The sequence below is a fragment of the Mus musculus genome, chromosome 5, assembly GCF_000001635.26.
Source record: "Mus musculus strain C57BL/6J chromosome 5, GRCm38.p6 C57BL/6J".
Lineage (NCBI taxonomy): Eukaryota > Metazoa > Chordata > Mammalia > Rodentia > Muridae > Mus > Mus musculus.
The window spans coordinates 43,497,441-43,619,336 of NC_000071.6; the positions used below are offsets into that span (position 1 = coordinate 43,497,441).

The 121,896-nt window shown below is 41.8% G+C and overlaps 1 protein-coding gene and 1 long non-coding RNA gene across 5 annotated transcripts; one reads left to right on the top strand and one right to left on the bottom strand.

Annotated features, from left to right (window-relative positions):
* The first annotated feature begins 17,984 nt into the window (after positions 1-17,984).
* On the top strand, positions 17,985-121,686 carry C1qtnf7 (C1q and tumor necrosis factor related protein 7). 3 transcript variants are annotated; one of them, XM_006503665.4, is made up of 3 exons: positions 17,985-18,236; positions 111,613-111,858; positions 118,180-121,686. In XM_006503665.4, exons 2-3 carry the CDS (start codon positions 111,621-111,623, stop codon positions 118,809-118,811), a joined length of 870 nt encoding a protein of 289 aa, XP_006503728.1. In that variant the 5' UTR covers positions 17,985-18,236; positions 111,613-111,620; the 3' UTR covers positions 118,812-121,686. The 3 variants fall into 3 exon arrangements, with proteins under 3 accessions (XP_006503728.1, NP_001128644.1, NP_780634.2); NM_001135172.1 differs by having other exon boundaries at positions 18,129-18,546; positions 118,180-119,146; NM_175425.4 differs by lacking the exon at positions 17,985-18,236 and adding an exon at positions 104,482-104,542 and having other exon boundaries at positions 118,180-119,146.
* Gm15866 lies at positions 58,306-75,946 on the bottom strand. Of its 2 annotated transcripts, XR_003955909.1 has the most exons (3): positions 75,459-75,946; positions 65,336-65,558; positions 58,306-60,468 (listed from the first exon to the last, which is right to left on the bottom strand). It is a non-coding gene; the product is annotated as a predicted gene 15866 (long non-coding RNA). The 2 variants fall into 2 exon arrangements; XR_868397.2 differs by lacking the exon at positions 65,336-65,558.
* Positions 121,687-121,896: the final 210 nt, after the last annotated feature.

Consider the following 121,896-nt stretch of genomic DNA (forward strand, 5'->3'; position numbering starts at 1 on the left):
AGGTGTGTTGGGGTGCCCTGGACTGGGCGAAGTGGGAGTGCTGGGTTCTGATGATGGTGAGTAGTCCTGGTTTCTGTTAGTAAGATTCTTACGTTTACCTTTGGCCATCTGGTAATCTCTGGAGTTAGTTGTTATAGTTGTCTCTATTTAGAGATTGTTCCTCTGGTGATTTTGTTACACTTTATCAGCAGACCAGGGAGACTAGCTCTCTTCCCTGAGTTTCAGTGGTCAGAGCAGTCTCTGCAGGCAAGCTCTCCTCTTTCAGGGAGGTGCACAGTTATCTGGTGTTTCGACCTCCTCCTGGCCGAAGATGAAGGCCCAAAACAGGATTTTTCCCAGAAGCTGTGTTGCTTTGGCCTGCAGACTGCCCGCTGCGGAGTCCCAGAATCAAGGTGGCCCCCGGGGAACATGAGGCAGAAGCCTCACGGGCTGTGCGGACACCTGTGCTCTGACCAGGAAGGTGGCAGGTTGTCTGGAGCCGGAAATGGCGCCGCCTCTGAGGCTCTGTGGCTCTCGCCCGTTCCAGAAGCTGCTGGCCTCTGTGTTCCACACTCTCACCCGCAGACCGCCCGCTGCGGAGTCCCGGAACCAAGGTGGCCCCCACGGAACGTGAGGCAGAAGCCTCTCGGGCCGGGTGGACCCCTGTGCTCTTACCAGGAAGGTGGCCGGTTGTCTCGTCAGAATTCAATCTTAAAAGGCACTTATAATAAGATGATACTGAAAGAGAGCACATGGATCCATACACTAGACTAACGCGGAAATGGAGAATTAAGGGAACACCAGACTCCAGGAGGAGAGCTTCCTTGAAACTCTTTTGCCTCATGAGTGACTTTTAAGCCTTTCGGCTTGTCCAGATGACTTACCGGAGAGCGTAGCAATACCTCACCATCAAGAGAATCATTTCATTATAAAAAGTCTTAATGTAATTGACCTAAATTTCAAAACACTAACATCTCCTTTACAATACACTTACCAGTCTCTATCTTCCTTGTCAAACCCTCCCCTCTTTTTTGCTCTGATCAGATGCATCTGAAGACACGCCCACTGTCCTGCAACTTTCTGTCCAATCACTGCATCTCTCCCCTGTCTCAGAAAGGAAGATCAAAGAAAAGTTTCTGATACCTATACGTGCTACTGATTTTGGCAACACCCTAGAACACACTGATAGCCTGGCCATATGGCCATGGCAAAGGAAAAGAGGCCATCCCCAAGGCCAGACAAAATTAGGTTTTATGTCTGTCTTGCTGACTAAATCTACACAGAGAAGCCCAAAGTCTAAGCACTCTCATGTACTCATGTGTCAATGAAGACAGCCACATTTTATTCATAGGAGTTAGATGGAAAGATGTAAATGAAATTATTCATAGTCTATGCAAACTAAACTAATGCATAGATTGCTGATGCTCTTCAGCTGGCCACTTGCACAGTGAAATGATTGTTCCATCTTCACCCAGACCGCCAAGAAATCCTTGGCCTCTTTGGCCTGTAAGCTGTTGACAAGCACACAGGAAGGCAGGTGTGAACGGTGAGCAACGGTGACTTCAAAGGCAGACCAGTGTCTTCACTATCATACTGTGCAGCATTATTTCAGGATGAGCACTTCCTTCCTGCCTACCTGCTCCAGCAATTCCCTTCAGGTTCAAGTACAAAATGATCCCTCCTTTGGCTGCTTGTATCACCATCTGTAATGATTGAAACCTCATGAAACCCTACCACCACACACTCTTCTGATGGGAGGAGGCTGAAGACTCATGCTGCATTTATGAACTCTGGTTGTTTTTCCAAAACACTTGCCACGCTAGCTCACAACTAACTGTTACTCCAGTTCCAAGGGATCTGACACCCTTTTCTGGGCAATTTGGATGCTCATATATCCATGCAGGCACATGTTCATACCTCAAAAATAAATCTTCAATGTAAGAAAAGGAATAGACATCAGGTAGATGGTTCAGTGGGCGGAGTGCTGACTTTGAAAGCAGGTGGACCTGAGCTCAGAGCTGCAGACCCCAAGGGAAAGCTGGACAAGGAGTTAACCCGGAACTCCAGCATGGTAGTCGAGGAAACAGATCTATCCTCAGACCTTACTGGTCAGTCAATATAGCTAAGTGTGCATGCCAGGATCAATGATAGACCTTGTCCAAATAAATAAGTTGGAGAATAATACAGGAAGATACCTGTGTCAATCTCTAGACTCCATATATATCTGCAAGCATATCCTTATAAAGCCCACATGAATATATACATACAATGTACATGGAAGAATGAAACACTTTGCCAGCTCATATAATCATACAGGAGGAGAAAGGGTGAGGCTACAAAAGAAATGCTTCCTTAATATATCCATCAATCCCTACTATGACACAGGGCAACAGTAACTAAAATATAAAATGAGCATTTATTAACACATGATGAACATCCACAATCCAAGTATCCAAAAACAAAGATGCTCAAAAGCTGGACACTTGTTGACACAGTCATGATGCTTCAAGTGGAAAATTCCACACCTGACCTCATGTGACAGACCACACTCAAAACAAAGGTCAAACTGTGTAATAGGAGCTGGAGAGATGACTGTGTGGGTAAGAAAGACTTGTTGTGCAAGCAGGAAGCCTGAGTGTGGATCTCAGGAACCCATGTTGAAAGGGCCAGAAGGGCCAAATGAAGTACTTCAGCCCCTATGCTGGAGACTGAAGCAGCTAGATTCAGAATAGTTGGACCTTGCTGGCTAGCCAGTTTAGACAAAATAGTCAGCTCTGGGTTCAGTAAGGGACCCTGTTTTGAGAAAATATAGTAGAAAATAATAAGGCAGGATACCTTACATCCTCTTCCTATGGTCTCTCCATGTAGTGGGTGCATAAGCACACACACACACACACACACACACACACACACACACACACACACAGTGTTGTATAAAATTACTTTCAGAATGTGCCTACATAAGGTGGATGATACAATACGTCTAGATCTAAAGTTCACTCCAAGTTATTTCATCATAGTTATACAAACATTCCAAAGCCAAGATACCTTCTGGTCTTAATCATTCCAGGTCACTCAGCCTACACTTCCTTTTCACTGTTGTGCTCCAGTCAGTTCTCCAGAGAAACAGAACCAAACAAATGAAGGGAGGTGAGGAGAAAGAGACCACCAAACAGTCATTTTAAGTGATTAGTTCATATATTTTTGGACAAAGGAGCTCAAATTTTGTTTGGCAGGACTGAGAACTATAAGGTCAATCAAGACAGCTATAGCAATTCCTGAGACAGACTTCCTTCTTCCCTGGGGAGATCTGTTGCTCCAGTCAAGGCCGTTAACTGATGGAATATAAGCTACTCATAAGGCTCAGTGGTAGAGTAAACTTATAAAAATGCCGATTCTGCCTGTAAAATACCTTCCAGAATCTATATGGGGACTTGGTCAAATGGGTGGCATCATAGGCTATCCAGATTGATGTAGGAAGATTACCATGTCCTGTGGGTAAAGTCTTCATAGACCTACCAGTGTTTAAACTGAGTCTCTTGCCCCAATGAAGGGCACTGAAGTTATCTTCAGCATTCTTGCAAAGTATGCTACGGATAGACAGAATCTTTTGTTAAAGTAATAAAAGTAGACACATAGACACAAACAAACACACACACACACACACACACACACACACGTCTGGCTAAAGAGAGTTCCCTTGTTTCCTAAATGCAGTACCATTGATGGGGGCTGGGGGAAAAGAACTTGATGTATTAATTGGCTTTCATCACACAGATAAAAGACTTAAGTGGAGCCTTGGAGGTTCCACTCTAGGATCTCATGGTTCCATTATTTTGGAATGGTGGCAAGATAGGACATCATAGGGAGAAAGCTACGGAGGCAAAATAAAACAACTCACCTTGTGACTCAGGAAGCAAGACAAAAATAAAACTAAGGAGTCCAGGGACCACAGTTCCAGTTGAGGATTTTCCTCCAATGATCTCAGGACCCTCCCCACCCAACCCCATACTTATACTAAATTCTGCCTCTTAAAGGTTCCATCACATCCCCAAATTCCCATCCTGTGGACCAAGACTTAAGTCATAGCAACTGACTTCCTTGCAATGCACATGCTTGGTCTTACTACGGAAAATGTAATCCTTGGCCAGCAATACTGACCTTATTTGGGGTTTGATTAGAAAGTCAAGGCCCCAGACTCCACCTATAGCTGCTAAGTGGGAGTCAGCCTAGTGGGAATTTGCAGTGAACTCATTTTCTAAATCTGTGAAATGAATTATCATAAACAAGCAAGTCAAACCTAGTCCTGAGCTCAAACCTATGTAGGTAAGAATTGGAGGCAGAATGGGGTGGGAGACAGCTGGATTTAAGACTCAGAGTCTAACAACTCTGATATGGTAGGAAACCAACTGGAATGAAACCAGTGGGGCTCTGGTTTGAAAGCCTGGTAGAGGAAGGCATTTCAAGCTCACCAGTGTGGCTGTCTGCTCAGCTTCTTTTCACTGATATCGTTGTTCAAATGGTCTCTTTCTTTCTTCATCTATTGCAAGCTGACTTGCTCTTTGCTCCTGAAGGCTGCCTCCATTCACAAAATCACATACTTAGCACACTGCTGTAAAATCTCATCTGCTTCCAGTCTCTGCTGAGCACTGCCCCCACCTGGAGGAAGCTGTCTATGTTTAAGAACTTACCTGATGACATCATCCCCACCCCAGATCAATTACCTTCAGAAGTTGGCTGTGTCCTATTGTAAGACATACAGCATTTACACAGGCTCCTGTGATTAAAGCTGTGCACATTTGGGCTTCCAGAAGACTATTGTACAAAACACTAGTAGTTGCTAAAATACAATAAAAAGGTAACTTAAGGAAGGAAGAGCTTACTTTAGCTCATATTTGGAGGGTGCTGTCCCAGGGAAGTCAAGATGTTAGGAGGTGAAGGCGGTTCCTCACTTTGAATCCCTAGTCAGGAAGTACAGAGGATGGATGTTGGTGTCTAGCTGGTTTTCTCCTTTTATACAACCCAGGACTCCAGTCCATGGAAAGGTCTTGCCTACATTTAAGGTGGATCTTCCCACTTCAGATAACCTAATCCAAAAAAAAAAAAAAAAATCCCTCAAAAAGGTGCCTAGAGGCTTGTTTCTGTGGTGATTCTAAATCCGCTCAAGCCATCATTCAAGATTAGCCCTCACTGGCAATTGCAAATTCTATGCACCATACTAGCGGTTCCATTAAGCACATTTGTACAGTATTTATAATTGTGGGTTTACACACAGTCAGTATAACACAAGACATGTGACACAAAAAGCACTTTCATTTTGGTTAATGTAGTTTATTTAGATCTCTCTTTTACTTATTTGTTTGTTTGTTTCTTTTTCTCTCTTTGTTACATCCTCACCACGGTTTTCCCTCCCTCCTATCCACCCAGCTGCCCACCCGCCCACTTTTGCTTTCCCCCAGACCCACTCCTCCCATCTCTCACTTCAGAAAAGAGCAGGCCTCCCGGGTATATCCACCAAACATGGCAATACAAGTTACAATAAGATTAGGCACATCCCCTCATATCAAGGATGGACGAGGCAACCCAGTATGAGGAAAGAGTCCTAAAACCAGGCAGAAAGAATCAGAGACAGTCTCCACTCCCACTGTTAGGAGTCCCACAAGAACACCAAGCTACATAATCATAACATTTATGCAGAGGTCCTAGGTCAGACCGTACAGACTCCCTGATTGTTGGTTCACTTTCTGTGAGCCCCTATGAGTCCTGATTAGTTGATTCTGTGGGTTGTGTACTTGTGGTGTCCTTGACCTCTCAGGCTCCTGCAAGCTTCCCTCTCTCTTTACCATGGGGTTCTCTGGGCTCCACCTAATGCTTAGCTGCATCTGCTTCTATCAGTTGCTGGATGAGGCCTCTCAGACAACGATTTTGCTAGGCTCCAGTCTATAAGTATAGCAGAATATCATTAGGAATAATTCCATTGACTTTTTTTTCCCCACTTCTGTGTACTTTGTCTCATTAAATTCTCCAGATTAGTGGTGGTAAAGGACGCAGTTGTTAGACAGGAAGTGTACAAGCACCACAAACAAAACAAGTACCCCCTCAAAAATTAATATTCAAACCCAAACTTCTGATTAAAAGCAAACACACTTTCTCCACCTCTTTCTGTTAAATGCTCTAAGTATTTCTGATCTTGGGTAGATTGTTATAAAAGGAACTCTGTCACTAAGTCCATTTTTGCTGAAGTGCAAGAGGCTAATAGAATGATTCATTAATTTGTTCAGTAATTATTCAGGGGGGATCTCACTGCTGCTGAGTGACAGGCTTGTTCTTTGGTGGCTGACACTAGAAAATCTGGTCTCTGCTAGAGAGGCATGTCAGTAGTCAGAACACAGCTCAGTAACCGGAAGCAGGCAGCACAGGGTGACGGTGACTGGCTTGTAGGTTTTGAAAATCTCTGCAGAACTCTTTGCAATTTGCAGCCCAAATATGACCAAATATGACCAATTTGCAACCAATATAATGTTTAAATCACTTTTAGGGAGGTAGTCTTAGATTAAGGGTCTTTTCTCTAAAATGACTCAATCTAACCCTGGGAGTGATGTGGACATTTTCAATGGCAGGAAACGCAGACTCTAACCTTGCCACCATCTTCGTAGGTCACAACACAAACCAACACTGAACTTGGCTTTGGGAAGCCTCACATGGAGTAAGGTGCCTTCTGGTCGCCTCTACTCAAGGATGTTATCCTAGAAACATCAATAAATTAGAAGGATGACCTAAGGAAAGGAGAGACCAGATACCTGCAAGCCATTGTGTAAGATCTAATAATCTTAAATTCTCTCTAATGGCCCCAGGCTCTGCTGTCAGCTCACAGAGCAAAAGCTGAGAAAGCAGGTGGCTCAGAATGGGCCAAGAAGAGCTAGCCTGGAGGAACTCTATGCTGCCATGCCTGGAGGCCAGTTGGATTTGGTAATGGTGTGACAAACCCCCCACTCCCACCCCATCCAAGCCACAGGACTTAGCTGTTGAGCCAGATCTGGGTCTCTGGTGAGCCACTTTCTCTCAGACATTTTAACAGCTCAAGTGGAAACTTCTCGGGGACCCAATTCCTGAAGCCTGGCAAGACAAATCATCAAGCTAAGTGATGCCACCTGCATACTTCATTTCATCTGGAAAGCTTTTCAAGTCTTTTTTTTTTTTTTTTGGAGTGTGAGCATCTGGCCACCAGATGCCAGTCTCCACTCTCTGAATTACGTTGGCAGTTTAGCCTGGGGGTAATTTAGTGACCAATCTTGACTGAAGTTGGTGCTGTGCAACTTCTAGGCTAAACTTGGACTGTTATGTGGCATTTCAATTTAGGACAATGGAAGCCTTAAGGAGGAGAAGGTAAAAGTGAGCCCAGGCACATTGCTGGGAACCAAGTGATCGCAGCCAACAAAACTTTATAATTTTTCATTTAAAACACTGTTCCTCGAGTAAATAAATTAAAATACCTATATAAAATAAGACCATCTTACAAGTAATTATTTATAACAACTACCAAATTTCAGTCCATTTTAAGGCTTTTAGCATTTATCAGAAACATATTTGCATGCAATTGAGCTGAACTCATCCCAATTGATGCTTCAAAATCCATCAAGTCTGGTATTTGCCAACTATTGTAGCATGCATTGTTTTCAAGAGCATACGTAAGCTGAATGAGAGAATCCAATTTCTCAAGATAATTACAGAAATTATTTTTGAGAGCATAATCATTTTAAATCAAATTTATTTCACATTATGGGCTAGTTAGGCTTTCCATTGCTGTGAGGAGACACTATGACCAAGGCAACTCTTATAAAGGACATTTAATTGGGAGTTGTTTATAGGTTCAAGGTTCAGTCCATTATCATCATGGCAGGAAGCATGGCAGCATCCAGGCAGTCAGGGTGTTGTAGGAGCTTAGAGTTCTATATCTTGTTCTGGAAGCAAATGGGAGAAGACTGTTTCCCACATGGCTAGAGAGGAGGGTCTCAAAGCCTACTCCCACAGTGACACACTTTCTGCAACAAGGCCATGCTTACTCCAACAAGGCCACACTTCCTAATAACGCCAATCCCAGGACCAAGCGTTCTTAACAGTGCCACTCCTTGGGCTGCCAAGAGCCACCTAGGAGAAGCTAAAATTTAGCAGGTGATCTTCCTGAGATGGTTCTGCTATGGACTAAAATCTACATTGAATTTGCTTCTCTTGGCAAGGCTGAGAGGTTAAATCTGAGGAAATATTCCTGCTTTTAATATTATTTTCCTATTGTTATTAAATATTTCACAATCATTAAGTATTAACCCATCCTTTGGAGCAGATTTCTACAGACTTGAGACGATTTCTACATTATTGTGCTATAATGTAGTGATGCTATTCAGACAAAAAGACTCTATAGAATTCCTGACTTGATTAAAATAAATTTAGGGAAAATGTTTTTAGAGATGGTTTTAGTTGCTAGAAAGATGCAATAAAATTAATTAAGAATAGTATGTGCCCACTCCTCAGAATAGTCTGCATAATAAGAAATACAATGGGCTTTCATAATCACACTAAAAAGAGAAATAGTCTTGGGACAATTTGGAGTTCAAGGAAAAACATATAGGTCCAAAGATAAAGCCACAGGTGTGCACTATGATATGGTGAGGCCATGTGAAAACTGTTGCTTTGATCTTATAATGAGCTTATTATAATGAAACACTGCTTTAAACTTAATATCAACTTCCTGCCATAACTCCCATTCTATGAACATTTTATCTCTGAGGTAATTTGCTAGAGAACTTTTTGTCTAACAAGGTATAGAACACCACAGAAAAGAAACAAAATTGTTAGTTATACAGTTTGGCTTGGGGAGCTTTGCCCCATCCACCCATCAATCTATCCATTCACATGCGTATGTCTGTTTGTCTATATGTTTGTGCATAGGTGTAGTGTATATATGTAAGCATGCATGAATACACGTGGAGTTGATTGTGGCAGACAATAGGACCTGGCCAGAGTATGGGTGTATGAATGTTTGAATGTATATGTGTCTGTGGGTGTTTGACTGTACAAAGCATCTTAATTCTTTTTCTTTCCTTCCTTTTTGGTTCATAAAGAGTTAATGAGCTTAGCCAGAGAGGCTTCTGCCTGATTCACCAGAGAAAGGAGCACTAGCAATAAATCCTTTCACTTGATTCCCTGCTGTTAAACAGTCTGTGTTGATAAGGCTTATTAAAGCACGAGTAATAAAGAATTAAGAAAAAGTTAGGGTTTTAGTGCATTATGAAGCACAGAACAGTAAGTTCTTCGTACATAACAGTAAGAAAGAGTTAACTTTCCTTAGTGCTTATTTAAGCATAAAGAGTTAAATAAAGCACAGAGAGTGATAATGCTTAATAAAGCACAGAGTTTGAGACAAGAAGCTGGCATTGTTTACCCATAGAATAAGCAAGAAAGGTTTAAGAATCTTTTAGAAGTTATCAGCAAGCATTCAGTATAGTCAGAGAGCTAGAAGGCCAGAGACCATCAGTCTTTAAAGCAAAGGCTGATGCTCTGTCCCACTTCAAGCTCATTTCAGGCCAGGGAGGCTTCCAGCACTGAGCCAAACATATTCAAACCCATCCTACATTAAAACAAAAGAAAGCCCTGTCACCACAGGGATAGATCAGAGTTATGACAGCTCTCCATCATTTTAACCCTAACAACAACCAAAATATAGAATGTTCCAGGGCGTCCACACTTTCCCTGGAGGCTCCCGGGATCCAGCTTCTTCCCTACCCCAAGTCTATTCAATCACTGATCCATTATAACAGACTCATCGCCTTTCCTTTCATATCATTTCATGGCATTTCATGGCATTGAATCATTCCAGCATATTCTCTTTTGGATCTGTCTTCTTAGTATTTCCCTCTATCTGTGTAACACATGGCAGTTGTCTGACGTTTGTTCTGAATAGTATTAATTGTAGAGATTTGACACAGTTTGTTTATTCACTCACTCATTACTGAATTTGGGCTGTTGGCAGTGTTCTAGCTGAATAGTTAAGATAGATAGATAGATAGATAGATAGATAGATAGATAGATAGATAGATAGATAGATAGACAGACAGACTATGTTGTGGATAGATATATTTATTTCCATATTTTTCCATTATTAATTGGGCTGCTAATAATAATCTTTAATTAACTTCTTAAATACATATTCTTTCAATTGTTTGGGGCAATGTTATGGTTTGGATATGAAGAACTTCTTCTGATAAGGGCACTAATCCTACCCAAAAGCCTACTGTCAGGCCTCATCTAAACCTAACTATCTCACAGAGATCCTATCTCTAAATTCTCCCCTATTGAGAATTAAGGCTTCAACATCAGAGTTTGAGATAAGATATAATGCAGTCCACGTTAGCCTCATCATACCAAATCACATCGCTAGTTAGTATATGTATAAACAAACACTCCTCTTTTGAGGAACACCAAGATGTTATGTAAGACTTCTTTAATCCATTTTCTGATGAGCCAAAGCAGCCTTTAATCCCTTTTCTGGAGCAATCTTTGTGAGACAGGGAACTCTGAAAGACTCAATCTCTTACACTTGTATTTCCTCCAATGCCATCATCAACCTGGAGACGAAGCCTCCCATCCATAGACACATAACTGAGACACAATCCATGCCCTGCCCAGAGCTCTATGTGGTGTGCATCACCTCCATCTCCTGACAAAACCTTCCAGAAAGCTACACAGAAAGAAAGCTTCAAAGAAAGCTCCCAGAAAGCTCCCACCAGTGCTGGAGACTGACTTTATGTTGATGGGACCCAAGAGCAGAAGTTACCCAAGAAGGCTTCACCACATCCATGCTACCACCATTGTAGGTTTTGATGACATTCAGAATTATACATTACTGTATCCCTCATGTTTTGGGACTGCTAGCTTTTCTTCCAAATGCAGTCTAATGCTTTGGATTAAAGAATCAAGCTTACGCCACAGAATATGATGTAAACTAAAAGGAGCCACTGTTATCAATGAAAATGTATTATGTCAAGTTTTGGCTTATTCCAAAACCAATTTGGACATTTATCCTCTCACAAGTTTATATAACCTTATGTTTTGGCCCTTATGAACTCAAAGATTCACACTTCATAACCAGAAATAGTTTTGTTCCTAAAGGCAAATTAAGAGTTGAGTCAAAGATTCTGTCCATCCCTAAAACTAAATCCAAGAAAAAAAATGTTTTCTTGGCTTTCTTCCCATTTCCGTCTTCATTCTGGCAGCAGGCTGCCATCGGAGCACAAGCAGCTCATTTTCTCATCATCTATCTCTTGCCTTGTCAGTATTCATAACTCACCAACATCCTGTCCCAAACATCATATCTGGTAGCACTTAGAAATTGTTTGAAAAAAACATATAAAAACATGCCCTCATACCTAAATTTTGCTTCCTAAGTTTGACCACATTTTTTTTTCAGCATAACCTCCAAGCATAACCTCCAGGGTGGGTGGGTACATTTAATAAATAAATTCTAGGTATTATCTGAAGCATCATAGATATCATAAAGTTAAAAGAAAGTTTAAAACATGACCCTAGTCCTTGAAAAACACATGCTTTAGCTCCGAAAAACAAAACCACACATACACATGGAGAGCTATGCTAGGAAGCAGGAAGTGGTGCATACCCTCTGTGTGAGATAAATGACCACAGCTTGAAAGAATGGAGTGTCCTTGTAAGCAATTGCTTATTCTGCCAAGAAAGCTAGGCAAGCAAGAGTTAGTATCAAAGTAAGATGCAAAGGCAGGCTTTTATTAGTAGCTGAGATGGTGCCCATTAATACCACCTATGGGCTGGGGAGGAGAGCTGCTCTGGTGACAGAGTTGAAGCATAGGACCTGTGCTTTGACTTAGAAGTAAGCATTGTCTTTTCCTATTACCCATTCCAAAGTGTGCAAAGATATGAAACCTAGTTTCTTAATAAACTAGGAATACCAGAAATATAAAACAGAATGAGAGGATGATGGGGTCCTCCTATATGAAGATGGCTTTCTTGTACTTATAAGAAAATATAAAATTTAAAAACCCACCTCTGCTGCAACAAACATGACAAGAGGAGTGTCTCATCCTACAAAAGATACACAGTTCCCTGGCGTGCCCATAGAGAGGAATTCCTCCAGAGGAACTCTGGATTCCCCCATTGTGACCCATTCACAATCCTCCTCTGTTAGAGGACAACTGGACAAGAGCAAGGTGATAATGGGAAGAGAAGACAGTAGGCAGCATAGCTTCCTGTCACCAAGCTGAAGATGAGCTGTGAGAAGAGAGGCAAAACTGCCCTCCCTCTTTCTATAGTACAGCCTCTTCCTGAATGTGCTTTTCACGGTCTGTCCCTCACAAAAAGCTTCCCAGAACGATATTCTGTCAATCAAGGGTTTATTGAAAAACTTGGAGCATTTTACCTACAAGTAAATTGCACGAATCCCTCCTGCATCTGTGTCCTACGGTTTGAATGTGTCCCCAGCAAAGGACCACGTGCTGGAATCTTGTTCCCAGTGTGAAAATGCTGCAGGTACTGGAACCTTTAAGAGGTGGAGCCTAGTGGAGGAAGTGATAGATGATTCACTATCTCATTGAGGATACCACTATCTGGGAAGAGGTTGGTAGCTCCCATGAGATCCCAGTTACAAATCATGAGAATGAGTTCTTGTAGAGCAAGCCCATCCCCCACAATTGATCCCTTTTGCATTTACCTGCCCCCTTTTGATTATCTACCATACTGTAGCAAGAAAAGGATACTCATATGCCAAGTGAGTCCTCTAGTCACCAGAATCACACACCAGATAAATCTAGTTATAAAGTACCCAACCTTATTCAGTGAGTTATTGCAACAAAAAACAGACCCATATGCCATGTTTTTCATATCCTTTTTGCATTGGCTTTGAGCAGGAGAGTGGCCAATCATTCATCAGCAATCTTACAAAGAGACACTTGTTTGCTTCTGCTTCGGAATCTTCTCAGGCTTATACAATTGCCTGGGGGTCCATATAATTGTCTGATGGAGGAAGCAGATGAGGCAGAGTCAGTTGCCACAACATTGTAAATTCAGTTCCAGGCAAAAAGCTGTAAGTGTACCCCATCAAGTTCCAGAAGAATTACCTAAACTGTGATGCACAAAACCATCAGAACAGCCCAGACAATGAAGCAGATCTATGAAGAGTAATCCATAGCTAACATTTACAGTGACTATGTTTTTGAAGAAGTTAATGTTAAGGATAGTTAATTGATGTACCCTCCTTGGGAATTCCTGTATTTATCTTACCATTTATCCTTTCTCATGAAATATTGCAAAGTTTGGTTTCATAGACAATAACCCAAGGAGACACTGGGATAATAAAAATTGGAAGAATGCAAGTCCCACAAGGACACTAGCTCTAGAAATACAGCAAAGAAAGGAGAGGCAAGATTTGGTGGTGGGGTGTTTTGATAAAGAGAAAATAAAACCAATAATGCACGCTTAAAGTCTTACGCACCTGAGGGGGACTGTTAATAATGGCATATCAGTGCCATTCTGGTAGAGTCCATTTAAGGGAAAATAGTTTAGGTTTGAATATTAAACCTACGGGATTGAATTATTTCCAGGAAGTGAGCGCCAATAAACAACAGAAAAGATCCACACCACACAGAGGGTAGTGTGCTCCTATCTCTTCTAAATCACAATAATTGACTGGAAAATGATTCTGCATGCGGATGCCTCAGAGTGATGAATCTACATGATCACATACCCAGAGTCCAAGGATAAGAAGGGTCCTTCTTAAGATGAGAGAGTGCCTTCTCAGGGGTGAGAACAGACTTGAACTGTAGCTCAAATGTTGACTCTTTGGTCACCTTATCACACTCCACAAGAGACATTTAGCCATTAATTGGATATTGACTCACTGGAGGGCAGCCAACCAAGCAGGCAGCCTAATTGAAATCATGTCTCTTGAAGAACAGCTGCAAAAGTCAGACTTATTGGATTTGAGGAAAGATGTAGTTGGTGGGAAAGAAGGCCAAGAGTAACTTTTGAGTGTTTGAAAGCCATGTATTTGTGGAGAAAGGGGCGTGGACATTTGATGTTGCTCAGAGATGTTTTGAGGCATTGTGTTCCCCTTCCCCTGAGAAATGTTAAGTAGAAATATTATGGACACCTAACAAGACTTTGCTGATGATCAATAGTGAAGAAGAAGATGAGAATAGTGAAGGGATAAATTAGAATATCCTCAAGATTTCTTCCAGATACATAGTCTTGCACCCTCCAGTCAATGTTTTCTAGTCTTGCTCTATAGTTTTGATGCTACAATAAGCTTGATCACTAAGATAGTGGAAAAAGTCACCTTTATATTAGTTCTCTGCCAGTCAGTTTTTTATTACTGTATAGAATACCCGAGTTAATAAATACAAATAGGTTATTTTGAGTTATAGTTTGGGAAGTTTTATGCTATGCCTGATTGACAGAATGTAGGGGAGGCTCCAGTTCATAGCTAAGAATTGACATGAGAGAAGCATTTCTGGATCCCACAATTCCCTTGGGGTAACTTGCCAAATACATGTCCGAAACATAAAGCTCTCACATGAGGTTCTACCCCTTAAAGGTCCAGCCCGTAATACTGTTGAAGACAAAATTAACAAGTGAGTCTGTGGGGGTCATTGCGATTCAAATCACAGCACCTGCCAAGATTAAAATCCACGATGGGAGAGGGAGAGTCTACAGACCCCAGAAATGAATTTGGTTCTTTCATGTTTTTAGTGGCCGAGAATAGCAAGCATTACGTCGTCATCATCATCTGTGTATAGTCAGACATGGAGGAGAGGCTGCACCTCCTGACTGCCTTCCCTTGACACTGGGACTCATCTTTCTCTACCCCTCTAAACACAGATCATGAAGTTCATCTCCAATCTCCAAACTTAACAATGTCTTCCCAGGGGAAGTTGGGCTTTCCTGACAAAATGTGAACCTCCTCCTAGCCTCTTTCTTCATGTCCATGGGTAACTGATAGAGCTTGACAAAGATTTATTAGAAAATCCAGGTGAAGCCACCTGGGTTTCAAAATATAATTGGAAACTTGGCTGACTGCAGCACTCGAGCTGAGGGCAATCAAAGTTAACCATGAAAGCCCACAGCCTAATACATGAAAAATGTCTCAACATTATAATCACATTCAGAGAAGGGCAGACGTGATCTCTGAGTAAAAACAACCTGCTGTGTTTTAGAAAAGCTTTCAGAAGGAACCAGAACTTATATCAAATATCTACCCAGCAATCAGGCTAAGGGAAATGGATGGCCTGTGAAGGTTCTCTTCACTCGCCCCAGAGTTAACTGCTAAGAGGAGCAGATTGCCTACAATGGTGCTCTTCACTTGCCCTGGAGAAACTTTTAGCCAGCATTCAAGAGTTTGTATGGATTGGGGGAACCAGACAGTCTATATGCAAATTGAAGCCTGGCTTCTTACTAGCTCTGTGGCCATGAGCTAGTTGCTTAACCTCGCTGTGCTTCAAGTTGTCCATCCACAGAAGGATCATGCTAGTCTTTGCCTCACAGGACTGTTAATAGAATAGAACAAGTTAATGAAATTAAAAATAGTTTATGGATATAATAAATAAGTAGACATACATAAAGAGACATAATGGGTGGATAATAGACAGATTGCTCGATAATAGATGTTAGATTACATAAGAGAAAACTTTTGGAAAAGATGCGTAGTTATTATTGTTGTATAAATTGTGGTGTATAAATAATGGTTCTACAATTTCCTCCAAACTCATCAAGGTGTATATCTTAAATATGCCCACAATTCCATCTGACCACTACATTCAGACCAAAGGCCTTACTTCCTGCATGTCCATGTCTTAATCTAGCAATCTGGAAACTTAAACAGAAGTCTACAGGCAAATCTGTCTCTCTGTCCATCTCTCTCTATCTCTCTCTCTCTCTATCTCATATGTACACACACACATACATGCTTACTCACTCACACACAAAAGGCACAGCAGCAATATTATAACCACCATAAAAATTCTCACTCACAAAGCGGCAAGAACATAGGCAACCACTGTTGATACCTAGCCTGACTAGCCATCTAGTAAAGGCCCTGCCTCTTCATGGTCAAAAGAGAGGCTTGGACTTGTCCACTGGGAAATCCATATGTCCATTGCTCTCTGCACTGTTCTATGCTGCTGACATCACTTCGTCGTGGTAACACCCCCAGTTGCAGCTTTTCTCTTGACCAGAGAGGTAAGTACTGGGGAGTGTGCCTTTGCACAAGCCTTCATTTCCTATCTAGCCTGTAGAAGCTGTTTTCAGACTTAAAACACATTCTAAATATAAACATACAGAGGTGCCAGAAATATAATTTGTAACATAGGCATTTTAAGCCATCAAGATATTGGCAGGCTCCTTCAAACCATAAAATGGGTGTCCCTCCCCAGATTCCCTTTCCTCTTTCATTTGCTTTTGAATCTTGACCATCTCTTCCCTGGCATGGTCTCATTCTCAAAACACCTTGCCAGCTGCACCTAGCAATGGCCAGTCACATAATGTGTGTCTTCTCTCACCCCTTTCTTCTAGCGCTAAAAGGTTACTTACCTCACATTTCCTTCCAAGTCACTGCTCTTACCAAGGTCGCCAAAGGTTTTCCACTTCAAGCCCTGGACTGTTGGCTTTTGAGCCCTGTATCCAGTCTGTCACATTCATCTGTTGCCACCTAATGCCCTGAGTTAAGAGCTTTGATAGAGTAGTATCCACGTCTATCAATTTCTTTCGCATTGGTCAGGATGCTCATGCTAGATTTTCTGGTAAACATCATAAGATGACTTACTAAATCCCTAATGCACAGAAGGACACGTGATTAGCACTAACCAAACAAGTACTCGATGGTATGCATATATACAAAAACCACTGTTTGTCATGTTGGTACTTATACCTTCCAAATACCTTTTTTTTTAAAGTAAAGCAACACGATCAGGATTACAGCGAATGTGGATCCAGCATGTGAGTTCAGTTCCCCACCGTGTGCTCTGCCTTAAGATCATGCCCCAGCAGAAACACAAGCAAATCAGGCCCCATTATTACTCTCACTCTCGTATAGAAAACTGAAAGAAGCCTGTTCATTTCTCTGTAGGCTTACATCATCTCTGTTTGTACTTATTATTTATATGCTATAAAATATTTTAAATGCTACCTATTGTGTAATAGTTACTTGACGGAACTCTAAAACACAAGGGAAGGATCAATAGCCTTTGAAATAATGAGGTTATATCCCTGGACTGGTTTGCATAATTCTGAGCAGTGAGCATACTTAATGGAATGTGTCCATGTCGATACTTCTGTTCATTTTTGAATGGTCTATTGGTCTAACTGATGCTTTCTATTCATTGAGGAAGTTTTATTGCACAGGTAGTCATTAAGTTTGTCAAAGTCATACATTACCCTATGTTGATTCCTATACCAATTATGAAATATTGATCATTTTAAGGGAGAGTATGTATGCAAATCAAAATTGACACAAACTGTTTATTGCTATACATAAGCATCACTCCGTTACTATTTACTGAGCCTGGGTTACTAAGCAGGCACTAAGTAAGACCTGTTTTGATATATATCATAAAATACTTTTAAATAAATATTTAAGCCATGCTTTAAAAGTTTGCTATAATTTTAATACACACGTGTGTGTGTGTGTGTGTGTGTGTTGACAGTGGGAAGAACTGGATAATAAAATGTAAAAATACAATCACCAACTAAAATGCCAGAAAATGTATTCTGATCACAGGCTAAAATATCAGAAGGTTTACTCAATTACATAGATATAATTTGCAAAGTGTGTGTCCTTCCTAGATTTATAGCACACATGTGGACTAATGCTTAAACAAAACTAATGTAAATAACATCATCTGAAGTACTTTCCTGTTCCATGAAGACATCGTGATAAATTAAGGTGAAATCACAAACATTCCTGCTGACACAATTCCACCGGTGTAGCCCTTTTCCTAACTTGCCAGATAAACTTTCCTGAGTGCTTCAGGAAATGATGCCCGTCAGTCTCTAGATACTACTTGAAAGGGCTTCAGGGACTCCGTTCCACACAGTGCAAACAGCGATGGCTGCAGAGAGACGGGAAATCCTCCAGATACCCGAGACCCTTGCTTCACATCTGCCTCCGTCTGGGGTTTGCAGAAGAACCTTGCCCACTCCTCCTCATTCCTAACGAGTGTATATAGTAAACTCTTTGAAATGTGAGTATTATGGGAAGGATCGCAGTTGCTTTAAATTATAGAAGTTGGCAAGTGCCTGGGAGAAGGAGTGGGAGGTTGTTTAAACTGAGAAAGACGGTTGCAGAACTTCGTACGACAGCATGAGCTCGCGCTCCGCACACATCCTTTATTTTTCTTCAAGACACTTCTCTGCATTGTTGTGGAGCAGCTTGGGTAATAACCATATTTCTGCTCTGAATAGTTTTTAATGGTTTCTAAATTCATGGGAGTGTCAAAGCAAGGAAGTCTCATGTTTGGGAAGGACATCTGAACCCAGCAATGCCCAGGAAAGGTAAGTTGTTGTTTTTCACTACAGCCTTTCTCTTTCCCCCTTCTGTTTGGACTTTATCAAAATATTTGCAGGAAGAACCACAGACAGCTACTTGTAAGGAGATGGAGGGATGTGTGGATAGAATGTCAACAAATGATAAATCAGAGAATGGACTCAACAGCGGTGTCTCTCCTACTTTCTGTTCCGCTTGATGTAGTAAGCGTCTATGTATGGAAATGCTGTTTCTCTTAGAAAAGGTCAGAGGGCTCTCTGAAAACTCCAGTCTTTGAATATAAGCTGTTCTGTGGGCAGTGGGCTAATGTATGGTCTAATCTCAGTATTTATTTGTTCTACAAGACTTGACTTCCAGAGCTGAGAGTCTTAGAACTCGGAAAACTTTCTCATAGATTGTGGTAACATCCTAAAATGTCTCTCAGTCGTGGTTACTGTGACTGACTGTTTTGTGGAATATGTTTCCTTACAGTTAAGTAAACCATTTGACTCTTTCTTATAAGAACCTACGAAAATGTTAACAATATTAATTTTATCTCCCTGGAGGGTAAAACAAAACAAAACAAAACAGTTGAACATGGCAATTTTTGCATAAGTCAAAGTCAGCCGAGGGTGTCCTTATCTCAGAAGAGTGACTGACTTGTGCCTTCAGATAGCTCTCGTGTTTTTCGATGTGTTGGTCATCTGAGAAGCACCCTGGGGTGGAGGGGCATGTGAACATTCTGTGCCGCTTTCTATTTCCGGAAGAAACTCTGTTGTCAGTGAGTTCCTATTTTTTCAAGGCAGAATCCCAGGTGCAAAAAAGAAAAGTCGCCAGACACTCACTGAGATCAGAAGAGGGATTTTGCAGGCTAAGATTTCTAGCTGAGCCCTGCATCCATTGCTCCGTGTGCACTCTTATGTATGTGCTTGCCGGCAGAAGTTTAAGAACTGTAGGTTTGATTGAGCTGTGATGGTTGGGACATGGAGGTGACCTCAGTCTGCAAGGCCCGCTGGTTTAGAAATATTGGCAATTACGGCAGTTAGGTCTGGGAGAGGACGGGAGGTATTGCTACAGTCGCCGTCTCCAGCTATGAAAGCACTTTACTGTCTTGTTATTTTTTCCTTCTGCATCAAAGTCTAGTTACATAATGAAGATTGCTGTGGCTTCCCTTGCCTTGGGGTCTTGGTGATTAAGGTCAGAGTAAAGGCAACACTGTATAAAAAGCAAAAAGGTGACTATTAGCTCCTGGCAAAGTAGTCGAGGGACAGCATTTGTTAGCTCCCTCTCTCCACCCGTAACTAGTGGGGTAAGTAGCTAATTCATAGACACCTCCCTTCCATCTCTTTCCTGCTGTCTGTTTCTGCCTCTATTCTACCCACACCAGCCTACAGACCACTACGAGGAAGCAGGGGTTCAGACAGGCAAAACTGTCGCCACAGCCTCTCTCCCAGTCCTTCGGGTCCACTCCTGGGCTGTAGAGGAAGCCCCCACCCTATCTGGAGGGGGTCTCCAGTACCCCACCCATGACCTCATCGCCGGCAGCTTCGAGAGCTGGATGGCCAGCGCTTGCATGGCGCCTGAGTGGACCCTGGGGATGGGTGTGGCCTAAAAATGCGCAGTATGGCATGACGTGACTTCCCATCACGGGCTCCCACAGAGGCTGCCAGCATTTCTAGAAGCCAAACTTGCCAGACCCCACCCCAGGGCCCAACGAGCACACCCCCACCCCAATGCGCACCCTAGAAGATGAAAACAAAGGCAATCAGGGTTGCTAACAAAAACCCCCCAAGCCAGCTGACTCATCCGAGCCTCAGCCACAGGGGCTTTGGGATAAAACACGGATGATGCCGTGGAAGCAGCTAGTCAGGGTTGTCTCCAAAAGCGTCTTGATGAGAGAAACCCAAGGTGATCTGTGTTTTCGTTACAGAATCTGGGAAAGAGAAACAGCCTCTTGCAGGAACTGGGGTATAGGTGGGGATAAGGTTAACTACTAAACTGCCAGGAGGACACCAGCTACCTGTCTGACCTGCTTTGGTACGAACCAGGCTTAGCCACGTTTGTGGGGATACAGAATCGGCCTCATGTTAGTAGTCCAGACTTGACAAGACAGGCTTAGTAATCAATGGCCGAAGGACTAGAAAAGTAATTCCATGCTCTCCAACAAGCCTTCCCAGAGGCCCCACTGTGTGCCAGACACGTTAGCAATGTGCTTTAAAAGCAATCTTAAAATTAGCAGCAGTGTAAACAATAGGAGAACGCCAAGAAGTATCTTGTACAGCAGTCCACTTGGGTCAGAGATAGATTCATATAGAGCAGCCTTTGGAGCCTCCAAACTAGACTTTGGGGACTGAGCCGTTCTCCATGAGAAAGTCAAAGAAGGATGGTGCACCCTGTCAGAGAGGTATAAAGGTTACCCCAGCTCTCCAATGGGGAAATATGTGGATGGTAAATCTGTTTCTCAGAGTGAGTTCCAAGGCAGAAGGTTTTATTGGTGTTAGCTAGAGTATCTTCAGGGTATTAGTCCAGAGTATTGTCTGGTCAGGCAACTTTGGGAATGTGGAAAGCTATGGACCACAGTGAAGTAGGGCATTTGGTTTCAACTCCACAGATGTTGGACATCGACTCCCAGCCTGCACCCTGTGTATGAACTTGGACCGATTCGAATATCAGGGTCTTCACTTGTTAGATGAGAATAATAAATAATATTCATCTTCTGAGGTCATTCTGAGGATGGCCTCAGAGAGTCCACATGAGGGTCTAGGCATGACAGCTTGATAATGCCAGCTATGATCAGCAATTCCGAGTTAGGTTTCCTGCAGGACCTCTTTCTATTTTAACTGATCTGCATGTTTTCTGACTCACCACGAGTGGGATCATTACAATCTAATGTTTTCCGAACTTCAAAAACGCAAGCATGAACGCATGCTGGAAAGCTAATGAGCTGAGAAAAAGTGTCCTTACACTGCATGAGCCTTCCCAAGACTTAATAGAAATGTACCAGTTTTCACCGGCCACTTCACAGGCTGCCCCCTTCAGGAGCACCCCACCCTCCGAGATCCAACTCACATCCAAGAAAATTGATTTATAATATCCAATTTCAACTTTTAGAAGGAAAAGGGGCAGAAAAGTAAAAATGCTTTCAGTGAGTGACCACTGGGAGCCTCAGTCTCTACCTCCTGAATGCAGAAGAGATTCCAAGTAAATGAAACTTCAATAAAAATAGATCCCAATAATCAGATGAGCCAGCCATGTTCCTTAATGTCTGGCTTATGCAGACGATCATGCTTGATCCTACACAACAGGTGTAACTTATATCCCTCAGGGGGGAGAAGAAAACTCATTCCACACACAAGAAAACTGAGACCCAGACGAACTCAGAAAACTTCCTAATCTTTCAGAGTCTAAGTGCTAAAGGAAGGGGGGTAGGTCTGCAAACAGAACTTCATCTGATGCCGTGGGTCCCTGGCCAGGAAAGAGTCCACAAATCAGAGAGCATACAATACAATCCCCAGATAGTGAAGACCTGTGGGTGGGGCATTGGACACTAACAGTCCAGGAGAGAACTGAGGAGTAGCAGGAGAGCAGTCCTGACAGATGGAAGTACAGCCTCAGAGAGTGGAGTACCAGGGAAAGATGAGCTGCAGACACTAGATTGCAGTCACAGCGAATCTTGAATGCCAGAACACAAGGTTTGGATGCTGTTGTTGTTGGTGGTGTTTTGTTTCATGGAATAACCATTAAATGTTTGCAAATAAGAAAGCAATGTGATGATAACAGAGAGAAAACCTTGCTAGGAGCTAGGCAGTGAGACATCAATGATGGAAGCTCTTGCAGACATTATGTGAAGAAGGGTACACTAGACCCAGTCTACAGAGTGCAAAGCAACCCTCAGGCTTCACTGATCCACTCTCCCTGTGGTCCTCCTCAATTCCAGTATAGTGGACCGGGGTAAAGAATGAGGAGTGTTGGAGGGGCAGGTTGGCCCCAGAAAGCCCTCCCAGTCCACACTCATGAAGATGACATTCTAAGCAGTTTCATGGAAATCGTGAACTATACAGTTCCCCCTTCCATCACTGGGTTCCAGACTTACCTCATATCAAGCAGGCACATTTCCAAAACAACCTTTGACTCTACAAAAGTTTTATGAGTTTACAGCTATGGTGATTACATAATAATGGTATTGGCATGCAATGGTGGGGGTGATTGTTTTAATATATCCCTTCAGGGGAGACTAAAGTTCTTCCTCCTGGCTGCCTGCCTTTTGCAAAAATAAACTTTCTTATGTCTGGGGATTCTGACAGCAGTTTATACCACACTCTCTCAGTTTGATCTGCACAGGGGTTGCTTTATAAGCCTCTACAGTGTCCAGTACCCCAGGTGATGGCATTCAGAGATCAGGAATTAATACCCCTTGATTCCCCAGTGCCTTAAAAATGGCACAGACCACAATCTTAATTTACAAGCAGTGGTCTGCAAGAAATGTCACATTCCCATACTGTCCTTAATTCAACTGAAATCTGAGTCCAAAATTCCACACCAACAAGGCCTGAACTTAGAACATTATTGGTGCTGCCAAATCCACCATCTGCAGCACCAGGATCAAGCACCTATCTCCGGCAAACCTCATTCACACAAGTTAAGACAGCTCTCATTGACTGCATGTCCCTTAGGCCTTGAATCACACTTCCAAACCCTGGCTGGGGACCAGGAATCATTGAAAAGATGGGGAAGCCTAGGATCTGAGCATTACTAGGCATCCCTGGGCATGGAGATATGACAAACAGTGCTGGATTGACACATTGAGTCCTTATAGACTCTTCAACCCAAGTCTGGCAGATCTGGGAAAACCTTTCATCTAAACTCTTTCACTTCCCCTCCCACATATATACTTTTTTTTTTGAGATGGTGATTTAATTACATTTTCCCCTTCCTTTCCTCCCTCCAAGTCCTTCCCATATGCCCCTCTCCTTCAAATTCATGGCCTCTTTTTCTCATTAACTGTTACTGTGTGCCACATCATGTATTTGTATATACACATATATATTACTTTTTTAAAGATTTATTTATTATTATATCTAAGTACACTGTAGCTGCCTTCAGATGCACCAGAAGAGAGCATCAGCTCTCATTACGGATGGTTGTGAGCCACCATGTGGTTGCTGGGATTTGTCAGGACCTTCGGAAGAGCAGTCGGTGCTCTTAACCACTGAGCCATCTCTCCAGCCCACATATATATTCTTAAATATGACCTGTTGAGTGTTATATAATACTACTACTTGTATGTATGTTTTCAAGGCTGATCATTTGGCCCTGGACAAGTGTTCCGGTGTTAGGCCCTAGGGAGGAGCACTTCTCCTGATCCCAGCTTTCCTCAGTTACCTGGAGTTCTCTGTAGAGTGTTGGAGCCCCACAAGGGCCCATTTGCCTTTGCAGTTTCGAAAATTGCTTGGTGTTGTCCTTGTGAAGCTGGAAGTCTCTGAAAAGGATGGCAAACTTTTCTCTTTCCTTGAAACAAGGAAGCGCAGACGGTCTGGCAGCATCCTTGAAACGCTGTGGTGGAGAGGAAGAGCAGCCCATAAATTAACCCTTCAGGAAGCCATTCTGTCCTGTGACCTTTAGATACTAAATAACTGCCAGATGTACACACCCCACTGGTTAATAAAACAAATTCTTTAAAGTTACAAGCTCCCCCCAAGGAAGTATTTACCATGTTCACATTAATGGTGTTCTTTTCTTATGTGCCTGCTACACAGCCAGCCCTGCACCCGTACTGTTGTTACATCACCCTCGTTTTTCGGTACAGAAAGGTAAAAGACTTGCCTCAGGACCTTTAGGTAGTATGCATATGCACATGTATGCATGTGTGTGCATATGCATGTGTGTGCATATACATGTGTGTGCATGCGCATGTGCATGTGCTTTTGGAGGCCAGGGGACAACTTGGATATTGTTTCTGAGAAGACATTCACTTTTATTTTCTTTGAGAAAGGGTCTCTCGTTGGCCTAAGGAGGCTAGAGAGGCTGCCCATTGCACTTCCAGGATCCGTCTCTGCCTCCTCAGCATTGGGATTTCACGAGCACACCATCATGCTCACTCAACATCATTTCCAGATTTTTAAACATGGGTGGATGCCAGAGTTAGAACTCAGGTCCCCTGGTCTGCACGGCAGGCACATCACCAACTAAGCCATTTCTCCAATCCGTGAACTAGGTGTTTTCACTCAGGTCTATCTCCAAAAGTAGCCACATACTTTCTACTCTACCCCCACAGTCTCCCAGAAGAAATACCTTATGTTTTGTTTAGCAATGCAGAACTCTGATCTTAGATAATCCTTCAGTAACTAACTCCAATTGAAATGAAATGTTTTATTAATTTGCTTTATGTGTATGGCTGTTTTGCCCAGATGTATGTCTGTGCACCAGGGGCATGCCTCTGGAGCCATTGGGTCCCCTGGTATTGGAGTTTCAAACAGGTATATGCTTATATAAATGGAACCCTGGTCCTCTAGAAGAGCAGTCAGTGTTTGTGACCACTGGGCCATCTCCATAGTTTCTAAAATACATTTAAGTGGAGCTCTTCTATCAACATAAAGCCTCTACTTAGTGTGATAAGAAGCATCCAAAATGGCTTATTACCCTGCCTCCTAGCTCACCTGTATGATGGCAGATGGATGGCCCATTCCTATGGAAGAGAGTACAATAAGATAAAGGACATTATCCCATGCACAGTTGGAAAAGAGACCAAATTCTCATCCACTCTTCTGTCTTCTGCCTGTAACTCCGGAGAAGAAACTACCTCCTAACTAATAAACAGCTAACTCACAGAAAAGCATCAGCCTGATGCAGCTTTGAGCCTCTGCATTCTACCAGTAATGCAAAGGCAGGGCTGATACTGTTGCCCTAAAACACATTGCTACCAGATGGTCTCAGACAAAACTCAAGAGCAGTCATTAAAACACTATTTGCTATAGCTAATGGCCAACATCCTCCAAATAGCTTATCCCCTTAAATTTAGAGTATTGTGGGTTTTCTACATTAACATATTTACATAAGACTTTATGGGGTAATTTATATTTCATTCCATTCTGAACTCTAGTTTGACATTAACCTAGTTTGGCATCAACTTGCTTACCAAGGCATTCCATCAGTTTCCGGGATCACTGCTGTTTCCTTGTACACTCTACAATAAAGAGATCATGTTTCTGTGTGTGAATTTAGAGGATGTTGTGTCTTTAATTCAGGTCATGTGGACTCCACTGCATTGAGTGTATTGATGCCCTCTGCACAGGCTCTCCTTGTGATAAGTTCTGTTGTGCATATGTGCTCATATCCTGTTGCTTTCTAAACAAGATGAAACATCATCAAGGCCCTCCCTTATGAGAGTAGGGCTCTTTGATCCAGCCTCCAGAACTTAATGTTTGTTACTTGTAAATTGTCCAATCTCCAGTATTCTGTCATAGCAGTACCAAGGGTATTGGCATGGGAGCTTTGAGCTTCTATTTCTTGAGCACCCTCCTTGTCAGCCATATGCCTTCCACCCTCCTCCATAAACCCCACCCTTGTGAGCACCCAGCCCTTGGTTCCTAAGGCAGACCTATACTAAGGTCTGAAGAATACGAGTCCATTTCCAGTATGAATTATATCAAGCCATCTTATTACCTACCAAAGAATTGCAACTTCATATAATTCCAATGTAGTCAGGAGATGTAATGTAAAACTCTTGCTTCTTGAAGAAATTTACATAGCATGTCCTTGAATACACCATCTGTTTGTTCTACATTTGCCCCTGAGGCCAAGCATGAACACTCTCCAAATGGACTTTTTAACTCCATCCAAGATGTACACTTTACTTTCAGCTTTAATACCAGCAGGTGCAAAATGCTGATGCCTAGTAAAATCATGTCCAGATCACTAGAAAGTTCTTCATTATATCAGAATCTGGGTGTTACCGAGGGCTTACGATTGTCCTTCTGCCTTCTTACATAGCAAGGGAAAGTCCTCTTTCCTCTGCCTGCCTTCTTCCAACTCTCTAGGATATCCATTTATGAGAAGAATGCTTCTCTGTGCTCTGTAAAGTTAAGGTAGGTGTGTGTGTGTGTGTGTGTGTGTGTGTGTGTGTGTGTGTGTGTGTGTGTGTCTGAGTACTCCCTTGACACAGAATCCAGGCTTGACCCCAGGTTTCAAATGACCTCCACATCTCCCATCATAATGTTTACTTTTCTTGTTACTATGATACAAGTATCTTGACAGAAGCAACTTAAGGAAGGAGGGTTGGTTTTGTCTCATAGTTCAAGAGGACAGTGAGTCATGACTGTGAAGTCAAGACAGCAGGAGCCTGAAGCAGCAGGTCACTGTGCATCTACAGTCAGGAAAGAGAGAGCAGCAGTTGCTTATGCTCAACTAGTCTTCTCCCTTTTGCTCAGTCCAGGGACCAAGTCCAGGGAACAGGGCCCACTTTTACGGTTTGTTTTCCTATCTCAATCATCCTAACCAAGATCATCCTTCACAGATGTTCTTATAGGCTTATCCCAGAGGTGGTTCCATATCATATCCATGTATATGATAATCCATATACATGTCAAATCCATCTCCAAGTCCTGAGGTACAGAGATTACTTAATGGCTTGCCCTGAAAAAAAATAAAGTAAGGCAGGGGAAGACCAGGGGAGAGAGGGAAGGAGGGAGGGAGGGTATCAATTAGTGGTCTTAAATGGAAAATCAGATGTTCCTCAGGGTATGCCTAACTACCACTCAGGATACTGTCTGGCACCCACAGAACAGGGGATATGTTAAGCTCTGTGACTCAAAGATCCAATATCTAATAATGCTAAATTTGCACCAATAATCTCATTAGAAAAAAAACAACTAAGATATTCTGGGTCTTAAAATGTTTCTAACAAAGCTTGTTTTCATCTATATTAGAGTTCTGTTTTTTTTTTCTTTTCCTAGTTAATTAAAACTAATCATAAATTAAGAGCCTGGAATTAAGATCTTTTTGTATGTCAGCCTCAGTCCTACTTTTCCCTGCTTTGTGACAATGTGTAACTCTAACCTGTCTGAGCTGTTGTTTCTCCTTGAAAATGGGCCCAATGTCTACCTATCATCCTGGCTCACTAGATGCATTGATACACATGTAAGGAACAGTGTGTAGGCTGGGAGGTAAACCACAAATGAGTTATTGCCAGGAGCCTCATCCTTAAGGCAAACATGATAACTTCCCCTTGATTCCCTTACTATGGTGGCTTTCTTCCCTCTGAACAAATTAACACTTAATTTAATGAATACAAACAAAATGCAAGCAAGAGAAACCCAGCAAACCAGGGGCTCAGGAAGAGACTTGTGTAAGAGTGTAAACATGTCAAGGAAGATAACTGCAGCCAAGCTGGACATGTTTCCATGACCATGCGGGCACCATGAGAAGCACATTCCAGGCTGCCTGGCCTTGACTTGCTCTCATTGTGTTATGTGCATTTATCCACAGTCTCACTTGCTATGGTTTCATGGTAGAACAGTTGCTTTCAGCAGGCATCCATAGCTTGAGAAGATTAAATAGCAAGTTCCATAAGTGAATAATTTATGTTTTAAGTTACACACTCAGAGTAGTATAAACCTCTCAGCATCCTGCACTCTCCTCCCTGGGACATGGATCTGTCCCTTCTCCAGAGTATCCCTTCCGTGTGTGCCACCTATGTCCTAGTCACTTGGTAGCCTTTCCCGTGATCCAGCTGAGTCTTCTGACTTCATAGTGTACACTTTCACATAACCCTATTTTACTTGATACTGATCCCAGAGTGCACATATTTATTATAGTTTAATTTTTTAATATTGTTGCTTATTATTATTAATGCCTTCAACTTCCTATTATACCTAATGTATCAATTAAACTATATATTGATACATTATAACTAATGGATCAATTATACTATCATATATATGTACGTATAGCTTTAAAAAGTCATAGTAAACAGAGGTCAGTCCTATGTCAGGTTTGGGTTTTTGCAAGTTATCTCTGTAGAGAAAAGAGCATATGCATGTCTGGTTTGGGATGACTTGTGCTTGCTATTTGCATATACAACTCAACTCCTTCCCTGTTGTTTCTATCAACGAAAGAAAATATAACCACTTCTCAAAAATACAATATCAGTAGGTCACCAGCTTGCTGGGCAATGCTCTGAGTTAGCAACCACAGTTATATACCTATAGGCATAAACAGCAGAAGCCAAAAACAAATACATATGTACAGGGAAGACCCCAGGGAGTAGGGACCACATACTTTAGCATACATGTAGACACACACACACAAATGCACACATACAAATGTGCACACACACACAAACAAATGTATACAACACATGCACACACAAATACTTGTGATAAGTCTGGCCTGCAGAAACGGCACTTTCATATGGTTCAACTCACTATTATATAGAAATATTTTAAAATTCTACTTTACTGTCATGTGAGAAATCTCAGGAGCACTTGCCACTCAGCATCAAGTCCTGATTTAGCATGTACACATAAGCAAATGTTCCCGGCAGCAGCGTACACTGCAGCATACACTCACCCCGCAGACAGTGCAACAGTCTATAAAGTCCTTCCATATTCCACAACACCACTCCACGGCTCACACTATACATCTGCCCCTGTAGGACCCAAAGCCTTACAGCCATCATGACAACCACATAAATGAATATATAATTTGTTTGCCAGTGACTCTAGTATCTTCACATCTTTGGTCATAAGTCTCAGAGGGTTACATGTAAAATATAGTTCACTGCCCGTTCCCAAAAGGGTACACCATGGAGCTTACGATCAGATGATTTTATCATCTGCTCTTGGCCATGTCAGTCTCTATACCCCTTAGTTCCTCTGCAGTGACTCAGTTTCCCCTTCAGCTCCCTCTTTTCTGGTCCTTAACCAGGGCCACTGTCTGACAGCTGCCTCCTCCACTGCTCTCTCCCTGCTCTCTTCTTTGAACCGTGCCCATCTTTCATTTTCTGCTTTCTGTTTACCGATCTTGTCATACCGCATTCTCTGTTCTTCCCATTCCTGTCTCTCCAAGTCCTCTCCTTTTGTGTTTCCCCACACCCAGTCTAGTCTGACCTCTCTCTCTCTCTCTCTCTCTCTCTCTCTCTCTCTCTCTCCATTTTTATTTGTGCATCTGTCTCCTTCAGTTTCTATGTCCCTAGATAACTGGGGTTTCTAGCAAACATTCCATAAATACCAGTCAGTCCTTTTGTATGCGATTTTAGGTGAAGGGAAAGAAATATGCAAAATAAACAAGTGAAGTGGAAACATAAAATCAGAGCCATGAAAAGGAGGAAAAATAAAATATGTGACCCGAAAGGATCAGTCTAGTTAGAGTGATTGACCATGAAATTCTGCTTCCTGGCAGCCCACCAGGGAATTTTTAGACCCACACATTCTCTGGCGCATGGAGGGTGAAGAGCCAAAGGAGAGGAAATGAATTCTCTTTTTGCCTTGACCCAGCCCTGCTTTTGGAGCACATATTATTCCCCATAACTCCATTTTGTTTTCAACAATCCATTAATCTTTCACTGCACACCCAGAGCTTTGTGTTAAAGCCTCATTCACATCCTGTTTGGAAGGTTGTTCTATATGGTAAATACAAGGCTTCTGATGAAGGCCATTTATGTGGATGCTGTTGCTATGGTCTTGCGAAAGGAGACTTGTAAGTCTTGGTGAGTGAGCTTCCTAGATACAGGTTACAACTTCAGGGGGGTGGGCTTAAGGGAGAAAGAATCGGATAAAGAAAGAATGACAGCTCTTCAGATTCTTTTCCATTTTCTCCAAAGGCACCCATTGCTTCACCCTTTCTTGCTCTTGCCTATCACCTGCACTCTCTGAGACACATTTCAGGTTAAATATCTTATTTCCGGGATAGTAACTCCCAGGGTTTACCGCAAATGCCTTGGTACTTAATCTAAAAAGCCTTCATGGTAAGGGCAGGCTCTAGAGGTAAGTTTGGCTCTTGTGTTTTCTAGCTGGCATCAGTGGTCAATGGGATTTTCATCTGGATCTCTTTGTAAAGAAAACAAGGATGGGGATATTCATTAGACTCACGATAGGTGTGAAGCCCACAAGCATAGGAATAACAAGCAACCCAGATCCCTGCTTAGTTTGAGTCACATGCACATCACTCTCCCAACAATATCCTAAACAGTATCCTAGCCACATGGGACAGCACCTGCATTGAGCTGCAAGCCTCCCTTCTCCAAAGCAATGTAGTCATGCTACAGCCCCCCCCCCCCAACAACACCACTTAATAAAACTAATTCCTTTTGTGGCCTAAACATATCCTGATACTAAGGGCAGTGGGACAAGCCAACCTAGACCGGTTTAGGCTGCATGTGCAGAAAGGAAAACTCTATCCTTAGCATAAACATTTGGAGAGAAAAAAAACTCTATTTACCATCTTATGCCGATGCATAATTTGCATATGATTACATATGCATAATTACACAATATTAAAATCAGATGTATCATAGGAAAAACATATCCAATGGCTTACATAACTCAAACCTACCAGTTAAAACAGATATCATCCATACTCTGCCCCCAACCACTAACTCTTCCTTCTGGAGCCATATAAAGAAACCCCTGACTTTGGAATGAAACCCCTCCATCCTGTGTGCTTTTGTGTGCTTCTCTGGTTCTTTAACAAGATGTCAAGAACCTGCAAACACCCAGTGCAGACAGAGACAATGGGTAGCAGGGTTTCAATCAAATAGTAAGGTTTTGTGTAAATAAACCATAGCTACTGTTAAAATCCTGTCTTCACCCTTGAGAATGGACTAGAATAGAAACCATTAGCAAGCAGGGTGTGGACTGAATCATGGTACATTGGGTTCTCTTCCCTTCCTTCCTTCCTTTGTCCTTCCTTTTTTTCCTCTCTTCCTTTTTCCTTCTCATTCTAATGCCCCCAGTGTGAACACACATTTAATAGGCATCCTAATTAAACCCAATCTGGGTAGATTTCATGGCAACAATTCCAACTGTAAACTGACTTCATTGTAAAACCTTCCCCGCTTCTCTACACAAGGCAATATTCTGAGCCTGACTTAGGTGACATCCTGAAAGAGGTTGAGGTGCCTGTGACAGGCCAAAGCATGCCTGACAGTGTCATGTACTTTAAGAATGTGGGCACTGCCGGCGTAGCCTCAATCCTAGCTGCACCTTAACTATGAGTAAGGGAGCCTCAGAAAGGCCCTAAAGTGCAGGCTCTCCCCACAACCATTACATCAGAGCTCTGGGGGCAGCACTGAAGCAAGCATAATTTTTAGCGCTCCCCCAGTGACTTTAAAGTGCAGTAGTTATGAAGAATCACCGATTTAAGGAGTGTGTTAGTCAATGGTGTGGAAAGCCGCTGAGTTCCCAAGGCTTCGTGTCTCTCCCTGGATTTGACAGCCCTTGATTATACTTTAGGCCCTGCAGAACCTTTCTAGGAACTTTGAAGAAAGGGAAGCTAGGCTGTAGAAGGAAGACCACAAAATGCCTACAGCAAGGATATCCTGGTCTTTCAACCACAACAACAACAAAATGAGGGACATGAGGGAATGGCCCTATAGGAATTAACAAAAATAGCATAATTCACTTTCAGAATACAATTGATTTTTTTAGAATAGGCAAGGCCTAAGCATTTTTGAACCAGGATAAGTCAAACCAAATCACATTATGTTTACTAGTTAAACTTTTTTAAATAGGGAGCTGCTGTTTGACTTTACCCAATAGATTTATCAGAGGGTCGTGACCAAGTGGCTTCCATCCACTGCATCTCATTGTATATTTCTTTTTAATTGCTGCTTGTGAAACTGGTTAAATGTGTTACTTCATCACCTCTCCTTATCTTCACAATTATTCCGAGAAGTGATTCCCTTCCATTTTACACATAAGGAACAAACTTGAGATGAGTTGACAGGACCCACGGAGCACAAGAGCTTGCCTAAAGTCAGTAAGAAGCCAAACTAAGACTCAAGCCTGGGTCATTATGAACCTCTAAAGCCACTGTCTTTGACCCTGATCGTCTGGATGTAAAACACAGCTTCAATTCCTGCAAAACTGGGTGTTCATTTTATAACCTGGAAAAAAATTGATAACTGTGCCCCAAAGGCTATGCCAAACACCAGAGTCTCAGATCCCCAAGGTTATAGCCATCTTTTCAGATCCAAATCATTTCAAAGAAAAGTGGAAGGGTGTGAGGCCTTTGCTATCAATGCCACAGATGCCCAGGGTGTTGGTAGAGAAGCAGCCAGAATAGAAATTGCCCATAACTGCCACTAATCAGGAAATGTCGCTCCCTCAGCTCTGGACAGTCAGGGTTCGATAGAAATGATTGCTCCAAACACCATTCATCTCTACCATCTGCTCCTTCCTCCTCCCTGGACAAGTACTCCTTGCTGACTTCTGTCTGCCAAAGTATCATGTGTGCCAGCTCATTTGGCCATCTCCTCTTGAGGAAACCCAGTCTCCACAGCCTTTGATTGCTCTGAAAACTGATTACCGTCCATTTGCAAGCCACAGTCTCCTGCTAATGCCTCCAGGTGTCTGTGATCCACAGAGCTTTGATTTCTGGTCTATTAACTTAGAAGGGAATTAAACCTAATAAAAATATAGCATTTGCTCCAAATAGCCACATAATGCAGGGCAGTGAGATGCTCTCCTTTGGTCTGTAAAATACCGAGATTTGTGTGAGTTCTCCGCAATGAGGAGAATAAGCAAAATGTCACTTCTCCCTCATGAGAAAGGCTGATGCAATATCCCCTTGAAGGAGTAAATGGCACTTTATATCGTCTTAAAACATACACACACAATTTAATGCTACATTTAAAGGGGGAAACTGGGTTGCAACTTCATTCCAGAACAAATTTAGGTTCCTCGAGTATAAATCTCTTAATAAGACTATAAGTTGGCTTGTTCAGTTTGGATAGAAAAAAAAGTCACAATGTCCAATAAAGCACTTATTTCCTTTCCAGCTCACATTGTCTTTTCTTTTATTTTTTTCAAAAATTATTCTAACAAGATTTTGAAAGAAGGCATGTTTTATGTCCATAAATACAGCCATCTCTGATAGAACACATGACTCAGACCAAATTGGTTCAGGGAGTTTATGGCAATTTGGTCATGGCTTCTGTCCAGGATATTCACAGTTTATTGCAACAGTTATAAGGAGAAGGGGGGAAGTAGGTACCAGCTCAGCATTCTGCCTGGAGTTGGGCCTCAGCTCTAACTGGATGCTGAAGTCGTATTACCCCCACCCTGCTATTAGCCCCCAGAGTTGTTTATCATCACTTCTTACCTAAAAAGAAGCTGAGGGAGATGAATAATAGACAGCATGGCCAATACATACTTGAGATTGCTATATGAGCTGCCCTTCTCTAGTGTTTCATATTGTGTTGGGATCCGTACATGAATATGACTTGGAAGGTAACAGCAACCAAGCCAGAAACAATCTCTAAGATCCATCTCTGGAGGCAAACGTCCCGTATGAGTATCAAGCTTTCATAAGGCACATCCTAATGTTATTCACAGCCAGGGTAACAGGTCTCAGGGACCTTGCCCACAGTTGGGTGTGAGTGAAGCTTTTGTGGAAGACTGATGTGTGCATTTTATCACCATCAAACCCAAATTAGCAGCTAGGAGAAAAACAAGGCAAAGGAGAAAAGTGTGCACAGAGTTTTAAAGGAACGAGAAAACCCACATATATAATCAGGAACAGGGAAGGAAAGACTTACCTATGGTATCTTCCCTGAAGGCCAAGTAGCTCTGTTTAGTCAGAAAGGAATGTTCTGGAAGAAAAATTGTAAGATGAAAGAAAAAGATTAGAAAAGGGATTTGAACTGTGAAAGGATGGAAATGGAGGGGAGGTGATTCTGACTTTCTTCTGAAAGGAATTGGAAGCCATCAAAGGCTCTGGTGTGAGGGAGAGACATGTGGGAAGCAGAGTTTGGGAAGATTAAGCCACTGCAGTGCAGGAGGGGAGGTATTGCAGTCTGGGGCCAGATGGGGACCTTCCCTGTCATTCCAAGGTTCTCTGGAGGTCAGAGCTAGCTGAGGCTCTGAGTTCTTTCAGCTCTGCTGATCTCTGCATTGAGTGCAGGAAATCCTGGAGGATGAGCCAATGGCCCAGAGCTTGGCAAAATGTGCTTCATGCTGAAGGGTCTAAGTGCCCTTGGCCTTTGATGTGGAAATGTCATCAGTACATTGAGTAAATTCCAGAAGGTCTTCCGGGGGAGAACATGCAATAAGGTGGCCCCACACAACACACATGTGGACCTCGGTGGACAGAGAGATGCCGATGAGGGGGAAAGCAGACTGGAGGAAAAATGAGATCTTTCCCCCAATGCGGTAGGACATAAATTTAAATTATGGGTCCCAGTGAAGAAACAATATGTAAAGCCTCACTTGAATACAGCTAGTGCTTGAGGAATGGTTTTCCGCAGTCATTCTGCCTTACCCTCTGAGTACATCAGGCACATGAGGCTCTGATGAATGCTACAGTGCAATCTACAGAGACTAATGCACCAGGGGCATCCTAGCCGGGACTCAAATTTGGAAGCAAAAGGTTCTTTCACATTGCTTAGCAGTTATACAAATTCAAGAATGCTATGCTAGGGAACAAGAATTCAACCTGCTGTCACTCTTAGCCATGTGACCTTGGGCGAGTTTGCTCATTACTGAATAGGAATAGAAAGACAAGGGTTCAGTCTTGACAGCATCTTGCTCAAAACAAGGAGGTGACTGAGGAGTGAGCACGGTCGGATACCAATATAGACAGAGCCAGGCAGGAAAAGCAAATGAATCTCGTAGGATTCCTGAGAATTCAGAGCTCACTAGGTACTTGCCTTACTTGGTATTCTCATGAACTGAACAAGGGAGCCACATTGGATAATTCATTATCCAATTAGAGAGAGACCAGAGAAAGAAAAAAGAAAGATTTACTATGGCTTATCAAAAAAAAAATGAGCTCCATATTTTATTATGCCCAGGGCCAATATTATGTTGCTGATCCCAGAAGTGAGAGGGAGGAGGAACCTCTGCCAAAATGATGAGTAGAGATGAGTAAAAGTAGATTGATGTTAACAACATTTGAGTGATGGATGAATCTACCTTACAGAGAACTCTGTAGGACATTGTGAAACTCACAGCATCCCAGCTCCTTTCTGCCTCCCAACTAAATGGGACAATATCAGGAACCTCCAGGAAAGTACTCTACCACAGTCTCATGCCTGCACTAAACCCACATGCAGAGAACACTAGACCACTGAAACAAATGTCAGTATAAGAAACTGAATTGTGGAATTGAACAATAAATTTCAGCATGGAAGATACTTTACAGGTTGTCATTCAAACTTCTCAAAGCCTTGACAGAATATCTGGGCCCTCCTTGAGAATTTTTGTTGGCTAGTCATCACTTTTAGAGTCTGCTATCTAGGTCCAGATATCCTGTTAATCCCTTCCTTCCCTTTCAAAGAAAGATTCTTTGCCGAGGAACATCCTCAAAGTGCATGACAAGGCCACTTAAGAAGTAGGACCCACCCTATCTCAAAGAAGGAGGAGGAGGAGGAGGAGGAGGAGGAGGAGGACCCACTCCCAGACTCTGAAGGCAAAGGACATCCTATATATAGCTGGAAGGCCAGGTGCCAGTCCCACCTCCAGGCACCGGTTGATATAGCTGGCTGTATCCTCCCCATTCACAAGCATCCTTATTGTCCTCTGTGCCAATAGCCCTAATGTCCTCAGGTTTGGCCTAATCTGTCGAAGTTCTGGCGGGCCTCACAGTAAGGGCCTGCCTATGGAAACTGCCTTCAGAGGCCTCCACTTGGGCAATCTGGGCTTTGAGTCTGCAGTGGATAATTAGGCATTGAGAGTTCTTTTCTGAGTGCAAGGGTAACCCATAAGTCCTTTAAACTGTTAGGTGTATTTGCAGCTGTAGAATCTGTGAGTAATGAGGACGATTTACAAGCCATGTCCTTACCACACTACCAGACACAGTCAGTTCTCATGGCCCACTACAAAGGGTGTGTCCAAAATCATCCATAATGCTGAACTAGCAGTACCCAGCCACCGATGAACTACTGCTGCGGGGAAGTCTAGGGCTCTGCTCCTGACAGCCTTCATGACAGTCTCAGAAACTGATCACTCTAAAACTGCATCTTTCTTGCGTTTATGTTTAGATCACCTTTTCCATGAACTGTTGAATCATTAGCATTGAACTTCATGCCAAGAGCACTGTAGCTTGCTCATGAGCGAGGTTTGCCTGACACACAGTTTGTTCTGTAATACGCAGCCTTCCTGCACCTAGGAATACTAGAGAGGAAGCTAGCTATGTCTACTATTTTTGTGTGTTGATTTTGTTTATTCCTATTTTAAGTGGATGAGGGTTTGTTGGCCTGCATGTATATATGTGCACCTTGTGCTCTTAACTGCTGAGCCTTGTCTCCAACTCCTGAACGTTAACTTCTTTTTAGCTTGGTCTTGCTTTGGTTCATTTTCGTTTGAGAACTCATTATGTAACTGAGGATGGCTTTGAACTTCTGACCCTCCTGCTTCTCCCTTCTTAATGGTGGAATTACAGGAATGTGAGTCACATTATCGTGAGTAATACTGCACTCACAATAGAACCCAGGCTTCCTACACACCATGTAAGCATGCTACCACTTGAGCTAGATCCCCAGCCCTGGTTTTTCTACTTTCTTTTTCATGGATTTAGACCTTCATTGTAGAAAACAGAGAGGGAGGGAGAGAGAGAGAGAGAGAGAGAGAGAGAGAGAGAGAGAGAGAGAGAGAGAGAGTAGAGAAGTAGAAGCAGGCCAAATAGAGAGAGAAGAATAGGGAGGGGGAAAGGAGGTTGAGAGATGTTTTTTGTATTTTTAATTGATACATGATAATCTGATAATTGTGAATGCTGGCCAGGGAACCTAAGGAACGGTGGGTGGAAATTTGATATTTTCAAATAGGTAGACAACACACACTGAACACACCAGAGTCACTAACAGGTATATTACCTCAAATACTTGTCATTTCTTTGTGTTGGAGGGCATTCAAAACTTTCTTTTATAGCTTTTTCTTCTTGAAACATAACTATCATCTACATTTGTCCTACTAATCTACAGACTACTATATAATGTAACTCTCTAACCTGAATATGTTTTACAATATAGCCAGTGCCCTCATCCTGTCTCATCTCCTTAGTCTTCCCAGCTCCCATAGCCACAATTCCAATCTCTACCTCATTGGACCAATGGTTTTTCTTCCACGTGTGAGGAAGAACATGCCACGGTTGTCTTTCTGCTTTTGGCTTATGTCATGTAGCATATTGTCCTCCCATACATGTAAATCTGACTGTCTGGAACTGCTACAAACTGATCTTAGCTCTGTGCTTGGGAATGACCCGGACGAAGGTAACCCTATTTCCACAGAGCAGCCTTTCAGACACTCGAACATGCTGTAGTTTCCCTCTTTTAAGACAACAGCTTCCAAGATCCGGCATCCTACTCTGATCTTTCCTTACAACCTCCCCAATTTCAACATCATGGTCACTTTCTTCAGGCATGTTCTAATCCATCAAAATGAATGGTCATCTCACAACGAGGCTCTAGAGTACCATTAGTAGCATGGAATCCTGTGTGCAAGGCAAATTAACAGAACTTTCCTGAGGACAAATTTTTCAACATCTATGCGACTACTTTCTTTTTATTAGATATTTTCTTTATTTACATTTCAAATGCTATCTCGAAAGTTCCCTATACCCTCCCCTGCCCTGCTCCCCTACCTACCCACTCCCACTTCTTGGCCCTGGCATTCACCTGTTCTGGGGCATATAAAAGGAGACTTTTTCCATGTCTCATAGTGAATCCTAAATTGAAGCAATGAGATGATTCAGGAAGTAATTCTTAGGAACCACCTGGTGTAAGGAGAGAACTCACTCTCACAAGTTGTCTACTGACTTTCATGAACACACTGTCCTAGTTAGTTTTACTGCTGTGAAGAGACACCATGACCAAGGCAACCCTTTTTAAAAATATTTTTTATTTTTTTATTAGATATTTTCTTTATATACATTTCAAATGCTATCCCAAAAGTTCCCTATACACTCCCTCTGCCCTGCTCCCCTACCCACCCACACCCGCTTCTTGGCGCTGGCATTCCCCTGTATTGGGGCATATAAAGTTTGCAAGACCAAGGGGCCTCTCTTCCTAGTGATGGTCCACTAAGCCATCTTCTACTACCAAGGTAACCCTTATAAGGACAATATTTAATTGGGGCTGACTTACAGGTTCAGAGGTTCAGTCCATTATCATCAAGACAAGAACATGGCAGCATCCAGGCAGGCATAGGGCAGGATGAGCTGAGAGTTCTACATCTTCATCTGAAAGCTGCTAGCAGAATGCTGACTTCCAGGCAGTTAGGATGAGGTTCTTAAAGCCCATGCCCACAGTGACATACCTACTCCAACAAGGCCACACCTTCTAATAGTGCCACTCCCTGGGCCAAGCATATACAAAGCATCACATACATACACCATGGCATGCGTGCATCTATGCAAACACATACTACATGCACACACACATACACAAATACATGCATGCACACTAACTTAAATAAATAAATAAATAAATAAATAAACAAACAATAATATACATTCACATACTAAAGTTAATTTTGTTATAAGAATGTTCATTATGGAGATTTTATTGCTCCAACATGTGGATATAATTAAAGCATCAGAAATTACAGTACTAAATAATTTATGCCACATCAATATAACCACTAAATACTTTGTAGACATGAAAGATGGTGTCAGAATGCCTGTATTGAACTACATAGGTATCTGTAGAGTCCTAGAGAACTATATAGAAGAATGAGCAAAATCTAATTACATTTCAATTAAAATAGCCATCTACTCATGATATATAGAGAAAACTATTCCCCACAGACTAATAGTATCTCCCTGTATTAGCCACTTTTATTGCTGTGACAAATAAATAAATAAATAAATAAATAAATAAAACAGGTTCAAACAGTAGAGACTCATTTCAGCTCATGGTATCAGAGGTATTCAGTCCCTAGGAGACAGACCCCATTGCTGTGTCTCTGGTGTAATAAAGCAGACTGTCATAGTGGCAAGCTGTGGCAGTACCAAGTGGCTCAGAGTGTGGCCAGAAACAGAGAGACAGAGAAGGGTGGGCGACGTCTTTCAGGTTGTCCCAGGGACCTATTTCCTCCAAGTAGGCTCCACCTCCTTCTATTTGCCAACTGCCAAATAGGTGCCAAAGTAGCACCACACTGGGTATCACCCTTCCAACCATAAGCTGGTGTGAGATACTTCATACTCATACCATACATTCTCTGTGGTTTATTTAATCTAAAGTATTTCTTTTTGTTTCTTGTTTTCTTCATTCAATAAACAACTTTACTCATAATTAGAAAAAGTAACCCGCTGTTAGTTTTTTGTTCCTCTCAGGATAGAGAGCAACCCCCTGGCATGAGGGTTGGGACTGCCCATGACTTCAATTCTCCTTACACTATCACTTTTCACTTTATCCTAACACATCACCCCAAGTCCCCAACATTCTACCCCTGCTGTTCACCTGACACAGGCGGATGATCTTCTCCTATAGAACCAGGTTAAGAAAGTAGCTTGGGGGCTGGGCAGATGGTCTGCTAACTAAAGCTTTGGTCATACAAGCATGAGCACCCGAGTCTGATCCCCAGCACCCACATCTAAAAAGTGGGTAGGCTTAGTAGCTACACGCAACCTCAGTGCTCCTGAGGCAGAGACGGGAGAGCCCATGGCAAGCTACACAACTCAGTAGCTCAGCCAACTCAGTCATCTCCAGGCTCAGCGGAAGACCCTGACCCACTCATTGAAAAGCAGGGAGCAACCAAGAAAGAAACCCAACATCAGCCTCTTGCCTCTACATGGACACAAGAATACGTGTGTGTGTGTGTGTGTGTGTGTGTGTGTGTGTGTGTGTGCGCGCGCGCGCGTGTGCTCGCGTGCACACCATGTATACCACACACATGCAAACAAAAACAAATTACATCTGAGAAACTGCTCTCAATTACATGAATAGCGAGAAGGCAATACCTATCTAAGGTTGTGTGTGTCTAATCTAAGTCTGTCTCTCCAGGATCGGAACTGTACAACACAACTTTTCTATCTTTGTGCTATAGTCTTAGCAACGGCAAATCACGCATGTTGTTTACAACACTATCTGGGGAAAAATATAGTCTGAAGTATAGTCACTTCTACTGTCATGTCTATAAACAATAAAAATGATTCCAGATATGCGTTCTTCCCTTTGAGAGGATGACCCTGGCTCTTCAAAAAAAAAAAAATAGTGTAGCCAGATATTAAAATCCGGTTTGCAAACATATGCCCAACATAGACAGAATCACGAATATGGTCTACTGTGTTCCATTATAAGAATTTAATATTGAATTACAAAACCCAAATGGCATAAATAAATTCCAGATGTCCTCCCAAATCCCTAAATCTCACATTAGACTAGAAAGAGTCATCGCTGTGTATGAATGGCTACATTTAGTTCCCTGAAAAGCCCCCAAAGATCCTCAGCCATCCCTCAGGCTTCTCCCAAGAAAATATTTGAACTCTTGAGCTCTTGAGATTCACAGCCCAGCTGTCTGACATGTGCGCTGCCTTTCTTTCTCCCCAGAAGGGACAACATCACCATGGTAAAGTACAGAGAGTAGGAGCCAGGCTGCCTGGGTTCCCCTGCAGTGGGATAGCTTTGGGCAAGTTCTTCCATCTCCTCCTATGTCGTGTGAGAAGGAACACAGTGCCCACACATCATGGCTCTCCTACCACGGTGCTGACGACACAGCCAAGCAGCTGTGCTTGTTACTAAGAAATGCGTGGCATGGGAGGTCCTCCAGGGCAGGAAAAGTTCACGCTTCTCTCTCATCCCAGATGAACAGACGTTACATTTTGATTGCAAATAGTCTCCTTTTACAAAAGACTAATGAACTAACTTCTGATCATAGACATTTCTAAACCTGGCCAAGTCCCGAGTTCCCCTACCGGACACAGTACTCCTGATCTGTGTGCTTGAGCCGAGTCATTCCACCCAGTGTCAGATGTGCAGAACAAAACCACAGATGTTCTGTCCTCAAACAGTTTGTGGGAATGGCTTCCATCTCCAACGAACTTAAAGATCAACTCTACAAAATTCCAAGGTGCTCACTGCTCAACAGCTCTTCGTTTTCTTCCTTCTTAACCCTGTGACCTCACCAGTAATTGGCATCTGTGTTTACAAGAAAAAATTACAACTACAAAAGGTCACCATTACTGACCCTCAATAGAGTGTTTGCAGCCAGTATATCCTTCAGCGGCTCAGTTCACACCTCCAGAGTGTGTGTGGATGCCAGATGGCAACTGCATCTCTTGCTAGTTCCTGCTTGGCTTGCCTTTCACCTCTGAATAGTAACAAAGTGTGCCCGAATTCAGTGTTTACACACTGCTCTCACATGCAACCCCTTGCTCACTCCTCCCATCAACTCTGTGTGATTTGGTTTTATCATCATCACCACCATCATCATCTGACCACATTGTAATGTACAAAACTGAAACATGGGAAGATGAGAACCCTTGTTCCAAATCACCAGCCAGTAAGAAATTTAGTAGGACTTGGAACCTGGATTCCTTGCCTTTAAAATTTGTGTTCCCCCCCCACCCCCACCTTCAATAAACATCACTTATCAAATTATAGGACGAGCAACTGTAAAGTTTAAAGTAGTCTCAGGGATTCCTCATCTGCATCTCTTCGTTGCATGTTCTTTGTTTAGCTGAGGTTCTGGCTTTTCCTGTGTTGTCTGATGTTCCCATGATTGGTGATATCAAGCACAGGTGTCCTTCAGCCAGGTGGAGCTGTTCTTGCAGGCTGTGCCTGTGTCCTGGAGAGAGAGAGAGAGAGAGAGAGAGAGAGAGAGAGAGAGAGAGAGAGATTTAATTGGTGCTTTCCTAGAGCAGAGTTTTGCTCTAATAGCCAAATGATGCCTCATCTAAAAAGAAAAATGTACTATTCCAGAGAATTTGTTCACCAAGGAGCCAAATCTTTTGCAACAATGAAGTATTATACACAACTCTGAAAGTATTCCTTAATGAGTTTAGGATGGAAAAGCAAAGGAGCAATGTGTCCATGAGGGAGTGTGTCTGACTGAGTGCAAAAGAAACCAACCTCTGTGGGCTCTCCAAACAGTTTTCTTAGTTAAAAAAAAAATGTGTGCATATATACTCAAGAGTTGATGTAATGGTGTCTGTCTAGTTTGACCTCCTATAGCAAGACAGCATTGACTGGGTAGCCTAACAAAACATTTGATTATCAGCCTTGAACACTTAGTAGTTAATAACTACTAAGTGGTTAATAGGCATATCTCATATCCATTGATGGCCACATCTATCCTTCATTCTTGAAATGCTCTTTTCTGGCAAGGAGTGAGAGATCGTTGCTCTCACGTTTCTTTAAAAAGGACAGCAATCTCATTCTTGAAGGCTCCATCTTCATGACTTAATTATGAGCCAAAGACCAATCTTCAACCATGAAATGGGAGGCTAAGACTACAACACATGGGCTGTGGGAGAAGGGCCACAAATCTCTATCTTCCTGCACTTCGCTAGCAATTCCCTGTTACTCCAAACTACAAAGAACCAAATCTGAGCTGATAGTAGAGGCTGAGTCTTACTCCTTTCTGAGCAACCTCTGTTTATGTGTCAAGCGCCCTAATGGGTGAGTCACACAGCCTCTGCTGGCCACAGGGCAGTCTGGGAAAGTATGTATGAAGTTGCCCCCCTAAACAAGATCTCTGTAATAAGAATGAAGGAGGAAGGAGACATTGAGCAACATATGGGAACCTGCCATTCACTGAAGGTCTGCAGTGGGAGGGGTACAAGCCAAAACAGTCCCAAGAAGAAAGAATATTCTTGCATTAGGCTTCTAGAAAGTGAAATCCAGAGAAACATAAAATGTGAAGGAAGATGTAATTTTCTTAGCAGATTGTTCTGGGGATTGATTTTTGTAAGACACTGAGTGACTGGCCCAGCACACACCTTCAAAGCTGGTGGAGAACGTTCCTTTCTCCTTTGTCTCCTAAATGACATTAGAAATGCCACACTGCTTTTCACCTGGAGTGGCCTGATATGGTCTCCATCTACTTGTTGTTGTGACCTCGCTATGGCTGCTGATCTGGTTGATGTTGTCCATAACCCCCAACCCACACAAGCGCAGCACTGCTGATGTATTGAGGCAGCCAAATATCGTTTGCTCCCAGGTTGTGTCTTTTTGATTATTCTAGAACTCTGGGGATATTGTATTCATGTTCAGTTAACATATCAGTAGTTTTGGCATTGTTGGTTTATCAACCTATTCATTATGCTTAACACTTGTCTCTGACTTCATGGAAAAGAAAGAAAAGAAAAGAAAAGAAAAGAAAAGAAAAGAAAAGAAAAGAAAAGAAAAGAAAAAAAGAGATAAAAGAAAATATCAACCCCTGCGACCTGACCAAATAGTTTTCTCGCTTAAAAACGTGTGGCTGTGTAGTGAATAAGTGAATCTCAGCTTTATCATTGTTTACCAGCTGGTTAATCCTGGGCAAGCGTCACATCTCCAATAGGTGAGAAAAGACAAGAAATGTTATGAGCTTGTAAAAGTTTAGAGTGGTCCCTTCTGCCGCAGTATGATAGCAGCAACTGAAGACTGAACTCCTACTCTGTACTGAGGGGAAAGAGATATGTAGGAAATTATGCCAAAAGCACTCACTCTCAAGCACACATACACACACACACACACACACACACACACACACACACAGGATTTGCACCCTGTGTGTGGTGTGTGTGTGTGTGTGTGTGTGTATGTATGTGTGTGTGTGTGTGAAAGTGTGTGTGTGTGTGTGAAAGTGTGTGTGTGTGTGTGTGTGTGTGTGTGTGTGTGTGTAATACTAAGGATTTAACCCAGGGTCTCACACAGTGTCATGTTAGGCAAGAGGTCTACTATTGAGCTCTACTATATATCCTATATATCCTATATACTATATATCCAGAACTCCCTTTTCACTGTTTAGAGATTCGGTCTCACTAAGTAGGCCAGGTTGGCCTTGAACATATGATCCCCCTGCCTCTGTCTTTTGAATGGCTGAAGTTATAGGCCTATCCCACCAAGCCTGTTTCAAAGGCATTTATTACACAGAGTAGTCTGTACCATAAAAGATGTTATTTTTCTGTTATTTTTAACTATAATCATCAAACCATCCTAAATTGCAATGACCTTACATTTAAAAATAAACTGAAAACAAAAATGACCCACAAACTTCCCAGAATCAAACTCTGACTTTTATAGTGTGGGGGAAAATACTTTCCAGACAGGCATCTTTCAGGTGCATCAGTAGCCAAGCATGTGGGACGATGTGATAAAGGAAAATTCCCAGAATGCTTATCTCACTGACCCAGGGTGTTGTAAATATGTTAGGTTTGAGTTATGGAGAACAGTTAACGTGTCTCTGTGCTGTCAGTGGGGCTGGTGAGGAATCTCTCCTTTGTGAGGCTGCTCCTGATTGTCAGTGAACACCAAAGCGAGTTTGGCAACCTGGCAGCATTGCCTGAAGCTTCCTAGCTACAAAATGTAAATTCTCTACGGAGCAGGATATCACATTCTATCTTTACACTGATGTATCTGTCTTCTTTCTATGAAGCATCCAGTGAAACGAGGATTTTGGAAGCAAACAGCAGGTGTTTGGCATCATCAATGCCTGCACGTGGGATGTCTGTCGAAATCTAATGCTAACTAGAAGAGTGCAAGAGATTTTTCTTTTCTTTTTCCAGTACTATAAATATTAGAAATTCACTTGTGAGCCTAGAATTAGAAACTGGGTTTAGTACCCAGGTCTTCCAATGTGATAAATGTGTAAGTGTGGGACCCATGGCCTATTGCCCCAGTTCTTTCTTTGTGTGTAAAATGGAAATACCAAGACTTCCATTGAGCAAAATGCAAATCCTATACTTAAAGGAAGTTAGTGATTTCACATGGTTCAGCCTGAAATGTCTCTCACTGGATTGAGTCCAGGGGAAAATTACATGTCTGTCTATCAGTTCCAACTCTTTTGATTACACACAACAGGTACCTGATTCAAAGTGGCTTAAGAAAATGGGAGTGTCTTATCTCACGTAATTGGATAGTCTTAGCTTGAGGCATGGCAGGAGATGCATCCCCCAATGTGTGCGTGCGTGCTTGAGTGCATGTGTGTATCTAGATGATCAATAACTGAAAGGACATCTGTTTCCAAGGACCCTCTCTCTTGAGTCATGCATACCGTTGATCTTTGTGGCCAGATGTGTCATGTGTGTTCTCCATGGCTCAACCTCTCTGACCTGCTCAGCTAGGAGAAGGCTGTAAGAGCAAAGGACACTGCACAAGACACACAGAAAAGGAGGACCCATGCAGGCAGAGATAGGTATCCAATACAGTGAGGACAACACCATGTAGGTCCCCCTACATGGAACATGGGCTCACCATACAACAGATCCTGCACAAAGCTCAGAGGGAACAGCACACACAGTAGGTTTACTGTTTGACTCAGAGATCAAGTAACAAACTTTGCCTAAGAGTTCCCTGGCTTTTAATCACTGAAAGTCCATGCTCTGGAAAACCCCTCAGCCCTGGACAAATCATTTCTTGCATTTTCTTTCTTCTTCTTCTTCTTCTTCTTCTTCTTCTTCTTCTTCTTCTTCTTCTTCTTCTTCTTCTTCTTCTTCTTCTTCTTCTTTTTGGCATACATATTTACCTTTCAAGTAACATGATCTGAATTTTGTTTGGATTCTCCAAAGTAGCTCTTATGTGTTGTTTGTAGAACAAGCCAGGCCTCGGTAAACACAAGAATCCCGAATAAGCCGAGAAATAAGTGGGATCTTAATTGGTGATTAAGACAAGAAATGCATGTGCTGGCCTTGCTGAGGCAGTATGCTCACAGTGTTAGATGCGAAGATGAAGACTGAGGAAAGAGGGGATGGTTTGGGGCAGGGAGACAGAGTAGAAGGGCTTGAGACCAGATTTTTAAGAGAGTCTTGGTCTTATTGTCAAAAAACCCAAATTATTAATAGTTAAGTGTTGAGATATGTGACCTTGTTCTTTTGAGTCGTTATTTATAAAGTAAACTAGGAAATGCTTTTTGGTCACAAAGTATGCTTTGAAGCTAAGCCTGGCTTTGAATTTTTCCATCAAAATCTTAACTTTAGAGAGAAAACAATTTACAGTCTATAAAAGAAGAACTCTCAATGGAGAAAACAACTTTCTAATTTATAGTCTTAAGAATAATATGGGACCAGTAAGATGGCTCAGCAGCTAAAGGCACTTGCCAGCAAGCCTGAGGACCTGGGTTCAAATCCCCCAAATCCACATAGCAGAAAGAGAAAGCTAACTGAATCAAGCTTTAATGTAATCCATGTACGTACTTCATGGTATACACACACACACACACACACACACACACATGAAAATGTTTAAGATAATAATGGGAATGACATTGCTTTATTCAAATTAAGTCCAAATTCTAATGCCCTTCAGGATGTAGTTTCAACAACTCTCATGAGTTTTGCCCTTACTCAGAACCACTACGCCATCCATTCACTATCACTTGGTGTATACATATTTAATTAGGCAGGCTGAGATGAATCAGCTAGTGCTGCTCACTGAGGCACATTCCTAGCAGAGCCTAGATGGTCTAAGCTGATTTTTAGACCCTAAATGTTTTGAGCCTTAATTAAGAATAAATATAATGTAGCCCACAATGAAAGCAGTGTTTTTAGGTGGCATTGAGGAAGGGCTTAGTCACATTACGTGTTTTCCATCTTGTTTCTGCCCTTTGGTACACTTAAGACTTTATAAAAGTGACCTAAATCTTATACAAGTACTACAGTGAAGATTAATTAAAGTGATTCCAGAAGAATCCATGAGCTGGGCTAGCACATTCCGGCATCATCCGTGATTCTCTGCTTAAGTCCATTGGCTGCAATAGAGAAGATTTGCGGAGTTCTTCAAGGAGGAGTCTCTTTATCCTTGAAAAGCCAACTACATCATGAGTGTGAATCCAAGGTTACCTTTCGAAACACATGCTTGTAAGTGGTTATACTGCATTGATGAAAATAATGGGAAAAATTAAATCTGTCAGGGTCATGGTTCCCTTTCTGCAGACCTGGATAATTTGAAAGGAAACGTGTCCCAATTAGAAAGGGACAAAGGATCCCTGTGGTCAGGGACTCAGAGGGAAAAATGAGAAAGGAAATTAACTGTTCATAAAGATTTTGTGAGTCTCTGCACTCAAGTTGAGCTGATTCAGGGTCAGTGGAAAAAAATAGAAACAAAACAAAACAGAAAAGCAGACAAGTAAATGTTAAAGTCCCTCTTCAGAGAAACCAGAAGTGTTTTGGACTTTAGATGCCTCTTGTTATTTTTTAATATTCTTTCAGTTGTTGTTTATGAGAAGTAGCTATTGTGTGTCTGTTTTGCAGAGCTAGTTTTTGTCAAGCTAATAGGGTTGTGCTCAATGACAGTGAAATCGCTTTTATTTCTTTGTAAACATATACTATTTCTTTTTAAATTTGCTTAGATTAGACTCCATGATAGCATGCATCTGTAAGACCTTGGGTTTGATCCCCCAAACAGTTCTTGCATTAAAATATGAATGTATAAATTTTTATATTATAACATAGGGATAATTTTTCCTTCTCCAAACCAATAACTAAACCTGTTACCTTTGCTTCCTCCCTTGTCAACTGTAAATATCTGGGAACGGTAACAATAGCTTTGCATTCTTTGGTCTCTTCTTCTTAAGAGTTGTCTTTCGTAGTTTCCCATTGCTATAACAAAATACCTAAAACCAAGTCACTTATGAGAGAAGTAAGTTCACTTTTATTGAAAGTTCTACAGAAAAGTGCAAGATAGCTACATCTTGTTGGAAATTTCGCCTGCCTGCAGTCCACAGAAGACACGGGGATGAGTAGGTTGATACAGGAAGAGTCAGGTTAAAGAAGGTACCTATTATAATCCAACATGAAGTGGGCTAGCCCTTCTTTATTTTATTACCATCTTCTTTAAAAGTCTCCCTCCCAACCTTGCCTCAACTATAAAGGTTCACCATCAGCTTCAGAGAAGACAAACCGTCTACAGAGTTTCACATAGGACTTCAGGAATGGAGCAACTAAAGCCCAACAAATGCTCAACTCTATTGTAGCCATTCATATATAATGCAATGACAAAGAAAGGGATGGAGATGAAAAATACTGATGAGGAATATTTTATTTGAGAAAATGAACAAAAACATTTGGATATAAGTAACAAAATGCCTAAAAGGCTTGAACAGAGAGATGTGCCCAGAAACCATTAATCCTGCTCATTAGCATCCAATCAGAAAAAATAAATACCACTCTAGGAAGGGATTTAAGACAAGCAATCAAAGCCTTTAAAAAGAACAGAGAATCTATGCATGTATTAAATTCTACTGACTAGTACAACATGCAAGTGAACCTATTCCAAACTCAATAAGGCCCACAGCACTGTTAATCCTTACGCTCATAACCTCTTTTGGTTTTGCAGTTAATGGAAAATGTCATTGGTAGGGAAATTAGCCTAGTTTATTTGTTATTATTTAAAGTTGTTGTTTCTCTAGCTTCCCAGGAGAGTATAACTGGTTCTAAATAAAGCATTTAATTGAAGGGGTTGTGAAACAGCAACTGGAGAAAACTGGTATTGTTTTGCTGGAAAGCCAGAAGCACAGAGTTAACTGGGTACCGACACTAACATGTTCCAAAAAAGAATTTCACATTGAAGCTCCCCAAAGACCATATAAGATGACAGAATTTTCTAGGTTGGGGACTGCCTAGAAATGCCACCTACATCTCTTCTGTTACCACATCCTTATGAGCCTCTTACTGGATAGAAACTGGGGATTCTACTTCAAGGCTCCAGGTTGTCAATTCCTGGAGAAACAGGGAAGGAAAGGGAGAAGAGGGAGAGAAAGAAGAAGAAAGAGAAAGAAAAAGAGTAGAAATTGAGGAGGAGCAGAAGGCAAAGAAGAGAAGAAATGGAGGGGGAGGAAAGGAGGAAGGTAGAGAGGGAAGAACAGAAGGAGGGAAGGAGGAAGGCACGAAGGGAGAGGAGAAACTGAGGAGGAGTAGCATATTCCAATTCCCTGATATTTAATATCCTGAGAGTTCGTGATACAGGCTTTGAAGAGCGATCAAAAGAAAATTAATCAAACTTTTCAAATTACAAATTAAAGAATGACATAAATAATTGCATTTCTAAGAATGATTCCTTAGTCTAGTAATCTGGTTATCTTCATCCAAAAAGAATTTGTAATAAAAATATTTTAAAGGATATTTTCAGTTCATTAAACAGTCCAATATGTGGTTTCTCATTGGTTATCTAGACACTAAAAATCAGATATTACTAAAATGTTTCATACGTGTGACACTTTCACTGCTATAATCCATTTTCCCCAAAACCCACCAAATAAACCTGTCCCTTGGCTCTCTAAGGCCAACACTGTGCAATCTAACTCTTTGTATATGCAGTACATGGGCTGAGAATATCTTTCCCTGTTAAAATTCCTTCTTTTATGTTCCAACACCCCTTCACATCTTGTTCCCTCAAAGTCCAACTTCTTCCCTTTCTAGAAAAAAAAACCCTATGGCAATGTTGAGCAGGTAGGGCTCCTAACACCCTTTCATAAAGGTGTTTATGAAACATAAACATGTTTATGCAGAAACATGGACTAACCTGCCCTCCCCAGAATCTTCAAGTTGGCCAGAATGCTGAAAGAGGAGGCCAAAAGTCTGGTCCTTGGTTGCCTCTCTTCACTCTAAGGACTATCCTTGGGTAGCCAAACTAGTAACCCTATGCAAAGCAGGATGGGGAAATACATTAAGTGGTACACAAAGAAGTTAAAAAAGAGATCCATCAGACTGTTCTGACAGGTATATTTTTTCTCGTTTTAGTGCTGCAGTGAACTATGTGGTACCTTTCTACTGTATATCTTCTCTGTTAGCTAGCCCTCACGCAGCCCTCCCTGTTTCCTTACAGACCCTCCTCATGTGTCAGTATAGTAGATGGAGAGATCTTCAGTAAGACTACATCTTTCCCTTTAGGCAGACAGACAGATGTCACAGGCCACCATTGGTTATTGGTGGCCACCTAACTATCTTTTTGACTCACTACCAACTTTGAAAAGTTGTTTCAAGGATCCAATGAGAGGAACACAAGTTGGCATCATCAAAATTATCTCTGCTATCCCTCTCTCCAGCCTCACTCACAGAGTGAGTTAAATGCTGCCAACATTCACATGTCAGGTCCAGCACATCAGAGACAAGGCTTAATTAGAAAATTGCTCTTGCAAAAGACAAAGCACGAGTCTTAACTGAAATGACATTTAAAAAATGAGTTTATGAAAGGATGTTAGGAGCCAATGGCATAATTAAATATGAGTTAGGTCTGAGCTGTGTACATTTTCAAGAGGAAAACAGATCTGTTATTTGGCATCTGTGCCTATTATAAGGATAAACAAAAATGGAAAGACGATTTGGAATCAATTGAAGAAAAAAAGTGGCAATCATAGAGAGACAATTACCAAGAGGTGGATGAGAGATGGGGTAAGATGCACTCCTTAGAAGAGGAGGGGGCAGAACAGGAGTCCTGACATCAGGACTCTGAACCAGCGCCATGGATAAAGTAGGAAACAGAAGTGCTCCCAGGCCATTAACAAGATTGTCTCTGTATTTTATGCTGGAGACATTACTGTCTTAATTCAGTAGTCAAGCTCTGAGAAAATGCCACAGACCTGGTAACTTATAAACAATGTATTCCTCACAGATCTTGAGACTTGGTAGGTCCAAGATCAAAATAAAAGGCAATTTAGCATCTGGTAAGGCTCTAGCCTTTGCTTATATCATCTGAATCCTCCAGAGAAGTCAAAGGTTATATAGTCACATAGAAGAAGGGTAACTTTGATATGGTCACTAACCTGATTAGTATGGACTCCATCACAAGACTTACTCACCCCTCAGGTCATCACCACAGCAAAATGAGGAATCATATATCCAGTGAGAAAACTGGTTTGGAATACTTAAGTGACTCCCTAAGCTACCCTTTGCTGATAAATATTCTAGGCAGTGCGTGTTTTCATCTTGAGTTTTCTCTTTCCACATCTAGTAATCTCTCTGAACGAACGTCTAGACAGGCTATGCCTCTTTATCTGGCTTGGCATGTTTTCTCTACATTGAGTCCGATTCTATGACCAAAACTCAACCTTTCTCTCAGTGCCTTCTTCCAGCAACACTAAACAGAGCATGAGAACGGAGGCACAAGCAAGGGGCCATGCTGATGACATTCCGTCCCATGGTGCAATTGCTTGTATCCTTGGTGAAACATTTTCTCAAGGATCAACACAATATATACCCAAGCAAAGGCCATTAATATTACCATCCCATTTAATAGCTTTCAGAACCATAACTTAGAGACAGAAATAACCTTGTCCGGTGACACAATTCCTAAAGGCCAAATTCCACTATCAAAACTGTGCATCTGCTTCCACCTCCAATTATGGACATAGTGCTAAAGGCAAATGGGGACTGGGGGGGTGGGGAGGGGTTGGCACCAGATTTTCTGCTAGCTATGTGCTCCTCATGGAGCTTTACAAACCTTCACATCTTCCCACGGCCAGTTGAAGGTGATGACATTGATGGCCCTCACAAATATTCTCTCTAGCAGCAATTAAGAAATAATAGCAGCTGGTCTCAAAAGCTCCGTCAGAGCTCCTTGATTCCCTGCACATGAAGCATGAGACATTCAGCTGAACTTTAGATATTATCAACACTCGGCACTCTTTCCTAAATATGATTTAGGGAGCAAGCCAGCAGATAAAGAAGGATATTTGTTTTATTCTTTTTTCTTTGTTTGTGAAGCCCCTTCCAATAGTCAGGCACTCTGCAGAGACTCCTGCACCACTGGACACCCTGCCCTTCCAGGCTGCCTCTATCTGCCACCCTTTGAAGCTTAGGAGTATGCTTTTAAAAAGCAAATCAGGAAAATACACTGAAGCCAAGCAGAGGTGAGGGGGGAAGGGGAGTGAGTGCTTCTTGCTGCCAGAGAAAAGGGGCTTTACGCTAAAGTCCACATCTGTGCAAAGTTCCAAGCATCCAGCTGTTGAACGTTCTTGAAAATGCTGAAAGTAAACAGCCCTCTTCCTCATCCACGCAGACATCTTCAGGCTATTTCCACCCTGGAGAAGAGTCTTGGCTTCTGTTGTCTTACACTCTCTGTGTGCTTCTTTGATACTTCGGGGTGTTTACTGACTCAGGCTTAGTCGATTAAACAGTTATGGGAGACACTTGTGCCAAACTGAAGAGGAAAAGTGAAAGTGGGGCTCAGCTTTGCCTGGGTTGGTTTTGAAAAGCCCCCAGACTTCCACTCCTCCTCTCACAGATCAGTACTTACAGGGAGTATCACTCAGAAACCTTGGGAACAAGCAAAGAAGACATCTCACCTCCCCCTGAAAGACAGGATTGCCTGCGAGTCTGCTCCTGCTGAACCCAGGGTGAAGGTGCTGCCTTTGATTTGCTCTGAGAGTCTAAGAGAGGAGGAAGAAAACCTCTGAGCCAACCCTGCTCTGTCTAGAGTACTTTGTAATGGATAGATCCTGTGCTTGATTTACAGTTTGCTAAGAGTGCTGATTTATTTACTGTCCATTTTATGATTAAACAAATGTGCCACTCCACGTGGCTGAGGGGGATAGCTCAGGACAGGAGCATAAGCAACTGTACGAGAAACAATGGATTCTTGTTAAGAGCAATTCCGAGAATAGAATGTGTGCTCTCATAAATGGTGTGCAAGTTCGGCGTGCATTTTTTTAATCAGTATTTTAAATTGGATTGTGGCTTGTGACTTTGGAATCATGGAGAGAGAATAACAAACTTCAAAGGAATCATTTTGTTTTCAGTGGATTTTTCTGCCATAAAACCATACAGCTTCTTCAAGAGTCCAGTGTCCTTTTTTAGAGCCCTCATCATGGTTCAAAGTCTGTATGAGACATGTGTCCCCCAAGATCTCACCACCTGCCCCACTACCAGATTCTATCTCCCACAAAGTTTTTATTTAAATTTGAAAGGTACCACACCCTTGCTTAACGTGTGTGCTCCAGACTCCCTGGAAATTTCCCAAATTTACAAGAATAAGCACTTCTAATACTAGCTGATAAAATCTGTCTTTCTTTGTGTAATTTGGGCTCACGCCATGGCATCCAGTGAGGGTGATGGTGAGCAAGCGTGGTCTCGTTCTTCCCCTCACCGTCACCTAAATAGATGTCATCTGTCTCCTGGACTGACTGAAAGACACAGCAAATGTCAACTCAGTTAGAACAAGCACGTGAGTGGTCATAACATAGCACAAGCTAGTTTTCATTTTATAGGTAGGAGCTAAACACACTGGATGCTTGCTGTTTGACATGTTTGCTATGCTACGTCATAAGATAGAGGAACTGAATATAGAATGTAAAAGGAGAAGAATTAAGGGGAAATATTACTGAGCACTTAGAGTGGGTTTGGTCCATCTCCCCTGCTCCATAGAGAAGGTTGGTGGCTGCCAAGGGATACAGAATGTGAAGCTAGAAGGACTGGGGACATAAGCAAACTGGCTTCTGTGTGGATGTGTGTTTACATAATGCCCCTGCACTTCAGTTTCCTCTCTATAATATATCAGCAGCATGTATCAAATAAAGGTTAGAGTCCATATTACAGATTTTCACGCCTCATTAATGTATGAGAAAACTAAAGCTAGTGAGATGGCTAGCCAAGGTCACATGGGCAGCTGGCTATGCAGATTAGAAAGAAAACTTTCTACTTTCATTATTGCAAAAATTCTAGACTGTCATCTTTTCCTATGGTTGGAATCCTTCACATAACTTCCCAACAGTGGTTCTCAAACTTCCTAAAGCTGTGATGGTTACCATAGTTCTTCATGTTGTGGTGACCCTCAACCATAAAATCCCTTCATGGCTACTTCCCAACTGTAATTTTGTTACTGTCACGAAGCCTAACGCAAATACCTGATATTCAGGAAAACTGATATGCACTCAAATGGGTCTCAACCCACAGGTTGAGGACCACCGCCCTAGTAGTTGTTATGGTGGCCTTCTGAGAAAGCACTGATAACTTTGATTTCACTCAAAGGAATTGAAGCTCAAGAGAATGAAGAAACTTACCCAGCAGCACTCAGCTCCATGGTAACAGGGATAGGAATTAGAAAACAGGTTTCCTAATTCCAATCCTGTGTGCTTTCATGGTCCACATTTGTCCTGCCCTCGCCAAGCTGTTCGGGGGCAGGGCCATGCCTTCCAAGAGCTGCTCACCGTCACTATCAACTAACTTCTAACCATGCCTGGCTCAGTGTTTCATTTACAAACTCAGGGGCCTGTGATCCTCTGTTAGTAAATCGTCCAGATAATTCAGTTGCGGGTCAGAGTTCACCAGCTACCATGCTCAGCCAGCTCTGTGGTCTGGGGCTAAGTAAAGGCTGTGTGTCCAGCCTGACCTTTACCTGAAGAAAGCAGAGCTCTGCTGAGGGCAGGAGAGTGTCCATTTTCTTCCCACACAAAATTTTGTCATGTCCTGTGATCACAGTCAATAACAGTCAGGGTTATGGACTCGTAAGCAAGCAAGCACGCTTAAAATAGTAATAGGAGGGGCTGGAGAGATGGCTCAGCAGTTAAGAGCACTGACTGCTCTTCCAGAGGTCCTGAGTTCAAATCCCAGCAACCACATGGTGGCTCACAACCATCTGTAGTGGGATCTGACGCCCTCTTCTGGTGTGTCTGAAGACAGCTAGTGTACTCATATAAATAAAATAAATCTTTAATAAAAAAAATGGTAATAGGAAGTCTTCATTATGTCCAGTGAATTCCTTCCCTTTTGACATATGCCGCTTTCTAAGCCATGTGACCACTTTAAAAACTTTTTGTTGCAGTCCCTTTAACTGCTCCAGTGAACAGTGGGGCTTAAGATTGCTTTCATCTAACCCCTGTTTTATTATTATTACAAATCAGTGCAGCCTTAAAAAATAGGTAAGGGGCTGGAGAGATGCCTTGGTGGTTAAGAGCACTGGTTTGTCTTCCGTAGGACCCTGGTTCAATTCCCGGCACCCACGTGGTAGCTCACAACTGTCTTTAACTCCAGTTCTGGAGATCTGATGTCTTCTTCTGGATTCTGTAGGCACAGCCTACATATGCTGCACAAACATGCAGGCAAAAACCCCACACACATAAAATAAAATAAATATCTTTTAAAATTCAGTTAATAGATTTTATCAACAGATGAGAAGACATTTAGATTATCTACCTATATTGGAGAAATTTATTTTTAAAACTTTTATCTATTTATTGTGTGGAGTAAAATGTCTCTGTGACCACTTTAGCACAAGCATATGAAAAACCGAGGGCGAAAGGCCAAATGCATGCGTGGAAGCTGGGAACTTCATGCCTGAGAAAGGGGTCATGGAGGTAGTGGGAAACAGGAACCATGGAACAGTATCACGGCTAGAAAAGAAATAATTCTCTCTTCATCAGCTTTAACCTCAAGAATCCCAGCATATCACTACTCTCTTCCCTTTGTGTCACAGACATAAACAGCTTAGCCCAGTGGTCTGCATGATATATGCTCAATAGGACCTGTTGCTATTGCAGCCCTCGTCTTGCTCTACCTGATCAATAAGCATTTACTGAACACCCAATATGTGCCAATCATTACTCTAGACTAGTGTTTCTCAACCCCCCTAATACTATGACTCTTTAAACAATTCTTCATGCTATAGGAACTCCCACCATAAAATTATTTTCATTGCCACATCACAACTGCAATTTTGCTCCTGTAATGAATTGCAATTTAAATATCTGTGTTTTCTGATGGTCTTAGATAACCCCTGTGAAAGCATTGTCTGACCCCAAAGGGATCATGACCCACAGGTTGAAAACCACTCCACTAGACATAGCAGTAAGCAAGAACCAAAGGGCCTGCTCTTGTGAACCCTGCCTTAGAGGAAACTACAAACAAAAGAACCATAGACCCAAATGGCCCCTTCACAGACTAAGTGAAGAACCAAGTAAGTTAGTGGACAGAAGGAAGAAATGGACAGACAGGAAAGGGGCACTTCTTGACTAAGGTGCTTAGGGACTCACTGCTGATAAAGAGACATTTAGCACAGGACTTCGGTCATAAGGAAACACACAGAGCTAAATCCAGATTGAAGCAGATGACACTGAAACCCATTAAAAATAATTCATTATCATGTGCATATTCATGATTGTATGGGTACACATGTGTGCATGCCTGAAGGGCTAAAGACAATCTCTGCCTCTGTCCACCTTAAAAAAAATTTTTTTTAGACATAGGCTTTCATTAACTCAGAGCTTGTCAAGCATCCTAGGGTGGCTAGCTAGCAAGCCCCAGGAATATGCCATTCTCCAAGGCTCCATAGGTCCCAGGGACTGAACTTGGGTCCTCTCCTTTTCCCGGCAGGTACTTTACTCCAGCCCAGTGAAACACATCGTAGACCTGATCTATCACCCATGAACTGCAGAGCCTGATAAATCTGAGAGGTTTTCTTTTAGCCTTGGAATCCTGTTTTGGAGTTTCCTTTTCTTTCTTAGTATCATGCTAGGAGTAAGTATGTGAAGATTAAAACAAACAAACAAAAACAAAACCAATCTCTGCCGCAGTGCTCATTTGCTTCCTTGTTCCATTTCCCAGGTTTTTAAAAATAATGTTCTCCCTCATCAGAGCTACGTTAGGAGGCTGTAAATGAAGATTAAAGAATCACTTCTCTTTTAAACGTTTTAATCATCACCATTTCTAGAGATTAAGTCATTAGAGAAGACAGAGCCAAGACAGGGCAGACTTTGGAATGGGGTGAATTGTGTGACTTCCTGTGTGGCTTCAAGTTTGAAAGCATACAAAACATTAATTGAGCCAACAGTCAGCATTGGAGGCAGACGGCCAATCCCACTCCACTGGCCGAGAGTCATGGGTATAGCTTTTAGAAACAACTGGTCTGGGATATTTCCTCATAGGTCTGAAACAGCACCTACCCAAAGGGAAGGCCCCCATGCAGGGAACTGCCCCAGAAGAGTCATTGTCTTTCAATTACCCAAACAATTGTAGCCAGGATATGCTTAGCTGGAAAGACCCAGACAATTGTCTCACTGCTGCCTTTTGCTTTTGTTTTGAGAATATAAATCTCAGTTTTGTACCCAAAGCCCAGATGAGAACAGATGCGTGATGAAGAGCGCGGGGGGGGGGGGGGGGGGGGATTTTTCACATTTTTATCTTAGAAATGTTTCAAAGCTAAGATTTAAGGGCAGACAAATATAAGGAAAGGGGACGAGACTAGGGCATTGTAGTTCATGAGCCTGAGACTGTACACGGAGAGCATCTTCGCTATGAGATGGACGGCGAGCTGCTGTAGAGTGAGAACAGACTTGGGACTGCTACGCAGAGGAGTTTTTACAAATATCCCCAGCAGTATATCCTGTGTGTTAGCTCTCTCCTATGACTTTCAGGGATGGAATGCAGCTATTGTTCTATTGTTGGATGAAATCATGAGAACATTTACCAGCTAGCAAGGTAATAAGTGAACAACTTAACAGAGGACTTCCACCCTTTACAGCCCACTAACTCCTCATTCTGCCTTAGACTAGCAGGGGGTGCTTTTCTTTTTTTTTTTTTTTCACATGTCTATTTAAGTAAAACAAGAATGTACTGCAAGGTTTTCAGCGTTGATATGGTCCCCTGAGGGCAGAGGCTGAGGAAGTATCTTCCTTGGAGGTCTATTAAAACCACATTGGTTATCATATATGCCTGCTGTGGCTTCAGTGTGGTCCTTCCCCAAGGTAAAAAATGTAGAAAAGAATGATCTCTCTGGATCCTTTCTTGCTCTCCAAAGGTCATAACTTTGCAAAGCAAAGCAAAATGGTGGGTCACATGGAGTCCAGTGCTCGCTCACTCATACTCCCTCAAACCCATATTGTCTGAAAGGATGATAGTCTCTTGGTTCAGGACTCTGGGGACTATCTTCCCACAACCAGAAAGAGCCCCCCATCTTACTCTGCCCTACTCTGTACCCAACAAAATAAGCACCATCCCTAAAACTCTCTTGTTAAATTTGCAATATTTCTCTATATTGGAGACACAAATCCTGATAAAAACTGGCATGGATATAGCACTATGTTAGAAAACTGGAATTCTCTTAAAATTCTATTATGGGGGAATCGGTTAGCATTGTACTTCCTGTGGGTATCATAAACCCGGTTCCTTTAGCAACTAGGGGGTTTATCTCAACACATAACAAGGTGTTCGAATGTAGGTGGTCCAAGGGTGATGTGGCTGCTCAGGATGCCATCAGGAAACCAATCCCCCTTCAAGTTCTTGTCCCATCAATGTCACTGTGTGGGCTCCATTTTCAAAGTGGCAACTGTAGTCGCTGCACCTCCAGTGTTGAGTCCATATTCCATTCAGAAAAGTAAAAGTTATTTCTTTGTCTGACTTCTAATTTGGGATAGGAACGAACTTTCAAGTCATGAATGTGCTAATTGTCTACCCAATAATGTATGTAATGTGGGTAACCTGCCCCCCCTCCCGCCCCAGTTAAACAGTAATTCTGAAGTCTACAGGTTTTGCATTACAGTCTTTGTTATGGGGGGAAGGCAAGTGAAACACGCTTTGAAATGGATTTGGAATAACTATCAAAAGCATGTTATAAATTCCTACTTCTGAAAATAGTAAATTCGGAATTTGACACAAAAATGAGACATTATGTCAATATTTACTTTTTGTGTCTATTTTAACATTTAACAATTCTTCTGAGCATGAAAATAGTTTTTGGATAAGCAATAAAGGCAGACAGGGTCAGAATTTGACCTGGAATGGATAAGCTTGAAAGATCTAGGATGTCAGGTCAAGGCCTGATTCCCAGCTCAATATGTATGGGGTGCTCCTGGACCTCAACTTTGTCATACTTAAAATGAAAGATCTGAGCCTTAGCTTATCTGACCAACTGCTTGCCCAGAAAAAAGAGGCCCTGGGTTCCCTTCCCTGAGCTGCACAAACTAGAAGTGGTGTGGTTCACACTGTAATTTCAGCAAGCCAGAGTTTCCTATGGTCAGGGTCATCCTTAGCTACAAAAGGAGCAGAGGCTAGCCCACACCCTGTCTCAAAACAGTAAAATAAAATAAGAAGTTAAAAGGAAGGAGAGTAATTGCAGAGAATTTAATAAGCTGTATAATTGTCACCAACTACATGAAAAGCATTGTAGGCATTTAGAAGATGGGAACTTTCTCCCCTCACCCCCTGCAGCCCCTTGCTTTGCAACTTTCATTCAGCAAGTGTGTAAGCCTTCAGGAAACCCAACTTACAGTGAACAGTGTGATCCTCAGTGGTACTCAGCCTTTTGTGTGAGGGCATGCCAAGCGCCTTTCATCTGGGGCATCATCACTCCATCTTAGCAAACTAGACAAAAATGCCTGAGCAATTTTGCTCTTCCAAGATGCATCATACACTTCAAAGTGCCATCTGCCTCTCACTTGTTACAAAACAGAGTTAACAGAGCCATTTGGTGACATTTTAAAAAGTGACTTCAATATTTGTTACCAAGGGATCTAATTCCTTGCGTTTGTGCAATTTGTTCCGTGTTGTTGGGATGTGAAATACAGCCTTCACAGAGGCACTGGGCTATTGCAATGCTTTGTCTGCATCCCAGCCCACGAAGCCAGGTTTCCAATTGTGTTTCTCGCCATTGTAATTATCTCTCTTGTCACTGGAATGGTTCCAGTCAAAGATGGATGCTGCAAGCGTATCCTCTCATGTCATGATTGAGGAGTCTAAACGAAAAATAAATAAACAAACCAATAAATAAATAAACAAATAAATAAAGTGAGCCCGGATGATTTACATACTCAGAATTCTGTCTATCAGCTAAACTCTCATTTGTGCAAGATAGCAAGGTGAAAACATTCAAGAGCACAGTCTAAAGTCATGAGGTATTCTTATGAATTCTGCCTCTGGTGAGCTACCATTCAACCTTACTGTCTCCTTTCCTATCTACAACAAAGAATTGACATTTCATATCTCACACATCTTTCCTGGTTGATAAGAAAAGTACTGATGTAATATGCCTATAAAGAATTATTGACATAACTCCCACCTACAAAACATAACATGATTTAGTCAAACTTATGTTGGTACTTCTCATCTATTGGAATACAGGGCACACCAGCTATCCCTCACAATTAATAGCATGCCCCTCTCATATTCTCCTCTGATTTCTCCACTCATACTATGAGTGTACATACACGTGCACACATTGTAGGCAGAGACTGTTACTAAAAGGTTTTCCTGAAAATATGGCTTGCACTGCCTGATTGAACACCTGCCTCCACCTGTCCTCAAAGCCCATCACTAGAAGGCAACAGAAATACTCAGAGCCTAACTGGCAGCTCTTCACCCATGGCATGGGCACCCTCCATCCTCATAGGTCTCACTTTCAAAGATTATCTCCAACTTCTAGCTTGCCGTACCTAGAATATTCTAGAAACCAAGGAAATCTGGAAATGGTTTAAAGGTTTATGCCTTTAAGTTGATATTGTTTAGACATATGCATTATCAAATCAAAACAACCCTGAGATTCCATCTCACACCAGTCAGAATGGCTAAGATCAAAAATCCAGGTGACAGCAGATGCTGGCGAGGATGTGGAGAAAGAGGAACACTCCTCCATTGTTGGTGAGATTGCAAGCTTGTACAACCACTCTGGAAATCAGTCTGGCAGTTCCTCAGAAAATTGGACATAATACTACCGGAGGATCCAGCAATACCTCTTCTGGGCATATATCCAGAAGATGTCCCAACCGGTAAGAAGGACACATGCTCCACTATGTTCATAGCAGCCTTATTTATAATAGCCAGAAGCTGGAAAGAACCCAGATGCCCCTCAACAGAGGAATGGAAACAAAAAATGTGGTATATTTACACAATGGAGTACTACTCAGCTACTAAAAAGAATGAATTTATGAAATTCCTAGGCAAATGGTTGGACCTGGAGGGCATCATCCTGAGTGAGGTAACACAATCACAAAAGAACTCAAATGATATGTACTCACTGATAAGTGGATATTAGCCCAGAAACTTAGTATAGCGAGATATAAGGTACAATTTGCAAAACACATGAAACTGAAGAAGAACGAAGACCAAAGTGTGGACACTTTGCCCCTTCTTAGAATTGGAAACAATCACCCATGGAAGGAGTTACAGAGACAAAGTTTGGAGCTGAGACAAAAGGATGGACCATCTAGAGACTGCCATATCCAGGGATCCATCCCATAATTAGCCTCCAAATGATGACATCATTGCATACACTAGCAAGCTTTTGATGCAAGGACCGTGATATAGCTGTCTCTTGTGAGACTAGGCCGGGGCCTAGCAAACACAGAAGTGGATGCTCACAGTCAACTATTGGATGGGTCACACAGCCCCCAATGGAAAAGCTAGAGAAAGTATCCAAGGAGCTAAAGAGATCTGCAACCCTGTAGGTGCAACATTATGAACTATCCAGTACCCCGGAACTCTTGTCTCTAGCTGCATATGTATCAGAAGATGGCCTAGTCGGCCATCACTGGAAAGAGAGGCCCATTGGACAGGCAAACTTTATATGCCCCAGTACAGGGGAACGCCAGGGCCAAAAAATGGGAATGGGTGGGTAGGGGAGTGGGGGGAGGGGTGTGGGGGACTTTTGAGATAGCATTGGAAGTGTAATTGAGGAAAATATGTAATAAAAAAATATAAATAAATAAATAAGTGATGCAAAAAAACTTTATCATGATGCTCTGTTTTCTTGAAGGTATAATATTTATAGCTTATGTTTTGTATATTGTTTAACTTTCAATATGTATATATGTGTGATAATATAATCTATAAAACATTCTTTTAAACTTAAAAAAGATTTTAAGCACAAAAAAAAAGAAATATGCATTGTCATCTACTCCATTGGAAGATGGATGTGAAAATTATCATCATACTGCTTTGAAGGCAGGAATTGTTGAGCAGGTACATTTGAATGCTTTCTGGTAGCAATGTTTGCAGTATCCTTAAAAAGAGATACCTTGCTTTCTTTACCCCAAACTGTGCTGGAAGATGCTTTTAACATGCCAGGACTATATCTCTTTGGACAGATAGATATGTGTGTTTGTTGGTTAGAGATGGTCAAAGGGGCCAAGTCAGGGCTACTTCAGGATAGAAGACACTCAAACATTTGTATTAGCTGAAAAGAATTACCCAGTAGTAGAATTAACGATATCAGAGAATGAGGAATGATGAGTGTTCCAGGTGATCTGGGGGATGCAAGATACAATTTGCAAAACAAAAGAAAATCAAGAAGAAGGAAGACCAATGTGTGGATACTCATTCCTTCTTAGAATAGGGAACAAAATACCCATGGAAGGAGTTACAGAGACAAAGTTTGGAGCTAAGATGAAAGGATGGACCATCCACAGACTACCCCACCCCGGGGATCCATCCCATAACCAGCCACCAAACCCAGACACTATTGCATATGCCAGCAAGATTTTGTTGGAAGGACCCTGATATAGCTGTGTCTTGTGAGGCTATGCCAGTGCCTAGCAAATACAGAAGTGGATGCTCACAGTCATCTATAGGATGGAACACAGGGCCCCCAATGGAGGAGCTAGAGAAAGTACCCAAGGAGCTGAAGGGATCTGTAACCCTATAGGTAGAACAACAATATGAACTAATCAGTATTCCCCAGAGCTCGTGTCTCTAGCTGCATATGTAGCAGAAGATGGCCTAGTCAGCCATCATTGGGAAGAGAGGCCCCTTGGTCTTGCAAACTTTATATGCCCCAGTACAAGGGAACACCAGGGTCAAGAAGTGGGAGTGGGTGGATAAGGGAGCAGGGCAGGGGGAGGGTATAGAGAACTTTCGGGATAGCATGTGAAATGTAAATAAAGAAAATATCTAATAAAATAATACAAGAGAGAGAGAGAAAGGAAGGGAGGGAGGGAGGGAGGGAGAGAGGGAGAGAGGGAGAGAGGGAGAGAGGGAGAGAGGGAGAGAGGGAGAGAGAGGGAGAGAGGGAGAGAGAGGGAGAGAGAGGGAGAGAGAGGGAGGGAGAGAGAGAGAGAAAGGGAGAGAGGGAGAGAGAAAGAAAGAAAGAAAGGAAGGAAGGAAGGAAGGAAGGAAGGAAGGAAGGAAGGAAGGAAGGAAAAAAGAAAGAAAGAAAGAAAGAAAGAAAGAAAGAAAGAAAGAAAGAAAGAAAGAAAAAAAGAAAGAAAGAAAGGAAGGAAGGAAGGAAGGAAGGAAAAAAGAAAGAAAGAAAGAAAGAAAGAAAGAAAGAAAGAAAGAAAGAAAGAAAGAAAGAAAGAAAGAAAGGAAGGAAGGAAGGAAGGAAGGAAGGAAGGAAGGAAGGAAGGAAGGAAGGAAGGAAGGAAGGAAGGAAGGAAGGTATGGCAGGGTCTGGGGAGATAGCCCAGTGGGGAGAATGCTTGTTGTGCCAGCATACAGAAGTAAGTTAAAATAGACACCTAGGAGAGAAGCAACTGAGGATAAAGTATAATTGCAGATGCAGGGAGCTACAGAGACAGAATGACAGAGTGTTTTCCTCAGGCAGCTGGAATCACTATCGTTGCTTGAGACTAGGACAGTGAGCTGACTCACTGTGTACTGAGGGAACCCACTGGGGTGTGCCACAGAGTCTGCAAGAGGAGAGAAGATTGCAACCCCACCTCCCTTGAAAGGCTGAGATTTATAACAAGTGTTTATCTACCAAATACTTCACATAAAAATAGCCCAGTACACCACCCACATGTTTTGTCTTCTAAGGGAAACACATGAGCCTTTCTTAAACGTTAGTTACAACTTCTCCAAACTCATCTCAGTTTTGAAAACAACTTGGCTCAGATGCAGAGGCACTTGAGGAAGCCCTCTGACCACACATACTCTTAGGTGACCCACAGGCCTAGAGAGAGTCCTGGACCCTTGACAGCAAGAGGTGTGTGTAGAAAGAGAACTTCAATCTGGGGCTTTTGTACTCAGTACTATAAAAATGGTTCCAGACATGACATGTGGGAGGGAGATAATCTAAAACAGGGGTGATTTTCATGTTTAGCCTTTGAAGATTTTAATAGGCATGAGCCAAATCAGGTTGTTGGCTTCAAATGTTTCAGATTTACACTGTCTTCCTTTGATTGTTTGAAATCATGAGGTTGTTTAGAGAAGTTCCCAGGCAGCTGACAGACAGAATTCAGCAGGTAGTGACCTCAAGTAGAGTCTCCTTCCCTTCACCCCTTAACTTCTCAGTCAAGAAGCAAGGAAAAAAACAAGAAAGTGGCTAGACTGAATGCGGGTTCCACCAGTTTCTCAAAGATCCCATGTGAACAGTGGTTAGGATCTTGGGGTTCCTTGAATGAATTTGTGTTCTCTACTCTGTTCTTCTCCACATCCTATTCCTCATAAGCAAGTACAGGTCTCCTTGCTGGTCTTTAAGAAATTTTAGTGACCCACAAGATTAGAATATTCATAGGATTTAGTACTTAAGAAGTGCCTGGCCCAGCAGGCTTGTGGTCATCTAGGGCAGAGCTGGAAAACAACCAAGATCCTTTGCTCCTGGTCTGTAGAGTCCAGCTGAGGAGTAGATTAGCAGAAACAAAACAACCACAAGCACAAAGATCAGAGCACCTTGGAGTAGACAGAGGCGAGGGTTCTGTTTGATGGGCTCAAGAAGGCGAGTTACAAAAGGGAAACAGCATGGAGCTCTCTGAGAGCAGCATCTAGGATAGTGCTCTGGGCCCCAGAGTCACAGCCAGCTGGAGAGAAGGCATCACAGGCAGTGCTTGTGCTTGACTGGGGACAGCAAGGGCAAAGGAGGTCATCTGTCATCTTGAATAACTTGGAGCTCCACCTGTGGGGAGATGAGAAGCTGTTGCAGGGTCTGAGGCAGAGGAATGGCAAGTGGATAGCAACTTGAATCAAAAAGTCTAGTCTGAATGCTGTTTGGAAGCCAAGCACGGCAGCTCCATCTTCCTTGCACTCAGCAGACTGGCTAGGCAATCTCAACAGCACACTTCTAGATGAAAATTTCACGGGAGCAAATCAAATGGCTGTGCATTTTAAAAGGTGAAGCCATAGAAATCACAGTCCTGTTTGAGAACTAACACACAGTGTCATAGCATGCTAATAAAATAAAATTGATGTGACCAAGGACCATTCTATTTGTGGCATCTCATTTCACCAGCAGGAAAACTCACATACCAGAAAGTCATTTTCCAAACCAGAACTGGAAAGCAGCGTACAGAGCCGTCTGCCCTGTTCCCCTTGGGCATGCCCTTCCCTAAATCAGAAAGCTTTTGCACAGAGAACAGGGAGGACATCCCATCTCAGACTTGCTTAACAGTATTCGAGGGTTCCATTTAGAAGTTTGTAGCCAAAGCAGAGATGGAGAGTCAAAGGAAGTGGAAGGCCATCTGTAGTCTTGAAGGATGGTGAACTCTATCTGTGAGGGGGATGACAGCTTCTGTAGGCTTTAGAAGAGTCTATTAAAAGATGCCCCCCTGTCTGTACCTAACTCATAACTTTATCTAACTCCTTAAGATAACATGGAGGTCCTGACATGAAACTATCTATCAGGAAATTTAGTGGTGAGGTCAAAGTCCCAATACACTGTTGAGGAATTGTCATTTACAGCCTTCCACTCACTGTTCTATTCAGCAAATGCATGTCTCTGAACACTAAGCTCTATTCTTGACACTCAGAACTCAACAACAAAGAGAACAAAAATACCAGACTTTGAAGAGCTTCTTTCATGGAAAAATACAAATGATGCAAAATCAGTGAGTCAAATACGAAGCATGATGGATAATGACGCATGCACTGGGCAGATGGAGAAAGGAGAGGTGGAGAGTGGCTGGGTTTGCAATCAAATGAGGAGCAGTCAGAAGGGCTTCACTAGGAATACAAAATTTGAATATATAGGTGAGATAGCAGTATATAATGATGGGTGTGTATGTAGCATATGACATAGAATGAACTAGATATACACATTAGGAAAACCTATGCCAAGAGAAGACCGTGTGGATAGCCTGTGGTAGGAAGGTACCTGGCATCCTTGAGAAGTACAGACAGGATGGTCAGAGGTGAAGACTGGGAGAAGAGAAAAGTGGAATAAAAGGACTCAAAAGGAAAAGAAGCTAGCCTCGGGCGTCCTATGGCTCTTTCTCATCTTGCAGCATTAGCTCTGTAAGACATGGGAGACATTTACAGGCTGTTGTCTTTTCAGTGGCTTCTCCAAGGACAGTAACAGAAGATTTTGTTAGGTCACTGACTGAAGCAGGAGGTAACATTGGAAGAGGAAAAGGTAGCAGTCGCAGAGATGGTGAGAAATAAAGTATCTGAGATCATGTTTAAGGAGAATGAAAAAAGATGATTAACACCTGAACTTCACAAAAGGAAATCAAAGGGATTATGAAGGGCTTAGCCTAAGCATCTAAAAGATTGAGGTATGAGCCACAGGTGGAGGAAGATGGAGGGCCACACACTGGATATGTGAGATGTACGATGACTGGAGAAGCACATGGAGATGACTAGTGGTTGGGTAAATGTCAGTGCGGCATTCAGAAGGGCATGCTATTCTAGAAATAAATCTTCCCAGCCCTGTGACTGACTGGGGTTACAGGCACAAGACGGGTGCAGACAGTGAAGTGAAGAGACCTAAGGGCAGAGAAGAGAAAGAAAAATTAGGAAAGGGACTAAGAGGAGATGAGCTGCACAGGAAAGCTAAGAGATAGTGAGGAGAGAAAGAATGATAGTCAAGTCAAAGGACTGAGCACGGAGGTAGACTCAGGCATACACTGGTGACCTAGACAACCGCAATGGATAGTGGAGCAAAAAGCAAACAGAGGAGAGTAAAGAGAAAATGGAAGAACAAAACTAAATCCTGAATAGAGGTCAAATGAATTCAAAAAATTCAAGGAATTTTTTTCTATACACTGGAACAACTAAATTAAATACTGAGGAAGAAATGATAATATGTGTATATATAAAGAGAAAATACAATGCATTACTACATATACATTTGTACATTACCTCCAAAAGTATTACTATATATACATATATACATATATTTTACTCTAGGCATTGTTTACTATAAATAAATATATTACACATATAGTACATTACTCTCTACACTATTACACAATCCTCTCAAGAAGAGGAAATTTGTGGAAGACAAAAAAAGAAAATCTTGAACTTGAAAATATAAAGAGACTCGTTCTTGGCAAGGAAAAGTTCAAAGGTGTGATCACGTGACTGTAAACCTACAGCTGAATGGAAGACAGATTATTAGAAGAAAAAATCACAGGACTTCCAGACCAGGACACATGGACAGGTCTTCCAACTAGACACTGAAATCACAAAGAACTGTGCTACTAGAGAGAATGGTAAGGGAAAAAGATGTGAATTCTACAAGTACTTGGGGGTGGGGGTCAAGGATCAGTGGGTGACTTTCACCAGGATGGGCAATGAGTTGTATATATGAATAACATGAGATTCAGCCTTGGAGGATGGGTAGTCTGATGATAGCATGAAAGAAAAAGGAAGATACCATTTTCATGGCATAAAGAGAGGTATGGATTGAAAAGCTGCCATCTGAGTGGGCTTCACGATACAAAGATGCCACCTAAGGGAAGAAAGCCAGATGCTAGGCAAAACTAGGAGGCAGAGGCTATTCAGAGTGAAGAGGGGAATGCAGATGACTTTTCTGGTGATGTATCTTGTGTCTTTAAATGCATTGATAAGAGGCCTGAAGTCAGGAAGGGTTCAAGATAGGTCCAGAAAACAGCCATAAGAGATAATAGTCCAGCAACAGCCTAGATGGGCATGGAGGACACAAAGAAGGGTCAAGGTGTGACTAGATTCCCTGTTGGCCCATAGTTAAGCCTGCCGGTGAACCAGTACATAAGAGGAAAGAGTGAGGCCAGGCCCACAGGAGCCATGGCAGGCCCATAGCTTCTCTTCACTCCTGTCCATGGAGGGTTAGAGGCAGGGGAATGCTGAGTCTTGTTTGGAGCAGCTATATAAATGTTCAGAGTACTCTCTGTCATCCTAGCACCTTGAAAGGCACATTGGTAATGTCTCATCCTAAAATATAAGGATGTTGAGGAGGCAGAAAGGGAAGCAGGAACAGGTGATAGAGAAAACCATGTGTCAATCCTTTGTACCCAGCACACGGGAACCTTTGGGATGTGCTATAATTCTTCTGACAGTATAAAGATTATGGACCTTCTTACTGTGCTTATGCATCTGCTCTGCCTACAGTTTCTATGTTGTCTACTATACCACGCAAGAAGAAACCTAAAACCCACAGGAGAGAGATGTTGAGAGACCCACTGCAAAGACTGATTCTGTGAATGTGGGACCTGCTTAGAAAACTGAGACCTCAACAAAGAAGAACTGACTGGAATTGTCAGGCAGAATCTGATGCTGCAGATAACAGATAGGATTTCTCCTTTTGGAGAGGTCAAGCCACAGGTCTTTTTCTTTCTTTTTTTCTTTTGGTTTTAAAGCATTTATTGTAGAAAGGCAGAGAGAAGGAGAAGAGTAGAGACGCAGAGGTCAGCCATGGCCATGTGGAGAGGGGCAGAAGGGAAGGTGGAGAGAAGGGGAGCAAGAGAGTAAGAGGCAAGCGATTCACAGCTCTATTCTTAATTCCTTTCAACTGATTAAATGTTGAAACGTTATGCAAAGTGAACAGATGATAGATATAATCATGTGTACAAGTTATCTTCCCAGTAAAACTTAGAGGAGGGTTTGATGAATGGCCAGGGACTTAAACTGAGCAAAATGGGTCTATAAAACAAACTATGACATCAGAGATTTCTCTAAACCCTGAAGATGCTCTGCTGGGGATGTTCTTCACGGGCAGGGAAGTATCTATGACCCATTAGGGAAGAAGGAAGAGAAATTCCACCTTACAGTGGGGAGTGATTACATCTGCATGCTTACATGATGAACATTATTAGAAAAGGATAGAACAAACTACTAAAATAAAATATGACTTTATCAGAGATCCGTAGGAATTAGAGCTGGTCTCAATGGGAAATAAAGCAAGGTAAGTAGAACATCAGAGAAAAGTCAGTCTAAATTTCCCTGTGCATCTCAAAAAATAATTAATTTTTCCAGCATGTCAGGACATTTAAGACATGGATCAAAATCCCCTGGCCAATCTTCCACTGAAATTATGAATTAGGAGTTGACAAGCACTTATGAACACATAGTCAATGCCTCTTTTGAAAATATGGAGAAAAAATAGCTTAGAACTATGCCCCTGTTCTTAGGGGTGTATCTAGGAAATCCTTCAGTTAGCATCTTTCTACTCAAAATTCTTCAGATCAAGACAGAACTAGGACCTCTTAGTGGGTAGGACCAGAGGGTGGGGTGGATCTGGTGAACCCAAGCATTTCGATATACATGCTCGAAAATACCATCACTCCTCAACTCTTGAGTCTGCTTGTCTCTGGGCTGACATCATTGTTACCCAGATCTCTCTAGGCAGTAAGAGAGGGAGAGAATCGCCTACACTTTCTGGGCTATATTCTTAGAGTTCATCTGCTTCACTAGAGAAGACTATTGGTTCTTAGGGCTGTGTAGGGGCTCAGGGCTATGCCACAGGAGATTGTCATGCTTGACCTCTCCCAAATTCACCAGAGTGACCCAAGAATGGAGTAGCCTGGAGCTGCTGGATCTGAGACTCTAGTGGAACTTAAGTTCTATGGAAAGGAGAAGGGAAAGTCCCTAGGAACAATAGGGTAGGCTCTCCCAGAAGGGTGTCAAAGGAACAAGAATGTCAGTTTCCTCTAGAAGCAACAGCTGGAGCGACAGAGATCAAAACATAGAAGATGATAATTTCATGAAGCCACCCATCCTGGTTGTCTGTTCTCCTTCTCTGAAGAGGTGTAATAACTTTTTTATCTTGTCTCACAGCCCCAAGTGTTATTTAAGATCAAATGAGATAACATGTAAAAATGCCTAATGGACAATAATGACCATACACACCCATGCATGCGTGTGCATACACACAGTCTTTGTGAATGAAGTGGGATGCTAGTTTGGGCTAAAAGGGAAAAATTAGGAAAAACTGAGATGAAAAAGGGTAGGCACTCAGAAGAAGGCAATTGATATCACCTGTAAAGAGGAGTTTGGTCTGTTTTGCTAACATTCCCAGCGCCTGTGACCTAGATGGCCCTAAGATGTCCTTTGGAAATTTTGAGGATTGATGGTCTTGAAACGACCATTTGAGCTAGATTCCTTGCTTTGTAACCTGAAGAAAGGCTCTTCTCCTCTCCTTGCCAATTTCTTCAAATTTAAAAGACACTTACTCTATGTGGTAGGCTGCGGTAAGTTGAGGACCTGAGAGCATTGCCCCCAAGACAGGCAATCCACTCATGCAGTGCATGCTTATTGAGAGCCTACTATGTTCTGAGACTTGCCTAGACATGGAGACAGCACTGGATAAGACCAAAACTCTGCTATGTGACCTTCCCCTCTGCTGAGGTGAAAGTCAGCTTTACCAGTGGAAAAGCAGAATGGGGTAAACAGACAAGTGGGGCCGAGACTAGAGGGCTCATTTCATGCTGAATGCTGGCTGAAGGGGGAGAGAAAGCTCCTCTGAGAGACTATAAGCCATAAACTTTGCAGGTAGAGAAAGCCTCATGGTAAGGCCCCATGGCAGGAATGTTGTAAAAGCAAGTAAATTCAGAGATTTCCTCCAGCTGATGCAGCTGAGTCCGAGAATAAGCCAAGGCTACAGAACACAGCTTCAAAAACTAAAAATTAAGCTGACTCATTACAGACAACCAAACCAGGCCCTGTAGCACACACCTGTAGTGCCACACACTCCTCAGACTGAATCAGGAGGCTCAGACACTCAAGATGAGCTTAGGCAACCTAGAAATTCCTTGCTCAAAATGAATTAATAATTTTTTTTAATTAAAGGCAACCAAACAATCCATTGGTTGAAAATATCTGGATAAACTATTCCAATTTTACTAAAGAATCAGAGCGGAGATGACAAGCTAGCATGAGTTTCTTAGTGAAGAAGCATGTTACAGAAAGAAGGTATGTGAGGATGTCATCTTAGACATAAATGTGTGTGCAGAGTGGAAACGGTGTGGAAGAATGTGCACATGAGGTCGCTAATGAATGTCAGGATGACATCTGCAAAGTGACATTTGACTTTCGTGAGAAATAAATTCTATTACTTTCCAAAGCATAAAATGCATGCTAGACCCAAGTGAAACTAGACTATCCACTCTTCACATTTGGGGACCATGGTAGAGACAATGAGAATCCCAAAGGATCTTGAACCATAAATCCTGGCTCTGGAGCCATCTAACCAAAGACATCAGCAAGTTACCTAGGTGCCTTTGGTAACACACCTCTGTCCCAGAAGATTCTAGTCATTAATAGCAACTTAAATCCCCCAACCCCATCCCTGTGCTTTATGGAAGGACTAGAACATGGGTATCCTCAAACACCCCCAGGAGATTTTAGTGTGTGGAATGACCACTCCCACAGCTTAGTGCTGATGTAGTGCTCTAGGTACTCTCATTCCCTGGAATAGGGGACACACAATGCCACACTGAAACACACACACTGTTTGGATAAGGGGACAGGACAAGGAGAGCAGAAGGGTGTGGCAGAGCTTTTTATTGCAGAACACAGAGCCAAGCCAGGGAAATGGTTGGGTGACTCGAATAATTGCAGTAGACTCAGAGAACAAGAACTGCCCTGGGTTGACTCTGGCCTTGGAATAACTGGAAACAAGAGGAGCATTTGTTCACTTTTCCCAAGTTCAGCAGAAAAGACAGCTGAAGGTGAACTAAGGGTTGGTGGATTTGCACAGGAAGGAAATGTCCCTGGGTAAGCCTTTCATTATCTCTTAGGCATGTCTAGCCCTGAGTGGGTGTCCTCTCCAGTCAGATGAGCAATATAGAAAACGGGGAAATGCAAATGACCCCAGGTGACCCTACAGTACTTATTCCAGCTCTGTGGCCCTGTGTCTTGGATCAGTTCCATCCTGGATCTGGCACTTGGCTTCTTCTTGCCTAGAATGGGGATAATAACAGCAATGTCAACAAAGTAGTTGACATCAGAGGAGAGGTCTGTGAAGACTCACTGTCAGCTGCAGCAGCAGCTACATCTCAGAAACAACTCTCAAATTCTTCTCTTTGTTAGTTTAGTTGGACTGACCACGTCTTACCTTGTATAACTTTAAATCAAGCTCTCTCATGGAATGCCTGCCATATTGTTCCGGATGCCTGAGAGAACTGAGGTGTCACTCTCAGAATTCACAAGGCACTTTCAAGTAGTGTATACTGAGTAAAGCTCAAGACCTGGCCTCATCCTAGAACCTTCCCCTCCTGGAAGATTATTTGTTCATTGCCATTATCCCCATAGGATCAAAATGGCTACTGCTCCTTTCATATTTTTATGGGTGATAAAGTTCCAGGGAGTTTATAAAGTCACACCATTTGTGAATGGCAGGACAAATATTAAAACCACCTTACATGGTTCTGAAAGGGACATCACTGTGACTCTAACATGTAGGCTGTATTTGAGAAAATGAGACCAAGACTAAGACAGCTTCCATTCTTTCTTGGCCCGACAGTCTTTCAAAGTGTCTTGGATTGTATTCACATTTCATTTGAAAACTTGTTTTAAAACTTGACTGAGAAAAAGAGAAACATATATAGACTATAAATTGCAACAGGAAGGGGACAGAAGCAGTTCCCATGACTCTTTGGGAGATATAGATGATCACTGTAATCTATCATAAAGCAGCCACATTTGCTCAGGGTGGTAAATAACACTGCCAACCGCATTCAGCTCAGTGCCTGACAAGATGTATTTGCAGTCAAGGAAGCAGAGAGAAGCAGAAAGAGATTGGTTTCTTTTCTGGTGAAGACAGGAAATCTGAAGTGCTCTGCAACCTGAAACCCTCACTTTGGATCTTCTCCACTTCCCTCCAACATTTGCAGAAACCACTGGAGTGGTCCATCTTAGAGACATGACAAATTGTCTCCTCTGAGTCACATGGAGCCAGCTCTCATGGCTACCTCCATTCTCTGGCTTCCTTGTGTTTGCTAGAGACCATTGGCTTTTCCTGCCTTGCTTAACAGCAGAATTCCAAAACTCAGTGGCTTCCAACAGAATACATTTGTGTATTGATGTTACAGTCTCGTGGAGAACTACCTGGGTCCCCGGGTTTATCACTGGCAACCAGGTATATTGACTGCCTTTCCCTTTTTCTAGTGTCACCGGGGTGGCAAGCTTCAGGAGATCACTGATGGAGGAGCAGAGTTCATGAGTGATTCAGGCTAACCCAGTACACATTCCCCTACCTAAGCAACTCCTCAAGCCAGGCTAGACCTGGCCTTCGGGGATGTGGGAGGGTGACCCTTCTTTGTACTTCCAAAGACAAGAGAGTTGGATGCTATGGAGGACATGCAGCCTGGACTGCAAAATGTGTGCAGAAGCAATCAGAGTGTTTCTATTAAAGTCTATTCCCCTCTTCTCTCTTACCCTCTTGCCCTGTTGCTCCCCAATCCTCTTCCCCCCCCCACGTGGCCATAGCCAGCCCCTACTTCTCTACTCTCTCCTTCTCTCTGCCTCTGCTACTCTCTTAACTCCCCTTCCCATGCCCTAAATAAACTATTCTATAAAATCCATTCCCATACTGCAGAAGAGTGATGGGGAAGGAAGTAGCTGATGACTAAGGAAGAAGCAGGAAATTATGCAGGCTTACACTGTTTATGAAGTATCTCTGATTGGGTTACTTGGGATAGGAAGTGATGAAGAGAGTGAGAGGCAGGACCCTAGCTACCATGGCGACACAAGCTGTACCTCTGAGGGATGCCTAGTGATTCACACTGACTTCTGAATGCCAGAGCCTGACATTTTATGCACATAGGTTAGGTAGAAAGGGTAGAGGAAGACCACAACCTGTCATAACCATGGTTAGCCATGCCTTCAACACTTATGTGCAGGTATGTACACACAAACACAGGCACATACTCACAGAGGCATACACACACGCACACACACACACACACACACACACACACACACACAACTGCTTCTAGTAAAACAGGTAGAGTCATCTGTTCGTGTGTGAGCAGTGCCACATAAAGAAATATGGGCAAGATGTTTCAAGAAGTAAATGCAGAAGGCAAATGATTGATAATAACATTAATAATAATAATAGTTTCTCTTCAGTGACTGGCCACCATGAGGAAAGAGGTTAGTTTTCATTAGTCTTTAATGAGTTACCAACATAGTTTCTCAGAAAAATATACATTCATAAAAGAAACAGAATTCGTAAAAAGAAAAACAGACAAAAACCAACTGAAAAGTGGACTGGAGAGGCTCAGGAAATCAGTGAATGATGAAAGAAAAAATAATTAGAGAAGTGTTCCTCGACTCAGCAATAACAGAGAGGAGATACATGCCACCCCAAGTACAGAGCATGCAGAGGAACTCACACAGTGAAGCTGAAAGGAACAAGGAGCTGAAGACAGCAGGCAATGCAGACTGAAGACAACGGGGGCTGGGAAGCTCGGATTAGTATTCTGAACAGAAAGAAAGGAGGTCAAGGAGAAAAAAACCTTAATATCAAAAGTTTCTCAAGCTGAGAGAAAGAGGGATTCCTGCATTTGAAGTGCACACCATGTCCCAGTAAAAAAGAAGCCAAACTGATGATTATCAATATCAAGTGTGGAGAATGTACCTCTGTTGCTAGAGTACTTACCTAGCATGCGCAGAGCACTGGACATCATCAAACTGGGGTTGGTGGCCTATACCTGTGATCCCACTGTTCAGGAAGTGTAAGCAGGAGACTCGGAAGTTCAATGCCATCCTTAGGCTACATAGTGAGCTTGAGGCCAGCAGGAACTGTATGAGGCTCAGTCCTTAAACATAATAATAATCTATTCCATGAGATTCGGATATTCAAAGAATGTTTAAGCAACATGAGCCACAGAGGCACTGACCAGACCTCACCATCCTCTCCACAGCCCTCAACACGAAAACACAGCCAACAGCATCCACCAAGTCCTAAACAGCATGGAAACATAACCCAAGGTTTCCTTTTAGCCAACTGATCCTGCTAAAAGAAGCATGCCAGCATTCTTAAACACACAGGAATCCAAGGACTACATTATCCTCCCTTTTGAAGGAATGTGATAATGAAATCCAACATAACAAAACATGAATCAAAATTAAACACTCAGCAACCGAGAAGCCACTATAAAAATGCAAGAGTGAGTGCTGGATCCTTCCAGACACGGAGTCTAAACAATGACGGGAACTTGTCCATAGAACAAAAAAGAATGCTACAATTCTAGGAAATGCAAATATCATAAATTATCACAAAATGGGAAGCTGCTATAAGGGACAGAAAATGTACATGATCTTCTTACATGAAGGAAAGCAAATGTTAGCTGAAGATGAAATATGTAATGCTTTAAAATGAAATTTGGGGGCTTGATAGAGCAACACTTGTTGCTCTTTCAGAAGATTCAGGAGACATTTCTCAGCACTCACGCAGCTGTTCACAACTGTCTCGAATTCCAGTTCCAGGGGATCCAATCTCTCTTCTGATCTTCTCTTTTCTGATCTCCTTGGGTACCAGGCACGTACACGGGCCACAATCATACAGGTAGGCAAACACTCAAACACACGAAATAATAAAATACAATGTTTAAAAAAAAAGAAATTCTGCTTTAACTTGAGAAAGAACCTTTTAGAAGCCAATAATTCTTTTATATTAACCTGAAATTTAGCAGTTTCTTATGTTTGATTCTAACTTTTTTTATTCTTCTGGTAAATTCAAGCAGACTTAGTGGAAATTCATTTTATAAAAGTACTGTGTGCACAGTATGAACCTACTTGTAAACTCATCTCCACTAAAACTTGCCTAAAGAGAATCTATAACAACACTCAAAAATGCAGGCAAAAGGATTTCCAAGTTTGTTTTGTTCCCTTGTGTTTCCATTTCTATGTTCTTTCCTGAAACTATGAAATTTTTATAAGCAGTCGCATTTCTACAAACACAATCAACGCAGTCCCATTGGTATAAACATGCTACTACCTATAAGATCCAGCCCTGAAATTCACCACTGCCTGAGCCCCACCCTTCATAAAATCCCAGGCAGAGGTAGCATCCTGCATTTCCAGGAGAAAGGTATCTGTTCCTTCCCCATCCTTCCTACTGTGGTAAACATGATATTCAGCTCTCTGCTTCTCATTCCAATCCTCAAATGTGGTTCTCAACATAGCTCATCCTCTTACAAGTCCAGGAATGCTTTATTAGTGACCCATTGCTGCTGTAACATAATCACAACAAAAGTTCTGGAAGACAGAAATCCAAACTTAAGGTTTGGACGATGTTGGTTCTCTTTTAGACGCTTAGAGAAACTGACTGTTAGATTTCAGAGTGCAGAGGACAGACAAAAAGCAGGAAAGAGACCAGGGTCTGACCTCAACTGATTATTAACTTATTATACATTTATTATGCCCAGTGTGAAGAGCCACACAGTGAGGGGAAGTCTCTTTCCTGCAGGGATGGAGGGACCTTCAAGTAGTAAGAGGAGCGTTTGTCATTTATATAGGGACTTGGGAATGAGGAAGTTGATCATTTTCAGCTTCTGGTGACTGCCAAGAGTCATGGAGTTCTTAGATTGTGAGTGTCTTCTCCATTTTGTCTTCTTTCCTATGTTTTCCCTTGTTCCAGAGGCGTATTTGGATCTAGGGTGTGCACTAATATATGACTTTCTCATCACAATGTCCACACAAGCCCTGCTTCCAAATAAGGTCAAGCTAACCAGTCTGGGGATGAATGCTTCTGTTAGAAGTCCAAGTACAGGAGCTTCCAAGATGGTAGAAACACAAACTGTGAGCTGCTCCTTTGAAGAAGTTCACAAAAGCATAGAATCATCTACCAGCTGAACATCTGTGCTTGAGGATCTCACAGGAGCACAGAGCAGTGTGGAACCAGGCATGCCGGGGTCGTGGTTTGGATGTAAAATGTCCTCCACAGGCTCATATGTTTGAACCCTTGGTCTCCAGTGTGTAGTTCTGTTTTGGGAGGCTGTGGAAGTTTTTGCATGTGCAGTATAACTTGCAGACCCAGAGCTATATGAACCGGGCTTGAGAGTTATGGCCAGCTTCAAATCCAACCTAAACTGCTGGCTTCCTGCTCACCAAAATGTAGGTTAATTGCATTATGCCACTCACTTTGCTTGGCTTTTTCCATATTGTGAGGATATATTCTTTAAAACTAAGAACCAAATTAAATATTCTCATCCCTTACATTGCTTCTATCAGCAATATGATCACAATAATTAAATATTAAATAACTAATCCACTGGATGCTAAATTCTTAATTAGATATAGGGGGCAAGTCACTTAACTTTTTTGAGTCTTGATTTTCATCAGGAAAATAATTTCTAGCGTGTAAAACGTGATGTAGATTAAAGGTGGGTTTCATAAAGTTTCTACAGTACAGCAGACATTTATCATGCTAGCATAGAGTATACTTCAGAGAGGGTATGCAAGAAAGAGTTAAGATCAGTGAGCTCACAGAAGGAAAGAAGAAGGGAAAATCTAAAGTTTTTTTCCATGGGTCCATGACCAGGACCTCTATTTATTTCATGTGTGTGAGTACACTGTCGCTGTCTTCAGACACACCAGAAGAAGGCATCGGATCCCCATTACAGATGGTTGTGAGCCACCATGTGGCAATTGAACTCAAGCCCTCTGAAAGAGCAGTCAGTGCTCTTAACAGACTGAGCCATCTCTCCAGCTCTGGCCAGGACCTCTTAAATCACACGTTCTTTGATTTTTTTTTTTTTTTATGTGTGCTTGGAACTTTAAGGTTGCAGGGGATTGGCTATAGTGGTGTCATTTCATTCTTAATGGGAACTAAGATCGTGGGAAACCAAAATAAGAGAAAAAGAAATCCCAATTAGCTGTACCAAAGCATGGCTCATCTCTGGCAGAGGATGTCTGTAGAAACCATTCTTACATTAGCTACCATTTTAATGGCACATCCCCAAAACATCTGAGATTAAGAGCCCTAATTCCATAACACACAGTGCCTTAAATTGAGGTCATCGGCTTTGTCAACTTTAATACATATTGAGGTGTTCAGAGCTCGAATGATTTGAATGCTCTTCTGTGGAATTACCAAAGGAAACTTGTGAGTAGCATTTAGGAATGCTAACTTGAGTAGCAAAGGCTGACACTATTTGGCATTTTCACTTCTTGATGACATAGGGAAAGCGGTTATCACATGAGTTCAGATACTCAATTGAGGCAACTAGGCTTCTCACTTCCCATTGTCTGTCCTTCGAAGGTCATGTCTCATGCTTATCAGATGATAGCAGGGTAGCTCTGCTCTTCAAACAGCATATTCGTGTCAGAGACAAGCAGGGGAGGAAGCAGGAGTCTTTTCATCAGGAAAACAAAGGCTCCCTTCCCCCGAGAACTCCCTATGAGGGGTCTGATTCTACCCTTCAGGCTGGACTTTGGTCTAAGAGATATCATCTAGTCTCCTAGAAAAGATTCTGCAAAGTAAGAATACAGACAACCATATGTTATGGCTCGACAATTCAGGCAGCAAAGGAGTGAATGTCAAATTAATATCAAGATATGCCACAAAAAGAGACCTGGACCAGCTGGGTGTGGTGGCACATATCTTTAATCCCAGCTCTGGGGAGGCAGAGGTAGGTAGACCTCTATGAGTTCAAAGCCATCCTGGTCTACAAATCTGCTAGCAGGTGTTTCCTGAAGAGTTGCTCTTCACCTGTTAAAGGTGGAAGATAAAAACTGAGCAGAGTGCTTTCTTAAAAATAAAACCCAGGACACGGCCCTCTCTTGCTTCATTCAAGATGAATCCATCAAACATCTAATAAAAGCCGAACTTCCTCCAGGGCCTTGAAGACAGGCACAACTTGGTTCCCATCCAGCCCACTGTTTTCTGACACCCTGTCCCTGGCTCTCTCCTTTGATTTTCTCTTCTTCTTGCTGTGATCTTTCCTTCCCTGTGACCTTCAGTTACAAGTTTCTGCAGAAACTTCACACCCAAATGTTCATGGGTAGCACCTTTGCCAGATGTAGATATCACATCACAGATTCCCATCTCAAAGAAACCTACTTCTAACCCTACTCCACCATATACACACTAGCTGTTCATCCTCTCTCCACCCTGTGCCACCAAAGCATCTGTCTAGTCTTTGCAGAACTTCAGATGATTGAAATCAGCAGGGTGCTGGCTCTTTTATCTGTATCTGTTATCACTCTGGAAGGCTATCACTCAAGGGGATGCTTTCATTTGTTGTATTTTCCACTCTTTTCCCAGCACCTGGATCCCTGCTTCATATACTAGATACTCAGTTAAATGAGGAAGAAGGGGAGGGAGGGAAAAGAGCAGATCTAAGAGCCCAGATGCAAATGATCAGACCAGAACCAGCAACACGCCAAACAAATGCATGGTCAACAGTTAAGACTACAAACATGCAGCTTGCCGTCCACAGGCGGGAACACCACAAAGGAGGAAAAGAAAACAAACAAGCAGACAAACAAAAAATGATGGTTGCCCACTGCCCTCAAAGGAGGCCTCAGCTCATCTAGGAAGACAAATCAAGGAGCAAGGGAAGTTGGAGGAGTTAGAAGAAGTGAGAGGGTGGGGTTGAGCATGAGAGCTGCCAGCTTCCAGCTTCCTAATTGAAAAACGGTGCATTTCCCTAGAGGGATGCTCATTGCAATGTTATTGGTAAAAAAAAAAAAAATTAAAAATTAAAGACAACTGAACATCCCAAATCAGGGATTAATGAAAACAATTTCAACATGTCCATTTGATATGATTTTAAAATTATGTTGCGAATTGTGTCTTATTGCATGATAATCCTTCAGAGAACAGAACACAGAAAAGTAATACATGCAGGAGATAACATACATCATTCTAGATGCAGATCCCTAAATGATAATGAGGTCACTTAGGGGTGGTATTGTGACAGCTGGCTTCTGTTATTTTCTTTTTGTTATCTACATAATTTTTTTCTGATTAATGCTTTAATTTGGGAAAGATTTCTCCAAATTTAAACAACTAAATTGGGATCCTCATGTTAAAGTCTATGCCTCCAGTGTGATCAAAATCCTATCCACCCAAGTCTTTCCTTGTAATAAGAGGGATGCTTCTACATATTTGTCCAAGAATTCACAAATGTTTGAGAGGCTCAGCCGGTTATGGGTTTAAAATCCTCTAAGGGTATCATCAATAGTACAACTACCATAGGCCTAAACAGCCTCTAATGTGAAGAACTAAGACACAGTGTAGATCTAGGAAATTATCCGTGGTCTGAATGCCTTTTGGAGCAATACCCAGTACCAAACTCCCTTATCCTCCAAAGCTGCTGCAAATGACATAGTTTTTCTCTTGTAGAGTAGATAGAAGGTTCTGCTTGATTCCTACGACCTTTCTTAGCCCCTGCACTATGGTTGCTTCTACTCTACAGCATCAGCCTCAGGACTGTGTCTGTGGGAGACCCCTTGGTCAACAGCTAATCCGTGTGCCAGGCACTTGCCCTGGCTACTGTTCTCCAGCCATGCCTTTGACTACAAGTCTGAATCAGAAGAGAAAACAAATGAGACACTGAGTGTGGCATGGTAGCCTTAATTAGGTCCTACAAAAGACAAAGAGCAACAGCAGGGAAATGGGAACTCTGAAGACTCTGGAGCTGAATTACTATTAAAACATAGATAAAGCGCACACAAGCAGAGGTAAACATGTGCAGATTTAAAACAAAATCCTATAGAATGAGATCTATCAAAGGGGAAGCTAGTGAGTTCGAAGCCTCTCTGTTCTGTCAGCAGCATTCCTTGATCTCAACACCAAAGAAGATTTTAGACTCCAGGGGGATTGGGGGGAGGGGTGCATTTTGGATACCACTGAGCTGGCCCCTTCAGCTTCCCTCATAGCTCCGAGAGGGAAGTGAAAATGTCATGGATCGAACATTTGTGCTTCCCATAGACTAGACTTTTATGTTTAAGCACCAACCGCCATGAAGACAAAGATGTTAGGGCTAGAGGGGGTCTGAGGGTGGAATCCTAGTGACAGAATTAGTGGCTTCATAAGACACACTCTTCTTCCTCCCTCACCTCCAGCTCCCTCTTCCTCCCCTACTCCAGCCCCACCTACCTGAATGCCAAACAGTGATCTCTTGCCAGCACATTGATCTTGGGCTCCTAGATTGTGACTATGACAGCTAAACTCAACAACCAAAGTCCACTGAGATGTCATCTATCTCCAAAACTCTTCCCAGACAGACTCTTCAGACTGACTCTCAGTGTCACTCACGTTAAAATGCACCACTCTAAAATTATGAAATTTGGCAAAATCTAAATTCTCTCCTTTTACCAAACATATCTATTCCTAAGTGGCTGTATACACCTAAAATAGTGCTCATGGGAATGGTGTGACTGTTTTAGTCACTGGGATATTTAGCTTAGTGGTTCTCAGCACCAGGCTTCAGGTTTAAATTATCTGGGAAACTTGTTTTAAAATATAAAAATAAAACTCCCCTTGCTGGGAAAACTTAAAAAAAATCCAAGTCTTTTTAATTCTTGTGCCTGGGTTCCTGGTATCTACCTGTATCTATTTAGTGCTCCTATTTACACTAGTAGTGTTGCAGACAAACATTATATTTGATGTTAATTCCGTTCTCCTGTGAGTGGTTAAGAACAAGGAATGAGTCAGCACTCAGGTGATTTCCTGTAAACCTGCTTCCCACCTTAATTTGTAAAATAAAGGAGAGCTGATGATTGGGCAGATAAAAGGGAAGGTGGAGCAGAAAGTGAGGAGAGAGAAGAGGGAGAAAATGGAAGAGGGAGAGGACACAGAGGAGGAGGAAGAAGAAGAAAAGCAGAGCAGAAGCACATGGCCTGGAGAAACCGCAAGTTCTAAGGGGTCTCATAGATGTGGAAGATGGTAGTGTAGCAGTAGATCTCCTCTATCTAGGCGCACAGCATGTATTCATATTAATTGTGTTGTGTTTTCATTGCCGGGGCATATTTGGGTTGGAGATTTACCGCAACATAGTATTCCTTCAGCCAAATACCTGGAAAACAAGAGATGAGGTGAAGGGAAGAGGCATACTGTGTTGCTTTTATGGCATAGATTTTTTTATCAACAAAAATAATTATGTATGTACACATCCACAATAGGGAGCTATGACTCTGTCAAGACCTCTAGGTCCTCTCAATAACAGAGCACGGTCCAAATTCCACGGGGGACTTGGGGTGTTCTGTTCAGCCTGAGCTCCTACGTGAGACAGCGAGCGACAGAACCCGACAGCACACCTCTTGAGCCAGCCATGGATGACCGTGTGCATGTTTTGTTCACTTTCATAAACATCTCATGCGTGACATCTATGAAATAAGATGCACCATGGTCATCTCTTTTCTCATTCCTATGACAAAGAACCTGACAGCAGCAACTTAAAGGAACAGAGGCTTATCTGACCTCAGTTCTAAAGGATATAGCCCATCACCATGAGGATGGAGGAGTGACACCATCCACAGAAGCAGCAAAACACTGAGATTACTGCAGGTCACATCATGGCAGCCAATCAGGAAGCAGAAAGCAAAACAGAAAGCAAAGCCTCCAAGAATACTTCTGATAGAATCCATGTTACTATCTGTAACCTTGTGAGCACAAGTCTCATCTATGAGTGAGCGCATTCATCTACAGCATCCTGGTAACCCAAGTTCTCATGAAGATGACCCATTAAGCACTGCTCCAAGCACACAAGAGCTTTCCTAGACTACATCATCAAATCTTCCACATTACCCCCACAAAGTAGCTCCAAAGGCTTAAATGCGCTTGGTCATCTTCACTACACGGAGGATTTGCTCCTGGAGCCCAGCTTCTACATTAGTTCCTTTTGTCACCGCAGGAGTTAGTTGTGTCACAGCAGCCAACCAGGATGGGGACAGTGAAACAGAAAGAAGCCAGGGACAGTAACAGACACCTCGTCTCTCGTACCTCTCAAATTCTCCACAACCTCCAAAATTGTCTCCACCAGCTGGGGAGCAAACAATCAAAATGTAACCCTGTCGAGAACATTCTGGATTGAAACCATACCACCTAGAAAGCGATGCATGAAGGCCGATTGGGGTGGTGAGCATAAGCATTGCACACAGCACAGCACATAGTAAACTCTCAGTAAGTCAGTGATAGGACACTTCCTCATCCTTCTACTGGAAAAGAGGTTGTTAACGTGATCAGAATAGAACTCTTTGATGATGCTAAAGTCTTTCATGCCTTATGTAACCCAATCAGTCTACTGAAAGGCAGAAAGCATTCGTACCAGAGCAGCTTCCATGCCACACTAGAGTGTTGATGGCAGGCTTCCTCCTCTGGCCTTCCTGTCATCACAGTGTGTCACGTAAATTAGAGCGCCCTGGGCACTGTAATTTAGAGTTGCAAGTGTGCACATTCTTTTCCTGGATACTTTCCACACAAATCTGAAGTTTTGACTTACTGCTTTATGTTTTCATTTAGTTAACTTTCCCTTACAGATGTAAATAGCTAGATTGCTAAGTATTTGGAAAACAAAGAAAAGGAAAAGCAATCAGCCATAACTCTGCCACCTTCACAGAGTGCATGTCAGGATTTTCCTATAGATTCTGTTTGTATGTGAGCTACAGACATCAAGATTACAATGCAAACAACTTTGCTTCCCACTGTTCCTCTTCACATTATATTGAAATAGTTTCCTTATTATGGCAGTCTTTTTAACCAATACTCCTGATTAGTTGCATAATACTCCAGTGATCAACAACCAATGACCAACTAGCTAACAGTTTGCTATTTTATTTCAATGTTTTTCTCTTATTTTTCAATAATCCTGTAATCAACATTTGTGTGTATAGGTAATTAAGAATTAATCCCTTAGTCTAGATTTGCATTTGATTTAAAAATTACACTAGGGAACAGCAAATATTTCATATGAGTGTGCTTCTTCCTTCAGAACTACCAGCCAAGTAATTCACACAAAGCTGCCATAAGGCACTCTAAAATTTACCAGAGACACACTGATCGGCAAAAGTCAGCACTCTTATCTGGCTGCTAAAACTTCTCTATCTGTGGTTAATTATACCCAACATACAAAGTGGGGTTTGGGAAACCATCTCTTCCTGTCATACAAATTACACTTCTCAATCCATGTCTAGACAGGAGGACAACACACTGTCATTGAATGCCACTGAAAGAAACTCTCCATAATGTGAGCTGAATATGTACACATCTAAAGTTCTTCCCTGATGCTATTTGATGGCTATTTGGTAATTGCTACCCATGCTTTAGTAGCAATCATATTGTTATCTTCCATTATCTGAAAGAAACAGAAAATTCATTTCCATAAGAACTACTATACATTGATGACTATTGGTATTTGGTGAGTACAGTGGCCTAGGGTGCAGTTTAGTGGTAGCAGGCTTAAAAAACCCTTGAGGACCTGAATTCGATCTCTTGCACCACAAATATACACACATGCACAAAACAAAATTCTTAGTGATCCCTAGAGAATATATTCTTGCTGTTGCCTATAGCTCGGGCAAGGTCTCTTGGTGTCTGGGTTTTACCTGGCATGTCCATTTTTATCACTACAATACCAAATTTAGCTAAGTATGGTGACTCACACATGTAATTTCAGTACTGGAGAGACTAGGGCAGGATGATTAGAGCAAGTTCAGTGCCAACCTGAGCTCCATAATGAGTTCTACCCCAGCCTAATCCCTGCATATCTCAACAAATTACAAATTTAGTAGCTTAAGCAGTACAGTCATTGTGCAGTGCTTGATGGGTTCTCAGGACTGTGTTCCTGTTGGAAGAAGCTCTAGAGAAGAAGGCAATTACCTATTCAGTCCACCAGGGGCTGCCTGCACTGTTCAGTGCGTGGCTCTTCCCTCATCTTCAAAGTTGACAGTGCAACATCTTTCCTCTCTTCTCCTCTCTGCATCCATCTTCACATCACACTTTCTTATCTACTCCTCTTAGCAGGATCCCTGTGTCTACATCACTGGGCCAACTCAGACAGTCCGTGTGAGGACCCTTTTGCTATAAGATCATATATTTTACAAGGGCTGTGTTTTGGGATGAAGATGGCTTTGTGCAGGCAGCTTTGTGAGGGTCGTTATTTGGCCTTTCGGAGGTAGGGAACAAATAGAGCTCAAAGAACAAACTGCAATTATAAGAGTGTCCCTGCAGGACCACTTTCCTCAAGAGTCTGCTTGCAACAGAAACAGCAATGCAGCAATTATAATTCTGATCCGCTCACCTTAGCCAGAAGCAGGGGACAGAGAACACACTTAAAGGGCATGCGTTAATCCCCTCAGCATTCAAACCCTTGATAGTTCCACATGCATAATTTACCTTAGCTCATTATTTATTGTCATGACAACCCAAACAAGATTGCAAGAGCCTTGTCCCTGAAACAGAGATGAGAAAGCCTGAGCTCCTACTCATTTAGTGACTCTCTGGGGTTGCATCAGGCCTGTGACTAGGACACACACAGCCTTAACTCCAGTGTGTAGGCATTGTCCACCCTGCCAGGAAAACAGAAACCAAATTTGATCAAAATTAACACTTCTCAAAGACACCAAGGAGCCAGGTCAGGTGGTATAAAGCCTGTCCAGTCGGAGAGAGTAGGCTCATGGGAAATACACAAAACCAAGGGAGCAGAGATCTACAGTGTTAGAACTACAGCGAGTATCAGCCTGTCAGTCATCTCCAGGCTACCTGTCTGGTCTGTCATGCCCCTCCCCACAAAGGAAAAGATCTCATCTGTTGCTATGCCAGTTATGAGTGCAGGAGAGGCATGGAACAAGAACTAGGTAAGTGTTTATGTAAGAAATCAGAAACACTCCTTTGTCCCAGAAATAACCAACACAAACAGACATAGCCATTGCATCATGGGGAGGATGGATGCTAAAACTGAATAAATGCATGGGGGGGGGGACCCTCCTCAGCAGCCAAAACAAACAGCAACATGGCCAAGCACATGCATAATTTTTGGGAAAGCCCTCCAGACATAATCTAGAGCCTGCACTCACTTTTTAAAAACTGGCTTCCAACCTGTGTGTTAAGCTTTTCGCTGCTCCATTACTCTCGGATGAACACACATCAGCCAAAGGCAAAAGGGTCTCGAAAGATTATTTATTTAAAATGGTAGAATGACATAACACTGCTTCATTTTAGCAGAATTCAAAAGGTGCACCTAGCTGCGGAGCTCTGTGGGTAGATATAAGGAATGCAAAGAGGATTGGTTACCCTTCTCAGTGTGACAAGCTGCAAAGCCACAACCCTAATGTGGGTATCTCAGCTACCTTTCCTATTGCTGTTATAAAATGCCTTGAGAAAAGCAGCTCAAGGGATAAAGGACCTGTTCCAGCTTACAGTTCAAAGGCAGGAAAGTCGAGGCAGCAGGAAGTTCAAAAAGCTGGCTGCAGGCCACACATTGCATCATAGTTAGCAGAGTGCATGAATGATCCCCTTCTCTGCTTATAGAGGCCAGAAAATGATGCTGCAGTGAGAAGGTCTTCCACCCTCCATTTACACAGTTAAAATAATCCCCATAGTCACAATAGTCACTTAGACTCACCTTCCAGTGAATTCAGACCTAAACAAATTGACAGTTGAGACTGACTTTCATAGCCAATGTGTCTATATTTTAGACCCATTCTTTATACACATTTAACTGACAGGAATGGCATAGAGCCTGGAAGACACCGTACTTTTATGTGCGGGTAATGCTGTAAGTATGAGCATTCCTTGCTGCTCAGTTCTGACGATCAGCCAACAGTGACAATCATTACTGCCTTTGCATTTTGTACATGGACCTCACCTCCCTTGAAGTACCAGGTTACTCCTGTCCTGTTGGTCTCTGGCTTAGAGCCCTAGGAGATTTTTCAAAGCACACAGGTGCTCTATTTGTCAGTCTCTAAGCCTCTAAGTTTAGCCTGTGTATTGAATGAGTGGTTGAATCCTTGGGAAAGAAAATCACAGTCAACAAGAATTTCAGCAAACAGAAAGTTGCAGCATATTTCCAGAATCCTAACAAAACAACAAGTAATATTGTGTTGTGTTTCTTTCCTCCCTGTGTGTTGTCTTCCATATACAAAGTTATTTTGTTTTTACAGTTTTTTTCCATATAAAATCACATGCAGGTGTGCTTGGTGAGTGAGTGAGTGAGTGTGTGTGTGTGTGTGTGTGTGTGTGTGTGTGTGTGTGTGTGTGTGTGTGTGTGTAGTTTCGTGCTTACAATATAAGCTTTGGCCTATGACATCCTGTACTCACAAAGCTTGATTAAAGCCAAAGAACGTCCTAGCATGCCTTCAGTGAGAGTAGTTTTAACTCTAGCTCTGGAGTGATTAGGAGAAACTTGTGCCCACATCCCAGCTGTTATAAATCAGCCTGAAGTTCCCCTACCCGACTAGAAAATCCTTTCGTTTTGCCTCCTTTAGATTTTGTAACCTGTGCCCTAAATTTAGAACCCCTCTGTTTCCTCACTGTGATGAGAGTCGTAGCCACCATTAAATTGCTCTACCAAGACTTCTTTAACAAAACACAGTGTCAGCCACTCTGTCTACTGTTCTAGTTGTTTTTTTTTCCTACTAACATAAATATTTTTATGAACTCGCAAAATATTTTGGACATAGCCATCATGGAATTCCAACTGATGATTAAAAAACAAACTGGGCTTGGGATAAAATTCAACACACTTTCTGTACTCCAGACTCGTTCCTGGTTGACAGAGAGCAGGGGGCCAATGCCTTAAAACCAAACAACATAAAACATGAACAAGAGAAGCCTTACGTCACTCGGGCCGCTAAGATGAGTTGAGGTGCTGAAAGCATTGTTTCACACTTGCTCAACTGAACAAATACATCTTTTCACACAATGAGTCTAAACTCTCGACCATTCCAAGATGCCTATGATCCAAGACTCATTGCTTTCAAATTCCTCAATGAGAAAGTGTAGGAGGAAATTTGGTCTTGAACCAAATGCTTAAGTGTGACATCAGCCAGAAAAAGGCACTAAAACTGCATTTAAGAATCAAAGCAGGGAGGAAGGTTAGGGGTAGGTCAAGAAGAAGGAAAGCACCAGGAAAATAAAGTTTTTAGTGTTATTACCATTTATTTCTTTTCTTCCTTCAGAGTATTGTGTACTGACTGGGTATAGTTGGTTCTCATTTGATAGAACATTTATTGATGGTCTTCTAAGTCTAAAAGCAGTGTGTCTATTGTCCCTTGCAGTAAATGAGAAAAACACAATTGAAATGACAGACATCACCTGTCATATAGCAATAGAGGCATATTACCATTCTGTCATTGCATCCTCTCATCTTTCTGTCTCAGACATGTATTATTTTTAGGCCAGGATGACTGCTCCCAGGTCCTTGGGAACCAACACTCTTCCTTAAATGGCTTATTATAGTTACCTGATTTTGTCATTAACATTTTGACACTATACTTTTCATAGATGCAAGATAGCTCTTTTATTGACATGCCTTTGACTTAATCCTGAATTGCATCAGAAATCATTAACAACAGGTAAAAAAATAAATAAATAAATCAACAGGGTCTCACTGTGGTCAATGAACTTGTACACACAGCATTTACCATGCCTCTGTAACATGTTCTTAAAATGAAATGCTAACAATATAAACAGCAGGCTTGTACAATTTTCAGACTCTGGGTTTTTACCAAAGTAAAAGTTGCTAAAATTACTTCATTTTGAGCCAGGCCTGTTGGTACTACCTATAATTCTAGTATGCAAAAAGCTAGGTCACAAGTCCAGGCTACCCTGAACTCCATACCAAGAAAACAAAAACAACAAGGAACAAATAAACTATAAACAGAAGAACTAGGAGAGAACAGGAGGGAGAGCAGGGAGGAGAACAGGAAAGGAGGGGAGCTGCTGAAAGAGGAGGGGAGGGTGGGGAGAGAAGGAGAACGGAGGGCAGAAGAAGGCAGAGGAGCCGGGAAGGAGAGACTGGCAGTCACAGAGCTGGCTGAAAATGGTCCACCTTCTACCCTTTCCCTGACCTTAGGTAACCTTTATCCTGAAGCTGAAGTGTTCCATTCCTATACATTCTTATTTATTTATTATTTTACTAGGAGAATCACATAATAGGACAGTATTTGTTCACAGTACAGTACATGTCAGTAGTCCGATCCTTCCTATGACTCAATCATACTCCATTACACAGATGGATTGACTTTGGCTAAGGTTCACCTACCTGCTGCCTATTGCCTCATGCCCTGGCTTCAGTTCTGTGACACTACAAGCAACAACCTGGCTTCCATAGTGTTCAAGCCTAGAGGGGGGGTACAGGTGCTCACACACGAGCTCGTCATCCACACAGCTGGATCTGAGCATGGGTCTCCCATTGCATAGTGCGTTGGACACAGCTGGCTTTGTTACGTTGCACTGTGTTGTGCTGTGCCATATTGTGTTGTGATGTAGTAATGTTATGTTACATAGTATTAGGTTGTGCTGTGTAATGCTATGGTTGTTATATAGTGTTGTGCTATGTAATATATTATGTTGTATAGGATTATGTTGTATTATGTAATATAATGTTATGCTATGTTATGTAGTATGTTGTGTTATGTCATTTTGTGTTATGTTATATTATGGTTATGTTGTGTTGTGTTATGTTATGTTATGTTATGGTTATATTGTATAGTGTTGTGTTATGTAATGTTATGTTATATTTTGGTTATGTTGTATAATGTTCTGTTGTGTTATGTCATGTTACATTGTACTATATTATGTGGTGTTATGTTGCTTCATCTATACAAGGGAGATGGAGTGGACATGATAACATGTGGTTTTGGGTGTAGTACAGTAGACGGTACCCATACTGATAAACAAAACCCAACTCTACACTGACTTGTTCGCAGTCATTATAGTATTGGTTCCTTCCCTGTTGCTGTAATAAAATATTCTGATAAAACAACCCAATGGAGAAAAGGTTTACTTTGGCTTACAGTTCTAGAAGAGATATAGTCCATTATTGTGGGGAAGGCATGCCATCAGAATCATTAGCAGTCATGTGGCTTCTTGACCGAAAGGAAGGCTGTGGGGTTGTTACTTTGAAAGTTGGCTCAGCAGTTAAGAACACATGCTGCTCTTCCAGAGGACTGAAGTTCGATTCCTAGCACCCATATCAGGCATCTCATAACTTCCTATAACTTCAGCTCCATCAGAATCCAACACCTCTGGCTTCAGTGGGAACCTGCACTCACCCATCCTCACACCCGTGCATATGACTTAAGTAAATAATTTTTATTTAAGGAAAACACATATAGGGGCTGGAGAAATAGCTCAGAGGTTAAGAGCACTGGCTGCTCTTTCAGAGGACCCAGGTTCGATTCCCAGCACCCACATGGCAGCTCACAACTGTGTGTAACTCCTGTTCCAGGGGATCCAATTCCTTCACACATTCAGCCAATGTGTATAAAATAAAAATAAAACTTAAAAAACATGAAAACTCATGAGCTGAAGTGCACTGTTGCCCTTGTAAAATGGCCTCTCCAGATACCTACTGGGTTCCAACACAAAGCTGCATGGGGTCCTGCCATAACTACTACATACCACATCACAACACAACACTACACAAAATAACACAAGATAACATAACATAACATAACACAAGATAACATAACATAACATAACATAACACAAGGCCAGCTGTGTTCAATGCACTATGTAATGGTAGAGTTGTGGCTCAGATCCAAGAATGACATAGTAATATCCCCTAAGCCAGCAGTTCTCAATCTATAGTTTACAACCCCTTTGGGGTCAAATGACCATTTCACAAGGACCGTCTAAGACCATCTGAAAACACAGATACTTACATCACGATTCATAACAGTAGCAAAATTACAGTTGTGAAGTAGCAACAAAAATAACTTTGTGATTGGGGGTCACCACACATGAGGGAGTATACTGAAGAGCCCCAGCAATAGGAGCGTTGACAAACACTGCCCTAAGTGGTGAGTCCTATCCTTGCCTATATCCAATTCTTCCTACACACCTGCCGTGGGTCAGGCACGCTATGAGCTGTGTGAGGTTACAAATGATCAGGGCCTGCCCTCTACTGAGGTTGAGTAGTATTTGGGGCATGTAGGAGAAATGACTTAGGAGATGCTAACTCAGGGAGGGCACAATTGCCAGAGTCCTGTGGAACAAGCCTGGATGTCCCCCACAGTGAGGATTAGTGTCACTGTGGTAGTGATTTCCTAATTATGCTAAGCTCTGTCAGTGCTTCAGGGACAAGGGTACCTGATGTGGACAGACAATTCCCTGGGTTTTGTTTTTATGCAGGAATGGGGCAGCGTAAATTCACACAGCTATTTGCAACAGCTATTTGGCAGCATGTTCCAAGACGGACATAAAACATGCAAACCTTTTGACCCAGTAATTCCACTTCTGGGAAACTATCCCAAAGAAACTATTCTAAATATGGATGAAGTCTTGTGCACAAAAATATTTACTGCAATCTCATTCAGACCAGGAAAAAAAAAGAAAGCTTCACTGTGCAATCATAGAAAATAATATCAAATAAATTACAAAATGACTACTTTATGGATATTGTTTGTCTCTAAAACTAATTAAAAAAAGAGTCCTTATGATATACTATTAAGTTAAAGAGAAAGCAAACACAGTGTACCAATGATAGTAAAAGGTTTTGAATGAAGGATACACACACACACACAAATAAACAAAAAATACAAAATGACAATGGTGGTTATCTGAAAGATAGAACTATAGATATAAATCTTTGTACCTTATCCTTATTATAAATTTTCTTTAAAGAGAATGCCTTTAAAGTAAAATGTGGTTAATTCCCTATGGCAATTATGCTCAATCTATGCTCATAGAAAATAAGCATTGAAGTAAAAGGCCATATATGTATTTTTATCAAAAACTTCATAAAATATTAATAAAAAGTTTTAGGAGTAAAAGCACACACGCACACGTGTACACACACACACACACACACACACACACACACACACACACACACACTATGGTTTGGGTATTCTAAACATTCAATTTAATGGAAAGAATACTATTCCCAGAAGAGAGAGCTATAACATAAATCCTCTGTCCTCAGTCTCATGACTGACAATAATGACTTTGGCCTAAAGCCACCTGGTATCACTCCACACACACCCCCATGGCCACAAAGAGATGTTCATGAGCAGAGGAAAGCATGAAGAATCTGCTAATCCAGACTCCAAAAGAACATTCCTTGGTTTTGTCTCTGCCAGGCCATGATGCCCAGTCATCTTCCCTGGCACCACTGTGAGTGCTTGTTGGGTTTCCCACTCTCCCCCATGATGACATAGTCTGTAAAGACATTGTTTTGGCTGAAAAGGTTGTTCATGCAAGAGATACCGCATGCTGCTAAATGTGCCTTTGTTGGGTCTAGGACAGCTTGGCTGCCATTCACAAGCCCATGTGCCAAGAGGCCTCACGTGTTCTTAACAAGAGGCCAAGCAGAGAACATGTGTCTCCCACTATTGGGACAGACATGTAGAAATACCAAAGCCTTTGAAAAGACTTGAGATTGAGATTGATGGAAAAATTGAGTTCATTGAATTATTGACATTATCATCATCATCATTATTATTAAAAACAATACATTTAAACCATCACCATTATTGTTACTCTCTTTATACATACTGTCATGAAATTGTCATTGTGTAGAATCTAGACTGTAGGTATTATCATTGAGTAACTCTCTGCAGATGAAGAGTGTGGCTTCCGAATGATTTTTCAGAAAAGAGAGATAGGCAGAAAGAACACAGACAGAAAATAGTGCTTAGCCAAGGCTAATAGCCAAAGCTATAGTGCAATGGTAACACATTTAAGATTTGTTGAGCACCTACTACGTACTGTGCATCACGTGAGTCACTTTTTATGAAGTGTCTGAGGTCATCACTTCCTTCATCTTGAACTACAGAGCGGGGTGTGAAAAGCTGAGGTTGCTGTGTTATATTTATCCCTACAGAGGTGCAAGGCAGTGGGCTGTTTCTCTTATTTAGAAGCCTCAGTTTCTAGACAGCAGCAAAATGATGACAAAGCCTATTTCTTACTTCTCTGAGTGACCAGGACTCACTGTGGCTAGTATAAATGGCATGCTGTATGAACGGGTGTTATTTTATGTCTTCATATTAGGAATCTCAATATTTATGCACTCATTCCCTTGGAAACTTCTTCCAGATGGTGGATAAACCCCTTCAGATAGATCCTATTCTGGCCCATGGACATATTTCTCTGAAAGCCACCTATGGGCAATGCAGTGACTATCCCTGTCCACGAGTGGAGGAGCTGTCCCTTGCCCACTGGACGTATAAGCAGACCTCTGGCTGATGGAGTGTTCTGGGAGGCTAAGTGCAAAGTAGATCTCACATTCCACCCAATGCCACCTACAGGCTGGAAAGCAACCCTTCTTCCATTTGCACTTTGAGCTCTTTTCCTTTGCTTTGGCCCCTTGGCACATCTGCATGATGAGAGGCTCTTCAGCCAACTCCTTTTTAGTCTTAACAAGGTAAAGGTTATTGTTAGCTGGCTGCCAGGGGCTGCTGGTTTCCTGGCCCAGCTTGAGGTGAGATCCCAGATCCCTCATCCCTTTCGGGTTCTCTCATTTTCCTTCATGGGGGACATTACCCACAGGTGCCATTCTGAAGCCAGACTTGCCCTGTTGGCCTGGGAGGCACATCCTCCTCTTTCCCTCTCCTTGAGTCTAGCCACTGAGCCATAGCCAGAATGAAAATCCCAGAAGCACTTCTTGGCTGCCTGTGTCCCACCCACCATCTAGTTGGACACTTAAGAGAAGTAATTATGATGGAAACTTGGGACCGTAGGATGTTTCACTTGAAGCTCAACTCTTCAGCTTGGCCCAACAGTTACCCTCCTGGAGCTTCAGCCTACGTGGATATGCAATAGGAATAATACTATTCATTTGTGGGTTATCCCGGGCCAGCCTCCTGTCATGTGTGCACTAAACTGGTAAACAGGTCCTCTTTCCTTGTCCTCGTGGAGGTTGAAATGGGCTACATGGACCTAGCCAGCTTTTAGGAAAACAAGGCAAAAGTCAGGCCCTGGCTCACTGCAAAGGCCCTAAGTTCAAAGCCCAGCACACAACAAACAATACAAGAGAGCTATTACCTTCATTATCAACACCTTACCATTATCAGCCTCATCCTGAAGGGCTTTATTGCCTTAAAATGCAACCAAAATTTCAGTCAAAATATTTTCAAATCAGTTACCTAATCTCAACAGCACTCCAACACAGCCACTGCCTAGTGAATTCTATACCTACTTATAAAGTAGGCAGATGCCTAGCAAATACTACATTCTCAACACCTCTGTTCACGGTGTCGTCTTTGTCACCAGAGATTTGCATTTTCTTTGCATCGAAAAGTATAATTGATCATTAGAACAGTTTTTAAGCAGACAAGTGATATTGTTAATTAATTCATCTAAAGTCTGCTCTTTGGTTTCACTTTAGCCACAGACTGGAAGGCAAATTCTTGGCGAGATGGAGAAGACAGGGAAGAAGTGTCAGGTGAAAGATAGCAGGCAGTTGGCAATGGAAAGTAAAGCTATATCCTTCATTCTTGATACATGCTCATGAGTGGTTGCCTAGAAACTCAATCAGCATCAACGATTCTTTCTGCTTGTATAATCACATTTGGTTACACTTAGTCATTAATTCAGCCAACATATGCTGAGAATTTCAGAACTCTAGACCTTGGGTGGATATGGATTATAGGTTATGTAAGAATGAATGGATCAGGGTTATTGTTGAAAGACAGGGTTGGAAATATGGCTCAGTGGTTAAGAGTACTTGGTGTTCTTGCAGAAGCCCAGAGTTCATTTTCTAGTACCCATGTCTGGGTGGCTCATAATCACCTATAATTCCAGCTAGGGATTTAATGGCCTAGCCTGGCTTCTCTGTGCACCTGCACACATGTGCACACAGCACACACACACACACACACACACACACACACAAACACACACACAATTTTAAAAGCCTCCTCTTTGTAAAGTCTTTTACCTGGATCTGTACCAGGTTAGTTTATGCACAAAAATCTGTCTTCCCATACTCAGCTTCAAGTTCTTTCAAAGCAGAGGCTGGTTGTCTCACTTGTACTGAGGCTCCTCCCAATAAATCGATTTCAGCATCCCTGCTAGAGATTTACACAAACTAAGAGATGAGCTAAAAGACACATTGAATCACAAATGAAGACAAAGGACTGAGGAAGAGGAGAGATCTTCCTTCAGAGCTGTGCATGGCTAGCTCGGTGTTTCTTGTGTTTTCTCTAAGGCAACAGGAGAGTGTGAAGGTGTCATGAAGGGCAGCATGATATCAAGAACTCCCTGATGGGAAGCTGCCAGTGTGGAGAAGGTGTGCAGAGCGACTTGTGTGTCTTGTCAGAGGGCAGCTCTCATTTATTGCAAGCTGGCCTTCTAGGTTGGTTAATGTGGAGAAGGAGCTGGGATTCTGGGAAGACGATAGGTCAGAATTCTGGATTTTCTTTTTTATGCAAGTACTTTTATTTGTTCCCTTAAATGTTTATTATGCTTTGAAAGTTTTCATGAAATATATATTTTATCATATTCTTACTCCTCCCAAGTCCTCCCCACCACCCAACTTCAACTTCATGTTCTCTCTCTCTCTCTCTCTCTCTCTCTCTCTCTCTCTCACACACACACACACACACACACATTCTGTCCTTCTCTCTCTCTCTCAAAAAAAAGAAAAGTCAAAAGTTAAAAAACAACAAACAAAAGCAACAACAACAACACACACACACACACACACACACACACACACATTCTGTCCTTCTCTCTCTCTCTCAAAAAAAAAGAAAAGTCAAAAGTTAAAAAACAACAAACAAAAGCAACAACAACAACACACACACACACACACACACACACCATTGAGTCCATTTTGTGTTGATCAGCTATTTCTGAGCATGGGTCCTGCCTAGAATGTGGCTGATATACCCAGTGTTACTGCATTGGAGAAAACTGGCTATTTCTCTCCAAAAAGGTAACAGTTGTCAGTAGTTTCTTAATTAGGGATGGGACTTCGTGTCTGTTCCCCATTCTCCATGGGAGGTTTTTGTCTGGTTTGAAACTGTGCAGGTTATATGTGCTGTCATAGTTTCTGTGAGTCCATATTAGCACAGGCCCTATTGTGTCTGGAACACACTATTTCTTTGAGGTTATCCACAACCTCTGGCTCTTACAATCTTTCTGCATTCTCTTCTGCATTGATCCCTGAGCCTTGATGGAAGAGGACTGAGTTAGGACCAAGTTCCACTTTTTGCACATTTTCCAGTTCTAGGTCTCTGCATTAGTTACCATCTACTTTAAGAAGAAATTTCTCTGATGAGGGTTGAGCAATGAACTGGTCTACGTAGACAACAATGACGTTAGGAGAGGGTATGATGTGAAGTTCACAAGAAATCAATAGAAAGTTGAAGGGAAAAGGAGGAAAATGGAGAGATTGCTCAATGGTTAAGGGTGCTTACTGCTCACCCAGAAGGACCTGAGTTTGGTTCTCTACACATCCCCCCACATCCAGGGGATCTGTCACCCTCTTCTGGCCTCTGCACTCAGGTACACATACCCATTCACAGTTACAAATAGGCACAATACATACAATTAGAATTAAAATTATGGTTTTTACAAAAAAAAAAGTGTTTGCTTATTTCCATAACATTGTACCGGTAACCCTGTTTGATTTGGCTGAACGTGTGCCCTGCAATGTTCAATCTCTCAACAAGAAAATTCGAGCTCCACATCAAAAATTGACTTGTGTGGACGTAGACCTCAAGGTAAAATGCCCAAGTAAATGTCTCAGTGCTTAACACTGAGATCCAAAGATTTCCTAGGTGGGCTTATGTCCATAAAGAGAGGTTGCGGAGCACCCCTTTGCCCACCATCTCCAATGAAAGACTCTGGAAAGCCAGTGAGTTTGAAGGACAAAGATCCAGGAGTTGATAGTAGAGATTCCAGACCAAGTCCCGCAGTTTAAAAGCCAGCAGAGCCCAGGGCAGAAGCAGATCAATGACCCAATTCAATCAGCCAGGCAAATCACATGATCCATCTTCCTCCACTTCTCTGTCCCCTGTCAGCCCTCAGTGGAATGGTGGCAGAATGACAGCACCTCAGTGTGTGGGCTTTGGAAGCTGCCTTCCTTCCCGTGGCATTGCTCTTGCGCCCTATCTATCACTCTATGGCTGAGTGGTATGTCATTGTGTGGTTGCATCACTTGTCTTACCCATCCTGGGCTTTGCCACCCAGCCAGCCAATATTACTTGGAAGCTCCAGGTCAATGAAGGATCCTGTCTGCAAAAGCAAGGTGGATGACACCTGATGAACAACATCTAAGGCTGTTCTCTGGTCTTTCACACACATCCACACATGCACACACATATGTGTACCTGCACACACATGCACATACACTTACACATATACACGCACTAAAAAGCACACTCCAAAGCTGATATGCTCAAGTCTGTAGCTATCCACACATAAAGCCCTCAGAGTGGTTAGATTTTACATTCCAAGATTCTAGGACGACCTGTTCTCCAATGATTCCCAAATTCTCTTGAAACAATATGACATCTTTTCTTTGTAAAGTATACACTTGGACATTTGTTAGAAGCCTAACCCTTGCTCAACATGCCAAGGCACTGAAGACAAGTTTAGAACCATTTTCCTTTCCAGAACCCACAGCCCATAGTTAGGGCATGCAGCGAACCCAGGTTTTCCTGAAATTTCTGTAATAAGTCATCAAAGAACTCCTTCTTCCAGCACACAGAAAGTTTTATGGAAAAAATCTTGATAGCCACATAAAAATCACACTTCAGAATTTTCAGTGTACAAAATAGTGGTTTATAAGAAAAAAGTGTTTTAAAGATGTTTTGAACTTAAGTAGGACGTGCTCGATTTTGGTTAAAGGATCTTAAGAGTCAAGAGAGCTACATGGTGTCAACCACTCTACTGATATGCAAAATGATGAATGATCCTGGGTGTCGTGTATGAATGATTACAGACAAAACAATATGATGTCAAACATTTGCTTGAAAATAACTAAAAGACAGGAAGGAGAAAGGCAATTAGGAATATGAGGGTGTCAAGCCAACGGCATCAGCCTTCGTAAGCACAGAAGAGGGATGGCGGAGACACGAGCTCACTAGACACACCCTTCGTCTTCTGAGGGAGTTTGAATTTTCCTGTACATTTTTGCTTACAAAAATACTTATGTTTTGAATATAAAAAGTGATAATTTGTACAGAGATAAGCAGTATAACCCTAGATAAATGTTATATTCACAATAATGAGTATTTGTACATATCCAGAAAAAAAAGAAAAGCCAGTGTCCTCTACATGTGAAGTTAGGAGTAGGGACTTGGTGAGGCTGTACTTAGTGGACAGAGCTTGGCCATCTGGAAGAGACCCAAACTGTAGTTCTGTCTTAGAATGAAAACATGGCAAAAGTGGTTTAAGTCGGCACTGTGAACGCTATTTCTTCATGTCTGAACTAAGAAATCAGGCAGCTATATTCTAAGGCAGGGAAATTGTAAATCCCCACTGAGTTCAAAATGAAGTCTTGCTTTCTTCTCTCAAAGTTGCATGCCCAGGGCCTGGGGCAGTGCCTCATACACAGTAGGGGTCGTTATACTTGTTCCATCGATGAACCAGTGTGTTCCCTTTAAAAAAAAATCTAACCCCTTTTATCATCTGAGCCTACTTCTTCCCTATAATAAACATAGGTCCCCGTCAGAGGTCAAGCTGAATCCTTTCACTGTTTTAGGCCACTTTGTAAAGGCACAAAGTGGCAGCAGCTACCAGCTCTGCCTCCATCATCCTTAGCAGCAGCAGAAGGGAAAAAAGTCAACAATCTGCCCAAAGTGACTGCTCACTGCCCTTCTGGGCTTCTACCTAAGCCAAGATAAAGAACTGGACCTCCCATGATGAGCAGAGCCATACATGGTCAAGGTACACCATCACACTCACACTGGTCAGTGCCCTCTGTTCATCTTCTTCTACATTGGATGTTCTGATGTAGTGTTCTCTTGGTCTGGAAGTGTTTTCCTGCTCCTCTGCTTGTTGGCTCTTCCTCCTGCTTCATATTTAGGTGATATCATTCCTTTAGGCAGACATACTCTGAACCATACATCAACTGTATTACCTATGAAGCACCCTCTAATCCCTTCTCTGTCTCTTTGGAACACTCTCCAAAATACATTGAGTTAATTAAAGATCTGTCCCTCACATGAAATAAATGAGGAGTAAACTCATCTTTCTCCCACCAGTTGTTTGATTCCCCCCCTTATCTTTTCATGACCTAGCAAGCAAGTTCTTTAGCTTTCTGGTAGTACTAGATACACAAACACTTCAGTTAATCTGAATGACTCATCTTCCAATATTAAAGAAAATCATCTAAAAACATCTATTACTCATCCGTTACAAAACCTTCTTCTTCTCCATGGCTTCAGCTCACAACGTGGGATGCTCATCCTCACCACAACTCTCACCCACTCTTGCTGACTCTTGTATAGTAAGCCCAAAGGGTAAGAAAATGAGAGAAAAATGATCAAACTACGTAAGTGATGCCTATATACCCCACTCCTGGCTGTTGCCACCTGCTACCTGCCTCAAGTGTTCAAATGTCAACTCTGTCAAGTAAAGTCACCAGAGATCCCTTTGGACTCTCATGCTTTACAACATCCTAGTATGGACAATTCACTCCCAAGCTGATGCCCAGTGAGGTCCTCCAACCAGATCAGCTTCTGTGTCCTGGGGGAAATGCCCTGTGGTAGCCAAAGGGCTGGTATAGATGGTCAGGTCCCATCTAGCTTCCCAGGGTTTTTATTTCCTAGAATACTTGTAACTCCATAGCTGGCCCTGCTCTGCCTTCTCCTCTCAAGTCAACCTTTGCCTTCCAAATGTTCAAGCTGGGAGTCAAATTTCCTGTAGCTATTTCATCAATTGTGCATGACCAGACATCTGTAAGCCTCTCACTCACAGTCCAGGCAACAGTAGAAAGTAAGGGCATGGAGGAGGGTATAGGGGGCTTTAGGGATAGCATTTGAAATGCAAATGAAGAAAATATCTAATAAAAATGCCTTTTAAAAAGAAAGAATTGCAGGCATTTGTTGCCAGGGGGAAAAAAAAAAGCTACCAGCAGCGCTCTCCCCACTGGCACCCCAACCAATTCAGTGATTTCTTTTAGGTTCTTGTAAATTGTACGTTGAAAATGAATGAGAGTGAATATTAGAATGTTCTCATTTTTAATCAGCTCCCCGAAGGTACTTGGACACTCATTAATGGTCCGTTTTTCTCTGTCTTGGTTCCTCAACTGAAATTCCAGAATAATGGAAATGCTTAACATCTTGTCAAGAACAGTTCTGGGACTATTTGATGGATACTGTCTTTTCCATTCAATTTTAACTCTATAAGAAGTCTCTGTCTTTGCTATAAAGTAAGCATTCTGACCCTGGTACCAGACTGTACCAGAACAACAAGATGAGGGCATGATCAAAAGAAGAAGATGGGTGAGAGGTGACAGTTCTCAAAGCCTATCTACCCATTAGAATTACCCAGGGAACTTTGGGAAAAAAACACAGTTTATACATAGGTTTGCTAGTTCAGTACACCTCGTTTAGAACCGTTGAGTTATGGTGCATAGAAAGGTCCAAATAACATGTTAGGGGAGGTTAAGGTAGGGTCTCGTAAAAGCTTCAGGCTATCAGGGAGAGATTCTGGAGGAAGAAGTGATGAGGAGACAAAATAAACAAATGGAGAAAGGGACTGGAGAGGACTTGAGTCATCAGGAAACTACCCATGGGGTGGCTAAAATGATAAGATTGATTTCTAAGATTTCTCATTGTACCTGTGCTGAGGAGGCAAGGGCTGCATCCATGAAGCCCACAAGACTGCAAACTGTGTGGACAGAAACTTGGTCTTCTAAAGTTAGCAACACCCTAGGAGGAAAATCAGTATCATGGCAGGCCGTCTTAATTACAGATCACACTCCTTACAGCACGTGCCTGTAAAAGTAGGACAAGAGAATGTAGTGAGGACTGAGGGCCCTGAACCTTGTTATCAGTTCATTCAGTATCATCTAACCATCTTTTTAAAGCAATTCTACTCACTAACAAAATGCACGTGCATGTGTGTGTATCCAGTGGGGTAATGAACCCACCATTGAGGGACAATTCTGCATACAGCTGCCCAATTTTGTATTTTGTAAATGTCACATTGGTAGCTTCTAACTGGCTATACTGGGTTGTGGAATGGAGGAAACTATAGTAACTACAGTCTGTCCTGGACTTTTTCTCTTTCTTGAGAACTTTGGTTTCCAGAATGCTGTTGGGGATTCTCAGAACATTGGGTGGATTTGAATGAGTTGAGCTGAATTAAATTGAAAGCCAAGTAAAACCTTCAGGAAAGTAATAGCAAGAGCTGAGAGGAAAATAAAATATACGCTTAAGGAAAAACAGAGTGAGATCCTAGCCTTGCAGCAAGTAGCAGGTAAAAACAGAATCTTAGGCATTAATCCAAGGCTCCCTTCGACCCGTCTTCTACCCATAATTTTTTTATCAGTGCTTCTGAAATAAGCATGATAATAACTGCATGAAATAGACCTAAAAAGTATTATCCAGACCTGAGTTCTGAAGATGCTAAGAGCGCATTTCAAAAGTTCATGCTCTCTGGAGAGAAAAGTAAGTCAAGAAAGATATAGATTGAATTGAGTTACCTGAAAAGAAAAGTGATTTTAGAAATGGCAAAAATCAATTGTGTGTTAAAAATACTATGATTCTTTAATGATATGAAAAATATTTGCACATAAAATGAGGTAAACACTAGCTGGGTATAGTGGCACATGTCTCTAATCCCAGCACTTGGGAGGCAGTCAGCCAGATCTTTGTGAGTTCAAGACTAGTCTGATCTACATAGTGAATTCTAGGACAATCAGAGCTACATAGTGAGACTTCATCTCAAATTAAAAAAGAGAAGATGGTAGGGAGAAAAAGAAAGAGAAAAAAAGAAAGAAAGGAGAAAAACGAATGAACGAGTGAACAAAGGAACAAGATGGAAAAGAACACACATCCCCAGTTACTGGTCAACAGATTAGGTCAAATTCCCCAGCAGAGATTATTCTACTCTATGGGCAGCAAGAAAAGTCCATCAAAGTCATTATATGTTTAAAAAAAAAAACTAAAAATAGACCTTGTTTAGATTTATAGCATTGACTTTTACACACTCTCTCTCACACACACACACAATCAGTTCCTATGTCTTTGGGTTCCTCCTTTTTCCAAGTGAAAAGGATGTGACTGCCTAACCTAGGTATACTAGCTGTCTCCCTCAGTGGAGAAGATGAGAAAAACATCTTGGGGTACTTTTCCATTATAGGATCCCCTCCCTGATGCCTAAAATACTTGTAGCTACACTTAAAAGGGTTTTGCTTTGGGATTTTTGTTTGTTTGGTTTTTTTGGGTTTTTTGTTTGTTTGTTTGTTTGTTTTTGTTTTTAGAAAAAGAAAAATGAGAAGAAAAAAAAACTAGTAATTAATTAAGAGGCTGGGCCACCTAAAATTAAGCTTGTCTGTAGCTGACACTCAATGCACTTTATAAGTACATATTAAGGACTATAAGAAAAACTTACCAAATAGCTAAGAACAACCACTTTATTTGAGGATGAGAAGTAAAACATCGGCACCCTCTATGACTAGAATTCTACACTGATCTAGAAAATGAAATACCTGCCTGAGGTTTATGACTTTGCACATGCTACGATGCTATTCCAGTTTTGAAAGTCACCAAATTTAAAGGACCCTTGGTCAAATCTGTGATCAGTGTTCACTACCAAGACTCTAGGGGGAAAAATTTTTCTTCATTTAGAATTGTTACTCTTGAGAAGAATTAGGAGGAAAACAGGATAAAAACAAGATTTTTTTTCACATAATTTCCATAAATGACATCATGCACTACAGATCACTGTTGCCAAGGAGATATAAGAAATACATATCAAATGGAAACAAGAACATTGATTGCAATACACATTGTACCTTCGGATTTGTCAGGAAATGTTGTCTATATGAACAAAGATGTATCCATCTTCTAAAATATGTGATCATTTGTCTACTCAACAAAGAACAAAGAAAACATCAATACAGTCTTGCAGTCCTTGTCTTTTGCAGTAGAAAAAAAGGCCAACATCCTGCCATATTTACCAAGAATACGGATGATAGTTTTTGGAACCAATCTTAAATCCCCCAGGCAGTAAATGCTTCTTTTCTCAAAGATAACAACCAATTTCCAGTCAGTGAGTAATTTTTTTCCCGGAACCATCTGATTGGAAAATCAATGAAAAGAGGAAAAAAATTAAATAAGCAATCTTTAAAAGAGGCCACAGCAAGAGAGATGGTAAGCTTCCAACCTCACCAGTCAAGGAAAGCCGGCACTTACAGCTTGTCCCAAACAAAACCGTAATTTTAACTGATCCCTGAGTTGAGCTCCACTGGATGAATGACTTCCAGGGCCTCTGGCTCTTTGGGACTAAACGAGAAGATTATTTTTAGCTCAACTATTTGGAAATCTTTGAGAACTTGGACCCGCTATTCTGTCTGGTACCAAAGCAAGTTTTTCACCGAGCTCTCAGGAAAGATCCTGACTTTTGTACACTGGGAATCCTGCAGCAACCTACCCTCCCAGAACACGGTACGGTGTCTATTCTCTTTTTCAGACCTTTGGCAAATGTCACTATCATGACCCATCTTCATTATGATGGAAGTTTTAACTTAGTAAGCAGGTAGCTCTACAGTAAGGATCCAGGAAGGAAGACCTAGTTCCGAATTTCTGACTAGCACTAGCTGCTTAGCCATGAACAATAGTTTGTAGCCCATTGCTCTTCTTGCAGCCTATCACAAAGGAACCCTTGGGTGAAAGATATGGACTTGTGGTGAATCTGTAGACGATGAGAATATTTGCAAATGCCCAAGTTTCTTTTTGCACTGTTCGGCCATCACAGCACTTTACACAGAGCAGCCAGAACTATAAATCATGAGCTGCTGTAGAAAATCCTGATGAATATGTATTTTCTTTTTCATTCAACTTTGGTTGAGCTTCTACTGTAGTTTAGCTTGTTGTACATGGCAGGAAGATGGAGTTTATGTTTTGTCAGGGAAATGAGCACGCAGATAGGTTTAAAACCAGTTGTGTGGCTTTGGGGGTATCTGAATAGGTCCAGAAGAAGGGACCTCATCCAAATGGAAAATCAGTTCTGCACAGAAAAATGGGAGATGCAAGTAGCTGAGGGGGCTCACCAGAGAAGGAACTATGGTGTAGAAAGCTCGGGTCTCCATCCTGTCCCAAAGTCACTGCCACCCCTCCTAGGGAAGCTAAAACAGATCCTGATATTGAGTAATGTCCACCTCAGAAGCCAAGGAGAAGTCCTGCTTTGGCCCTCCTAGTCACCTCTCATCGTCCTAATGAATTCCAGGCAAAGCGCAGTTTGTACTTGAGTTAATCAAATCCAGGCTTCTGTTGTGAAGCAATAGTTGAACATTCAGTGTTTCCAACAAGATGTCAGTTCAAATCCTGGCTGTGCCATTTTGTGAATTATAAAAGTTTTGTCTCTGTGAATATGACTTGTTTAGGAAAATTGAATAAAAGAAATTTTTTAGTATCAGACCTTTTTCTGACTGGAGCGTTTTATGAGCATGGTGCCTTGAAAGTCCACCCATGTTGTAGCAGTCATCAAAGTGCCTTCGGATTTTTAAGGTTACTGCATCTGTGTACCAGAGCTTATGTATCTGTTAGTGAACTCTTGGGTTGCTCTTTTGGGCAGTTGGGAATGATGTTGCCTTAAACAGGAGTGTGTAAATATCAATTTATATCCTGTGCTTAATTCCTTGTGAATTATTAATTCCAGAAGACACAACTTGACCATATTTGAGTCCTTGAACTATTTTTCAGCATCTAGGTTCTCATGAATAACAATTTTTGTTCTTAGAACAAAAAAAATCACACTATTTATAAATAGAACTCAAGCTACATATACATTTTTCTAGAGGCTCAGTCTTTTACATTGACTTAATCTATGTCTCTCCAGGTGTTTCTTACTGCTAGTTTGGCAAGAAAGAATTCTATAACTAAAAGAATCACATGCTACTTTGATCTACATCCTGCCTTAAAGAGTCGAAGGACATAGTTACATAAAATTGTTGTTATATGCATGTTTTTAAAGGCATGATTTAAAATCTAAAAACCTGTCATTTCGTTATCCCTAAAGAAAAAGCTAAGATAGGAAATCGTTTCCATTTAGCATTCAGGGCCTGTTTAAGATTAGCATTATATGCAGAGCTTTGATTTTCTAAGACCAAAGAAGCATAAAAGCAGGGAGGAAAAAAAAAACATGTCAGTATATATTCTACATAAATTTGCATAATTCAAGCCAATGCGTGAAAGTGTATGCAGGAGAGGGGACTGCTAATGGAAAGGTTTTCTCCTGAGATTTAAAATATAGTCTAAGGTTGGATTATAATGTGTATTGAGTTGTATACTTTGATTAGTTTTATGCTGTGCAAATTACATCTTTTCAAGCTGTCCAAAATCATTATAATGTAAAGTTTTGACTCATGAGGTTTAGTCTCAGTCAAAACAAGCAAATTCCTTGCGATGCTTTAAACTTTGAGCTTATATGAAAATGGATTGTTCAGGAGATGGTGTTGTAAATGTGCAGTTGTATCGCTACCTCGTCACTTTTAATTAGAAAGAGCCTAGTGGACCAAATTTTTGTATGTGATAAAATGAGATGGGAGAACAAAAATCAATGTCAAATTATTTTTAGTATCATGGAGTGGGAAAATATTCTAAACATAATAAATTAGACTTTAGAAAATGTTTTAGTGATAAAATTATTTTAAATGTACATTAAAAAGTGAAAATAAAAGCTGGAGAGGTGTCTCAGGGTTTAAGAGTCTTCCTGATCTTTCAAAGAACCCTGAGTTGCTTACACCACCCATGTTAAGCTCACAACTGACAATGAATCTGGCTCCAGGGATCAAACATCTCTAGCCTGTTCAGGCTCTTGCAGTCAGATATGTGCACTTACACATAGACACACGTAATTAAAAATAAAATAAGAAGAAAACCTAGGAAAATATTTCCTATATTTGTCATGAAGCATATGAGACCAGTAAATATAAATATTTATTATAGTAGCAATTATAATAACAAAGGAATGAAACTACCTCAAGTGTCCATTGGTGGGACACTAGTTAATGTAACACATGCATATGACAGACATCCTAAAGTTCCTGAAACAAAAGGATTATTGAGCCTCTGTGTTAAGAGAGATGAACTGAGCCCTCTATCTAGAGGTTCCATGTAGTGACTGAATCCAATGAATCACAGATAAGCAATAAGTAATGATTGTTTAGTAATTACCTACCGCATATGTGCAGACATTTTCTTGTTATGCTGGGAACAGTACAATTCACATGATGTTAGATATTATAAATAATCTAGAGGTAAGTGACTCAAAATATACAGGACAATGTTCATAGGCCATATGTAAATACAAGACAGCTTATATCAGGGCCTTGAGCCTCTTTAGATCTTGGTACCTATGGTGAGGTGATGGTCTTGGGACAAATGCCCCACAAATATGTTTGTGAGCAAAATGAGAATTCTGTCTACATAAAGCTAAGCTGGTCTACACAGGTAGTAGACAACAGGACTCACCTTTGGGGAACAAACCAGTATTTAGGAGAGAGAAAAACACAACTAGATTTACTTATAACTTTGTACCCTTTTCCTTTCCATTTTTGGAAATACATTAGTTATATATGCAAAACTATTTTAATACACTTAAGCACTGTAGGCTACATAAGCTAAACCACTGAAGTTCTTAATGCGTAGTCTTAAACACTGCAAAAAGAACCCATGGTTGCAGGGAAAACCTTTCAACGTTCTTTGTCTTATGATATTTTCATCATTTCTCGTTAAGTTTTTTTTCACCACAGCAATTATGTCTCATCCTCCAAAAAGTCTCTTCTCCCAACTTGTAGATCCATGTTAAGTGCTGTTCTAGACAATTGTACCCATCAACAAATGAGAGAAAGGTCCTTGCCCTTGTGGAGGTTGAATGTTATGGGTCATATATGAAAAAATGCATACCATAAAATAAAGATAAGAATAATCTAGTGAGTTGGTAATGCAAGGGAGGGCAGAAAATTAGAGCAGGAAAAAGGGGGTTGGGGATGAACAATATACTTCACAATATTAAATAAGATGACAATGGCTGCACTGAACATGATGGCATGGGAGAAAGACCTCAAAAAAGACTTGAGGAGTTCAGCCACGTGGACACGCTGGTGCAGGGATTTTACCCAGAAGAAGGAAACCACAAGGATCCTAGGACAGGTTGTGCCAGGTATGCTTTTGAGGGACACCAAGGAATCCATTACAGCTACAACTGGAACTGAGCAGGAAAGTCAAAGATGAAGTCACATGACTTGAGGGCTGTTCGGATCAGGTAGATCTTGTAGACATATGATGTTGACTGGTAAAGGAAACTAACAGCCATCCTGGTTAGAAACTCCTGTGGTTTTCCATGGTAACTCACACTCTGTCATCCTCATGCATGAACTGAGTCCTGAGACTTGGCTAAACACTTACCATTATGCAGTGAGTATGCAGTCTCATGCAGTGAGTATGACAACACCTTGTTCCTCTCTTCTGATGACTGTTAGTAAATAAGTATCTTGAGTGATGCTCAATGGTTCTAACTGGATCTGCGTGCCAGTATTTAGGTTCCTGTACTGGACCGTCCTCTAGTGCTTCCAACAAGGACAATCAGTCCATTTGTTCAATAACAAAACTGTTTTTGCTGCTTATTTTGTTCCTCCTTTTAACTCATACTGCTTGATATTGGTGATGAAATCTTTCTTCCAAGCACATTCCAAACTACCTGTGCTCTCTTTCTACCATTCTCCAGATCCCCAACTCACTCTTCTTCCCTAATGTTTCCATGATGACTTTCACACCACCACTGGTGCCTAAACACCCTCAAACTCCCTTTCTGTCAATAGCCAATAACCTCAAGTCTTTCATAGAAGTACCTCTTGGCTTCAGTCTACATCCTTCAGTGCTCTGTGTGCATAGTTAAAAACCTCCTCCTGAGTATCTTCTTAAGTGTGTTCTATGAGGAAGAGGAACTGATTTTTCAATCAATGCATCCAGTTTTAATTATAGCAAAGGTTGTGCATAGAATGCTCGTTCCATTATTTTTTATCTGAGTCTTCTTCAAAACAGCTCATATCTTGTTTCTGTAACAAAAAAAATCATACATAAGTATAATTCATTTTGATTATGGGTATTCCAATTCCTGCCATGATCCCCCATATCTCCTTTTTCAAATAATGCCTCAAGTGCACATGTGTGTGTGTGTATGTATGTGTGTGTGTATATGTGTGTGTGTGTGACTAATGTATGTGTATACATATGTATATAATTAGTGTTGCCTATACATACATGAGTTTAGGGCTGACCAATAGGGCTTAAACAAACTACCATGGGTCTTGTCGCAAAACAAAAAACAAAAAAACAACAAACAAAAAAACTGACTTTGTCTCCCTCAGCAGCCATAGACTGCTTATAGCTTCTCAACTCAGGAAGGGAGGGATGCCGTGAGTCTTATCTCTATTCACATTGGGATGTTGACTGGTGTGCTCTTATGTAGGTCTTGACAGGCAACTATAGATGTTGAGAGCTTGTGGAAGCAACATCCCTGCCTTGTCCAGCAGGAACTCTTTTGCAGTAGTTCTCTGCCTTTTATCTGCTTTTTGGTTCCTCTTCCATGAAGTTCCCTGAAGAGCTGATGTCGCTATCAGAATCACAGGGTTTGCCAGAAAATGCCTTAGTCCCATTTGAACACTAGCATCAGTGGTTTGAGGGTTGGCATTTTTCCTATTCAGGGTATGACTTAACATGGTGATTCCAATGTTAGAAGCTTGCTCCCACTATAATGTGTGTGAGAGGCAATGTGAGCCTTAAGGAGCAGGCCCCAGAGCAAAGTCACAAAATAGACACTTTCCGTTGTTCTAGCTTCATGTCTGCCTATCCCTCCCACCTTGATATAATACACCATGGTTGATGCAGCCAAGAAGGCCTTTTGGAGACCCTGGGCTACATGGTGTTTTCACTCTCCAGATCTTCAGCCTCCAGACTGTTAACTAAATGAACCTCTTTCCTTTATGAACTCCTTGCCTCAGGTGTTTCATTACAGTAGCAGTATAGTACAGTATGGCAAGCCCAGTACGTAGTACATGGCAAAAAGTGTTTGTATCCTTTCATGGGAGAGTCTGGTAACACTGGATATGTGGTTTTAGCTCTTTTGATGATGAGATTTCTAAGACTTGAAATTATTCTAAAATCTCATGTACATGCCTGAGTTGGGGCATATTTCTGGGTATAATTGCAAGATATTCCAATCTTTTCATGAACACCATAAAAGTGTTATGGTGTGTGGTGTGCCTTTTAAATTTTCTGGGGTGGCTGTCAAAACTAACATTTGATCACTCTTCCCTCGTTTTGTTATTATTTCCCTTAAGAGAATGTTATCCAGATCAATGACTATGAAGATTCTATATGAAAACACAGGACTAGCTATCCAAAAGCTCATTTACAACCCACAGAAGCACCCGTGCGCATTCTTCCATTGAAGAAACTACTCATCCCTAAGTAAAACATAGCCGAAAATTCAGGTTTCCCAAGCTTATGCTGCCTATGATATCATGCTAATATATCATTCATTGCTCTCCATATCCAGGCTCTGTGGAGTAAGAATCCAGGTCCTTTTAGGTTAGAGTCAAAGAGACCTGTATCTGCTTCCTATGGCCCACGTGGCATGGTGCATGGTTTAAGTCCACCCAGCTCTTTAATTGACCCCCAGTACTAACAGCTTAATAGGACACAGAGGCATTATAGCCTGCAGATTTTAAATTAAAGTTTCAGACTCCCCCAGGGTAGGCACAGTACTTCAATTAACTCTAATTGGCATTACACATGATTAACAAGTGAAAAACATGGGTTTTCTGAAAATGTGTCTTTTCTCCCATGAATTCTGAGAAACGGATGGGTGAGTGCAAAAATGAGGGGGATGCGACACAGTGTTGCATTGGCAAAACTCTGAAAACAACTTCTACACATACAAGAAAAGAGGGAGAAAGATGGTAATTAATGTTATAGATAATTGGTTCGGTAAGAGGTTAAATCAATGTTAAGTTAAAAAAAAAAAAAACAATGTTCTAAATCACAGGATTGGCACAATATCACCTTTCTTCACAACCCAGACACATACAAGACTGAAAATAAGTATATAGTAACCTGTCAGGGGCAATTAATTATCCCTGCATAATGGCAACTGTGCTGGTATTTATCTAAGTCGTTTGAATATGTCATTTTCCTTTTCTAATAAATTAGTCTTGCAAGAAGGAAAGTTATGTTTTGCTAAGACTATCCATTCTTTCGGAATAAATGCAGCAAAGAAATGTGTTTAGAGTGTTTTCACCCTCCATCGACATCAGTCCATGTGTAAGGCAATGAGGATTCTGTCAACAGTGGATTGATGTATTCTTAAATCAGAAGAGGAAGCAAGGTTCTAAATATGAAAAAAGCAAATGCCAGAGGGGACTGCACACATGCCCATTCATCTGCTCACCCTAACTCCATCATGCCAAAGCCCTTCCCTGGAGAGTCCACTGATGTCTTTACATCTCTTCTAGAGCCCAAGATGATTGTCCTGCTCTACGTGACGAGTCTTGCCATCTGTGCAAGTGGACAACCTCGGGCCAATCAGGCTAAGGGAGAGAGCTACTCTCCAAGGTACATCTGCAGCATCCCTGGATTACCTGGGCCCCCAGGTCCTCCTGGAGCAAATGGCTCCCCTGGACCCCATGGTCGCATTGGCCTTCCTGGAAGGGATGGTAGAGATGGCAGAAAAGGAGAGAAGGGGGAAAAGGGCACTGCAGGTAAGGAATCACCATGAGGCTCTGCAAACATCCTCCTCTGCCCCCCACCCAAACCTCTCCCTTTGTTGCTTCTTCTGGGTGGGAACTGCTCCTTCAAACACTTCTGCCCTTTACCTTCATTAGAAATAACAACTCACTAGACCATGACTGTGCTTCAAACTCTGTTCAGCCTTAGTTGGCCACAATGGTGACTTTTCTCGGGTGGATATTTGTGACATTGGAAATGAAAGAAAACTGATTCTGGTTAAAGGCACTGTGGGAGATGAGCACAGATGGACAGGTGCTGTGCATGACCGCTGGAGCTGGACTCTCAACAACTGATGACTGGAACCACTGGACAACAGCTGGATGCATGGAAGCTTAGGGAGAGGAGCAGATGGGACAGAGCAGGGAAAGAATTGGCATGCAGAAGCTCAGTTGCCACCCTGCTCAGAACTAACTTTCTGCACCAATATTCCTCAAGGGCTTATAGGTTTTTTTTTTCATGTATACAGCTAGGACAATAGTGTCATGTAGATGGCCTTCCTTTTCTCAGCACTCTCCCAGCTGCCCTGCAACAGCTGCCATGTAGACTTCACATAGCTCTTGAAGACAATACAATTGTCCTCTAGTCCTTCACTGGTTTTCAGGCTTTTCTCCCTGCAGAAAGGTTAGCCTGGGAAGCTTGCCAGAATCCACAGTCCTTCAGAGGAAGCCAAATTGAAATTCTACAGAAGTTATGTGAACTCTACAAGAGGAAGGGATTTGGAATCAATCTTTGAAAACAAGCCTCTGAGTGTACAACTTAAAAGATAAGAAGGAAAAAAAATACATAGATCTCAAAAATATCCCTCGCTCTAGTCACCACACCTGATTTACTGGGGTTCTGTGAGACAGTACCACAGTACATATCCAGATTATTGGCTAATGCATCATTTACAAATATTCCAGGCAGAAAATATTGGGCAAATCAATAGCTGTCAGATGCATGAGCACTGTTCAATATTACAGAACATTGCATAAAGATTCAATGTCAAATAAGCAACTTTGAATTTGGAGCTTAAACATAGTTATTCAAGGGTGTCTGTCCATAAGATGGCTCATGTGGAATGAAATTATGACTGAGCTATGATTATGAATATCCTTAAATTTCTATGGCACACAAATTATAGTTCTATATAGTGACCCTTTCATCTTGCTGTGTCTGGAAGGAAGAATGTAGTGGCTAATCACACAAGCAGAAAAACAGATTCAAATCTTGGCTCTTTCAGCCAAGACTAAGCATCCCTGGGCAAAAATCATCTTTGAGCTTCATTTGTAAATTGCCAATAGTAAGGGAAATTGTGAATTTTAAGGGTAGTTATATATGCATAATGTCCCAGACAATAATTGCCATATGCTAAGTACTTGGAAACGTTAGATATTGTTCATTATTAAATTTTGATCCACAGATCAAAAGTAAATCTGTGGCCATCCAAAGCCACTAAGTAAACAAACAAAAAGATTAATACATCCATAAGGTAGTAATACCATCATTCAGATAAAACATAATATTCTTAAATGCTACAGTTTGAGCCCTCTGGGGTTAGGGCTAGTCCTTTATACAATCTATTCATCCCTGTATGAATCTGTTTCTGAGTACCTATTTACTTGGAAACATTTTTGTGTACCTCTAACTACCAATTTTCATTTCTGGAGAGTGTTTGTTTCCCAGCCTCCATACCAATGTCATTTAATGCTGAATAATTTTTAGAGCTGGGTAAAGTTCTTGGTATGGTGTTTGACAGCATCTCCCTGGGTATCAGTGGCAAACCTTCCCCAACCTTGACAAACAAGAATAGCTCCAGACATTGCAAACTGTCAAAAAAAACACAACTGCCAGGTATATCTGAACACAGACATCTGTCAGAAGGTAAAGGAAAAAGACTATCTAAGCTCTTCATCACTGTAGCACCACATGCTGACCATTTATTAAGAACTCATCATGTGTCAGGAACTCACATTAACATTCATCATTATGATCTGCTGTAACTGTAATATGCAATAAAATAATGCTATAAATGAAACTATTGAGATTCAAAATAAAGTGACTTTTCCAACCTGAAGTTATATCAATCCAACAGCCACACTGAAGGTTATACACAGCTCAGAAAGGAAAGATAGGCCTGGCTGGTTGTGAAAAGACACACACATCACTCAGAAGCCATGTTTGTAACATGGCTGCAGATGAGTCCAAGGCTGGGATGTTCTACTCACTCCTTCCTCTCCAGTGACAGCACAGGGTCTTTTTGTATGTGCTCCCTTCTTAGATACCAGATTGCCTTCACCTCAACCAAGTCCAGGCAGAATAAATAGTGTTCTTTTCCAACTTCCCTACTCTAATTAGAAATGAAGAGATTATTACATCACATCATAAATTCTTTGCAAAGATACAACTCACTGGTCTGTACCAATTATCATAATATAGGATTCAATTACATCTGAGAGTGCTCATTCAGATATTGCTACAACTACCTCACAAAGCATTCTTATTGTTTTGGTTGTGAGACTTGCCTTTAACAGTTGAGCCATCTTTCAAGTCCTCATGAAACAGTTTTTATTCCAGTTTAATATATGAATTATAGTATCCATGAGCTTATAATACCGAGCTCCAATCATGGAGGCTTTCATATAGTGAATGGTCAGTCAGTCAATATTAAATGAAATAAACATACGATATATGTTTGAATGGATACATAGATCCATTGATGGAAGGAAGGAAGGAAGGAAGGAAGGAAGGAAGGAAGGAAGGAAGGAAGGTGGGAGAGAGGGGGAGGGAGGGAGGGAGGGAGGGAGGGAGGGAGGGAGGGAGGGAGGGAGGGAGGGGATGAGGTTTGTTAGATGGATGATGTACAGATGAATGGAAGTATAAGAAGATTCTAATGAGGAAATCTAGGTAGACCAATTTGAGAGGGAACTAAAATAAACAAACAAACAACACCCTGTATGGCTAAGCTTCAGTAATACATACTTTAATACTTAATGCATAATGATTTGTCCTCTTTTATTTTTCTTCTGAGTATGTAGTCTTCTGATACATGGGAAAACTCTCCATATAAAGAGGAAGAATTTCTACATGTTGTTATTCTATTTCTTCCATGACTAAATGTATCCAGCAGACCAGGGTATTAAATGTGTATTGCAATAGAAAATATAAACACTGGAGTTGTAAAGAGCCCCTCACATTTATAATTTGCATTTCAATACTTATTCTCAACAAATTTTCAAGGGGATAAGCCCTCAAGCAACCTACTCCAAACCTTTATTCCAATGACACTGGGAAGCCTAAGTTCCCAGTCCCCAAGAAGGAGATCTTACCTCTTCTTCAGATTCACTACCCTGCCTGCAGCTGAAATGGGTTTTATCTCAGTCACAGTTAACTGTGTTACCCACTAAGCTCAGAATAGACTTCTAGAAGGAGTTACAGAGACAAAATTTGGAGCTGTGACGAAAGGATGGACCATCTAGTGATTGCCATATGCAGGGATCCATCCCATAATCAGCTTCCAAATACTGACACCATTGCATACACTAGCAAGATTTCGCTGAAAGGACCCAGATATAGCTCTCTCTTGTGAGACTATGCCGGGGCCTAGCAAACACAGAAGTGGATGATCACAGTCAGCTATTGGATGGGTCACACGGCCCCTAATGGGGGAGCTAGAGAAATTACCCAAGGAGTTAAAAGGAACTGCAACCCTATAGGTGGAACAACAATATGAACTAACCAGTACCTGGGAGCTCTTGTCTTTAGCTGCATATGTATCAAAAGATGGCCTAGTCGGCCATCACTGCAAAGAGAGGCCCATTGGACTTGCAAACTTTATATGCCCCAGTACAGGGGAACGCCAGGGCCAAAAAGGGGGAGTGGGTGGGTAGGGGATTGGGGGGGTGGGTATGGGGGACCTTTGGGATAGCATTGAAAATGTAAACGAGGAAAATACCTAAAAAAAAAAAAGAATAGACTTCTATCCAGTGTCTCTGTATTACAAATGGAGTCCTTGTGAATGAGTGTCTAACCAAGAACCTTATAAGCAGCATGATTTGTGTTGGTAACAAAATTCTATGGTTAAAATTGTTGCTAAAATATCAACAGGCCAGACCCCCGGAGCTCCCAGGGACTGGACCACCAACCAAAGAATACACATGGAGCGACCCATGGGGCTGGCCATGTATGTGGCAGAAGATGGCCTTGTTGGGCATCAGTGGGAGGAGAGGCCCTCGGGCCTGAGGGTGTTCAATGCCCCAGTGTAGGGGAATGCCAGGGTGGGAGGATGGACATGGGCAGGTGGGGGAGCACCCTCATAGAGGCAGGGGGAGGAGGGATGAGATAGAGGGTTTCCAAAGAGGAGACCTGAAAAGGGGAAAGCATTTGTAATGTAAATAAAGAAAATATCCAAGAAAAAGAAATGTTATTGAGACAAGAATGGTTTTATTACTATATTGAAGATCAATACAGAAAAGGATAAGCTACTTATTGAAGCTAAAACACAGATTCTAGACATTGTAGTCTTTGATTCGTGACCAGCAAAAGAAAGTTTATATGTCATTTCTACACCAATGAATCAAGCATTGAAAGTTAAGATTTTTATGACCTTGTTTCAAGAAATATTTATCATGTGTGTTCCGTATAGAATTTCAACTTAAAAGGACTGACTGCATTAAGGGGACACAGCTGTTGTTGATAAAAACACTGATCTTGTCTCATAAAGAATGGTGACAGTCATCACCAGTATCCTCCCTGCGTTGTGAATTGTTAAACAGCCACTTTCACAAGGATTGAAGGACATGCATGACATTCTGAGGGCAAAGCTTTCATTCTCCTAAAATTTACATTACCAAGATATTTCCTTGTTAATTTTGCCAATTAACTGGGAAAAAAGAATCAAGTGATCACATGTATGCATTGAAGTATGTACAGCACTCCAATAATTGATATCAAAGCACCACAAGATAAAAGGCTTAGCTGAATAAAAGTTACTGCGATGAAAAACGTGGCTACAAGTGAAACCATGCATTAACAATACATTTTCCCAGATGACAAAAGTATAATAATAACAGAAAATAACAATTTGGATACTTTGGGTGGAGATGCTATTATCTATGTATTGTTTATGACATGGATTCAGTCGCAAAATTAAAACCAATTACTGTGTTTAAAAAAAAAGTCAATTTTGTTGACTGCTTTCAATCAAGATCATTATCTCTCTATATCTAGCCTCTAGCTAACCTGCATATGTAAAGATTTGAACATACAGAAAATAGTCCTATACAGTGGCTTAGAATTCACTGAAACTCTTTCATGTCCGTTGTTTTTTCTATATGTAAGGAGACTCAGAGAAATTAGAATACAAATCTAAAGTGATGCATTTGGTGGCAGAGACAGCCATAAGGAAAGAGGCATTTAGATGGAGGAGAGAAAGAAATTATGAAACTGGGAAAGCTTGGGGTCCTTCTAATCCTAATACACAGGATTAAAAAAAGATTCTCATAGATTTCCTCCAGTACTGGAGACCTTAATTAGAGCCTAACGAATTAAACTAATTACCATCTCAGGACTCAGTTTTCCCTTCCAAAAGCAAGCCTATAGCATGGTGAAAGTAATCATTATTCTTCAGGTATAGTAACATAAGAAGCCCAACGTTCCAGATGTGCTTACAGTTTTCAGGATCAACCCAACATATTCTCCTAGAAAATGGGGTGCCAAGACTCCAGAGTTGGGCAGGCTTAGGTTGAGATAGCAGCTCCGTCACTCACTAGCTCTGTTCTCTGCAATGGAGTTAATAATTTTTAGTTAGTAAAATTGTTGGGGGATTTAAACAAGATAATTCATGCAAATAAAACATTTAATATAAGTCCTGGTATAGTTGATAAATAACAGATTTGATTTTGATTAATTACTTTATTGTGAACTCAAACAGGAATGGAACAGGGCAAAGACTAAGCTGTCTCCAAAGCATCATCTAGCCCTGTCTGCCCGAGACTCATTGTGTAGTCTTTCTGTAGTGACAAGTACCAGGATATGACTCATATGCACCAGCTAAACTGTCTTTCAAATAATATCTAATTAGTTTAATTAGTTAGGGGCTAATTAAAGTCTCTAATATTGGAGGAAATCTATGACAATCTTTTTTTAATTATCAGTCTTAGTAGATCAATGATTTCCAATGGCTTTTTAATTAGTGGAATGCTGTTGATAGTTGACTGTTTTCAGACATGTTTAAGGTGTGTTAGCAATGGGTAGGTATGTTATCTGTGACTCTCTAGAAGAACTATTAACTTAGCTATTGATTATTTTTGAAGGTCTAAAAGGTAAAACTGGACCCCTGGGCCTTGCTGGTGAGAAAGGAGACCAAGGAGAAACTGGAAAGAAAGGACCCATAGGACCAGAGGGTGAGAAAGGAGAAGTCGGTCCAGCTGGGCCTCCTGGGCCAAAGGGAGACAGAGGAGATCAAGGGGACCCAGGGCTGCCTGGAGTGTGCAGGTGTGGAAGCATTGTGCTCAAATCTGCCTTTTCAGTTGGCATCACAACCAGCTACCCAGAAGAAAGACTACCCATCATATTTAACAAAGTCCTCTTCAATGAGGGGGAGCATTACAACCCTGCAACGGGGAAGTTCATTTGCGCTTTCCCAGGGATCTATTACTTTTCTTATGACATCACGTTGGCCAATAAGCACCTAGCAATCGGGCTGGTGCACAATGGGCAGTACCGGATAAGGACCTTTGATGCCAACACAGGGAACCATGATGTGGCGTCGGGGTCCACAGTCATCTACCTGCAGCCAGAAGATGAGGTCTGGCTGGAGATCTTCTTCAATGACCAGAACGGCCTCTTCTCAGATCCAGGCTGGGCAGACAGCTTGTTCTCTGGGTTTCTCCTCTATGTCGATACAGATTACCTGGATTCTATATCAGAGGATGATGAGCTGTGATCCAGACCACTACAGGCCTGAATGTTGCAAACATGAGTACCACAGTGGCTGACACTCTAATCTGGAGTGCTGGAAGGTGGAGCAAGTGATACGGGGATTCAGAAAACGTTTTTTACAGACGACTCTGGCTGAGTTATCAAAATAAGACAAACCACCAACTAGCTGAAATCACAACAAAACGAATGGCATACAATAACCTCAGACATGGACCCCCTAAAGTAATGATCCTAAATATTGAAGCAAATTAAAGCAAATGATGTTAACAAATTTGAATGCCCTTGGCAATACAACCAGCTGGAAATGACACTGCCTCATTAAATATTCATAAAACCCCAGTTTTGTTTGTTATTTAGGACAGTCATAACATTACAGTGAAATTTGTTGACAATTCTCAAGAGTCAAAAAAAAATAAGAGATGCTAAGAATTTTCTAACAAATTAAATAGTGACAAATTTCTTTTATTTATTCTTTTATGCTTATACATGTTCCAATAACTCTGTGTGTGTGTGTGTGTGTGTGTGTGTGTGTGTGTGTGTGTGTGTGTGTGTGTACACCAGAAGACATCAGCTGTCTCTCCTCAGATGCCATCCATCTTGTTCTTTGAGCCAGAGAGTTCACTGAACCCGGAGCTCACTGATCTGGGTAGCCTGGCTGACTAGTGAGCCCGGAAGCTTCCTGTTCCTATCTCTCCAGCACAAAGATTACAAGCGTGTGCCACCATGCCTGCCTTGTATTCATATGGGTTCTGAAGGATCAAGCTCAGGTCCTCATGCTTACAAAGCACACACTCTGGACTGTGCTGTCACCCCAGCCGTCCGCAGCTATCTAATGAGACTGTGTGGAGCAGACATTGAGTGCTGAACCAGACAGAGAAAGATGGCAGTAGCCTTATTTTGTATAGGCTAGAGTGTGGAGAGCACTTTGACACAGTGGCATGAGATGATCACCATGGTAAATAGATCAAATCTATGCTAGAGACACGTAGACCGTGACTCCTGCCTGGGGTTGGAAGCCAAAGATTTCTCACAGAGAAAAAGCACTAAGCATGCCAAAGTACAAGTGTTTCTATGGGTCCAACAGTTGCAGAGGAAAAAAGGGTTCACATTCTGTAGTCTACACATCCCCTCTGACATGTCAGTGTTATTTTCAATTGAGAAGGAATGAAAGACAGAAAGAGGGAAGCCTGAGAAAGGAACTCAAGGTGGTGATTGGAGCAAAATAGTTTTCTAACACAAATATGTTTCTTCCAAACAAGGGTGCTACTTAAATTATGGGGGGAAAACATTTCTCACAAATTTCCCAGAGCTAGAATGCAGCAAAGCACATGTCCCAGATCCATGAGTAAGCTGGAGTGAAGATGAACAGGGAGGAACCTGAATATCAGGGCAAACTACTACCTTCCAAGCCTCTCACTTCCTTCAGCCATTTTTATTAGAGTTGGCATCAGCTGCCCACTGTGATTCCCTATTTAATCTCAGCCACCATGATTCTGTCTTAAGTATCACTGCTGTGGTCTGCAGTAATGGCATTCTCTTGTCTTTCGCCCTATATCTTCTATGTGTCCTTCTCCTGTTCACTAAGGATTTCAGTGCCTACTATACATGAAACACCAGGCTGGATCCTGTGATAAAGAAGGAAAACCAAGATGAATGTAGTCTGGTCTAAGCCATCCGACTCCTAAGAAGACAAGAAATGATATGCATGCCCACACACCTATACACAAGTCCCAATGCTCTGAAAAAGAAAATGCTAAGTCCCAGGAGAGTGACTGTATTTATGGAATGGGTCCCAAAGTGAGGCACTGCCATCATCAGAGGTGACGCAATGATCACACAGCCTGTGTATATGAAGTGCCCACCTTGTCCAATGTATTACTGTATTCTGCCTGCTGAACTCTGTCTACTTCTTGCTCTCTGAATCAATCCATAGGCTCAGGGGCCAACAGCATCAAGAATAGACAAAAAAAGAAGAAAAGGTGGGTTTGAGATATTCACTTATCTCTAGATAACAGCCACTGCTAGAATTCCAGGCTACAAAGCATAGCAAGCAGCCAACAGAAATACACAATAAAATATAGGCCATTTGAAACCAGGTGAATTTCCTAAAGAAACTATGAAGACTGTCTTGACCCACAAGATTGTTGTATAATTAAAACTTTCTTCTAACTGTGTTCTTCTAACGCAATTTTGAGCAAGGCCTTGTTAAATAGCTGAAGATAAGGTTGAGTTCTTGATTCTCTACTGAACAAGTATTGGGATTACAGGCATGCACGTCTATGCCCAGGTTCGTGGTGCTGGGGATCAAAACCAGGGCTTTATCCGTGCCAGGCTAACAATCTACCAGCTGAGTCACAGTCCCATCCTAACAAAGGCATTTTGTCAACATCTTGTAAATGATTCTTCATTGCAAAATCCATTTCATGTAGTTTTTTTTAATGGAGTTTCTTTCCCTGGTTTTATGCCCAAGATGAATTTGATTTTAAGTTATTAGCAGGGTGACGATGAGGGTCAGACAGCTGCTGTGGGAAATGAAAAGCAGGTTTCATATTAAAATGATAAAAAAAAAACTTCAGGAAATGCTTGAATGCTTGTGTCTTCGAGTCCTTAAAGAGGATCTCAGCCATCATTTTTCTACATCTGTGAATATTTTTGTAAAGAGGGAGGAGATTGGTTTGTTTCTAAAAACAATCCAAGTCTCAGTCCTATCATTCTTGGTAAGGACTACCTTGTAATGAATATGTATCATGTCATATTTCTGTATTATACACTTCCTTCTTCTAGAAGATCATGAGCCCTAAACAGATACTGGGTCTACCAGCAACTGACCTTGGACAAACTAGTCTTCAAATAAAATATATATGAGTGATTTATTGAAACCTAGTTTGGGTATTTTGTCATAAAGGCCAAGTTGGACTAAGACAATCTTGACTGTAATTATGCCCTAGTTTTACAAGTAGAGAATCAGGGGGACAGAAAGGATAAAAACATGTATGAAGTAAACCCTAAGTGCACAGTAGTTCCAGGCAGTCTGATCTCAAAGTCCGCATTCTTCATCATCACTGTGGAACTCCAACTCCACGGTGCTT

Bases quoted from the DNA above. Each gene is read 5' to 3' on its own strand.
- C1qtnf7 (NM_001135172.1), top strand. The intron at 111,859-118,179 runs GTAAGGAATCAC...TTATTTTTGAAG, and splicing joins GGGGGAAAAGGGCACTGCAG to GTCTAAAAGGTAAAACTGGA.